This window comes from Lissotriton helveticus, chromosome 5_1 (genome assembly GCF_964261635.1).
Source record: "Lissotriton helveticus chromosome 5_1, aLisHel1.1, whole genome shotgun sequence".
In the NCBI taxonomy this organism is placed as follows: Eukaryota; Metazoa; Chordata; class Amphibia; order Caudata; family Salamandridae; genus Lissotriton; species Lissotriton helveticus.
This window is the reverse complement of record NC_136065.1, coordinates 657,376,697-657,520,875: the sequence shown is the minus strand read 5'-3', so window position 1 is coordinate 657,520,875 and position 144,179 is coordinate 657,376,697.

The window sequence follows — 144,179 nt, the reverse complement described above, 5'->3', positions numbered from 1 at the left end:
TACCAGGAGCTAAGGGAACCCCCAAATTAGTGGTGAGTTCCTCAAATTTCTGCAATGCCTCGCTGCACTCCCTAGACCCGTGAGTCCCTACAAAAAGGAAGTCATCCAGGTAGTGTGACACCCCTTTTATTCCGTATCGAGATTGTAACGCCCACTGCAGGAAGCTGCTGAATGCTTCGAAGTATGCGCACGACACTGAGCACCCCATCGGCATGCATCGATCATAGTAGTACATTCCATCCAACTTGAAACCTAGCAGGTGTTGACTGCTGGGGTGCACCGGCAACAACCTAAAGGCTGACTCTATGTCTGCTTTCGCCAACCACGCCCCCACACCTGCTCTCCTGACTACATCCAAGGCCACATCCAGTGAGCAGTAAGAGACGGAGCAAGACCCTTCCTCCAACCCATGGTTAACTGATGCTCCTTCAGGATGAGAAAGATTGTGAATCAACCTGAACGCCCCTGGCTCCTTCTTAGGGACCACCCCGAGTGGCGACACCACAAAGTCTTTTAACGGTGGACTTGCAAAAGGCCCCGCTACTCTCCCCAGCAATCTCTCCTTCTCCACTTTGGATCTCACCACTAGAGGCAAATCCCTAGCGGATCTCAAATTCTCAGCCTCTCTGGGGGCCTCACAACCCACATATGGTATCCTGAAACCCTCGCTAAATCCCGCCAGCAACAGGAGCCTGTCACGCGCGAGCGGATATTCCTGCAAGAGGGGCAACAATTTGTTCAACATCACAGGCGAGGGTCCCTTGCACGCCCCTGCTGAACTGCGTGCACATTCATCCAGAATTAAATCGGGGGAGGGGTTGGAGTGAAGAGGCGGCGCGCTGGCGTTATTGCTTGCTACTTGCCTCCTTTGTAGGCTTGGGCGCGCCCCCTTGCTGAGCGGTGCACGATCCTGCTGCATGAGAGCCTCCACACTTGTTGCATGAATGTTCAAACTTACAAGACTTCCCCCAGGCGCAATAACCGGCGTTGAAGGATCGACAAATACCCGGGGATGATCTCTTAAAGAAGCCTTTGTTACCCCCTCTATTCCTGTAACCACCCCGAAAGGACTGTCTGTCCTGCTGCTGCTCGCTCCGCTGCGAGGCGTTGTTCGAGTACCTGCCTCCCTGCTTCTTGTCTACGGCCCCCCCATTACGAAGCAGGTTGGAGCCCATATGGTCTAGCCACAATTGAACCTCTTTCTGGTCCCATCTCATCTCTGCACACAAGGACATCCTTCGCCTAAATTCCAAGTCATAAGACACCCAACCTTGACCACCCCAACGCGCCGCCTCCTTTCGTATCAAGGTACTGTACTGGACTAGCGCCTGCGCCTGTTCAGGATATTTCTCCAATATCACCGCCTGGAAAATTGCAAATGCATCTAGCCAATTTTCTATGGTTTTTTCGGGCCACTGTTGGTATTTGGTCTTTTTATCCTCCTCCTTAACTCCAGCCTTCCTAACATCAGTTCCTTCCTGACCTAACAGCAGTAGCGAGAAGATATCTATCAACTCCCGCTTCCATATCAACTCCTTGGCCGCTAACGGGACTTGCCATGCCAGGTGACAATGACCCGACAACAGGGGTGCGGCCGCCACTCGAGGCTCAGTGTTAGGGGTAGAAGGAGATGCTGCCAAGGTAACCATGCCAACTGCGCTTCCTGTAGAAGAAATGGTATTAGATGACACAGCTGATACCCCAGCAACACTGCCCAATGTAGGGGCCACAGACGTACCAGTGTTTTGAGCGGGAGTGACCACCAATGCCGCCACAGGGACTGCCGTGTCGCTGACGATGGCTGGCGCAGGCAAAGCAGGCAGGGCGGGCTGCAATGGCGTGGGAGGCGCCACAATGCTACCGCTCGCCAACGACGTCGAAGAGCTCGCCACCACAGCAGGGGTGTTAGTCACTTGTACGAGCGACGTCGCAGAAGGCAATGCCGCCGCCGGCTGAGTGCCCCACACAGAGGCCGCCGCCTTTGCCCCCCCACTGTTGTCCTCCGGTGTACCTGCAGTCTTGTCAGTCTGTGCTGGTGGTACCATGGTTCCAATGAGCTCCCTCATAAATTCTTTAAGGGAATCAGACTGCCTTGCAAGATCCTCCCGAGTGGCATACACGGGCTGAACTGGGACAAGTTCTTTAGAAGCGGCCTGTGCCACACCCGGCAAAGAGTTTCTTGGCGGGGGCTCAATTTGTGCGGACACCGCCCTGCTTTTCCCTGATGAGACGCCCGGTAACGCACCAGGCAACGCGTGTTTGGGCGGAGGCTCTGTTTGTGCGATCACAGCTCTGCTCTTGGCTGCTGGAGGGTCAGGCGGGAACTCTTTGGATGTTTGTTTCTTAGCCCGTTTGGAAAATCTAGTCGGGCCCGCCTCTTGCGATTCAACCTCGGACAATGGAGCCTCGCAGATGACCCCAGAATCATCCTCCTCCGCCTCCTTCAAGAGCCCCTCGACCCAGGCTAAACCCTTCCTCTTGGCCATCCGCATGAAGGCCGCCCATTGCGGTGCTTGGCTCGCATCAGGCAGCGAGTCTTCCACCTGCGACATCTGAGTGAATAGCGCTGGGGATCCCTGGCTTTCCATGCTCGACAATCCGTTCAAAATCTGAGGATAGGAGGATAAGAGACAATGAGCAACGTCCTCTGCGCTGGGGTGATATGGGCTCCCCTACACGGGTCCAGCCCGATCCCGACCCAGCCCTTCTTACTTACTTTGAGTGCGGCGACTGCGGCAACTACGCGCGTGCGAGCGAACTCCAGACCAGACAACTCAACTCTTGCACAGCTGCTCCCAATCCGGTCCACAAGTCCACCCGAGCTTATATTGCTCCACCACTCCTTTCTGCAAGAGAAAACCCAAATTAGGAACGTGCCTCCAAAATTCTTTTTATTGTCTTTTACATGTGACTTCCTGACCACAGTAAGCCACCTTTTACCTATGCCGTCCCTGTTGACAGTCCCGAGACCCTTTGCCTTTAATTTGTCTGAAAAATTAAACACATGATGAGATGCCCCCTGCCCCCCCGCCCCTTAGCCCAGCTGACCCCCGACATCAATCCTAAACCTTGCCTAAACCTTTTGCAGTCCCTACCCCGAAGGTGCATACCAAACCTGCCCCTTTAATAACGCCCCACCACCTGCGCAACTCCCTGCGTGAGCTGTGACTCCTCCATCCGTGAAGCAATCCTGCATAAAGGCAAAACAACATGTGAGTGCCCCCCCCCACCCCCTGCGCAACCCCCTGCGTGAGCTGTGACTCCTCCATCCGAGAAGCAACCCTGCATAAAGACAAAACAACATGTGAGTGGCTCCCCCAACCCCAATACACGTTGCGCCTACTCTTGCCTGCCCCAACTAATCCCATCCCTGAATGAATGGCAGACCGAGGTGATTGCGGCAATCATTAATATCTAAGAATGTCAAACGTGCATCACAGATCATATGCAAATATAATACATACATACTAATGTTTGAATGTGCGTTTAATTTGGTACAGTAGAGCATTATTTCATTATGTAACATTTCTCAGAGCTTCTTGTCTCTAAACATAAATCGAAAACATTTATTATAATGTCTTGCAATTTCATTTATCTAGCGCTTACTTCTTGTGACGCGGAGTGAAAGCGCCTTCTCAGCTAGTCGCACTCTCGCCCACCACAAGCCCGCCCCGCAGGCCGCATTCCAAAATTCCGCCCCCCCCCCGCCCGGCCCGAAGGTGCAGGCGCGAGCGGCCACTCCACGTGCCCCCTGGCAGGCCCATACCTGACCCGACTCCCCCCCTTCCCTGAGGGCCCGAAACCACATTCCCGCCAGCCCTCCTGCCGCCCCCCCATCCCCCCTCCCCCCGCAGCAGGCTGCATTCCAGCCCGCCGCATTCCGAGACCCGCCCGCCCCGTCTCCGTCCCAAGGTGAGAGGAGCGGGCGAAGCGCTACACCCCAGGACAACCAACAACTTGGGAAAGAACAAAAAACAGCCCCCCACTGCCTAGCCTAAGCTGGGAAATCGCTGCCCGAGGCGCCGTCCAGTCCGCTCCCCAGGGATGGCCCGCCACTCACTGGCGCAGCGAAGGAGCCCCCCCCCTGACGTGCGCCCCCCCAAGCACAACTCCAATCTAGGCGGCCCCCCCCCTGCAGAGCGGGCCGAAAGCCAGGACCACTACCCGAGAGCGCGAGGCCCCCCGCGGGGGCACCTACCGACCCCCCTCGAAGCGCTCACCCCTCTTACCCCGGGACCAAACATAGCGCCCAAACACGCAATCTTGGAAGTGATGTTGGTACAAGTGCTAGCATCGATTTCATTGAAACGCTGAAATCAAAGATCACTAGTTCTTTTCTTTCACGCGATGTCCTACCGTGAACAGCTCGTTTATCACTTTTGTCAGACATTTAAGAAGAGTGCTAGAAATGAACACGCGCAAAACTTTCCTCCGCAAAGCGAGATGCTGTACGCCCAGCTCTCACCGCCCCGCGCCCCCCCCTGAGCCCTCCCCTTCTCATCCCACGAGCATCGCCCCAAGGACTCACCTTAACAAAAGAACGCCGGGCAGTCCGGGTCCGCGCTGCGGGATTCTCCAGGTGGGGGGCGAGGGTCTACACGCCGCTGCACAGGAACAAAAGAGGACGCCAGACCCTCGCCCCCGGGCTATATAGCCCTCCCCCCCTCTCCCCCAGGACAGGAAATTACCTCACGCGTGGGGGGAATCCTAGATCAACCACTGGCTGACCACCTAGTCAGCCAACAACTAGACCGCTTAGGGTCCGTGCCATCCTATGGCACTAAGGATGGCCGCCCTCGCAGGTAGCCACCTTTGGTGTCCCGGGGCAGCCTGTCATTCACAGCACTCAGAACTCTTAAACTATCCCGGTGACTGCCTAACAAAACAAACATGGACAAAGCCAATAGGTCTGGAATTATTGTGAAAAGGCAGAGCACATTATAGTAGGATACATTGAAGGGAGCCAGCCGGAGCTAACAAAGAGCCATAGTTGTAATGCCATCCCTCATGCAGTTCAATGAAAGCACTTGAGTGGAGGAAAAGGGATGCACCCAAACAGTTCATAGCATTAGGTAAGGGAAGCCACTGGGCTGAGCCAACACATGATTGACAGTTTCTCCAGCCCGTGGCTGAAAATGGCTGTTAGAAAAAAGCAAATGGTTGAAGGGCAGACCTACAGCCCACTGTTCGTAGTTGTTAGCAGTAGGTCTGTTTGACAGCTTAAAATCAAAACCCAGACTTACTAAAAAAGAAAACATAAAACACCTGGGTCTGGTTCTTTGGTCAACTGTTTAAAGTCATAAAGTTCTCGGGCTGTCCAGTCCATTTGTGACATCAAGATCAAAATAGTGACTTGACTTTATGAAGGATATTTAAAACCCGGGGATGATACAATACCATGTTATCACAACACTGCCTGACTCTCAAGGGGCAGCAAAGGTCAGAAAAGGGTAAATCAAACTTACTAAGCATTCTGGCACAGTCTTTAGACAACCTTGTCATGAGATCTAAAATATGGAAAGATTTTCAGATTGTGGGGCCAATATCTCTAAATTGATCCCTTTTTCACTCAATAGTGTATCCTCGGGAAGCATACACAACTCTTCCGGTATAATTCCCCATAATCCTCTGCCCTCTAGGACCGAAGCGTGACGTTGCAATCGGTTGAAAAAGACAGGGCAGTTTTCTCAATATAAAGAGCAGGCAGAGGGGCCCCTGGCAGCACGGGCCTCCCCTGACTAGGGGTGCCTCCCACACGTTCAAGAATGAATCCTCTCCCTCTAATGACAGCCTGTGGGCAATATAGGGAGCGCCTATGCTGAGGAGGAGGAAGGAGGTGGGCGCTCTCCCTGGAGTTAATATTCTGGGGTCTCCAGCAATCTCTCATCATTTTCTGCATGTCGATGGCTGCTTTCCCTGCTCAGATATTAAGTATTCAAACCTCATTTACATCCTTATTTTTCAATTTGCTGCCACAGTAGTTTAATTTATTCGATATAATTTCTTTTTCTGAGGGGACATTAATCATTGCCCTGTGCTTTTTGGCGCCTCTGGGATGCGTGAGTGTGTGTGTGTTTTTTTAAATCAATAAAATAAAGCACACCCACGTTCACTCTTCCGCCCCCCTCCCACCATCTCCATGCCAGAGGAGAGAAATATAATTTCTCTCTCACTTTTTCAGTGTTTCTTTTGTTTGTAGCCCAGACAGATTAACTTGTCTCTTTATTTCTGATGAAAGATGTGAACCAGGGCAAGGATAACACTGACTATATCACATTGCCCGCCTCAGAGACCTGTTTCAACCGATGTTTATATGGACAGAAAACTTCTAACTCACAACAAGAAACACATTAGAACAAAGAAAAGTGTACATGCACATTTTTATTAGTGAATGACCTGAGTAAGGACTAATGGGGTCTTGCCCTGACATTTGGAAAAAGCAACCTGTGCATATTGTCATTTTTGTACTATTCGGTCTGGGTAAATAATTATTTTAGTTATGGAGGTAGCACAAGTGTGGCCAAAATTGCACCAGCAGTCTAGCTAGTTCGTCTCTGGTCTAATATTTTCTAACCAGAAAGGCAAGGATGATGCTACAAAGTAAATGAGAGCTGGGAAACAAAATAAATTCGAGAAGTACAAAAGAAGAAATTCTCGGGTAAGTAAGGAGGGAAGTGGCGAGGTGATGAATAATGGAAAAAGGAGGACCTAAGGGAAGGAAGGTAGAAAGAAGGGGCACAGTAAGGCAGAAAAGGAAAAAAGGGAAAATAAAATAAACTAAGAGGCAAAGGAATGTAAAAGGGAGGATTGTATTGGAAATGTTATTCAGGCCGTTGGTTAAAAAACATTAGTCAGTGCAAATATGGGGGTTACCCTGACTCTAAATAGAACGGTAGAACCACAAGTTTGACAGACCAGGGACTCTGTCACATTTGTAGTAGAATACCCTATCCGCCAATCTCTGAATATACGTCTTTGTTTTTAATCTCAGAGCTTTGCACACAAACGTGTACCAAATTATTAATCTACAGTGTGCAAGCTTGCCCTACTCAGAAGCAGAAGATCAAGTCAGGCACAGTAGCGGCTGATACTAGACGGGAGTGGTAGGGAGGGGGTGGGGGGGGGAAATGGAGAAAAAAAAACATACCTGGGACGGCGTCGCTCCTCAGTCCTCTTCCTTCTTCCAGTCTCCAATGGCAACAGGAAGCACCCGGGCTCCAATTGCAGCATTGTGATTGATCTGAGCGCCGTAGTTCGGCGCTCAGACAGGGACCGGGAGGCTTTGCATGTCCCTTACCAGGCTGTGCAATGCAGCCTGGTGAGGAACATGCACAGTGCGCATGACTGTTTGGCTGGCCCAAGAGGGCCGGCCAAGCAGTAATACGCATTTAAGGAGTGCACACCACTCCTGCACCCTGCTCTGGCAATGCCCATCTCTAGAGCCACTGATTTCAATAGGAAAAAAAAATGATAATAATGATGCGCTATTATTATTTTGTTTTTTCTTTTGAGCAGCGGAGAATCTGCCTCTGGTCAGGCATCAAATACACATACAGGTTTTAAAAGCAGAAAAATGGCTGAACTGCAGGAAAACTTCTATTGCCTTAACTGCCAAGAGCAGATGTCAGAGGCATAATAAGACCTAACATGTAAGCTGTTCAGAGAGAAAGCATTATCAGTTCCATAAACCAAACGATGAAATGTTTAACATCTATCAAGAATTTGCCAAACCAAATATCATACGTACAATCTTTGCAGTGACGTCCTTTGGACTTGAGTTGGTTTTCCAATTTTTGCTTAATTTTAAATGTTCTAGCTGAACCACTTTTTGCAGTGACAGTTTATACACTTTGCTTGCATTATATTATTCTAGGAATTTATTGTACAAGTTGCTTGCTCTTGACTAGCCTTTTCTCACTATATAATCAGTGCATTTTGTCCAACGCTAGGAACGCAGTAAATGATGTCATAGTGCTTACGTTGCCCATTTGGACAGAGCTTCCAACATATTGTGATATCATTGCATCAGAGATGTGTTTCTAACACAGTGTGACTTATTGTATAAGGAATGCACTGACCCAGGGGGCAGAGGGGCACTCCTGCTATCACCGCCTTTGGACGAATGCTGTGTTTAATATGTGGCTTTGCTGATGCTTGCCTACCAGCTCCCTAAAAGATTGCCATTCATACTACAGGCTTACTCCAGATGCTGTTCCACAGGTATGGGGCTATGGCAAACATTCAGATTGGACAAAGGCAGAAGGGTACACCCACTCTGCTCTCAGTATAGGCTCTGGGTTTTGTAGGAAAGTCTAGAACTAATAAATCATGGTTGGATTGTTTATTTTCTTTACCATATTTGTAATGCTGATAACATTGCTTTGTTTTATCTGTCTAATTAATGCATTTCATTCTCTTTATGCCAGACTGTGATTGTTTCAATAAATGTATTGAAAACTTATTTTGTACATCTTTTGTATTTTGCCTGGGCATGCATTAATAATAAAACAAAAGGGTAAGATCTGTTTCCATTACTTCTTTGGGAGTCAGAGTGTCATGTTCAGGTTGCCATAATCCCCTCCTACCTCAGCAAGATTAGGGGTTCTGCTGAGGCACTGTGACAGTAGGGAAAGTGTTGGATTGTGTAGGGGTAAAAATTACTATTCCCACTCCAATGAGTGCAACAGTAGGGAACGTACTGGATAGTGGAGGGGTAAAACTTACTATTCACACTCCAGTGAGTGCAACAGTAGTCAAAGTGTTGGATTGCATAGGGTAAAAACGTACTATTTCCATTGCAGTGAGTGCAACAGTGTGGAAAATGTTGAATAGTGGCAGGATAAAATGTACTATTCCCACTCCAATCAGTGCAACAGTAGGGAAAATGTTGGATTGCAAAGGGGTAACAATTAATATTCTCACTCCAGTCAGTTCAAAAGTAAAAACAAACAAAATATTAACAAGAAAAATATTTTAAAAGCAAAATAAATAAATAAAATATAAATATATTAAAAATTAAAATAAAAATATATGTAATATTACAAACTATTTAAAATCTTTAAACTTAAATTTACCATGCCAGTCAGTGCAACAGCAGGGAACGTGTTGAATAGCGGAGGAGTCAAAATTACTATTCCCACTCCAGTGAGTGCAACAGTAGGGAAAGTGTTGGATAGCGGAGAGATAAAAATTATAATACCCCCTCCAGTGAGTGCAACAGTAGAGAAAGTGTTGGATAGTGGAGGAGTAAAACGTACTATTCCCACTCCAGTGAGTGTAACAGTAGGGAAAGTGTTGGATAGCAGAGGGGTAAAAACTACTATTCCGACTCCAATGAGTGCAACAGTAGGGAAAGCGTTGGATAACGGAGAGGTAAAACTTATAATTCTCACTCCATTCGGTGAAACAGTAGGGAAATTGTTGGATTGCGTAGGGGTAAAAATTACTATTCCCACTCCAATGAGTGCACCAGTAGGGAAAGTGCTGGATAGTGGAGGGGTAAAACATACTATTCACACTCCAGTGAGTGCAACAGTAGGGAAAGTGTTGGATTGCATAGTGTTAAAACTTACTATTCCTACTGCAGTGAGTGCAACAGTCTGGAAAATGATGAATAGTGGCAGGATAAAATTTACTATTCCCACTCCTATCAGTGCAACAGTAGGAACAATGTTGGATTGCAAAGGGGTTACTATTAATATTCTCACTCCAGTCAGTTTGAAAGTAAAAACAACAAAATATTAACAAAACAATATTTAAAAAACAAAATAAATAAAAAATTTATAATTTAAAGAAATTAAAATAAAAACATACTTAATATCACAAATAAAAAAATAGTATAATGTGAAATGCATATGACAATTACCTACATATATCATATTAAATAAAATAAAAAATTGTTTTCAACAAAATAAATATTTTTAATTAGAAATTATTTAGAATCAAAAACATTCATTATTACAAACATGTACTGTTTTATTTCCTACCCTATAACACCACACAATTCACAACCCACATATACAATTTATTTAAAAAGTTTACTTACATAATTAACATAATTAATTACCAATTAAAGAAATATTATTAATTAAAAAACTAATTAAAGGTTTAAACTCATAAGAATTAATAAACTTACCACACGTTACCTCTATAATCCCCAGAAGCCACTGGTAAAATTAAACTGTAAAACAATTATTTACACAATTAAAACTCATTTTCAATTCAAAAACTAATTGCATAGAAAAATGAATTATAAAGTAAGTAAAATGTATTTACTTCCAACCCTTTACCCGTAAAAAAGTAAAACCCACAAGCAAAAAAATATAAACTACCCTAATTAAATATCAATTAATTGATTAACATTAATGATCAACCAATTATTAATAATTGAACATAAACTACTTCCCACACTTTACCCCTATAAAACCAATAGCCCACACCTAAAATTAATTACACAGATTCCATATTTAGTTTTCAATTAATTAATCAATATAATTAAGAACTCATTATAATTAATTAAAAATAAATTACTTCCCATAAACCCCATAAACCCCCAACCCACACCTAAAACAAATCATACAATTACCATAATTATCAATTAAATAGTTACTATAAATGAACAACTAATTATTAATTAATTAAACATAAATTGCCTCCCACCCTTTACCCCTGTAAACCCCACAACCTGCACCTAACATTAATTACACAATTTACATAATTAATTTTCACTCAAATAATTAATATAAATTAACAACTAATTATTAATTAATCCAAAATAAATTACTTCCCACCCTTTACCCCTATAAACCCCACAACTCGCACCTGAAATTATTTACACAATTTCCATAATTAATTAGCAATTAAATAATTAATATTAATTAACAACCAATTAATAATTAATTACAAATGAGTCATTTCCCACGAATAACACTATAAAATCTAAATATAATACATTTTAAAAAATCATTAATTTATTGTAAATAAATTACTTCCCACCCTATTCCCCTATAAACCCACGCCCGCTACGGTACTATAATATGCAAAATGTCATTCAAATAAAATTGATAACTACTAAAAATGTAACACATATATTAAAAAACCTAAACAATACTTATACAAACATCAATACATCACATACATTTAAAATATATGCTAAAATACATAACCCTAATTAAATAATTGATATTTAAAAAAAATATGTTTTTGCTAACAATATTAATGACTTCTTTATTTTTTTAAACAATACTTCGTACCTTAAATTCGATATTCTTGACCACTATATTCTTTTTGTCGCTATTTCTGAATCACAATATTTCCATCTCAATATTTGTGTAAGTTGACATTTCCTACTTGATATTCTGTCTCAGCATCTTCCAGTGAGAGAGATTCTCTCACAACTCAAGTACCAGGGAGTAATTAAACCATGTGTATCTCCAATGAATTACCCCTTGTTTCCAGTCGCTTAACCGTATCACTCCTATAGAATAGTCTTAAATTACAGACATTTAAACAGTCACACATGTACATTTGCAATACAAAATTCACAAAGTAAGGCTTTAATGAACAATATTGTCCATAAAAAATACAAAACAACCTTGGATATCTCAAACGTTTTTTTCTGCCAAAACATAGCACCTGAAAGCAGGACCTAGCTGCATTTTACATGCTCTGCTCTCAGCGTCACTTTTGGGGACTCCCTCACGAATACAAGAACAGTCCTGGATTGTTCGTGGTCCGAGTAACATCAATACTGAATGACATTGATCCAAAAACATTGTGCTATGTTGATGATTTGTATCTCACAGATGATGACTTAAACACACACCTAGCCAGGGTAGATTGTATCATCTTGAGGTTTGCTGGGCATGGCTACTAATTCAATGAAAAGAAATGGTTTTCTCAGTGTCCTATGTTGAGGGAAAAAGTTGTCAAATGAGGGGAAGAGCCTGGCACTACACTTCCTAGAGAAGTGTGCCCTACTACAACTACCAAACTCTATAAAAAAATGTGCAATCCTTGTTAGAATTCTTTAATTTTAGCAGAACATACATACCTGATTGTAAACAATGCATCGAACATCTACATGATTTAATTTGTCCAGACTTTTTAAGTACACATTGGACACCAGAACATACACAAATTCTCAGATCACTACAGACTTGCAGCACGACACTTGCATACACATGTCAGCAATACAAATTTGGTCATCCATATAATACAGGGTGCCATAGGTTTCACCTATGTCGCATTCAATGAGGGTGATATTTTGCCGGTTGCATATAAATCACATTTATATTCCAATGCAGAAATGCGTTCTGCATCAACAGAAAAAATACTGATTGCCGCTCAGATGGCTGACATAAAGGAAAGACCATTGCCTCAGGGGAAACGCATAATTGTTGTTACTCCCATGCCAGCCTTAGTGGCTGTCATGAAGGCTAGCATCCTGAACATGAAAGCCGTACACCCTAGATGGATAAAATGGGCCACTTCCCTGTTAGTCAGTAATTTAGAATATGTCTTTGACACTTCATTGCAAGCTCAAGAATTTCTCCAATATGAACAAGAATACCCCATCTCCACTAACATATTGCCTGTTGAACAGTATAAATATATTATATATATATATATATATATATATATATATATATATATATATATATATATATATATATATATATATATATATATATATATACCTACTGGCGGTCGCCAGTAGGTATATATAGTTAGGATTTTTTCTCTATGGGTTTTTTGAAAATTCTATGTCTAATAACTTTGGCGTTTGTGGACGGAATTGGCTGAAATTTTCAGGAAAATGGCACATTTTGTTTCTGAGCAGCCCTTGAAAATTTGGGGGGGGTTCGTCCAGTGGGGGCCGAGAAAAAAGGGGGGTCCCAAAACGTGTTTTTAACATTGAGTTTTCCATAGGGCGGTTGGCCTCACTTTTAGCCCGAACGGCTGAATGGATTTGCACGAAACTTGGCAAAATTGTAGGGACTGGTAGCCCGATGTGCCTTTTGTAGGTCTCAATATATGTGCTCCAGTGGATTTTGAGAAATTAACGTTTAAAAAAAGATATATATCTGTAACAGCGGACCGGGCAGCGCACTGGTTCGCGGACTTTTCGCGCAACGGAGCTTTGTGAAGCGAAGCTGATTGGTTCTCCGGCGTCTGTCAACATTCCAAACAGTCCGTAGCGGCCGCCATCTTGTCTCTCGGTAGGATCGAGAGACAAGAGGAGGTCAAAACAAAGGGGGAAATAACTATAAGGGGGCATAGTAGATCCTCGCTGACCCCCTAGGTTTGATGTGGAGGTTTTAAAAGGGCCCCGCGGGGCAAAAAAAAAAATAATAATAATAATTGAACGGCTGAATGGATTTGCACGAAACTTGGCAAAATATTAGGGACTGGTAGCCCGATGTGCCTTTGCTAGGTCTCAATATATGTGCTCCAGTGGATTTTGAGAAATTAACGTTCAAAAAAAGATATATATCTGTAACAGCGCTCCGCTTCGCGTAACGGAGGTTTGCGAAGCTGATTGGTCATTCTGTCACTGGGCTATAGTTGGGCTACATCTGGCTGATATTTGGGCTACATTTGTTTTTTTGTGTGTCTGGCGGCCATCTTTGGGCTACATTGGGCTACATTGGGCTTCATTGGGCTACATTCGGCTAATTAGCAAATAGCTCATCGCAAACTAGGAATGGTAAAGAATCGCTATTTATTCCTTAAAGTTCGCTATTTAGGAAATGCAAATAACTTTGATGATACATATGGCGGTTCATCTCTAACAAGATAAGAAGCATAGGGATACATTTATGATGACTGGCGCATCACCAGGGATGTGTTAGTCATTCTGTGCCGCTGTTCCGTCACCTATGGTGTGCTGCATTTACAATGCGGCGCATCATGGGGCAAAAACAGCACAGATGCGTGATGTATCTGTGCCGTAAAGGTGGCGCATTGCTGGAGTTGTATCACAAGTGTGATGAAGCTCCAGCAAGGGTCGGGGGTGCCCCTGTCGCAGGGTTTCTGTTCTCACACAGAACTGTGGACAGAGGATTGGAACCTCGGCGAATGCATTGCTGGAGTTGTATCGCAAGTGTGATGAAGCTCCAGCAAGGGTCGGGGGTGCCCCTGTCGCAGGGTTTCTGTTCTCACACAGAACTGTGGACAGAGGATTGGAACCTCGGCGAATTAGGGTGTCCCAAAACTCACGTTAGTAATCAAAAACTCCTTAGCAAGCTAGGTACAGTGTCACATTGGATATAACAAACTCTCAATGTTTAGACAATCCAGAATATGAACTTATAGTACCTCAGGATACGTGGAACTCATGAACAGTCGGTCGTTATAGATTTCTTAGAAACCAGAACATGGAGTTAAGAAGAACAGATGTGTATTTGAAATGTTTATTTACTAATGCCGTCTTCTCAGGCGTAGTACCTTAGATAATAAAAGTACACATATTATCAGTAGCAAAATTACCAGCATAGTTACTAGTACATAAAAAGTGAATGGTGATAGTATGTTAACATGCTGTAAATGAATAAGAGTTAGCAACACTTATAAGCAGCCGCGGGCCGTGGAGGGAGTTACGGTGAGGCAGGGAGGCGGGGAGGGGGAGAAGCAGGGTGGAGAATACAAGTACACATATTATCAGTAGCAAAATTACCAGCATAGTTACTAGTACATAAAAAGCGAATGGTGACAGTATGTTAACATGCTGTAAATGAATAAGAGTTAGCAACACTTATAAGCAGCCGCGGGCCGTGGAGGGAGTTACGGTGGGGCAGGGAGGCGGGGAGGGGGAGGGGCAAGGTAGAGAGGGCTCCACCCTGCTTCTCCCCCTCCCCGCCTCCCTGCCCCATCGTAACTCCCTCCACGGCCCGCGGCTGCTTATATCTCACCCTCCCTAATACACATATTATATTATTTGCTAAGAAGGTCTCTTTGTGTTGGTTTAGGGCGTGCCCATACTTTAGTGTCTTAGATTTGAAGGAATCACATCAGCATACACCAGCTCTCTCTTCATGTGAACCGCATCAACTGTTGTGTATGTGTGTTCGGCAAAGCAATATAAAACCCGCCTCATGCCCAGAATTGGCAGAAGTTGCACTTATGTTATGAGTATGAAGTCGTGGAGATCAGACCTCATAACAATTCTGTATCGTGTTGTTCTTGAAACTTTAGCACTCGCTGTACAGATATAGTTTAACAAGTAAAGCAGATAGTAGACCAATAACATATTATTCTCATGTAAACCACGATGAACTACTAGGTGGAAAGCTAAAGCAACAACTAAGTGTCGTGTGCAGAAGTTGCAAAAAAGGAAAAATGGCGTTTAAACCGGTAATGAGCCCATGCTAACTTAACACGGTGTAAAGATATCCAGGACCTAGATGACACCTCCTCATGATCCGGAAACGAACTGAATAAGATAATAGAAGTGCCATCTCATGAGAGCAGATTGCAAGTTTATATGTGGACGGTCCGCAAGGTAAAGCATTAAAAACTAGGAAAATTTAATGCTAAAGAAAAATAAAACAGCCAAGTACTTTATCGAGTCTTAAGCCAATAGGCAAGGTAAATAATAAAAACTTGACAAATAAGTCAATGAATTGTCAATGAAATGCTAGTACTCAGCATATCAAACATGAAAAAGGTCTATGACATAACTGTGTATGCAAAATAAGCTGCAACAGCCTCCAATAGGAAGTCACCGTCTTCATCCGAAAACAGTTCAGCCATCCAATTTAAAAGCGGAAAAGAACATACGTGCTCTCCCAGCACCGGATCCTCTATCACCATCAGAGGACAGCTCGGTGGGTTTTCAAGAAAGCTCTGTTCCAAGAAAGACTGTGCTGCCGCCAGTAAATTCCAGGGACCAAGTAGTCCATGCATCAATGCCACAGCCATAATCCTTTCGCCAGGACAAACCAACTCGTGAGTAATGATAGGAGTCATCAGCTGATTAAAGTCGACGTCAGGAGAAACCGGTCCGCAGAGACACAAATCAATGGCCCAATCGAAATCACAGGTCAGGCAGTGAAATACAGGCTGGACACAGGTGAAGTAGGAGAACCGAAAAGATAATCCATATGCCGTGCTTAATATCGCCAACGGCATTGTGCCATAATATTCTAGCATGCGATTGCGGAACAGTGTCAGCAGCTGCAGGGTCGGAGGTTGCATAGAAGGGACATCCATATTTAAAAATGTAAAAAAGCACAAGAGCGTCCGCTGGTAATGCAAGTAAAAATGCCAATCTACGAACCAGAGTGCAGAAAATACAATGAAAGGAAGCAGGGATGACTCCAAAGATTTTCTCAAATGAAGTCACGAGACCACTGGTAACAACTTTAAAAAAGTGTGCCAGGGACTTTGTGGAGGATGCGTTAAAGATAGTCGGAAACATGTTGCTGAAATTGAAAGGCAAATCTTAATTGAAAAGGGTGTGCACCTCTGTATGGGTGTTCGCTATGTGAAGTACGAAAGTTTCACGGGCCGAACTCAAGGCCACCTCTCTCTGAGACAAAAGAGCTCTTATTCTTGCCATGCCGTTGAAACGTGTCCCAAGGTTGGTATTTGTGGCCAGATTGAAAACTCCCTATGTTCATGTGTGGGAGGAAATAGAACATTTCTGCAGCAAATAACCCGTTCACTTACTGTTACGATAAAAGGAATACTTTTAATTAACTCAGAACAATCTTCATTATTGAGCATCAAATAACTACCATTTTCCAACAACTTGAACGTGGGGATGATAGCAGGAACTGGCGTGCCTTGCAACACGCAAGCCATATTTGGTCGGTGTTTGTTGCATGAACCGTGTAACTGTATGTGCCTACACATTAGTGAATGATCTGGCGTCTCAGTGCATTCCTCTCCATTCAGATAAACTTCTTGATCATCTTTGAAACATCTGTATGTGTATGGAAGCGACCAGACCTCATGAAGAAAAGCACTACCTAAAGGTTCATAACGACCTATTGGTATATATTTCATACAATTTGAAAACTTATATAAAGCAAAAGGCAGCGTTATTAAACCGTGGATAAGGCATGTTGCCAAAAAACCCGCAATCCTCTGCTGATGATGTCACTCAGCATGTCATGAATGATGTAATATGTGACATCATCAGCAGTGGATTACGGGTAATGGTATCTCTAGTTTACTCCCTTATAGCTGTGTTTCTTTTAACATAAGTGTCTGTTTCCTTCCCTTATACTTACTGTTTTTGGTTCGCTTCCGGTTCGCGTACCGGCGAGCGAACTAGGAAGCGAACTAAGAGAAATAGAGGTTGGCACAGTTCCAAATATTGTACCAATTTTTTAATAACGGGGAGGTAGTTCTGAAAAGAACTTTTTTTTTTATTTTTCTGAACATTTTTTTACTGTTTTTGAATTTTTCGGAACAGTTTTATATTTTTTTGGGTTTTTCTTGGAGGGGGCAATGAAAACGATTCATTGTAAAGGGCTCAACAGGAGCAACAAAACAAAAAAAAGAAGTATTTATTATTTTGGGCGTTTCGGACAAACTTGCATATGATAGTCAATAGCTCTGTTGATCAGAGTGATGCTTTTTTCTCCGTAGGAAATGAATCCATCGCAAAATGCGCAGATGTGTTTTACATCACCAAATCTCATTTGTATATTTGGCACCATCTCCCTGCCCTCTGGTCCCGTTACTTCCGGTACAACAGATCTTCTGGCCATAATAGGGAGATTATCTAGGTCGTTCCGAAACTGTGCAGCACTGTAGTTGTTAGGATGCCACCTAGTCATATGGCGATGCATTGTGTAGTTTCCGAAACTGTATTTTTTGTCGGTCCCTCTGGACAGTCTATCTTGACATATAAGGCAAGTTACGTATCTTGCATTTACTTTTTTCTGACCTTTGGGAATTTTAAAAAATTGCCAAATGAAGTTTTCTTTCCGGTGAGACGTCTTGGGCTGCTCAGGCAAAAACTGCCTCTCTTCGTGCTCGTCCTCCTGTTCCTCTTCTTCTTCTTCTTGTTGAATTACAACTTGAGCAGGTGGTCCACTCTTCCTTGGATGTTGTGGAGGTGGTGGGGAAGCACCAGCTGAAGCTACTAAAGAAGCCATTGCTCAGTGATCACAAAGGGTCTTTCTCTCACAATGATGAAAGTCAGAGTGAGGAAAGAAGGAGGGATTTTCATCATTTGGGAAAAACAAGAGTTCTCAACCAATCAAAAGTGTTCATTTTAGATTATATGACCTAGTCTTACATCATTAGGAAACCAAAAGTGAAATGAACCAATGAAAAGTGTTATTACCAAGTCACATGACTTGCTGTGTTTACGTTAAGCGCTTTGCAGGGCCTCCCGGTTTGCTTCCAGAAACCTGCGCTTTGCGACTCGCTTCGCATACCAGTTCGCTAACGTAGCACGTCATATGACGTATCACGCGACAACGTGAAACGTCATGCGGACGGGAGGCGTCACGATGTTGTTTTCTAACGCGGCACTTGCGGTAAAGAAACGTTTACCGGCTCGCGGTCTATTTCGCGGCATCAAGGTCAGCTAACGGGAAGCTTCCCGATTCGCGAAGCGGGAACGAAGAAAAAAAAATATTTAAAAAAAAAATTATTCATAAACATATAAAATATATTTTTGGATTTAAAGAAGAATACATTTTACAGCTACAGATATTAGCTGTTAAAAAACCAATGAAATTCACAGAAAAAACCATAGGTTATAGACCATATATAGTTAGGAATTAGCATTTACAAAACCTTGAAAATTCACTGAAAAAACCATAGGTTATAGACCATATATAGTTAGGAATTAGCATTTAGAAAACCTTATTTTACTCACACAAAACCATTGAAATTCCATATATAGTTAGTTGCACTAACTATATATCGCGCACCCGCAATCCACTGCTGATGATGTCACATATTACATCATTCATGACATGGTCAGTGACATCACTGATGACATCACTGATGACATCTCAAATTACATCACGGATGACATCACTGATGACAACATCCAGTGACTGTGTGTTTCTGTAAAGTTAAAATATGTCTTACATATTGAAGAATGAGTGGAAGTATAAGTGTCTGGATGAAGGATTTAGTAGGTGCATGACTGAATGTATGAGTGAGTGATTAAATGTGTCTCACTGAGTGCATGGGTTAGTGACTAAACTGTCTTAATTTGTGCATCATTATGTCTGTTGTTCTGTAAACTGCAGCATGTGTTGATCAGTAGCTATATGAGTAACTATATGGGTTATTGATTGATTGCCCAAGTATTTGCATGGGAGACTGAGTGTGTGTGTGGCTGGCTGGGAGGTGTGTGACTCTGTGCAGATCAATGTGTACTTGTATCAATGATTGTATAAGAGACTAAGTATGTGTTAGTATATGGTTGAAAACGTAAGGTGCTCTATGTTTAACTGTATAGATTAGAAAATGGAAGTGTGATTGATTCTTTACAGGACTGACTAGGTGTGTGAGTAACTCCATGGATGAGTGGCAGAGTGTGAGTGTCTGTATAGGTGTATGAGTGCATATGATAGTGTTGTAAAGATGATTGATTGTATGTATGAATGATTGTATGGGTGAATGAGTGAATGTGTGTGTAGACGTAGGAATCAGTGAGTGCGTATGTAGTAACTAGTATTGGTGTGTCAATGGTTTCAAAAATTATACTCTGTATTTAACACTGAGTGTAACAGAGGTTATATTAAAATGTGAGGAGATGCATTGTATTGTCACATGAATGATATCATCAGTGATGTGGTCATTGATGTCAAATGAGATATCATCAGTGATGTCATCCGTGATGTCATTTGAGATGTCATCAGTGATGTCATCAGTGATGTCACTGACCATGTCATGAATGATGTAATATGTGACATCATCAGCAGTGGATTGCGGGTGCGCGATATATAGTTAGTGCAACTAACTATATATGGAATTTCAATGGTTTTGTGTGAGTAAAATAAGGTTTTCTAAATGCTAATTCCTAACTATATATGGTCTATAACCTATGGTTTTTTCAGTGAATTTTCAAGGTTTTGTAAATGCTAATTCCTAACTATATATGGTCTATAACCTATGGTTTTTTCTGTGAATATATATATATATATATATATATACTGATGGGTCAGCTCAACCTGCAGTAGGCACCAAGCACCTTTACTCCGCAGCTTGTACAGCTGTATATGGAGTAATTAGGGACGGAGAATTCCACCCTCAACAGACCTTCATGTAGTCACTAGAGGAAGGCACTGCACAACTGACTGAACTAAAAGCTTTGATTCTGGCACAAGAATATACAAATCCTAAATTCCCCACACTAATAGTGTATGATTCATATTACTGTGTCCAGTCTTTCAATGAAAGTTTGCATAATTGGCACCTAAATGGATTCAGAGACTCAAAAGAGAATTCTATAAAGCATAAAGTGCTTTGGGGAAAGGTGGCAGAACTCAAAGACAGTCTGCCATAGGCTCATGTAATCCATACACTGAGTCATCAACGTGTTGGAATGCATGTTGCAGGGAATTCATTGGCTGATGAAGCAACCAGATCTGTTCTTAAGACTGCAACAGTAGCAGCGATTACTTGTTCTCATTCGAAGGTAGATAACGGACTAATGCCTGCTGTTAACACTTCAGGCAATGGCATCCCTTTACCAAAGGCTTAACCAGCTAAATATTCCTACCACATTAGTGCCCAAAACAACATTCTGGGGAGTGGGAGTGGTTGAGTGATTCCCGACCAGGACTGCAGGATAGAGTTAATTAAGGCAGCACATGAGGTTGTAGCATCTGCCCATGCTGGTGTGGCGGTCACAGTCTCCTTATTACAAGAATGCTATTGGTGGCATGGTCTGTACAAACAGACAAAGCAGTATGTTCTTAGTTATGACATTCACCAACAAATTAAAAGCGCCAACATTAGATGCCCCACAGACGTCCTCTTAGTCTTAAACAAACCACCCCAATGCGTTTATCTAGACCATTCTGACCAAGTAAATTTGGATGGGGCATTGAAATACAATCTACTTGCTGGATATTCTTGCTCTAGATTCCTCTGGGTGTGGCCACGGCGATTGGCTGACACTCCCATCTGGCCATATTCAGTAGCTGCATTCCACTCGGACCTGGGCTTCGGTTTTGCCTCTTAGGCTTACATGGGTACTATGGGAACCCAGGGTGTAGCTGTGGATTACTCTTCACTGTACCATCCTGAAAGAAATTTGATAACGGAGAGACAAAAACAAGACTTAAAGCAATCCTTAACTGCTAGATTATTAGGTACATGCATCACTTGTATGGAGTCCAGAGAGCATTAAAAAAACTGCCTAGACAATCTTTGAGGGACTGGACCCTATATGATGTACTGTTTGGCATCTAGATGTATGTCGAAAATCTTGATGGTCCCTGCGCAGTGGTGGAAGATACACCTTTTGACATAAATGGTCATTTGCTGTCTTACAGTAACTCCAAGACTTCCGGGATGAGCATTAAAATGCACATTCTGCCACTAAAGGGGTGAAGGATCAACCAGCACCGTACGGCTGGATTCCAAAGCTTGGGAACCTAGTTCAAGAGAAGATTTTGATAAAGAAAGAATTTAGCTCATCATACCATGCACAGGTGCCAGTTCTTGGTATTTAAGGTACTAGAACTATGATTTTTCCACTGCTTGCTGGTTGCAAAGACAAACACTTTGGCCCAGATGCATGAAAGGAAAATCTGGTCGCAAAGGGGCAGATTCTCAGAATCTGCCCCTTTGCGACCTGCATTTTTGCATTTGGGATGCATCATCCCAAATGCAAAAATCGCAATTGAAGGAATCTCTAAATTGAGATTCCTTAAATTGCGATTGCATTTAAGGAATCCCAAATTGAGATTCCTTAAATGCAATGCAACAAAGTAAAAAAATTAGCAATTTCGCTATTAGGGGGAACAAATTACCATGAAGTTGAACTTCATGGTAATTTGCAAAAACTTTGAAAAATGCACTTTTGTGCATTTTTCAAAGTGTCATATTGCGCACACACATGCCCTTAGGGCATGTGTGTGCGCAACATATGTGCACAGATTAATTTCAGGGGTGCAACAGGGTGCCCTTTGGACACCCCTGCACCCTTGAAATAGCATTCTCAATTTGCGATTCGCTAATTGCGAATCGCAAATTGAGAATGTCTTCCCATTCATTCCTATGGGCCTCTAGGCCCATAGGAATGAATGGGGAGGTATTCCTTAATTGCGACTCGCAATTTACGAGTCGCAATTAAGGAATATTAAGAAATCAAAATTTTTTACGCGATTTCTTCATGCATAGCATTTTGCTATTCCTTATTAGCGAATCCTTATTTTTCGCTAATAAGGAATCACAAAATGGATGCTTGATGCATCTGGGGGTTAGTCTCTATTTATCAAGTGAAATTGCATCATGTGGCCAATCCTTCACAGCGGGGCACAAGGACACATGAGTAGTTTCCAAACTCCTCTCATTACTATACAGAAAATTCCTCTCCAAGCATCAAGCAACACCGATAGTGTCTCCCCCAGGTTGAGGGGTGTAAAGAATTAACTTTTGCTGATTCCTGCTACTGCTGCACCTGCAAGAAATACATCAGACGATAATCTTCAGTTTTCTAAAACTACTCAAAGCAACAAACTTGTTGATGAATCACCTTTTGGTGTTTCTACCAGTTCTCTTTTACCTGTTGAGGCTCTGGTTTTCACACAGCCTGCTTCTGGTTATCTTGTCGACATTGATGACTTCTCTTGGATACTTCTCACATTTCATTTCACAGTGCACGTGATTTTCTTCATTGTTGAAACAAACTTATCTGATCCATCCTCGGTACAACTTGTGGATTACACTTACATTCCTTTCTTTACTCTTGTGGATTGGAGTTGTGACTGTTTCCTTCTTGCTTATCAATGTGCATTATCTACAGAACGATCTACTGTAGAACTGGTAGATGAGGTGTTGAAACCTCATTCATCTTCTCAAAAAGTGCACAGAGGCCTATCCCTAGTGAACATTTCTACCATTCCAGTTCCTGATGGAATTGTTTGGGATAAGGTCCCGATGATATTTTATGTCCTACAGAGGGTACACAAATACCTTATGTTTTTAATGTTGCTATGGATGGTGTAATAACCCCAGTTGTAATGTCTGATGAATGGGACGTGAAGACAGTTTCTTTAGTGCTAACCGAGCTTGAATATTATACTATATTTGAAAGTTAGGATATGTACAGGAATTGAGCAAATGATGGTGAAATGTATTGTTATCATCACCTTGCACACTATTATCTACATACATCTGGTGGACCTCATAGTTCACATACTTTTCTGGACATGATACTTTGGATTTTGTCTCCTATTATTTTAAATTAACACCATCAAAAGGGAAGAAAAATATGCTGACCAATACAAAATTAATTTATTCAGATTTTTTTGTTTTCCAATCAGCAATTAAAGGCTATGACTATTGGAAAGAAACAATAGATTTAAAGTATGTTTTAGGAACAACACATTGGCAAGTGCAGGGCATCTATGACTGGTTTAAAGTGTGTTTAATTCCAATACAGATGATTTTTCTGAATGGCACAGTGTAGCAGATCACTTGCTTGAGTCTAGCCAAACTTAAGGATGTTAATATCCCTAGTATCCCTCTATTGCATGTTTATCAAATTGACAATATTTAGTGAACTACACTGAAAAACATCTCAATTGTATGGCACAAAATGGTACATTCAATTCTACACTTTCAGGTCCTAATGGGTGGTTATTGTAGCCAGTGGACACAAATGGTTGTCATGCACATTTTCGAAACTCCTTGCAGAGTTTTAAGATAAGCAGACTGGACCCTCATTATATTCAGTCACAGCAACCAGGTGTAGTCATAACATTTGGGGGTCGATTCTGATCCGGTAAAAAGCGCTCCGAATTGCCGTTCGGAGCGTTTTTCCCATACGAATCGTACCCTGCAACGTCCCCCGTACGAACCACGAAGTACGATCCGTACCAGGAGCCGAACTCCGTACGAATCGTACAAGGACCGTACGAATGAAATCCCCATACGACTCTCCCTCGGAACCCGCTGTACGCGACATCTGTACGGTTCGCGGCCGATTTTTCCAAACTGGCAAGTACGATTCGTGTTGGGTACGCACCTTACAAACCTTTTCCTACTGGAGCTGAAAACAGCCGTAAAAGCAGAGTTCGCCCCGAAACAGGTACCGAACATTCCCCCCGGGTACGGTGCATACACCCCATGATCGCAGGGGTACGCGCTGTACCCCTGCAATCATGGGGGGTACGTGCCGTACACCCAGCGTACATGGGGTACGCACCATACGCCATGTACGCTGGGTGTACAGTGCGTACCCCATGTACGCTGGGTGTACGGCACGTACCCCCCATGATCGCAGGGGTACGGCGCGTACCCCTGCGATCATGGGGTGTACGCACCGTACGGTGTGTATGTGATTGTGCGCTTTTCCGTACGAATCGCCCTTATCTGACGTGGACCGTACGACTCGCGTCCTGGTACCCCGGTCGGGATCGAACTCGTCGGGTCGTACGGCGTCTGTACGAGTCGTATGGAAACGGCTCCGGATGCGAGTCGTACGGACGGTGATTTTAGCGGATCGGAATCGGCCCCTTAGAGTGGGAAAGTTATGTCAGCAATGATTGCAACATTCCACTCTATTGGCTGTAAAATAACACCTACCACTCTCTCTCCTCTTTGATGACGTGGATTTGTAGGATTTCTTGTTATGTCTTAGGTCACCACACTTTAAGATAGCCCTTTATGCCATCTACAATGAGATTTGGAAAAATGTATGATACAGTACTTTGTTTTGGCATACTTTTACTGGATAAACTAAATGAAAACTGGCCCATGTCCGGTCAGCCAGTCTGGTTCTTCTGTGTGCGTGTTCCACTGTCTTTGGTGCTCTCTGGAATGTTCACTGGATGTCTGTCTTGTGACTCAATTGGTACAACCTGTGGACTTGGATCTGCTGATGTCCCCATTGAAGGTTAATTTATTATGTTGACTTATGAGACTGCCATTGCTTGAGGATGACATCTATGAGTCATTTTACTTTATAAATATGGATGCTCTGGCTTCAGGATCCCTTAATTCTGGTTCTGCTAATGAAGCCGCAGTACAGGGTGCACCTACCTCGGCGGTAGCTGAGGGTACTGACCATGTTTGTTCCTGTGACTGGCTCACCTAGGCCATTGTGGTTATGTCTCTTCTAGATTCCATTGACACTGAAAATATGGATGACATCTAGGAAACCTCCACTAACTTTTAGATTTAGCCCTTTACAGAAATTGTTTTGAATGATTTTAAGATTTTAATTAACTAATGTTTAATACAGCTTGTTTGCTTTGTTTGTTCGAGTGACCATTCTATTCCCTTTATTGCGTTGATAGTATGGGTTTTTAGAATATCTCTGTTCATGGCCAAGGGGAGGGTGTAGTGAGACCCCTTTGGACTTAAGTTGGTTTCCCATTTTAAATTTCAAATTTGTTTTATTGTTTTCATAAGCATGAGCAGGCAGAACCATGCAATAAGTAGGCGACATATATAGACAGCAGTTGAGACAGACATACACGTCTTCTCCATAAAGCAAACCATGGGCAAGATACATGTGCCAGACTTTCAGCGTGATGCCGGTATCGTAGGTGTGTAGCCTGAGTAAGAAGCAAAATATCAAAAACTTTAACCAAAACCCCCCCCCCCCCAACCTCCCTCCACCCCAACCAGTGTGCCATACCATTAAAGCAATCTCCAGTGAGCCCATAGCGCAGGCGTTGCAGTCCTTCAGGAGGTCATGGAAGATCGTGTGGGGCCTCTGTAAGGTGAAACAAACAAAGGGATCTACGACATGTGATTGCCTGGAATTCAGCTCATGGAGGATCGTGTGGGGCCTCTGTGAGCCGTAACAAACGAAGGAATCTCGGACAGGTGATTTCATTGAATTCAGTTGAAAGGAGGGAAAGTAGTAGTAGCCAGACCTTTCGGAACGTAGCCACGGACTGTGTGAGTGTAGCTTGAATACGTTCCATGCCCAGAGTAAACCAGATTTTGTGCAGCCAACCTGTATGGGTGGGTCTGGTGGATGATCCCTTTAGTGACAAAATGTGTTGTGATGCAGCTTGCATGGCAATCCCCATTTGACGACCTCGGACAGACTTCAGGGGGAAGGTAATTGCATTGGGAAGGCCTAGGATAGTATAAGCTGGAAATCTCTGGATCTCAGTGTCGAAGGTACTGTCTATGTCATCTAAGACCGCTTTCCAGTAGTCCCTGACTTCACGACATTCCCAGAGGAGATGAGTCATGGTGCCCCGCTCCCCGCAACCCCTCCAGCAAAGTGCGCAGCGAGTGGGATTCCCTTTGTTAAGCCGAACGGGGGTGAGGTGCCAATAAAAGGGCCAGTTTTATCGCTGCCTCCCTGCCTGCGGTATTGCGTGTGGTATGGGAAGCCCTATAATATATGTAGCTCCATTCCCGGTTTGTCAGGGTCCTCTCTAACTCTGTTTCCCAACGCCTCTGCCCTGCCGCTCTACCTGGCGCAACCGGGGGTGTGAGCATCTTGTAAAGTTCCGAGATGAGCCGCTTGTCCGATTCCTTCGTTGCCAGCCAGTTTTCAAAATCTGTCATGCGCCTGCTGGCTAGGGGAGCGTAGTCCGGGTCTGTGAGCTAGTATCCAAGTTGAAAGTTTTGGAAAAGGTGGGGGAGACAACATCATATCCCTGAGACAGGTCAGAAAAGGAGAGAAAGCCCTGCAGATCGAAAAGGTGCCCTGCCGACCTGCAACTCGTACCGCGCCACTGTGAAAAGGCGTGGGGGTCAGTGCCTGGAGGGAACTCCGGGTTATCTAGAAGGGGAGTGAGCAGGGATGGAAAGGTCGTCAGGACTCATTTAACCGCGACTGTGTCCCAGACCCGCAGGATGGTACGGGTGATGGGCGACCTCTGGAGGTACCGCGGTCTATTGTGCCGGAGAAGGAACGCAATCTTCCAAAGAGATGTCTGGGCCATTGCTCTATCCTGGAACAGCCACCCTTTTTCAGATTCTGTCCTGTACCATTCCACAAAATAGCGGAGTTGGGAGGCCTGGAAATATTGCTGGAGGTTGAGGATTCCAAGTCCTCCCTCGTCCACACCCTGGTATGTCAGTTGTTTATGCAAGCGCGGACGCTTCCCCCCCAGATGAAGTGGTGAAAGGCAGCCTGTAGAGTTGCGATAGCGCCAGCTGGGGGTGTCACCGGAATAGTTTGGAAGATATACAAGATCTTGGGCAGGGCCAAAATCTTCACTGCCGCAACGCGCCCTAACAGAGAAAATGGTTGTTTGGACCATCTTGCAAGATCGGCCCGAATCTGGGATGTTAAAGTCGCGTAGTTGAGGGTGACCGTCGTGTCCGTGGAGGAAGCGAGGGTGATGCCCAAGTATGGGAGTTGCGTTGTCGTCTGCAGGCCCCCCTATATGTCGGCACTCCCACGAGAGAGCGGGCATTTCTGCCTAGAGGTAGTATTAGCAATTTTCCCTTATTTATTTTAAAGCCGGATATGGCACCGAAGGCCTCTAGTTCCCCCATGAACGCATGGATTGAGTGTTCCAGGCGGTCGAGAGCAGCTATGATGTCGTCGGCATAAAGGCCGATTATATGGGGCTCCCAGCCAAAGGTGATACCATGAATATTGGGGTTATCGCGGACTTTTTGCGTGAGCGGCTCAACATACAGAGCGAATAAAAGAGGCGAGAGTGGGCACCCTTGCCTCGTGCCTCGTTGGATCTCGAAGGGGCTCGAGCCCAAACTGCCCAGACGGACCCGCGCTAGGGGATGGTGATAACAGCTCGAGATCCAGGACTGAAAGCGGTCCCCCAATCGGAAGCGAGCCAAGACCCGCTGTAAGAAGTGCCAGTCCACGCGGTCAAGTGCTTTTTCAGCGTCAATGGCCAACAGAGTTGAGTCTGATTGCTGGAAATGGGCCTTGTCGACCAGGTGGAGGAGCTGTTTGGTGTTATCACTACACTGGCGGCCCGGGACAAAGCCTGATTGGTCGGGTTCCAGAATCCCGGGCAGACAAGGCCCAAGGCGTGCTGCCAGCACTCCCGTAAAAAACTTCAGGTCCAGATTGAGAAGGGAGATAGGGCGAAACGACGAGCAATGTGTAAGATCCTTGCCAGGTTTTGGCAACACCACTATTTCAGCCTCCAACATATCCAGAGGGATAGAACCCGGGCCGCCAAAGGAGTTGAAAAGACGAGTGAGGATAGGAGCAAGTAGCAGGCTGAAGGTTTTGTAGAAACCGGCCGAGAAGCCGGCCGGACTCGGGGACTTGAGGGGGCGCAGGCAAGATATAGCCGCTACTACCTCATCCAAACGGATGGGTGCCTCCAAGGCCTCTGCGCTCAACGGGTAGAGCGCGGTAATCTCCGCAGTCTCCAAGTATGAATCAATGTCTGTGCCCGATACAGTGTCGGCTCGGTATAACGAGGCATAGAAGTCCCGGAACGCCTCCGCCACCTGTGCCTCCCCCTCGATTTCAATGCCGTGCTCATCTTTGAGGCTTAAGATCCGCGAGCGCTGGGATTTGGCTTTCAGAGCGCTGGCAAGTAGGCGACCAGTCTTGTTCCCCCCAACATAGTACATGTGGCGGAGGCGGAGAGCAGCGAACTCAGCCCTGTCCGTATCTCGGCTGGCCAATTGGGCTCTAGATGCTTTCAATTGTTTCCACACCCGTGGAGCCCCGGTGCGACTGTGAACCCTCTCAAGCTCAGAGACCTGGGTAGTGAGGTCTTCTCTTTTTAGTTTACGGTCCTTAGCCTCTGCCGCCGCTATTGCGATGAGTTCGCCGCGGGCTACCGATTTTAAGGCTCCCCACAGGGCCGAGGCTGACGTCACGGCCGTGTCATTAACGGCTAAGTAATCAGTGATGCATTTATGAAGCTACTTAGTGACCTCCGGGCGCTGCAGGAGAGTTTCACGGAGCCTCCATCTCCCGGGAGGACGGCTAGGTTTGGGAATCATGAGTAGCAGTTCAACGGCATCATGGTCAGAGATAGCTGCTGGAACAATGCAAATGTCGGTGAGGCTAGTGCTTAAGTCAAAGGATCCGAGGAAGTGATCGAGCCTGGCATAGGTGCGGTGCACGTGTGAGTAAAAAGTGTATTGGGACGCCCCGGGGTGTTTGGCTCTCCAGAAGTCCACCAGACCTCGTTTGTTTAGCCAAGCCTTGCCTGCGTTAGAAAGGGTGCCCGTATCCCCGTACCTGTGCGCGGATCTATCCATGTTAGTATCCATCACCAGATTGAGATCTCCCCCTAGAAGCAGGAGAGAGTTAGGGGATTGAAGCGTTTCGGAGATGGCGCCCTTCACAAAGGATTCCTGTCCTGAATTCGGGGCATACAGGGAACCAATTGTCAGCTGTTGGCCGTCTATTACAAAGCTATAGGCGAGGAGCCTACCTTTGATCTCACCTAGTTTATCACCCACCCGCCCCTGGAACCGCCTAGACGCTAGAATAGCTACCCCTGCTCTTTTCACTGGGAGTGAGGAGAAAAACTGCTGGGGGAAGGCGCGGGAACGCATCCTATGCCAATCCTTCGCAAGTAGATGGGTCTCTTGGAGTAAGCAGATCTCGGCCCCTGAGTTTTCCAGGTATGAGATCACTGCCCGCCTTTTAATGGGGTTGTTTAAGCCTTTCACGTTAAGGGTCAATACGTTCAAAACTGAGTTAGTCACCACGGGTCAAGTGGGTAGAGGATGCTGCATGAGGACAATACAGCATAGTGCGAGATGGAAGTGGAAGGCAATTGATCCATTTCATTAAACCCCCCTGGCACACTGGTTCCCTCCCGCAAACCCTCCCACTATCCCCAACCCCCCCAACTAAGAACCCCCCCGCCCCCTCTTCCAAACACCATCTCCCTCCACCCGCCATCCCCCCTGTCGAATTCCAACCAACCACCACCTGCCCTCCTCCCCCCTCCCCTAACCCCAACTAGAAATCCCCAAGAACAAACCATAGTCCCAGACCTATCAGAATGCAGTTCAGGCCTGTGGAGTCTCAACGTAGAGGAGTTTGTGGTAGTGGCGACCCCGATGGCCCCCCGCGCCTCCCCCGCCCTCGTGGGTACAAAGCCATGCAGGCAGATCCCCAAGCTGGAGTGTCTCAAGATGGGGCCGTCGTGTCTTTGGCCACCTCCTGTATGGCCGCAGCTTGTTCCTGGGCCATGGTCGTCGGGTCAGGTTTAAGGTCTGCCTTGGGGGGACGACGCCTCTGCACTTTCTGCCAGCCTACGAGGGAGCGCTGCGAGGACCCTTCTTGCGATTGTAGTGGTGAACTCTCCCCCGATCGTTCATCTTCCGCGAGGTCTAGTCCCAGCAGGGTACACGTGTTTCGGAGGGAGCGGAGCTGATGCAGCAACCCTTTCCATTTGAAAATTAGTCGAAAAGGGTGACCCCAGGAGTAGGGCACCCCATTGTCCCGCAGAAATGTTGTGGCTACCCGGAAGGATTTCCTCTTCTGGAGTGTGATGGCCGAAAGGTCCTGGAATAAGGCTACGGGGCGCCCTGGAAGTGGAGAGGCTGCTTCCGACGGGCCTCCTGCAAGATCCGTTCCTTCAAGGGGAAGTCAGGGAGATAGGCAAGGATATCCGGCGAGGGGGCAGGTGCACGTCGCCGCAAGCCGACTCTGTGAGCAAGGTCAATGCGAATAACAAAGTCTGTGGGCTCACCAAGAATCTCCCGAAAGAGCTCCTGCAAAAAACAGGTGACGCTGTTTCCCTCTGCTTTTAATGGCACCCCCCGGATCCGTATATTATTCCTCCGGGAGCGATTTTCGAGGTCTTCTGTGTGCGCCTGGAGGTCCACCTGTTGCTCCTGGAGGCGGAGGACCTCCTGCTGTAGTAGTTCCACTTAGTCGCTGCGGGCCTGGTACGCTTCTTCTATCGAGGCCACCCGCTCTCCTAGGCCATCAACATCCCGGTGGAGCTCTCGTTGTTCCCCTGCCAGGTCCTGCTTCAGAGTTTGGAAGTCGTCCCTCAGTGTGTTGAAGAGGGACTCCAGGAAAGCTTTTCTAATGGGGGCCCCCATCATCCTGGCCCGAGGTGTTGGCCGCGGCCATTGGCGAGGGAGGATTCTGGGTCTTATCCCCTTTTGGGGTGCTTTTAACCAACATGCCCGTGACGGTGCGGCCTCCCCCACTGCCCATGTTGGCCATGTCACCACCAGTTTACAGACACCGAGGGACAGGACAAGGCGGCGTCTGCAATGTAGCGCAGCTTGTCGGGTGGGTGCTCCCAGGGCGGCTAGGTAGCGCAGCAGGGACTAGAGAAGACCCTCAGTAGGTGCACCCCCAACAGGGGCGTTATGCGTCGGGGCAGCCACCCCACCTCGCCCAGAACTCCTCCGGCTCCGGCCTGTCGGTGTTGCGGGCGGCCTGCAGCTGGGCACCTTCACCTCCTCTGTGCCCCTCCTCACCTGTCGGCGCAGTACCCCGCTGTCAGATAGGGCGGGCTATCAGGCAACCAGTACCACCCCACGCCAGGTATAAGCCCCCAATGCACACGTGGGGCGCCACCCTCACACCAGCAGCGCAATCGATGTAGGCCCAGAAGCCGGGGTCTCAATTTTGCAGCTGTGCGCGTTGCGTGCGCCGGTCCCAGGTGACTTGCTAGTGGTCCCCCTTAGAAGCAGCAGGGGGGGCAAAGTGTTTAGTGGCTGCTGGCCAGAAGCATACAGTACAGCAGGGTGGCTACAGCCCAGGGGGGCCGCTTGTGTCCTGTACTGGGGCCAGCCGAGCAACGTCAGTCATGGGGCCTCCCAGGCAGTGTACGCTTCTCCTCACCTCTTCCACGTCGGGGGAACATGGGGCATAGAGCAGGCACAGGCCCCCAAGGCTCCCAGGATAACCGCTCTAGTCGCGGCGCCCCGGCTGGCAGTTCCGTGAAGTAGTCCCCTAAGCCTGGGCCTCAATTTTTGCGGCATCCCTGCGCCAGGCGGACAGTCCTTGGTGTGCGCTCCCTCAGTGCAACTCACAACCAGGAACAGTGGTGCCCCGCCAGGGCCAGCGCGTGGTGGAAGCTCTTCTGGGCAGGGCTCATCAGGGCCTCAGGGCGCTCACGGGGCACTGCCCACATCTCCGTGGAGGCCCGAGACCGGGGCCTCAATTTTCGCGGTACGTCGCGCTTCAGTGGCCGGCCCACACCTCCTCCGCTGCATGCATTCGCGGCTGTCGGCTTCGGGACCCACCGGCGCCGACCGGTTCTCAGCTTCGTCCTCCGGCCACCTCGCAGTCTGTGATGAGTCTACTATGGAGCCCCACCGCCGGAGTTCCGCACCAGCTCCCCCGTCTCCCGGCAACGTGGCTCTCGGGCGGATCTCGGGCCCGGTGGGTGGCGGCTTCGGATGGTGCCGGTGGCGCAAGTCGGACAGAGAGCAGGTCACTCAAGGCTCTCGGTCAGCAGCAAGAGTTGCCAGGATTGCCGGGGATCTGCAAGCTAGATAAAGGGGGCTTAAAGGGGTTCAGGGCCGGGGAGCCTCGTAGTCCAACGTCCGATCAGGTCGCCATCTTGGCCATGCCCCCGGTTTCCCATTTTTAGCTTTGTTTTAGGTTTTATATTTTATATGTTTTAGCTGTCCCACTTATAGTAGTGACATGTTTTACACTTTGCTTGCATAATATTATTCTAGGAATATATTCTATGAATTCCTTGTTCTTGTTAGCCTTTTCTCGATACACAGACAATACGTTCTGTCCAAGGCTAGGATCACAATGCATGATATCCTAGTGCTTACGTTGCTCGTTCGTAGATAGCTTCCAATGACTAGACACATCATTGTATCAGAACTGTGATTCTACCACCGAGTGACTTTCATTATATAATGGATGCATTGAACCGTGGTGGGCAGAGGGGCACTCCAGTTGCAACTGTCCTGGAATAAATGCTGGTACTAGACTACCAGCTCCCAAAGGGATTGCCATTCATACTACAGGCTGACTCCAAACCCTGTTCCACAGGTATGGGGATAGGGTCAACCCTTTAGAATGAGCAAAGGCAGAATGGTACACCCACTATGCTCTGAGTATAGGCTCAAGGTTTTGTAGGAAAGTCTGGAACTAAAATATCATGGTTGGCTTGTTTATTTTCTTTGCCATGTTTGTAATGCTGACAACACTGTTTTGTTTTATCTGCCTAATTATCGCAGCTCATCCCTTTATCCAAGACTATGATTGTTTCAATAAATGTACTTAAATTGTATTTCATACCCCGCTTGTATTTTCCTGGGCATGTATGAATAATGTAACAAAAAAGTAATATCTGTTTCCACAACTTCCTTGGGAGTCAGATTGTCATGTTCAAGTTTCCATAATAACCTCCTATCTCAGCAAGGTTATGGGTTTGGGTGAGGTACCGTGAGCTAACCAGGAATTGGGCCAACAGATCCTAATGTTGTGAATGGACTTACAGGTAGATTCATCAAAGACCCGTTTTGCGAGTCTTTAATAACGATTCATAAGGAATTGCTATTAAGGACTTGCAAAACAGGATTCATGTAGGAATCGCTAAATAAATTGTGATTCCTACACATTCCTTATTTGTGATTAGCAAATTGCTAATCGCAAATAAGGAATAACTCCCCATTCATTCCTATGCGCAAATAAGGATGCGATTTCAAGGGTGCCAGGGGTGTCCAAAGGACACCCTGTAGCACCCCTGAAATGCAAATTTACACAGGTGTTGTAATAAGGATGCGATTTCAAGGGTGCCAGGGGTGTCCAAAGGACACCCTGTAGCACCCCTGAAATGCAAATTTACACAGGTGTTGCGCACACACATGTCCAAAGGACATGTGTGTGTGTAACATGCAACTGAAAAAAGTGCACTAAAGCGCTTTTTTCTGACTTCGTGGTAAAGAGCGACCAAATATTGCGAATTCACAATTTAAAATTGGTTAATGAATTGCATTTAAGGAATCTCAAATAGAGATTCCTTAAATGCAATTCCTCGCAAATATGCGATTTCGCTATTACCGATTTTTGCATTTGGGATGATGAATCCCAAATGCAAAAATTGCGCTCGCAAAGGGCCAGATTCTGAGAATCTGGCCCTTTGCGAGCGCAATTTCCTTTCATGAATCTACCTGTTAATCCCTCCTGTTCTCAAATTCAGCCATCCTAATACACAGTCCAATTATCTTAGTTGGAACCGTGCAACACCTTTCCTTTTAATTCACAATTTTAGAAGGACTACTTCTGACACCGCTCCATGTCTGGATTCCTTTCGGTGATAATGCACCTGCAGAGACATTCCCTTCCTTTGACATTTCTTGTATCTTCATAATTCTACTGGCCTGCATTGTCTATAGTCAAGAGATGATTAGAAGCGCTCCCATCCTGTGCCCCTACTCCGTCTTGATCACAAAGCCAAGTGAGCTACTGATCACAAAACTTGTGTTAGTTTCTTTAATTGATTCTTGACTTCCACCCAGTCGTTTTAATGCTCTATTCCTCTCAACAACTCCAAAAAGAGGGAAAGACCACAAATCTAGACGTAAGCCCTCAACAGCCACATGCAGCTACATAAATTCCTTACCTTCTGATATCATGCTAGTACAACAATTGGCACTGATTGCCCATGCTGCCAAGCTAGCACAGACTATTAACATGGCAGCAAAAAAGTGACTGACTGGTAGCAGATAGCACATCCCTTTTGATTATACTCGAAGGTTAAGGCATCCACAAGGCCCCGCATGAATAGTTGAATCAAATAGCCACCGACTGCTGTGATTATTTTAAAATGCTCTTGAAAAGTGTATTTCTTTGCCAGCAATGTGTTACATTGAACAGAAAAAATTGTATCACTTCACATCTCAAATTAGCAAAGAGGGGGACCACATTTTCTATGATGCTACAGTATCATAACCACTTTACTGCCCACTTAATCAAAGTTCTAAAGAGTGAAATCCTTTGAATTGCACAACAATAGACTAAGCGGTACCAAGGGCTGAGCAGTTATATCACTTTCATGTGTCACTTGTTAATAAATAGTTGGTGTTAAGTTCCTTACGACTACCCTTAGCTTGTAATGAGGCATTGTAGAAGGCTCCTTGCCAATTAAAACTTAAGAGCCAACTACAGTGATAGACGTTGAGGGTTAGCATGGTCAATGAATAAAGTTTCCCAGTGATCATCAATTTACCCATGTGACTCAGGATAATAGCTTAAGAAAACTATGGTCTCTGTTTGACCAGAAAACATTGGCCTGGGTTATGAGACCATTTTCACCATCATTGTCTGAAACTGAAGATGTTCCAGAGCTCGCTTTGTGACTGAACTGTTCCTGGCTGGAGGGGAAGATATGCAGTTTGTTACAAAGACTTAAGATCTCCCTCCCACAGTGCCATGCCATGTACAGCATCTTGTAGCAGTCCTGCTTTTTACCTAACAGCGATTAGCTTTCTGGAATGATTTCACCTATACATATAATCTTAAATACCTAAGTACCTAAAGATCCTATGTACCAAATTATTATGAACTTGAGTAAAGACACAGGCAACCCTTCAGCCATGAAAATGGCTATCTTCAAATTATCTTTAAAGCAACCAACAATAAGAACATAATGATAAGAAAGGGCAATAATTACAGCTAGAACAGCAGTTCGCAAAAGAAAACAATTAAAGGCTATTGGAAAATTGTACATCCTCGAAAATTTTAAAAAGAAAAAAATACTATGCCCAAATTACAATGCTCGTGACCAAAATGTAAAAATAGGCTAAAACCCACATCAAACTTGAGGCCACCTGGAAACCAGGAGTATGGCCGGCATACTCTTTCACATACAAGCCTAAAAATACATGCAGAATATAAAATGACCAGTTGTGTGCATTCAGGTGTAATTTCTACAGTAAAAACGTAACATAAAATCAGTGGAGCTCTGTACATGGTCAAAGACAAACATGGTCCAAGACAGGGCAAAATGTAGTCTACTTAGTACTCGCAATTTCCTTAAAATTACACGTATTATGCACAGCACACGTTGAAACTTCGCACATTTCTCAGTATATGGCAAACATTGTGAACGCCATGTTATGCAGCGCATTGGTAGGCTATGTAACTATATTGTGTGGTTGCTACAAAGGGCGCGAGTCCGTGTTCTCGTCCCATTTAATCAGTAACAACACGTGCGCGTGATAGGTGGTTGCGTCACCCGTGCTGGGACAGACAAAGACACATCTTTGTCCGTGTACCGAGGGTGGGAGTAATTATACGGTAGCGCCGGGCGGCTCAGCTGTTATTAAGCGCTACCACGGCTGTTGTCATTGCAGCGGGACTGCATGAAATGTGGCGGAGATTTGCTGGCGGTGTGGCTGTATTGATCATCACGGAGATTTGTTGCCAGTGCTCGGCATAATGTTGCAGGAGTGCGGCTCAGATTTGCTGCCAGTGCTGGGTGGGATGTCAGCTGAATGTGGCAGAGATTTGTTGCCAAGGTTGGTTATTATGTCTATTGAACATGAGACAGATTTATGGCAGTGCCTCGACATTTAATGCGGTGGATGTTCTCTTTCCAGTGGTGTGCCTGACTACATGTCTGTGGATTATTTAGAGGTCATGAGCAGTGTGTCGGTATTGTTAGCAGCAATGCTTTTCAGGAACATTTTCACATTGAGTCGCTATAGCTCGGTGTCCCCATAATGTCTTGTTTACACGGGTACGGCCTGCATGCATACGATTTTATGTCCTTCTAGTTTGCGATGTTTTCCCGCTTGCAAGAAAGCAATGTGGCAATGGCAGCCCCCTCGCTTTATGTGTTTGTGTAAATGTGTTTGTATTTATATAGCGCACTTCTACCCAGAGGTCTCGTAGCGCTGTATTCATACCGCTGTGGAAGCCATTCTGGCTTTCCTGTGAAATGTCCACTCCTGGGCAACCCCAAGGTGAAGCCAGGCATCCAAGCGCTGCTGGGGCCGTTGTGGAGATTAAGCAAGCTATTGCCCAGAGTCACAGAGTGGGACCCATGATTAGACTAGGCACCGAGGTGAGCATTATCAGGTCCGAGGAAATTGAGTCCAAGAACCGCCGAGGCGGGAATTGAACCCTGGTCCCGGGCCAGACCTCTGCATCAGGGTCTGCCACTCTAAGCATTGAGCCATGCTTCTCCACGCTTTAGTTAATCTGAAAGCTAACAATTCATATGTGAGTCCATTTAGCCACTACAGCACAAACGTCCGAACGACATGTGGCTCATGGACACCCAATGTAAAACAACGAGATCACACTAGGCTTTTCATCTGGAATTCTGGAAAGGAATATCCCGGGATAGCCTTCTAAGCCTGCAGTGATGAGTTCGCCTTTCTGGCCAGTGCATGGCCTTAGTTTGGCAAGGATTCTATAGTACTTCTGTTTCACAAATGAAGTGCAATTCTGTGGTGCTTTCCTGTAGCTGTATTGTGTGCGGAATGCTGTAGTGAGCCACCCGGCCACTATGGTATGCCTGCGATCCGCATGTTATGCACCTCAGTCCTTAAGGCCGGGTGTGACCGAGGGTATAAATAAAAGAGCGTTAGACCGCTCGAGGTCTTCCGCATGCACTCAGTATACTCTTTTTTTTTTTTCAGTTTAATAAAAAATGTTATTGAGTATTTTAAAGACAATACCAGTACACATGTTATGAATTTACGTAAAACAGGCAAATAATACGTATAAATAAGAAATACATAACATATGCACTAAAAACTAATTAGATTGATAAGAAGGATATAAAGGAAAGAGAAAGAAGGAGATAGGTAAAGAAGCAGAAAGAGAACAAGAAAGAAAGAAGATATAGAAGAAAAGGAAAAGAAAGGGAAGGGGAAGAATAATAAAAGAAAAGCAAAGGAGAAATATATGTGGGAAAAGATAGAAAGCATTCAAGAAGGAGAAGTAGAAGAAAGATAGGATGTGAAAGGGAGCCAAAGAAGATCAGATTTAATTTTTAAGGGAGTAGAAGAAGAGGCAGCAATAGAAAGCCTATGTTCATCGCATACAAAATTCCACCAAGTATGAACAGAAATCTTAGAATTATCTTTCCAACACAATAGAATGACTTTGAATGCAATAGAGATGAACAGGTCTAACAATCTGGCAGAAGAAGATAAAATATCAACATCATCGGATAACGAGCCTAGAAAAACATTCTGGAATGATAACGGAGCGGAACAAGAGAATATACGCATACAAGTTTTCCAAACCTCCTTCCAAAATGAAAGAACAAGAGGACAAGCATATAATAAGTGTTTAAGTGTTCCAGGCTCTTTAGAACATGACCAACACAATGTAGAGGAAGTTGGGGAAAACTTATGAACAGTAACAGGTGTAATTATGACTCTATGATAAATAAAAAACAAAGATTGAGTAATTCGAGCAGAAATAGATGTCTTAAACAGTTTACACCAGATACGATCACACAACAAAACAGGGAAAGAAGTATCAAATTCACATTCCCATGCAATCTCAACAGAAGATTTGGGACGATCACCAACAATTGAAGTCAAAATTGAATAAACATGAGCAGCTTTGGGTTGATGGCTGGAGAATAAAGGATATAAAGGGGAGGAAGGGCTAAAAGAAGGAAATGTAGCTGGAGGAGAAAGGGAGGATAAATGAGATAGAATAGCAGATGTTATAATATTGTATTCATTAATAGAGGAAGAGGGCAAGTCAAATACGGTTTGCAATTGCACAAAGGGAATGAGAGAGCCATCAACAAAAAACTGATGAACAAATACAACATTCTTCTCCTTCCAGTGTTTGAAATAAAATGTTTTACCTTTGTAACGAAGGAATTTGTTATACCATACAACCGATGCTAAAAAACATTGCAATGGGGAAAGGTGAGAGGAAAATACATTGGATAATATAGTTTGGGAATATTTAAGAATCGGAAATTTAGTCAAAAAAGAACAATTTGACATAAAAACAGTATGCTGAAAGGAAAAATCCTTCAAAAGAGAGCGTTCAAGGAGAACCCAGGCAGGTATGGGAGTATCCTGAAAGTCATATGCCAAAGAAAAAGCTTGTCTAATCAGGAAGGCCAAATGATATGACTTAAAGTTAGGGAAACGAATGCCACCTTCGGATTTGGGGCGCATCAGTTTATGCATGGCTATACGAGGATGTTTATTATTCCGTAGGAATTTGGAACAAAGAGAATTTACACGGGAGAAATGGAAAAGGGGAATTTTAAAGGGGAGCATAGAGACAGTATATAAAACATGTCGAGCAATCATCATTTTAATCGTATCTAAACGACCCCACCATGAGAGAAATAAGGGTGACCAACTTTGAAGAAGGGATTGGACTTTCTGTATAAGGGAAGCAAAGGTAAGCTTGAGGGTTTCTTTCAGGGAGGGTGCGAACCAGATACCCAGATATTTAATTTTGGTGGGACACCACGCAAAGTCGGTATTATTAAACATGAATTGATAACATAACACATTAAGTGGTAACACTTCAGTTTTGGATAGGTTCAGTTTATAACCCGAGATAGAGGAATATAAACGGACCTCCTCCAAAAAAGGGGGCAGAGAGGATTCAGGGTTAGACATATAAACCAGGACATCATCTGCATAAGCTGACAATTTAATTTCATTAGAGGATAACTTAAAACCAGATATCATGGGATTAGATCTAATTCTTTGTAGGAAAGGTTCAAGACATAAAATAAATAATAAGGGGGATAAGGGACATCCTTGTCTAGTACCTCTAGACAAGGAATTTTTTTTTGAAAATTGGTTGTTACCAAAAATACTAGCCCGTGGTGAGGAATAAAGGAGTTTGACCATTGAGATAAAAGAAGGACCAAAACCAAACCATTGTAAGGTATGGAACAAAAATTGCCAATTGATGCGGTCAAACGCCTTTTCAGCGTCTAAGGAAAGAGCTGCCATGGGGATTTTAAGTTTTTTACTGTGAGAGATGACATTGGCGAACATGCAGGCGTTATCAGCAGCAAGCCTACCTTTTACAAATCCTACCTGATCAGTTTTGATTAAGCAAGGGATAAGGGAATCAAGACGTAAAGCCAATATTTTCGCAAAAATTTTACAATCATAATTGATTAAAGATATGGGGCGATAATTTTTACATTGGGAGTGATCCTTGTCAGGTTTGGGAATGATAATGATTAACGCATCCAAAAAGGAACCAGAGGCCTTCGCATCCAAAATAAAAGAGTTAAAAAGTTGCAATAGTTTTGGAGCAAAAACGGTATGAAAAGAGGAATAAAATTCTACGGGAAGGCCATCAGGACCAGGTGCCTTGGATTTTTTAAGTGAATTAATGGCCCGGGTTACTTCTTGGATAGTAATTTCTTTTTCCAAGAGAGCAAACTCTTCTGGAATGGCTGGGGGGGAAGGAAGACCTTCAAAAAAGGATGTTAAATTAACATCAGACGGATGCGTATCATCAGTATATAAGGATTGGTAATAATTATGAAAAACATCAGCGATATCCTCATCCGCTGAAACTAGTTTGTGCAGAGAATCATTAAAAATTGTACCTACATTTTTACGTTCCGACTTTACTTTCAAATAGTTTGCTAGCATTTTCCCCGCTTTATTTTGGCCACCATGAAATTTGGACTTAATTTTGAGAAGAGTGTTACAAGCTTCATTAGTAATAATCTTATTCAGTTCCGTGTTGGCAGAAATTAAATCTTGAAGGGAGGAGGGGGATTTAGAAGAAAAATACATATGTTCTAGGGTTTTAATTTTCTGAAGTTGATCCTCATATTTTTTCCTATTAAGTTTCTTTTTGTTAGCCACATATGAGATAGTAAACGCCCTGAGAGCAGCCTTAAAGGCATCCCAGTTGTTAGGAATGGAAGTGTCAGAGGGATTGTTAAAGGAGAAAAATTCTTCAAAAAACTCCACACTTTTCTTCATAAAAACAGGGTCAGATAGTAAACAGGAGTTACATTTCCAACGACTGAATTTGGAAGAGATAAGGGAGAGGTCAAGTGAGGTGAAAACAGGGGCGTGGTCAGAAATAAATATGGAGCCAATTACAGAATTTTGGATTGCGGGGAGTAACGATTTACTAACCATAATATAATCAATCCTAGAGCGGGTGTGATGAACATTAGAAAAAAAGGTATATTCCAACACATCAGGATTACATAATTTCCATGAATCAAATAAAGGACGCGAGGCAATGGCTGATGTAAAACACTTATGAGTCTTATCAGGTTGAAATTTACTGGAGGATAATCTATCTGAGAAAGGGTCTAACCATTGGTTAAAATCACCGGCAATAATGAAGTCATGGGAATCAATGGAGGAAATCAAAGTTTTAATATTTTTCCAAAACTCAGGGTCAGGACGGGCCGGACCGTATATATTGAACAATACCAGTGTCTTGTTGTGGATAATCACCTTAGCCATTGCCCAGCGTCCCTCATCATCATTTTGGGTAGAGATAATCTGTACATTTAAAGCTTTATGAAATAGGATAGCGACCCCCCCTTTTTTATGAACAGCAGGAGAAAACACAATTTGGCCCACCCACTGTCTCCTCAACTTTAGAGATTCTACATCAGAACAATGCGTTTCTTGAAGGAACGCAACCTGTGAATTAAGTTTAGATAAATGAGACAATACCTTTTGACGCTTGACAGGATGACCAAGACCTCGCACGTTCCAGGAGACAAAGTTACACACCATGTAGGGAGGAGGAGATGGGCGACACATGAATGTAACAGATGGTAAAGGAACAACTATGAAAAGGGGAATAACAGAGACAAAAAACACATGAGGTGGAAAATCCCAGAAAACTCTCAGCACAAAAACATAACTGACTACGATTCAAAAAGGACACCATGAAAGAAAACAATCGAAGAAAAGATCGCATTGGAACAAAAAAACAAAGAACAAATAAAAAGAAGAGAAGGCAAACTAAAAAAGAAGAAAAAGGGAGAGAAAGAGAAAAAAGGGGAGAGTAAAAGTGCAGAGGAGATAGAAGCGAGAGAAGAATAAACAGATCAAGGCACAAGAGCCTGATCGGTGAAAGATAGAACAACCGAAACGAATGAGGCATGGATACACCAGACAGGGGACATGACCCCACGAGCAACCAACAAAGGACAAGAAAAATAAGAAAGATAGCAAAATGTAAGAGCGAAACCTCAAGAATGAGAACAAAGATCATCATAAGAAAGAAGTAAAGGAGGATAAAAAGAAAAAGAGAATAGCTGCAGTATAGGGTAAAGAGCATCAACTGAGAAATTCAGCAAGAGGAGCATTAGATGGCACTGTCCATATTCGAGGGTGCAATACTCTGAAGGTAAGTATGGAGCTATTGAGGATCATCATATGAGGAGGTACGACCATTATGCGTGATCTTGCAGAAGCATGGGTGAAGGATGCCGTATTGAATGTTGAGTTGTCTCATGAGAGGACGAAGATTCAGAAATTCCTTGCGTCGGGCATTCGTCACTGATGAAAGGTCTTGTGAGATAAAAATGTTATGGCCGGACCATTGAAGGCGTCTCTTAAGTCTGGCAGCTTTTAAGACAGACATTAACTCCGTGAATTCTAGGAAAAGCATAATAATGCCACGAGGTTTATTAGAGTTCGAGTTAATGCGACCCAGACGGTGAGCCCTCTGGATGTTAAGAGGGTGTGACGCAGGTTGGAGGTTCAAAAGATCCTGTAGAAATTTACGTAAGAAAGCCACCATGTCAGGCCCTTCCAAATTTTCCGGAATACCATAAACGCGTAGGTTATTTCTACGATTACGATTTTCCAAATCCTCCGTGTGTAGCTTTAGTTTATGAATTTCTTGCTCTAGTAGTGGAATTTTGACTGAAGCATCCTGGATATCGCTTACTCTTTGCTCCAAGTTTAAGACCTTGCCTTCCATAAGTACCCAGCGATCCTCAATCTGTTTGAGGCGTTCATTAGTAGCAGACATAAACGGTTGGAGACCTCGAACTTCCTCAAGGATGGAGTGTAACACCGGGTTTGGTGAAGATTTTATGGGAGAGGGCGGGTCATTCTTAAGTCTTTTAGGTTTGGTGCCTGTTTGAGACAGCTTTGAAGTATGCGACTCAGCAGCCATGTTTGCAAAGAGAACTGAATAGGCTGGATAAGCAACGTTAAACAACGCAGGTTAGTACTTGATAAGCTGAGTAGCAAAACACCACGTGAAAACGATGAAAAATGGCACTGAGGTCAAGCAACAAAGACCACATATGGTAAAGCAAAGCAAAGCCCAAGCGTAGATAGGAAGTAGAGGAGATATCTCAAAAAGTATTCAGAACATGGCAGTAAAGAAACAAGTTTGCCTACATAAGGTGTATCGTAGGTGCTAGGTTATTGAAGTAACATCTCAGGAAGCACAACACCATTAGCAGAAAAACGGATGTAAATAGGAGCATTCATGAGAGTATTGCAAAACCAGGAGAGGAAACTTTTTTTTAAAATGGCGGCAAGCATTCCCTTGAGGCACACATCGTATGTGGAGAAAAACGGGAAAGAACATGCAGCGCCGTTCAAATAATGAAATTATAGCCAGGAATCATTGTGGAGCAGCGCAGTGGTGAAGAGTTATAAGCAGGAATCCCTCATAACGCAGAAGTTGAAGAGAAAGTCCGACGCGAGCTCAGCGGCCAAAATGGCGGCCGCCCGCGTCACACAAATGGGAGGAATTACCTTCGGAAATTAAATACACCACTGTTGCACGAAAGCGGCCGGGATGTCACCCTCGCATTCTCTGGGTGTTCCGCCGTAACAGCAGCTGACTCCGATGGAAGAAGGTCCGGAAAAACAGCTCTCACGGCATCCGCAAAGTATGTCCGTAGCGGAGCTCACGGAGAAGCCGTCCTGACCAGCCGGCGCGCAAGCCACGCCCCACTCAGTATACTCTTGTCCCGACTCTTTTGGTGTTCCCACCGGTGGCTGCTCTGTCACCACGAGCGCCACACCACATTGGTGACGAGGAGGTTGCTCGCATTCGCCGCCACCTCTGTCCGGGTCGTGGCGTTGCTGGCTGTCATTGGCAAAAAGAACAAATGATGGCCAGAATGCTGCACAATGTCAAACATTCACCCAGTACAGAGATCTAGGTCTAAACCAATCGTTCTTTTACTCAAAATGCCATTCCAGTTCAGACGCAGCCATATGCAAATCAGTCTCGACCCTGTTCCCCATAGGAACAGTCTAGCCCGAACTGTTAGACCATGTCCTTCCTGGACTGGAAACAAGCATCCTGGGACAGGTTTCGGGGTATCACCCCTCATCAGCCAGGCTAGCTTGACTCCAGTGGCATGGAGAGCATGGGACTGCCCTCATAGTCCTACCTACGCACTGGCTCCAGTCCACACGCCTGTGACAGTGCTTTGCCTCTAGGCCACCGTCTTCATGGTCTCGCCGCACACCAGTTCTTGACCATGCACCTGTGTCACCACTTTGCGCCAGTCACTCCAGCCCAGTGAGTGCCAGGCCTATGCAGCAGACCTCACCACATTTTCTCCTAGGCCTGTCACCCCGCTGGAAGCATCTACTCTGGTGCTAAAGTACACAAGTTCCTGCAGTACATCTGGACTCAACACAGGCCCTACATCTGACTTCTCAAGGCCCAACGTCCCTGCTAGCAGCTGCTGTCTCAATGCCCCCAGGTGCTGCAACAGAGCTCATTCTCCTGCTGCCTGGATCAAAAGGGAGGGGACTGGGCCCACTGAGTTCGCCTGATGGGAGGCCTTCACAAACTGCAACACCACCCCACAGCCCCCAAAAGCCGCAGGTGAGGACTATGTGCATCACTCCAAAACCCTGAGGTACTAAGACCACACCTGCCTTGCATAGACTGTGCCAAGGACCTGTATGACATGGTGAATGATGGCAATGCCGCGTGTGCCCCCGCACCACGCACCCCCGCAACACAACCCTTTTGTGGTTCTCCAGCACTTAGGCAAGCTAGCCGACCCTGCCACCGCAGCACCCAGATGGAAGACGTGGGTCAGTTACCTGAACAATTGTTTCCATGTGACCAGTGAACAATTATTTTAGAGTGACCCACAAAGTTGATGTTAAATGTTTCCTCCTACTTCACTAAGTGGGAGTGGAGATCTACAAATTGTTTGAACACCTCCCTGGCACGGGCACAGATGATGACTATGATGCTACAGTGAGGGCATTGAACACCCACTTCGACCCCCAGTAGAACCCAGACTTTTAATGCTTCAAACTGCGCTAAGCTCACCAACAACAAGGGGAGTCAATAGCTAACTTCTATGCCCGCCTCCATGCACTGTCCCGTTCCTGCATGGCCCACGACCAGCCAACAGAAATCCGGGCACAGATTATCCAGGGATGCCAGTCTAGGTCTCGATGATATCCTCGTGATGGAATGATCACATGACCTGTTGGCAGCACAAGCTGCCGAAATTAACATGGCACTGACTCATAAGCCCAACGGCAGCATGCCACCCTCTATCAAAGAATGAAGAAGCACCAGCCTTAAAAAGACAGCACCTGCTCCTAATACCCAGTGCCAGAACTGCAGGAGATGCGAACATCCCCGGAAACATTGCCTGGCCCAAGGTAAAACATGCTCCAACTATGGCACACTAAACCAATTTGCAAAGTTTTGCCATGGAGGCCTGAAGAGCTAAAGTAACAGAGGCCGGATGCCTGTGACAAAAGCTGTTCAACAACTCTCACTGACTTACCCGGAAGTCCAAATGTGACCCCACAGCACACATGTTAGAGCAACCCCCAAGACGAGTCGCCCTCAGAAGAAGAAGATGTTTTCCTCATCTACTTTACTGAGCACTTCAAGAAACACAGATGGCCCCAACTCACGTGTGAAGACGATATAGCAGGCACAACTATGAGGGCCCTCAGTGACACTGAGGCGTCCGTCAACATAATGTGTTACCACCAATACTGACACTTTTGTCCAGGGCCAACAATCTCGCCATCTATAACCATGATCTACACATATGGGGGGGACACACCCCTGCCACTAAAAGGGTCAATGACCATGCCAGTATGGTCCCATGGCAAGGAAACCCTGGCGAAGTTTCAGTCATTGAGGGAGAGGCTGAAATCCTATCCTGGTGCCACACAGCGGAAGACCTAGGGTTCGAGTCCTTTGACCGGGATGTGTAGGCGCTTCAGGTAGATGAACTCACCAACCAGTTCCCCAGAATGTTCGAGGGGCTTGGGTGCCTCCGAGCTCCTCCGATAAAACTACATATCAACACAACAGTCAAGCCAGTGGCATTAAGACATCAGAAAGTCCCGTTCCACCTACGGCCGCTGGTTGAGCAGGAGTTGGGCAAGTTGGAGAAGCTGGGTGTCATTGAGAAAGTGTCCAGGCCCTCGTGCATAGATATGAGACACCCCAAGAAAGCCATTAGAGGGGAGAGACACACCACATCCAAGATGGGTGATATAATCACAACCTCAGTGGAGCAAGGTGGTTCTTATTGCTTTAATGCTGGATGCCACCAACCACAGCTCAATGAAAGCAGCAAGTACATTACGACCTTTTCCACACACCTGGGCCTTCTGAGGCACAGACGCCCAAGCTTTTGGATCTCGTCCGCAGCCTAGGAGTTCCAAAACGCCATTCAGGAGGTTCTCCTTGTCTCACAGTGATAGGTGAATGTCTGTGATGACATCCTGATATATTTCACAAAAGCAGAAGAACACCACCGCCGCCTCAGAGCCATCCTATAGTGGCCGTGAGGTCACGCATCACCCTACATCACAAAAAAGTGCTCTATTTTGAGACGAGCATCAAATTCTTTGGCTATATCTTCACCAAGGACAGCACTGAGGTTAACTCCTGGAAGTCACAGGCGATCCAGTAAGCACCCGCATCCCGAGCTTCAACAGAAGTTCATAGCTTCCTGGAGATGGCATTTGATTCTTGACCTCGTGACTATCACAGAACCTCTTAGAGTCCTAATGAAAGCAGATGACTGGTGGGCCTGGGACCCTGATGAAGATGATTTGTTCCAACATACCACTTGATAAATTGTGCTTACTATTGCCTACAACTCTCTCCACGGCACTCACCAAATTGAGTAGGTTGAATCTCCGATGGTCCTCCTTTCTGGCTAAATCATAGAGGCATTCAATTCAGCTCTTCTATCTCATTGATTCCCAACCATTCCTGGATTCCCTCTGGGCAAGATTAGTGTACGCCTCACCCAGACCCACCCCAACTTTACCTCTTTTCCTTCCTGGACGCTTTTGGGATACGTCACCAGCAATCTCAAGGGATGTGTGTAATCACATCCTGATGATGACCTGAAATTGGTCAGGTCAAAACGCCGTAGACTGAACGTAGCATATTCACGGCTTTCTTGGTCCATAACATGTTCCAAAATGAATTGAAGTATCATTGTTCATGTTATGTACCAATTTTAATTACGCCTTTTTTCGCTGTCACTTTACCACATGCCTCACTTGCGCCGTTCACTTCTTCACAAGTACTATGTGTGCACTTTTTTTTTATTACACTTGAATTTAGGATACATTGCTGTCTGAAAATGATTGTTTTTCCTGCTATATGAGCAATACAGACTGAAATAATCATTCGTAGCATTGTTTCCCTTCCTTTGTTCCTTTTTCGTAATTCTTTCTGGTTGATCAATTGTCTTCTAAGTATTACCTGTTGAGACACTGTTTCTTGGTACCATGATCACCTGAGTCTCAACTGGATTTATGGGATGTCTCTTGTTGTCTTTTCTGCCACTTTCTTTGAGATGGGCAACAAACTCTTTGGCTATGTCTTCACCAAGGACGGCATACAGTTTAACCCCTTTAAGTCACAGGCGATCCAGCAGGTATCCATGGCCTGAAAAGAAACATAAGTTTGCAGCTTCCTGGAGATAGCCACATATTGCAATTGTTTGACCCCTAACGTGGTGACTATCACAGAACCTCTCAAACCTATTGAAAGCAGATACCCAGTGGGCTTGGGGCCCTAATGATGAAGATTCATTCCAACATATCTAGGCTGCATTCCTAAGTAAGTCAATGATGGCCTACTTTGCCCCCAAACAGAGAACAGAGCTTCTTGTTGATGATATCGGTGAGACTGGGAGTCGTGTTGACGCATGAGGTAGAACCAGGGCGGTGGGCACCGCTCACCTTCGCAAACAGAGCCCTCACTCCAACGGAAGCGGGATACAGCCAAATGAAAAGAGAAGCCCTTGCCATCAAGTGGGCTTGTTACCATTTCCACCTGTATCCTTGTGGTTAACCTTTCTGAGTAGTCACCGACCATCAGCCACTGGCCCCACTCTTCCAGGGCACTGCACTTCATCCTCCACCCAGGACAGAATGGTGGGCTACACAATTCCAGCAGTAACCATTTGAGGCTGTGTACCGAAAAGCTCCTGGAACCCAGCTGAACCCCTTCCGCGCTCATCACCCATCTCCACGAAACAGCAGGGTGGAACCAGATGCGGGATGAACTGAGGAGTACTTAAGGATCCTGAGCAGAGGAGCATGCACAAGCGCGCTGAGCCTTCATTAAATCAACCAAGCCACCACAGTAGATGAGGTACTTCGGAGAGTCAAAGAGCTGCTATAAATGGGGGGCCGGAGCATGTTCCTGCAGGATGCTAACCTATGCTCCAGACAAGGAGCAGCTTATGCAACCCTGGAGGGTCAGACATGAACTGAGTTCCACCCCAGATGTCCTCATACTACGAGGGCACCGCTTAGTTATACCGGCAGAGGTAACACGCTGAGTAGTGGATCTAGCTCACGGAGGACATTAAGGGGCTGCCAAGCCTAAGAGTTGCCTGAAACAAAAGGTGTGGGTCCCTGGGTTAGAAGCAGGTGTGGATGACCTCGTCAAACCGAGTGAGGCCTGCCCCAGCACCCTCTAGTCACAGAGGAATGAAGTGAGGCCCCATGGAAAAAAGTCAGCCTCGATTTTGGCAGCTTCCCAGATGGAGGATACAAATGTGGGATCACACTGCTTCACCTCCCAGCGGGTTCACCCCTAAGCATTACAGTGGATGCAGTTCATCAAGCGTGTGTACTTGCACAAAAGTTCTTTCGAGTGTTACACCAGGTTGGTGCAGATCAATGCTGGCCATCTCTAAACATGTGTTCCTGGATTATTATCCGTCATCAGTAGAGATTAGGCATACAAATATTTGGGGTTACTGAGCAGGCTGCCAAAGTCTTCTCGGGTCACAGTACATCTCCAGGCACGCAGGTGCCTTTCCACGAGCTCATCAGCTCAAAGCGGCTCGAGGGAACCTTTTTAACAAGAAACAAATGTGGGATCACACTGCTTCACCTCCCAGCGGGTTTGCCCCTAAGCATTATGGTGGATGCAGTTCATCAAGCGTGTGTACTTGCACAAAAGTTGTTTCGAGAGTTTCACCAGGTTGGTTCATATCAATGCTGGCCATCTCTAAACACGTGTTTCTGGATTATTATCCATCATCAGTAGAGATTAGGCATACAAATATTTGGGGTTGCTGAGCAGGCTGCCAAAGTCTTCTCGGGTCACAGTACCTCTCTAGGCGCGTAGGTGCCTCTCCACGAGCTAGTCAGCTCAAAGCAGCTCGAGGGAGCCTTTTAAACAGGAAACAAATGTGGGATCACACTGCTTCACCTCCCAGCGGGTTCGCCCCTAAGCATTATGGTGGATACAGTTCATCAAGGGTGTGTACTTGCACAAACGTTCTTTCGAGTGTTTCACCAGGTTGGTGCAGATCAATGCTGGTCATTTCTAAACATGTGTTTCTGGATGGTTGCACAACTCTGGTGCTAGTATACAGCCACTCTAAATACCCCATAGTGAAGCTAGTCGAGTCAACAGCATTCCCTAACATCGGGCCTGCACTACAGAAGGTCCTGGCCCTGTCCGGTCTCAAAGAGGAGATTAGGACAGACATGGCCTGCTGTTTCAAGGCCTTGGATTCCAAAACTTCCTATAACGTCTCGGCATACAACACCGATGAATCACCTCTCAGTGGCCACAAGCTAATGGCGATGTTAAGCGTTTCATGCGTACTTTGACCAAGGTGTTAAGGAACACTGTCCATGAAGGATCCAAACCCAAGAACAACCTACACCGATTCCTATGGGAGTTCTGGGGAACCCCACACTGCACACAACTGCACTCCATGGACCCTCATGATAAAAAGGACCTCAACGGAACACCATCCTGGTCCGCACTGAGTGGTCCCCTCATGAGCACAACAAGGAGGGCACACAAGCATGGAGGGAACAGAACACAAAGGCACGCTGGCAGCGGGGAGCCAACCACCGTTTTTTGGAACATGGGGACTATGCAATCCCAGGAGACTGCCTCCCAGGGTGGAAGTTCCACATATCCTATGAACCGGGAGCATAGCAAGTTATAAATATAGCAGGCACAATGGTGACCGCTCACAAAGGTGAAGATACGGTGACCAGAAATATATCATGGTTCAAGAAAGTGAATGCCCCACAGGGAGTGAAAAAATGGTGAAGGGAGCCTCGAAGACCTGGACACAACAGTAGGAGAGGAGTCCTAAACCAGCGACCAGAAGACGGGTGGTCACCAGATCACATCCGCTATTAAAGCCCGACCACAAGGCCCCAAGGAAACATGAATCAAGAGGCACCTATAAGTGTCCCCAGGAGCCGGCACTTTAACCTGTGCCCAATTCCCCAACCTAATCAAAGACTGAAAGGCTTTGTATGCAGGACACAGTCATGGAAAGCAGAGGAAAGTGGGGAAGGGATGTAGTGAGTCGCCTAGCCACAATGACCAACCCCGTGACCCGGACGTGTTGCACCTCAACCCTCAAGGCTGGTAAGGGCTGAGGGATTCAATAAGAGTATAAGAGCACTCAAGGTCTTACGCATGCATTCAATATGCTGGTGTCCCGACTCTTGTAGTGTTCCTGCTGGTGGCCACGCTGTCACCACGAGCGCCTCACCACAAAGCTGCAGGAAGCCTTTGGCTGTTACGTTGTGAGTTCCCAAGACTTTTCCTTCGTCTCAACCTCCCAAGTCACCTCTGATGATAGAGCAAGGACTGGTTCTAGATGGAGTATATACCACAGCGTCACCCCCTTACCATGGTGGTGACCTGTGCATTAAAGTGTGCAGTGCAGAAATAAGTGATGGGGAATGCCGAGCATCGGCAAACACCGGCACAAATTAAGCACTGGCTTGGAAACTGCCGGACAGAGTACGCCTTAACCATTGATAAAGTACTTGTTACTTATAGTAGATATGAATGTTGTACCTCTTTACTGTTGTGGAGTAAAAGTCACTGAGATTTGAATTACTGGAAAGTTAGAAAAGCTAATTCATGGTCCCTACGAATCCTGCAATTATTTTCTCTCACCATTGTCAATGTTGTCAGACAGAAATGTTCTGAATGCTGCTTGGCTAGCATCTAAAACTGAACTCTTATGTTATACATTGTATTGCACCTGTGCTCCAACCTACTGAGATAATTTCCTTACATGTAATTCCTCAGTTTTGTGGCTTCATAAATGCTGTGTTGTCATTAGTGGATGGAAAGCTGAATCTCTTATGATCTGTAACTTTTTTTGTGTTTAGCATGAACACCCCCATGAAACAGTATGTGGGCTGTGTGTCCCTCTTGTGAAAGGCATGGCCTTCACAAATCATAAAAAGATGATTGTTATTTCTAAGCACCAAAGTGTATTCGACATGAAAGTGACCGCCTGTTGACATAAAGCCTATGCAGGCCCCCATTCTAGGCAAGAGTAAGCACTGAAAAAACATATATTTGATTAATTGAAATTCTGAATTAACCATGAGCTTATAGAGTGCACACACATTTTTGGGGATCTACTGCAAAGAGGTCAGCAAAAGGTGTCTTGTTGAAGTTTGTGGGACAAAACAAATGCAAAAAGAACAATTGATGGACAGAATGTTGAACAGTGTCAAACATTCACCCGAGTACAGAGCTCTGGGGCCAAATCCATAGTTTGCTTGCCATGCCATTCCAGTTTGAACCCAGCCATATGCAAATCAGTCTTGAACCTGCTCCCCATGAGAACAGTCCAGCCCGAACTGCCAAGCCATGTCCTCCCTGGACCGGAAACAAGCATCCTGTGATGGGTTTCGGGGTTTCTCCCCTCATCAGCCAGGATAGCTTGAATCCAGTGGCACAGTGAGCAAGGGACCCATGTCTAGGCATACCTGTCCCACTTGGGGTGACAAATGCAAAAAGAACAATTGAGTAGTTTGTACCCAGCATTGGCAAAGCCCAATACATCTTTTTGACCTATTGACTTTGCCATGGCCTAGCTGCGCAGGATCCACAATGCTATTTATTGTGGCTAGAGTTAAAAAGAAATATTCAGTGTGGCTAAAGTAAAAATAAAAAAAACTTTATCACATCCACCCGTATCATTTTGAAAGGCTCCCACACTATGTGTGCACATGCTTACAAAAAGGTGCAGGTGTTTTTTAACATTTTTGTTAAGATCCGAGTAGCATAGGTAACTAAAACAAGCATTGGTTAACGCATTCATTTTCGCCTAGGTGATTAATAATACGCTGTTTTTGTTGTAAGTTGTAGCTAGCTGAGTAGTTGTACAATAAAAGAGACAGAAAGTCTGTTAAAGTGTTATGACTTGTTTATGTACAAAAGGGTAATATATTGTGCTTTTACTAGGGGTATTGTGTGGGTACGTAATAGCACCATTTAAAAAAATGAAACGAAAGAAGGAAATGTAGGAAGGTGGATATCTGACTATATGGTTACCCCCACTTTTTGCCTGGTGTTTTGCTGGTTTTCGACTTAGTTGGCCTGGGACCCTGCTATTCAGGGCCCCAGTCTAACTGCTTTCTCTATAAAATGGACTCCATGTACTTTAGGTACATACCAGATTGGTTACTGGGTCACCCTTGTGAGCCCCTTTATAGTGAACCCTAGGTATCCAGGGCATAGGTGCACCCTAGGCCTACCAGGGGCTGCAGCATGTATATATGTGCCACCCCTGGTTTGCCTTCCAAAACTGACACCACAGGTCTGTTCACACAGCCTGGGTAAGGTGGTGTAATCACCCCTTACTTAGATATAGTATACCTATAGCTATATATACATATAGACACATATACACCTATTAGTCATTCCTATGGCAGGCCTTGACACTCCTGGAGGCAGAGTGCTTGGTTTTATGTGAGAGGGTGCCCTAGCATGAGCTGAGCCCCTCTACAGCTTTCGGAACCATCTCCTTATAGCTGTTCTATGATATAGCCATACCATATACTCTTAAATGCATTATAATCCTTGCGGTTAATGCTAACTTTGGTTTGGGTTTATCAAATCATGTCATGTAAGGTGTCAAACACTTTGGAATACTGCCCCACCCCCACCAGTTCTGGTGCTGGGGGTAGCATTCCACCCCTCTAGAGGGAGAAGACATGTAGTTACTGGTAAACCCGGTTAAAGTTAAACAGAGCCTCAGCATCACAAAATGGATGCTGCTGCCACAGACACGAGTCTGCCCTCCTGCTGCTGGACGAAACTCCGGCAGGGGAGGCCTGGACAATAGGTTTCCTGCCCAGGGAGGTGCAGGCACCTCCCCAGAAAGGCTCTTTGTATATTTGGGGCAGGGAGGGCTGCATTCAGGGAATGCTTTCCAGACACTTTATGAAAAAACAAACCCAGGCAATTCAAAGAATACTGGCAAAGTTCAAGTAACAAGATAATAATGCGACACTGTTTTAGTACAGAAAAGTCAATTTAATAAATTTGATAAAAGTGTCATGAAAATATTCATTGACATAATGGCTAGTTAAAAACAATAAAGAGGATTTCTTTCAATCAATGTACAAAATATATAAATGCTTTTATATGGGTGGTATTCCCAATGGTACAGGGAGGAGATGGCTTCCGTCTACGCGTTTCAACACGTTGAATGTGTCTTAATCAGGACAATACCATCTTGTTACTTAAAATAGATAAACAATGTTTTAAAATATTGCCTATATGCTAAACAGTGCACAGGAATCAGTGTATTTTTCTTGAACATATGAGCCAGAAAATTGATGACATAACATGATATACCGCATTACATTAGTTTACAGTCTGTTTATGTCTCACATAACACTCTAGCAAAAAACACAGTTGATGGACAGAATGTAGAACAATGTCATACATTCACCCCAGTACAAGGATCTGGGCCTAAATCCATCGTTTTTTTGCACTCCACACCACCCTGGGTTAGACACTGGCTATATGCAAATCAGCTCTGACCCTGTGCCTCATGGGAACAGTCCAGTCCGAACTACCAAGCCATGTCTTTCCCAGAACGGAATCAAGCATCCAAGGACCGGAGTCAAGCTATCCAGGCTGATGAAGGCTGATAGCCAGAAACCGGTCCTTGGATGCTTGATTCCGGTCTGGGAAAGACATGGCTTGGTAGTTCGGACTGGACTGTTCCCATGAGGCACAGGGTCAGAGCTGATTTGCATATAGCCAGTGTCTAACCCAGGGTGGTGTGGAGTGCAAAAAAACGATGGATTTAGGCCCAGATCCTTGTACTGGGGTGAATGTATGACATTGTTCTACATTCTGTCCATCAACTGTGTTTTTTGCAATTTTCACCCAGAGTGGGCTGGGGATGCTCAGACGTGAGTCCCAGGCTCTCCACACCACTGGAGTCAAGCTATCCAGGCTGATGAAGGCTGATAGCCAGAAACCGGTCCTTGGATGCTTGATTCCGGTCTGGGAAAGACATGGCTTGGTAGTTCGGACTGGACTGTTCCCATGAGGCACAGGGTCAGAGCTGATTTGCATATAGCCAGTGTCTAACCCAGGGTGGTGTGGAGTGCAAAAAAACGATGGATTTAGGCCCAGATCCTTGTACTGGGGTGAATGTATGACATTGTTCTACATTCTGTCCATCAACTGTGTTTTTTGCAATTTTCACCCCGAGTGGGCTGGGGATGCTCAGACGTGAGTCCCAGGCTCTCCACACCACTGGAGTCAAGCTATCCAGGCTGATGAAGGCTGATAGCCAGAAACCGGTCCTTGGATGCTTGATTCCGGTCTGGGAAAGACATGGCTTGGTAGTTCGGACTGGACTGTTCCCATGAGGCACAGGGTCAGAGCTGATTTGCATATAGCCAGTGTCTAACCCAGGGTGGTGTGGAGTGCAAAAAAACGATGGATTTAGGCCCAGATCCTTGTACTGGGGTGAATGTATGACATTGTTCTACATTCTGTCCATCAACTGTGTTTTTTGCAATTTTCACCCCGAGTGGGCTGGGGATGCTCAGACGTGAGTCCCAGGCTCTCCACACCACTGGAGTCAAGCTATCCAGGCTGATGAAGGCTGATAGCCAGAAACCGGTCCTTGGATGCTTGATTCCGGTCTGGGAAAGACATGGCTTGGTAGTTCGGACTGGACTGTTCCCATGAGGCACAGGGTCAGAGCTGATTTCATATAGCCAGTGTCTAACCCAGGGTGGTGTGGAGTGCAAAAAAAACGATGGATTTAGGCCCAGATCCTTGTACTGGGGTGAATGTATGACAATGTTCTACATTCTGTCCATCAACTGTGTTTTTTGCAAATAACACTCTAGACATAGTGTGGTACAGTTAGATCATACATTTGTCATTCCCTTGTCTGAGAACATGATAAGGAAACGAAAAGTATAGGAAGCACAAGAAAGGGTTAGACTAGTACCTGATGTGTTAAACAGTAGGGACTGGTGTTGCTCCAATCGATTCTATTCTATTCAATTTCTAATGGTTTGGGTTTCATATCTTGCCTATTTAAATATACTTAATTTAACTCATGGGGATAACGTTATTAACTAACTATATATGTCAACTTATTACTTCGAAGTTTCTAGATTTGCCTTTTGATCCTACCTTTATTAATGAAGAAAGAAACTTGATGACGGGTCCAAACAGGATCTCTGAGTACGGCTTTGATCTATAAATACGGCCTCTCTATTTGTATACGGCCTTTGGAGAGAAAACAGTAAGACCAGGAGTAAGATTATTTAATTTAAACAAGGCTGCTAATGACAGGTGGAAATGTACATAAGATGCATCTAAAGATTCATTATTATATACTACTCAGGGCACTATTGGTAAGTGCGGCTATGAGAGAGAAATTTAACCTTGCATTGATGTACGAAAAATTATCGAAGGGTTTGTGTCAGATAAGAACAATTTTTTTAAAGCATATTTAACCTGGATTCAGCGTGTGAATGCACTTTAAGAGATTTCACGGTGTCTGCATTGCCACATACGTCATTATATGTGGGCCGTTATTTGATTTAAAGTACCTGCGATATGGCTTCTTAAATGATAATTCCACTCCGTGTTTCAAAATGTGGTATCTGGGTTTACCATAGTGTGCTGAAAACGGTGATGAAGAAGTTGTCGATAACTGAAAGGACAAAGGTATGGGTCATATAGGTGATTAATATCCTAATCTTATATAGCGTAATAAGGAATGGCTAATATGGAGGCTATCTAATGGTGTACCTGGGTTTCAATTGGTTTCCGATTCCCAAGTAGAACACGTTGCACAATCCGGTGTGCAAAGGGAAAGTTGGGTGTTCTTTGTCGGAATATAGGCTCTGTTTGTATCAGAATACTACAAATAAAAAAGGATAGCGTATAGATGTTTGCACTCTTATAGAGAAAAATGTGTACGTCTTTGCGGGTTAAAGACGTAAGAAAAGAGATTATCCCATTTACCTGAAAGTACGTGTGGTTAAAGCCGACTGCTATAGGTGCGTTAGATGTAACAGAGCCTGTGGCTTTTCAATCGAAGCACAAGAGGACTGGAAGTCCAACTGTCTAGAGGTAGATAACAAAGAAAAATTATTGGTAAATGCAGCAAAGAAATGCCTCTAGTACCTGCGGGTTCATAGAGCAAGGATATAGATACGCGGCCGTTACCTGCATTCGGAGGCGCGTAGGTTGTAACAGAATCCGTAGCTTTCAAGTCGAAACCTAGGAGGATTATATTTTTCACTATCTGGAGATAGAATACAGGGAAAGTAAGGGTAAATTCCGCAAAATTGCATCTCCAATTTCAGGGGACTTATCAAATAGGATGGCAGTTACGCAGCCGTTACCTGTATTCGAGACCACGTTGCTAACCGGAGTGGCGTCTCGATACCTCGTCAGGCAGAATGAATTCGAAGTAATGGTGGTGATTTGCTTAAATACCCTATCGTGTCACAGGTTGCAGAGTAGATAAACTCTGCCTCTTAAAGTGGTACATAACGATTGCTTTAAGCTAAAGGGTTTCGGTGCGATGTTATGTATGAAATTGCATACACCACCAGAAAATGCATAGTAAGCGGATATCCTAATCGTAGTATTTTACATTACATTAGTGCGGGTTACCGTTTTGAAATTAGCCTTAATTGCCTGTGTTCCTGCATGGAATGTGTTGCCCGAACGTACGAGACATGTGTCCCAGAAAAATGTATAATAAACGGAAATCCCAATCGTCGTATCTTTCATTGTATTCATAAAGATTATCGCTTTTAGATCTTGCCCCATGTTACTACATAGTATGTGTTAACAGGACTGGGGAATGAATGGCGGGCCATAGTGCAGTTAAAACAGATCCACATTAAATGTGTCTGTTTTATATGATGGCGTTTTCCCAAGGCAATTCGTTATTCAACCCATGGGTAAATGTGCCCAGGGAGAATATCCAGAATACTTCCTTTTTCCTCCGTATTTTGTCTCCTCCGTTATTGTTTGGGGTGTAATTTTTTTCCAGGATCCGCCATTTAATGTCTGAGGGAGAGTGTTTAAACTTTTGAAATGAAGGAGGGTATTCCTTGCCGTCGGTTTGGTGTATAGGTCCACTTCAAGTCTGTTGGAGTTGTGCCTAATGTATATGTCCAAAAATTCTACTTGCGATGAATCAATGTGGGCAGTGAAGCGGGGATTGGTATCTGCTAGATTGAGCCAGATAAGGAAGCTTTCCAGACACTGCCTGGGGTACACTAGGTGCTCCATGCATTTCCCAGTTCAAAACGGTTGCTGGGGCACTCTGCCCCAGCTCTGGCACGAAACTGGAAAAGGGAAAGGGGTGTAACCACCCTCTTCCCAGGTTCACCCATAGGAGGGACCTTTAAGGAAGTCCAGCCCCTAAACTTAGTATAAGTTTAGGATCCCAGTCCCTAGGACTTTAGATTACCCTTTACGAAACTCTGAAACATAAATCCTGGACCTTCGACATTCCATTTCGATTGGAAGATAGACGATATCTCCTTTGTGGTCAAGGAGTGACCACCCTGTTCAAACAGGCATCAACAGCAACTTTGCCGGTCTGCATTTTTGAGGCTCCCACCGGATCCCAAAGAATCTGCAACACAGGACATGGACTTCCAAAAATTTCTGACCCTGAACTTTGCTCAGAGCAAAGCTGAGACCCGTGGCGGACACAAGAGATGGGGGACCGGAACTCTTGGACAGCCTGCATTTTACAAGCTGCACCTACTTCACAAGGTATCATAAAGTTGTGCTTTGGGGTGCTTAAAGCCCCAGACCCGAGCACCATTTGCACTGAAGCTCAGAGGCCCCCACTCCACAAGTGTCCCATGGGCCCCGCTTTTGCATTTCAGCTTGACGCGTCTTTGCAGTTCCTAGTCCGTTGGCTAGTGAGCCCCCGAAGACTTTCTTTTAAATCTAACTCGGGGGGGGCGCTAGAGGGCGCACTGCGGGATGGCTGGCTGAGAAGACAGCTCCGCCAGACGGACGTTAAACAGCGCGAATTACGTTTTTTACTTCAGCGACCTGGTGCACCATCAAAAGACATGTGGTGCAATTGAAACATGCCGTGCAGCCGATGGTTACTTCTAAAGTACAGAATTGCAGGGTTTTGTCCTGTAATCCCCCTCGGAAGAGCTGCGGTTGAGCCTACGCTGGTTGGGTAAGATGGCGCCCGCCACTGAGCTGTCGCTGCAATTTCAATAATTATATATAAACACCTCGAACTACTGCCGCATAATAACACAACTGTACGCCTAGTACGGCAGTGGCGCATATATGGCTGGATAATGACGACAAGAGGAGAATAATGGCTAAACACACAGACATTTGCTGCGCCGAGTGAGACAAGATGGCGGCCCCCAGGGTGATCAGATAGTGCGACTAACTGACTACCGCACACTCTCCTATGATGCAGATGGCCAAATACACGGAAACAATGTATGGATGGCGCCACACGCGGCGTTCCGATTGACGGATAATGTTGCCCGGTGCCATATGGAACACCCTGCCAAATCTGTAGTGAGAGCTGTACCGGCATCGATACGCGCCACATGTGAGACGGCATAGAGACGGGCGCTGCCTCATGTATAGCCTTGATTCACGTTGTGCGCTGGAGATCATCGAACCCCTCTAACGTCGTCTGATACCGGGGATTGTGATATTCATTGCCTGGTGTAATTGTGACGCGCATGAGCCGACTGCACTGCACACGTTGGGCTGCCTTGAGTAGATCCTGTCATGGTAATCAGGTGCACCTGTTTATTAGCGTACCGACTGCGCACCACATAAACGTATTGTGTAAGGCACTCTCCATGCGGAAACAGTATTACTTGGCTGCCGCCCTTGACAAATCTGCACATGCAATATCTACCCTGATCGGCTTATAACGACTCTTCGCGCCCAGCGGCCACTTTGGTGTGGACGTCGGATGTAATGTAATGCGGGGCATATGTACGGATCACTTCCCTGCTGAGGCGTAATATCGGAAAACAGCGCACACGTGGCCTCCTGTGCTCACTTTCTGGACACTGAGACATAGCACAGTGTAGTGGACCCACCTACCCGCATGATACTGTGCTTGGAGGCTGGTATGTACACGCATGAGTAGTAACTCCTTCACCGTTGACAACACCCCATTGCCGCCCTGCCGCCAGTGGGTGCATTTGCGAGGCAGGGCTTTGCGTCCTTCGTAGTGCTGTGTCGTATTGCGCCTCACTGCAGATCTGCAGCACAGATTGCTGCTCCGAGATGGGGAAACCGGACAGGCAGCAACCAAAACTCAACTTTGAGCAACGCAGGACGACACGGACGCCTGCATCCCTTTCGGACACGGAGACGGACACAGAACATGGCGCAACGCAGGGGATGGAGTCCATTCTGAAAAAATACTGGAAGTCATCAGATCCAAGGTGGAGGATTTGGAAGCCAGGTCGCGTCGCAACAATGTCCGCATCGCAGGCGTGCCAGAATCCACAAATACGGGCAAGATGGAGACGTATGTAGAGTAACTCTGCCTGGCACTTTTTGGCAAAGACGCACTATCGCCGATATTTATTGTGGAGAGGGCCCATCGTACCCTGGCACCGCGTCCCCCACCAGGCACACCACCCAGGCCAATAGTGGCACGCATCTTGAATTATCGGGACCGGGATGCTATATTGCGGATGGCACGCAAGCAAAAAGACCTCACCTTCCAAAATAACCGACTGGAATTCTACCCTGATTACACGATGGCTGTGCAGCAGGCCCGCAAAGAATTTGCCGTAGCTAAAGCCAAATTACGTGACTTGAAAATAGAATACGCCATGCTGTACCCAGCGCGTCTGAAGGTAACTTGGAATGGCAAACCGACGATGTTCTCCACTCCCAAGGCCGCAAACGACTTCATCAAAACCATTGTCGCCACTCGGAAGAACAGAGGAAGTCAAGATCCTGAACAAGACGAAAAATGATGGTTTGCTGGGAAATGGATACTGTCGGCGTCGCTGGTTCTCACGGATAACCCCAGACAACCTGGTATGGACTACACTGGCTGATATGGCTGCTGAATTGACTGGCGTTGTGCGCCCCACCAGCGGTAAGTCCACATTCTACACTATTGCCCGCCACTAGTAAGCACGACTTTTCAGGCGTGGACATGCATAAACTGTCTCGATATACTATAGATGATGCATCGCCTGGAGGGTATGGGGTCTCAGCCCACCAATATATCGTACTCTGAGTGGGTGCGTCCGCATCCTCGCAGAGGTGGCGGAGGTATGGACCTGGGAACAGAGCGGTCACTGCGTGGACTGGGAAGATATGGATGTAAATAAGGACATAGCGCTTGTTGATCTAAGAGACAGGCTGCAGAGTCATTGCGCTATATGCACCTTCACGAACGTTTCCGATCGATCCAGTCCCAAGCTTTCAGCACACCATAGGCAAAGTGTGTGTGCGTTACAGCATTCTAGTACTGTGTGATTTCTGTTAAATTTCTATACAGGTGGCTGAACGGTAACTCATGTCCATGCACTTCTATTAGGTTGAGGAGACCTGGGTAGACACAGTGATGCCACTTGGTTGTAATGCAATTATATCTGTACTCTGTGGAGAACTATGTATGCGATTTGGACACGCTCATACAATAGCTCACGTATCCATACCACTGGATGGAGTGGGAGGATAATATGCTGCATGGTGGGAAAGTGAACTTTGAAGCATATGCAGGATGAGCTTGGATCACTCTGCGCATTTGTATGATAGTCTCTGCAAGGGACGACCTATAATGTTTGCTCTGTTATTTAATTGTCTTTGGTATACTATGGCTCCTTCTGCCACTGTGGTTCCTGGCACTGCATGTACCCCCTCTCAGGTTAACGTTGCTGGTACAATGCCACAAGTGTCGTGCCATGCGAGGTGGAGTGAGCTGCGTTCCTTGCCGACTGCTGTGCTATCTGCGGACTCTACGCATTGCACTGATAGTTACCAGTATTGAATGTTGTGATGCGGCACTTAGGTCGCTAATCGATAGCTTAGTCCGTCCCCATCCGTTAGATCGGATGGAGATGTGCAGTCCAGGCGGACCCCCCAATGGGTGATACCCACGAAAGTCCAATGCAATTGGGATGTTTAATTGGGGTATGGCATCAGCAGGTTTGGGCTGCTGTTGTGGGTGGGAGGTGGGACTCGAGGATCACTATTTTAGTTAATGGATCAGACTACTTAAGATGCACTGCCTACATCCAACCGGAGTATGACTACTGTATTATATATAGTGCCTACAGGCATTATCTGTTCTCTTACATAAGGAGGTCTTGTTTAGATCAGACAGAGAAAATCCACAGATCACACTGGCAGCTCCCATGGCTACGACTACATTAACTGCACAAACGATAAACGTACTCACTTGGAATATAAGAGGATACACCAACCCCAAAAAGATACGACAGATATTCACATGCTTGGATAGATGGCACATTGATATTGTTATGTTCCAGGAAACACACAACGCTCCACACTCGCATACACAGGTGGGAAGGAGGTGGGCGGAATCTATTCACTGCTCAAAATACTCATCATACTCCAGAGGAGTTTCCATTCTAGTGAAGAAAGGTACAAATTTCAAAATTGACACAACGACACTAGACACGAATGGCCACTACATTATACTCAAGGGTAGACTATGGGGTCGGCAACTGACACTGGTTAACACGTACTGCCCAAGCACGGATGCACCTGACTTTCATAACGAGGTTTGGCAGCAACTAAATACTGAGACTGATCAGACTTTGCTTTGGGGTGGTGACCTAAATATTGCTCTAGATGATAGCGTGGACAGGTCGGGCAATACGATGGAACAACACACACAGGCCCGTGCCAAACTACATGATATTATGTTGGATCTCAATATCAAAGACATCTGGAGGGCACGTAACCCAGGAGTTAGAGAAGCGACGAATGCGTCGGCGGCGCATGGCAGCTGGTCGCGCATTGATTACTGGCTGGGTTCGGATGACCTACTATTGTGGACCCGGACAATCACACACATGCCCAAAACTCTTTTGGACCACAATCCCATCAAGCTGTCCCTACAAAGACCCAATTATACACCACCACCTTACAGCTGGAGGTTCAATGCTGCAGCGCTTACTGACTCACTCTATGCAGATACCATAGAAAAGGCAATTAGTGAATACTTTCAAATGAATGAACACTCTACTGACGACGCTGGCCTCTTATGGGAGGCGTTTAAAGCCACAATACGTGGTGTCTGTATCAGCACGATGGCGGGGATATTGCGTGACATCAGAGCGCAGCTGACCCGTTGCGAATCCAAACTCAGTAAATTAGAACATCAATATGAAAGTGCGCCACATCCTTCTATAATTAGTGAAATTCGAAGCACACTAACTGAACATCAAGCATTCGCAGCGGACGAGATTAAGTATCTGAGTAAAAGACACATAGCCAAAGCTTACGGAGAGGGTGGCCGTCCTGGGCGGATACTGGCGTCTAAAATCTGTGCTGGCCGCAAATCCAGCATTATAACGCAGATTAAAGGGGATGATAATATTACACATACGGATCAAACGGGTATACTGCAGAGCATTGTTTCAAATTATAGTGAATTATATAAATCACGACCGGTCGCTACACAGCATGAAACGCTCTGCTATCTGGAGGACATTGCCATCGCATGGCTCTCCGATGCACAACGTGAATATTTATCTCTGCCAATCACTGTAGAGGAAGTGACGGAAGTGATCCAATCATTGCCAAATGGTAAGGCTCCGGGCCCTGACGGATTCACGTGTGAATTCTACAAAACGTATAAAGATATCCTGGCGCCTCGTCTCGTTGCAATGTTTGGTGCGGCACATGACGCCCAAATACTCCCATCCACACTGCGTGAAGTGCTGATCATAGCACTTTTTAATCCAGACAAGGATCCTGACAGATGTAATTCATATCGCCCGCTGTCTTTGCTGAATGTGGACCCGAAAATTCTCGCAAAACGCTCGCCACACGATTACCACCCCTCATGACGAATTTGGTCCTCCCGGACCAATCGGGGTTTATACCCTCTAGAAACACCGCACACAACACCAGGACACTCTTTGCGGTATCTCATTACCTTATCCTGACCACGAAAGCTGTAGCGGTTATGCTGGATGCCGCAAAGGCATTTGATTCCATAGAGTGGTCCTATCTAATCACAATACTTCACAGGATGGGCTTCCCCCTAATATTTATTCAATGGATCCAACTGTTATACTCAAACCCCACGGCCAGAGTTAAAATCAATGGCTACGTTTCGGAGGCCTTTAGTATAGAAAGGGGGACCAGACAAGGCTGCCCACTGTCCCCTCTTCTATTTGCCCTAGCCCTGGAGCCCCTGGCCTGCATAGTTCGACAGAAGCATCATCACCTGGCGCTCCAATTTCCGAGTAGACCCCTGCATATATCCCTCTATGCAGACGACATGCTACTACATGTCCGCGACTCCGCACCTAATCTGGACCCTCTCTTATGTACATATATTAAAGTTGGGGGGTTTTCGGGGCTACAGATAAATTTGGAAAAATCCTCCATATTCCCACTGACGGACACTACCCTGCCACACACGATGGAATTCCCATTGGAGTGGCAAACAGATCCCATACGTTACCTGGGAATATGGTTCCATAGAGACCCAGAATTAGTCATACGGATGAATTACGGCAGAGCCATAGACTCACTAGAGGACAAAATCAAGAGGTGGATTCAGCTCCCTTTATCACTAGCTGACCGCATAGCAATAGTAAAGATGGTTGTGCTTCCCAAACTCCTCTACCTCTTCAATAATATCCCCATTCAACCGCCAAGGGAAGTCTTCAAACGTATAACCACGATGGTTTTGAAACTGATTTGGGCTGGTAAGCAAGCATGCATCACCCTAGCTATATTGACATTACCATACTCCAAAGGTGGATGGGGAGTGCCAGACTTCTTGCTATACTACTTATGTGCCCGGGCCCAATATGCCACCTTTTGGTACCATAAAACCCCGTACTTGACCCACGTAGCTATCGAGGAGGGAGACGCTGAGCCTGTCCCACTGGACGCCATCATCACACATGACAGACCCCCACTCCACAACAAAGATATCAATACAATTGACACTACAAATGCAGCCTGGAGACAATTAGGTCAACTAGCACACAAACTGCCGCTATACGCTCCTGCTTTGCCACTACACCATCATCCCAACTTGTCGGTAACCACTGAAGCTGTGGGTATGGGTCTCCTAAATCAGGTGGGGATAGTCTCAATGGGAGACTTATGTAAGGATGGAGTATTCCTCACGGAACATGATTTGGCCTATATACAAAACCCAACACTATTATTTCACTTTACATTTCACAGGCTAAAAGGAGTGGTCAAACAACTTTACCCTACCTTTCCTGATGAACCGTCAACATTGGACACATTACAATTCGTTCTGACGTCCCACAATACCACACACTTGGTCTCCCGACTCTACACAATGGCGCAGGCTGAAATAGGATGTAGGGCAACAAGAGCTCAGGACAGATGGAACTTAGTGCTGGAGACCCCCCTAACCGACAAGGATTGGGAGACTGCTTGCACATTGACTAAAATGCTTACACCTAACGGCAATTTGCGAATCATACATTTTAAGTACCTACACCCCGCATATTACACCCCGGTTCAATTACATAGATATGGTCTACGTGACGAGGCACGATGCAAAAGATGCGGCTACAGCCAAGCTGACTTTATTCATTTAGCATGGCAATGTGCGAGGATACAGAATTACTGGGTGGAAGTTGTGACTATATTGTCTGAAATGGTAGGAGTTGCTATTGAATGTACTATTCGCTGCTGTCTCCTGGGGCTACTGAATAATGTGAAAGCCACAAAACGTAGGTTCTGTGCGGTGGCCTTGCTTTTGGCTAAACGAAGAATCTCAATGTGTTGGAAAAGTCATAATGTACCATCGGTCAAACAGTGGCTAAGAGATATGTCCTATTGCCAGGACACGCTACGAACATATGACGAAATGTTGCCACCTAGGTCCAGGCCTAAGGACTATTGGGTACATCTTACGACCTACCTGAATGCACATGTCGGTGATTGAGTGTCTTTGATGTCTGTTACATAACATACCTCCTACAAGCACTGCTGTGACACCTGTGCAAAGGCACCACATGTCTATTTACGATATAATGTCGACTGGGTGGGGAGTGCGGTAGTGGAATGATTCATTTTGGTTTATGTTTGTTCTACATTAGAAAGAGTAAAATCCAAGACCAAATCTTACAATTGACGCGGCCGGCACGAAGTGGTTGTAGGCGACTTGCTGTGTCTTTATACACTGTCTTTGAAGTTTCCTTCTGTGCTACTTATTTAACAGACCAATACGCTGCCGGCCTAATCAAGGTTGTAGGCACCAAGCCGTGTTTCATTAACATACATTGTCAATAAAGGTCTTGGAAACAAAACAAAAAAAAATAAAAAATAAAATCTAACTTGCTTTCCTGGTTGCTCCAGGCTTGTTCCAGCTTTCCTACAAAAGAAAAGTGCCACAGATCTTGCTGGTCTACACCAAAGCCAATCTTGACATCCTACATGGGTTGCGTTTGCCAAGGCTTGTTGGGTCCAATCCGAATACCGACACCGCATTCAACTAGATCCTTTGTGGGACAGCAGGAATCCAGCTCCTGGTTGTCGTCGACATCTCCTGGTCCTCGTGGCTGAAGACGCAAACTTCTCCTTTTCACCTGAAATCACCCGACATTGGCTGGCAGCTTTCCATCGCCATCCTGGTCACTGGCAAGTGACCCAGACTCTGTCCCTTCTGCTTTCACGTTCTTCAGATCTTCGATTCACCCTTGGATCCACCAGGACACTTTTCCTCTGGACGCATCCAGCACTTCTTTGCAGCTCTCCATTGAAATCGATGATGAAACCCGACATCAAAAGACACCTATGCACCCGGCTTCCGTGGGTGAGGTAACATGAGTACTCTGGTAGTCTCGAGGGTACTGGCCCTCCAAGTGTCTAAGTCTAAAAGGGTTCCATCGTAGTACATTTAGAAGTGTCCTTAAACTGTAAATTTGTAACTTATTCGTTTCCAATAGAAAGTCAATGGTAACCCGCGGCTGTGTTTAGACTCTGCACGCGTCTCCCGTGGGCTTCCTACTTCCTAACCTTTGGTTGTTTAGAGTAGCCCCAGCGATTCCACAGGCCCCAGGCCTGCTTTCTAATTCTCACGTTGTTCTTATACCACTATTTTAGGTTATGGTTTGTGAGGCCCCAGGGCATAACGTATACTGTGCAACTCATCATATGCTAATTGAGTAACTTGTATTGTACTTTTACCTCTGACCTCATAAAGAGTGCAGAGGGGTTGTGTTTAGAATAAATACATATATATTTGATATATACCTTGTGTGGTGTGCTTTCATTTGGTACTCAAGGGATTATAATTGGTAAAACAACTAGCTTAATTCGCTCTCTGAAGTCTTAGCCTGAAGACTGCATGTCACTGATACCCCTAGGATAGCTTTCTATAAGGTTGACTTTACAACCACCATCAATAAGGGTTGATTAGATTGGTGCAAGGTGCCCACTAGAACTAGTGGACATCATATGCCAGGCTAATTTCTCACAGGAAATAATAGAATTAATTGATGTAATAGCAAAATTATGTGTTTAGAGGAGTTCGGACAACGTTGTGGCCCTGTGCAACTGCACCTGCTGCACCATTCAGATAATGACCCTGGTGCCTGAAAGGTAACTGCGCTTGCGACTGCCTGTTTAGTTTTTCATTTTAGCAATAATCTGGGTTTATTGGAGTCCCCCGAGCATTTGGCCCCAGTGCCACTGCACCTGTTGCACCATTCAGATCAATTCCCTTTCAACTGAAAGGTAACTGCAATTGTGACTATCTGTTTACTAGTCAAATATAGCAATATTATATGTTTAGAGGAATTCTGACAACTTTAGGACCCAGTGGTACTGCACGTGCTGCACCATTCAAATCATGACCCTGTTGTCTGCAAGGTAACTTCACCTGTGGTGGCCTGTTTAGTAGTAAAAATATAACATAGATCTTGTGCATTACCTTTATTTTTAACGTGCAATGTTTATTACGACATTTAGAATTTGATCACAATGACTAAATAGATTAAATTGAAAAAATTGACCCGATAATGCCTACAAAGTGCAAAGAAAGGTACTGAGGCATGAATAGGAAATACCACAAATGTTCTAAGGCTAAAGCTTCTGCTTTACACAACCGAGTAATAAAAAGCAACCATTCCAGCATACTGTTAGAAGCTGTCTGCCCTGACAAGAGGTCTTATCTTGACAGTGAATGGGGCTTAAACAGTGTATCATAAATGCGTGCAGCTGGGGGAAATTAGCAAAATAAAAATGTTTCACACAAAAACAAATAAATACAGTAATTCGACATTGGGAACTGATCAGAACCCCCTTTTAATATATATTAAATGCAAGAGATTTTGCAACGTTGGCGGGGACAGAATAGCAAAAGGAAGGAGGACTAAAGGGATCTCGTAAGTAACACAATGAAGGTAGGAGTGAAAGCGACACAGTCTGTGGGAAAGCAACTTAGAAGGCGTGGTTGGAGAACCAATGTGGAGAAGCACTTGGGCGAACGCAAGAGCGAGGAGCACTGAAAGAAACAGTAGAGCAACAGAGAGCAACACGCAGTGCAGGGAGACCAGGGAGACGGCTTCAAAAACATAAGCACTCTAATGGAGTGTTTCACACAAAAGAAAAACTTAATGCATGAAAAGCAAGCAGTGATGCTGTGGGTTGAACACAAGATTAGCATGCGGGACACAAATAAGAAGTAGGGCAATGAGAGTGACAAGTAAAGCCAGCCAATGGTAAGGTGTTTGATCTCAAATGATGGATTACAATAGACTAAAAGTGTAATAATTTGAGGTCAGTAGCACCTCACTACTAATGCAAAATTCACTTTTATGGTGCCGTCGATCCCCAATTAAATAAAGTACAAGGAAGCGTAGTTACTTGCCCAAAGTCAACTGTCAAACTGGAAATGCGGGGCTTGAGCAGGTAACACTGACCCTAAGGGTTTCCACCACGGGAAACATCCTTTACATCGCGGTGATTACACCGCGATGCAGTTGCAATGCAGCCATTACAACGCTAGCGTTACATCGACTTGCGCTGGATGGTGCTATAGCCTAAGGAATAGTAAGATTTACTATTCCAACACCTTCCCTACTGGACGTAGACTGGTGTTGGAATAGTAAATCTTACTATTCCTAAGTCCAGCGCCCTCCAGCGCAAGTCGTTGTAACAACTTGCGTTGTAAAGACTGTGATGTAACATACCGCGATCATTTTAATCGCATTGTTACATCACATATTCTTCCATCACTGGAGCACACCTCTCCTATGAATGAGAAGCAGGTACCGCAGACAAATCAAGCATTCAGCGCACTAACATGGCAGCTAGTCCGCCTGCACACCGCTCTTTCATAAACATTATTCTAAGGTCCTCCTTCAAGGTGTTAAATATGCTTGATAGCCTGTAAAACCGAAGGCCTCTGTCCAATTTGGCTGATTTGACAGAATGAAGTCCTTTCCAGTTGGAATCCGCTGTGAAAGGGTGAAGCCTTCTTTTTTTTAAACTGTAGCCAGTAGCCAAATCGGATTGCTGCTTGTTTACAATAGATTTTGTATCTCTCGCGCCCACTTTCTCTCATCCAAGTATTTTATGGAGCAAGGCGCCATTTTCTCTACATAATCCTGAACGCGATTGCTATGGAAACTCCTCTTTTCGCACGGATTTAATATCCTCCGTATTATTGCCAGAATATCAAACACAGAGAGGAAATGTTTTAAATAACCACACACATACAAAACAAAATATAACTATGCAGAGTTTGCATTTATTAAAAACTTGCAGAATGGAACATTTATCACCTCGTTGAGGCTTCCTCTTAAGGCAGGGCCAGGGCGTTATTTTAGGGCGCTTTGATGCAACCGAGACAGCTTCATGATGCTGTTATTCATTGTTGACACAGGACAAAACAATGAATTGGGACTAAGATGCACTAAGAAAAAGTGGCATGGAAGACTAACAGGTCGAAGTGGACATACGAGACACTACTTCCTATTCCGAGGAAGAGAAAGGCAAAGGGATTTATTTAGGGTTTAACAGGGCAGCATGTCAGAGAGGGGCTTACTAATGAAGAATTAAATAGCACAGCACTTGCCTTCATTTAATCTATTTCAACCATCAAAAAACGTATCACCATGAGATTATCTGAGACCACCCTCATGCATGCTGTGGAGCTACAGTGTTGTAGTAAGTAAGCCCGATGTGCCAACCCTAGGATGCCACATCTCTGAGGGTAACAGTATAATTTTAAATGTATTAGTTATTTTTTTTGCTGTCCATCATTTTGCGAGTTTTATTGGATATTCTTTTAAAGTTAAAGATTTAAAGATTTAGAATTTAATTTATTTTTGTTTCATTAATGTACATTTTAGATATAGTTTTAAATAGGGTTAACCATACTTACTTACTTGTTAATATGATACATTTCCTTTAAACATATATAGAGATGTTTTAGCATTCATTTTTAAGTTTTAATTGACGGGTTATGGGATTTATAGGGGTATTTAGTAGATAGTGTTTTATTTTTTAATTAATATACAATTATTAGCTAGAAAAACGTACATTTACTAATTATATTTGAATAGCTATAAAATATAAACATACATTGCTTTCTTTTTTATTTACATGAATGTTTGGGGTTGATATAATTTTTAATTAAAAAAAGATATCTTTTAAAATGAGTTGTGGGGTGTATTGGAGGATTGGATGAGTCGTATAATGATCTTTAAAAATATTATTACACATTAAACCTTAAATGGTGTTCAATATTTATTTTAATATTACAGTTATTATAAAGAATTGTTGGCATGGAGTTAGAATAGTATATTAGAACACTATAATATATGAACTTTTTTCAAAGGGCGCAGGATTGGAGTTAGAATAGTAAATATGACCCCTACATATGTACTCTCCCTGATGTGTGTGGGACTGGATTTAAAATAGTATATAATACATTCACATTCACTAAGGTTTGTGAGATTGGATTTTGAACAGTGTTTCTTAGAACAAAATTCATCCTCATGTCCATTTTAAAGGGAGACTTTTTGCGTGATAAAATAGCGCTAAGCGCAGAATTACTCTTCTCACAAAATTCAAGAGAAATATTTTTGAATTCTTAAGTAATTCCACATGATTACATTGCACTAAATTACACGAGTTATGCCCACCCCTACAATATATGCACTTTCCCCAATGTTAGTGGCATCAGAGTTAGAATTATAAATCAGTCTCCCCTACATGTGCACTTCCTTTATGCTTGTGGATTGTCATTTAAATTGAAAACCAGACCCCACTCCCCCCCCCCCCCGACCATATGTGGAATTTCCCCAATGGGGTGCAACTGGTAGTATCGTTTTAAAGTATGCTTCTCAATATATGGGGCTTACCAAATGGTTCTGGGATTGGGGATAAAATAGAAAATCAGAATTGTCTAATTTATACATCTTTTGAATGATTGTAGAATTGAAGTTAAAAGAACATGTGCACACCCACCTTCCCACACTCCAAAAACATGCTTTTTCCACAGTGGTTCCTGAGCCTTGCTGGTCTCTGCTGGAGTGAGTTTCTGGTCCACAAAAGGTGTCCCCACAGGTACGGAGACTCTTGGCTGTCATCTTGTTGAGCTCCTCCTGATACAAAGGGTGAAATCATGAAGTTTTAGGTTTTTCACTACTGTGAATGGACCCATTTGCCTCAAGACTCTGCCGCCCTAAATGACCGCCAGCACAAAGCTCTGGTGAACCCGATTCTTCATGCTATAACGACCGCCTTTGATGATCAGCAATGCAAGATCAGCACTTCGCGCTACAGCAATGACAGCCATGGTCACTGCCAATGCTATGCTTCAGGAATGTCAATCTCTTCAGGCTACAGCGACAACCACGCACACCGTCTGGAACCCAGGAGACCACCATGGAGGCCGGGACCAGCTTGTAATGAGGGCAGATGAGAAGAGGGTTGCGCACTCAAATGGGATCCCAGCAGGAAGTGATTCTGCCCCGGCGCTGAGGACCGTGCCCGACACTTTGGCCCAATGATCCGCAGTAAGAAGGGAGGCGGACGTTGATGCTGGAGACCCCAATGAGAACCGGGGGTCTCGGACGACAGACCCCACAAGCATTAGGGCAATTTTGCAGGCGATTCAGACAGACTCTGGGTGCCAGCCACGACCTGCCGGACTTTAAGATGGCAGCCCTCTCGACTCGCGCCAGGACCCTCGGGCAGCTCTGAACGGAGGCCCTCCATAGAGCAAGCATACACCAGGGAATATTGGGCGCTGCCAAGGAATGAGTACTAGTCCAGAGAAGCACCACCCCAAATGTTAACTGTGACGAGGCGCTGGACTTAACAGTGGTTCATTAGAGACCAAGGAAATATCCCAATACCCCTCTGGGCGGGCAGACTCAGCTTTTGCCTGCAGGAGGGGGTACAACCCCGAATTGCCACAAGCTGTTGGAGGAGGAGGGAGACTGGCTGTGGGGTTCGACGTTACCTTGTGAAGGATGCTCACTCACGGAGAGGGGGATGGCTGGGCTGCATTTATACCACTGAAGAAAGTGACAGCCAAGGTTTCCAGCTTCTTCACCCCTATTGAGAAGAGACAGGCACTAGAACAAGGGGGAGATACCGCCACCATGTATCTCACCAACGACGATCTAATGACCTCTCTTAGGGAATTCAAAGTTAATTAATGACATTTCGTCTTCAATGGACCAAGTTAAAGCAGATCTCTCTGAGCACATGTCCGCTTTCCAAAAGGATGTATACTCCATAGGCACTAGAGTGTTGGCGGTGGAGTCTCACGCACAGGAACTGGACAAACGAGCAACAGCCACACGGGACAAAGTACAAGACCTTCACACGCAATTACAGTTGGCCCTGCTGAAGACAAAGGATTTGGAAAATAGATCAAGAAGAGATAATACAAGAGTCAAAGATCTAGAGGAGAGAGTGGAGGGACCAGACTTGGAGGTGTTTATTTAAGGTCTCTTTGCAGGAATATTGGGGCCGTGCCAGTTGACAATCAAGATTGAAAGGGCACACCGCATAGGAAATCAACCAGTGGGGGACTGTCATCACACTCGCGACATTCTTGTCAAGCTTCACTCCTTTAATGTAAAGGATGCAATCTTGCAAGCAGCCAGGAAAAAGGACAAGATCTCCTTACAAGGTTTCCGGTGTGGACTGTATCAAGATCTGGCGCCTTCTATGCTACTGCGGAGACAGCAGTTTAGACCCATCACTACAAAGCTGAGAACAGAAAATGTTAAATACAGATGGACATATCCCTTTGGTCTGGTCTTTTAGCTCAACAACAAAGTGCTTCACATCACAGAACTAGAGGAGGGCCTGAGAGTTTTGGGACTTCCCCCCATTGCAGAGAAGTGCATCCATGGATCTTTGAGGGGGAAAGAAAGTAGTAAGCCCTCACAATGGAACACGAGCTCCAGGAGTAGACACTCCAAATACTAGCATGTCGACTGTAGCGGGAAAGGGAGCTATGGGGGCCCAGCGGACGGGGCTTACCCCAGACAAGAGACGAGGCAGGGGAGAGAGAATCAACTAGGAAAGACAGGATGAGCTACGGTACCAGTAAGCAACCGCTCGCACTTACTCTCGGCCCCTGGTGGCATATGACAAATTTTGGCTATCTACATTCTTTACGAGAGACAGCCGAGGCTGCAGACTTTGGCCTAGGTGCCTTCCAACACGAACCCTACCTTTAAGGACATTCAGACTGGGGGCCCACGGGCTGCCCAGCACAGGTTACGTTTGAACAGTTGTTTTCAATGTTTGGGGAGGGGTTTAAGAGGGCTGGGGTTGGTCAAATAGAGGTAAGAGTCTTGCAACGTCACTGGTCCATACAGGACATCTGGGAATCAGGGGGCCAATTGAGATCTCCATGACAGGAGCGATGGATGGGAGGGAGAGGGGAGATAATGCTAGGAAGTCCATTAGTGGGGGAAGTCGAGGCTAGAGCCATGGAAATTGAAAGGGTTGAGCTCACCTCTCAAGGGGCATAAAATCTGGAAGTATCTGACAGATTACCACTTCAACGCGGTGGTGCTTCAAGAAACGCTCCTAAAGCGCTTGGAGGAGCTCCGATTGCGCCATAAAAGCTACTCACTGATCTATAGGTCATCTGCTGGCACATTACAGAGGGGAGTGGCCTTATTATTTCACAACTCTACAAAATTCCAACCAGAAGCCATAAAATCAGATAGGGAGGGCAGGATCATTGAAGGGGTAACTGAGGGGTCAATTATGCCCATTCATTTTGGAGTATGACCCCAACACAGGGCAACTAGAATGCTTGTCCTCCCTGCTCAATATGATAGGCGGATTTGCAGACGGCCCAACAGTCTTAATGGGGGACTTCAATCTCACATGGCACTTTGAAATAGATAGCACCCACCCCCACAGGCAGCTTCCCCCAAGGGATTAAGCAATCTCTAAACACTCTTGGGTTTATAGACGCATGGTGACTTCTCTACCTTAATACCAAAGATTATACATTATTTTTTCACGTACACCAAAGATATTCACGGTCTGCTGGGGTCCCTTCAAGCTGCGAAAATCCTTCTGATGACTATATCTGACCACAGCCTCGTCACCACCAGTTGAGCCTGGGTTAGCGCTGCACCCAAGACGCCAAGATGGTATTTCCCTGACTCCCTGACGAGAGGTAAAGTGTTAAGAGACAAATTATGGGGGGCCATCAAAGAATTCTTTCAACTAAATCAGCCTCGGGATACCTCTCCCCTGAATAAAAGGGATGCATTTAAAGTGGTTATGCGGGGTAAATGCTTGGAGCTTAATGCTCAGAAGAGAGCTGAAGAGAGGGAGGCCCTGGAGGCGGAACTGGAAATAATTGAAAAGAACATAAAAGACCCCCTCACTGGCATAGCAGCGTAAACTGAGCGCCCTAAAACGGAAAATCACAGCAATCTATTCCAACATGGCAGAATACACTCTCTTGCGGCTCCGACAAATCTCAAATGCACGGGGGAACAAGGTGTGAACTCACCTAGCCAGACAGTTGCGGGGGAAAAAAGGGAGAAAGAACATAACGGAGGCCATTGCGATAGAGAGGGAAATATAACGCATTCAGATACTGACAAGGCTAACTTAGTTGGGGCGTTTTACAAGGAGCTTTATACCAGTGTGAACCCACTGACACAGCAGCACAATGCTAATATCTAAAATCACTGGAGCTGCTGCAGGTCTCCCAGACCTAGAATGATACACTTAACACTCCCTTCACTGATGAGAAGGTAGGAAAAGAGATTGCAACATTTAAACCCAACAAGTCTCCTGGGCCCAATGACCTGACGGGCCACTTTCATAAAATATATGCACCAGACATCATTCCACACCTCACCCATCTCTTTAACGCTATGGCAGAGGGGCCCATGATATCACGGTCAATGGCAGAAGCTGTGATAATTGTCATCCACAAGCCCGGGAAAAACCTGCAGAACTGCACCACCTAAAGGACAATAGAAATCCTAAACCTGGATGCCAAACTATATTCCGCCATATTAGCAGTGAGACTGGATGACTTGATGCCTACTCTAACCCACCCTGATCAATCAGGCTTCATAAAGGGGAGGCATACCCACGACAATATCCGCAGGACTTTACATCTGATAGAAAAAGTACCCAAACACAAGATCCCGGCAATCCTTGTGAGTCTGGATGCCGAGAAAGCCTTCAACAGGGTGGATTGGTCATTTCTTTTCCTCATGCTCGAACACTTTGGCTTCACGAAGCCGCATTCATTGACATGGTCAAGGCTAATTTCGCGCAACCGCGCTCTAGAGTCCAGGTCAACGGGACCAGCTCAGCCCCGTTCCCATTGGAAAGAGGGACGAGACAGGGTTGCCCGCTCTCGCCTCTGCTTTTGCCTTAAGCACAGAACCGCTGGCGATATGGTTCGGGCGACCCCAGAGATTCGGGGTATTCACTTCTGGGGTGCATACACGAAATAAGAATGACCCTGCCACCCAAATTTCTATATTTGTTTCAGGGCCTGTCGATTGAGCTAGATAGGGACTTCCTACCCAGGCTGTGCTCCCTTATTACCCGATACATCTGGCAGAACGGCAGGGTCCATTTTCCCTTCCACACCTTAAGACGCATGAAGAATGAGGAGGATGGCTCTACTTGATTTTAATCTATATTATAAAGCCACCAAACTGAGGATTCTGGCAGAATGGTCCAAGAGGGAATCAGATAAGCACAGGTTGCACATGGACAGGGCAATTGATGGGAAAACAATTTGGGACATGGTTTGGAAGCCTAAGAAAGACAGACCCGCTAACGTCTACATTAGCACACATACACGGACCAACCTTAGGTTATGGGATGAGGTGTCCAGGGGGTTGGGGTGGACTAAATTCCTGTCATCCTACTCTCCGATTCATTACAATCCAGACTTTCCCAAGCACTACGCGATGGCCTGTTTGACGCTTGGAAGAAGGGAGGCTTACTGATGCTATCAGACCAATTTCATAACCACGATATACTCACCTTTGAAAGTTGCCAAAGGGACTTTCATATATCCCCTAGCGAGCTCTTCCACTACATTCAACTTAAACACTCAGCCCTACGGCCACACATTTGAGAGGCATTAAGACAGGAAGGGACACCAGTAGAAAACTTTGTGAGACTGGTAGGCTCAATGAGGGGAGGGTTCTCCTATCTATACAGCTTATTGCTTTCCACTTCACACTAACCAAGGCCCCAATATATGAACATCATATCTCAAAACACCAAGACCTGGTTCCTAAGGCTTTTTTTTGTTCAAAATCAAAACTTTTATTAAACGTGTGTGAAGTACTATCATTTATTGAGTTCTGTACCCTCCTCTTTTTTAATAATTTTTGTTTGCAAGATAGTCAAAACACGTTTTAGCCGCCTTTCTTTTTTTTAAAAAGATATCATTTTTTAAACAGACAGTCCTCCAAAACAGGGGGGGGGGGCGATGTTTTACTTAACCTAGTGAAACCCCCCAAAAATACAAAATGTGCACAACAGTACCCTCCATCCACATGGGTACACAGTTCTGCTTTCGCTGCAGAGACACTGTGGGACTTCTGGGCCACGCATTCACAAAGTAATGCTTGTCAATCCCTGGTGCTGCAATGGTCTTCAGCTCATCCTTCCTCAGATCCTATATGGCCTCTCTCCTCCTGAACAGCTTATCCTCTCTTCATAGGTATCTCCACTGCACCCGTTGAGCAGTTACTTAGTTCTCTCTCTCTGAACGTGAGGTCCAGGTAACCCGTCTTGGCCTAAGTTCCCAGGTTTCTGATATCGATCTTGACAAGAGGAGTTGGTGGTGAATACCCCATCCCTGAAGTTTAAAGAATTTCTTGATTGACATTGGTGTGGAGACCTCGGTATCAGATAGATAAATCTTAGTACACTTGGTGGAATTTTCTGTTTCAATTGTATACTAAAGTTGCAGACAGTAGTTGTGTATTCCACATGTCCTTTTTAAGACCGGAATTGGGCAGTCCTGCCCCTTTGCTTTATCCAGTCAGCCTGGTCCAGTAGAGGTCTTTGTTATAAGGTGCTAGTAGGAAGGTAGTGTAGAGCTGGCAGTTTTCCCAAAACAAAGAGGCAAGGGGAATGAAGGTTGTCCCACTTAACTACCTGTTAATCTGTGGGTGGTAGACCTTACAGTGAACAATGGAAAAAGTTGGGAAAACACCTTAAGCTTGGAAGGGGTCTACAGTCTTCTCACTTCCAGAACAAAAAAAGTCTGAGCCACTACAAAAATTCCATTGAATGTCCAGGATGAGTCGTGCAATTCCTGGGACGAATTATGAACTTTGAAGTTGGTGGTGCAAAAGTACCTGCCTTGGTTGTGAGCAAAATGAACAAAACCCACATCCTTTAGGGGGATTTGGGGGTCCGCCTTCTGAGATATTTAGTTTAGAAACTCAGGCTTAATCTATTGAGGGTAGCCTGAAGTTTACAGCGATCACCCACCTGCTAGAAAACAACCCTGAATTGTCACAGTAACATCTGCTGAAGGAGCCCTTCGTCGAGCGTCTAGGGTATGAGGTGATGTACAAAACGTTACACTACAATTAGCTTTTTTTGTAGAAAGGTGAAGAAGTCATTTTCACAGGATGGCTGGTAAAACACTAGTGCAGCTTTTCTTCCCCTCTGCTCTAAATGTTCTGGTCGCTGAGCTCCAGCCTGTAACACTTCATAACATTTTTATGGTAATGAAGATAGAGAAAAAACAAGCTCAGTTGAAAAGAAAGATTCGCTAGCAGGAAATTATATCACCCAAAACACAAATAGCGTTTGTCTGCTACTGTGTTTCAAATTCCTTCCCAGCTTTTCTTATGCTTTTCACAGCACCGTCAACAGGTGATTCATTCTATTTTCTTGTACTGTTGAAGGACACAGATAATCTGTCTGGGCATCCTTTGGGCATCGCGCACCTATTCCACTCAAAGCAGGCCCTTTGAAAGCACTATCATTTGGGCATCGCGCATTCCACTCAAAGCAGGCCCTTTGAAAGCACTATCAGAAGTCAGAACAGGGCTCGGGCTGATTTTAAAAGCGCCCCCCCCCTCCAAGTAGGTTCGTATTTTCAGACATGCTGCCGTAATTTGATCATGTGCAGCATGTATATGGCTTGTGAATGTGTGAAAGGAGCTTAAATGTAAAGTACCCCTCAGACATGTCCTCCTCTTTTTCCTGCTGACATGCGCACTTTGCGCTGTCAGCACCGACAACGGAAATGAAACTACTTGAAGTGACAGATCTATCAGTACGTTTGTTTTCCTTTCTGCTGTTGCAGCTGCAAAAGCAAATTGTCCATCAGTGCGTGTTTGGGAGGGGTGGGGGGGGGAGGCTTCAGCGCCCCTATGAACCAGCTGTCACTGTGTATTTCACTTCTGCTTTCTGGGCTCTCTAACCCTCCATCTTAGGCACCACTTGGATGTAAAACCCAACAAAATGGATTCCAGTATGGAAATGGCCACATGATGCACACACCTTCCACACACAGATAACTGTATGCAGAGGATATATGTATCCCACATAGATGGGCAAAGGCATATGAGGCTGGCAGGGACATTTTAAGGATTTTTGGGCCCTGGGCCAAATGCATTTTGGTGACCCTTGTTCAGACCAGATTTGAGTTTATAATCCAATTTGAGCTCTTTCATGCCCTCCTTGGCCAGGTCACTGATAGTGCACAGGAGCACTGATCCAAATTTTAAATGTGTTTACAACTAATATTCAAGGATAGTGGCGAGTGATTTCAATATTGAAATAAGACAGCAGTTCACTAACATTACTGCATATAATCTCTGTCACACACTAATTTCTCGTATGTAAGGTCCTGTTTTGCTCTAAAAGAAACTTTTTTATGGATGTAACTTAAAACATAAACCACTCATGTATATTCCATGCTCCATGTAAATATATATTTTTTTTATACAATAAAAAATTACAGAAAAAAAAACATAAACACAACATTTCTCTGCAAAATGTCTGTAATAGACTCTCACAAATCACCCACATTAAAAATAAATTAAAGGAAAGAGTATTTAAATAAATCTGTTTAAGAGTTATTCAAGGTGATAAAGACAAGACTCTGCAGAACAAAGCTGAGTCTATCAGGGGGCCCCCTGAAAGGCTGAGGCCCTGGGCCAGAGCCCACTTTGCCCATGCCGTAAAACGTCCCTGGATGCTGGGGACTGATAGACCAATTTAAAAACAGAAGGGAGTATTTAGTATCTGACTCACCCTGGCATGGACAGGTAGAAAGGCCTGTCTTGCTACCATAAAGCCTATGATTGCCACCATCATTAGTCCTCTACAGACCATAGAGAGAGCCTTGCTCTGGGTCTCAATCAGTGTCACAAAAATACCTTCTGTATGCGTGTGCTGAGACTGGGGTGAAAAATCTACAGCTTATTATGATGAACTCTAGGTTGGGCATGCATGCTTTCCGAAACCAACCAGAGGACTTTTCTCTTGCACAGCATTATGTATCTGTATTGGTGAGATGTGCAATATTCTGCCCTTCTGTTTGTCCCAAGCATGCTCAGATTTTTCTTTATGATATAATTTAGCCTTATAGCCCACCGTAGCAGCTATAAGGCCCGCTCCAGCAATAAAGGCCCGAGCTGTAGGCGAGGCCTTTAACAAGGGAGCGGGACTTCAATACCTGGTATAGCTCAGCTACGAAGGGCTATTACGCTATTCGAACATTCTGCCACTAGAGGGCAGAATGTTCTAAAAAATAAAACAAAGCCGAGGGGTAAAAATTAGCATTGGAATGTTGCTTTGCGGGCCTTTACTGGCCCGTAGAAGCAAGGAGCACTTCACTGTCTTCAATTGAGTGCTCCACATTCCAATGTTCTAATATGTAATATGTTGGTGGCAACTGTAGATAATTTACTACAGTTGTCAGGCTAACTTTCCCTAGGTGACCTGTAGCCCTGTCACACACTACATTACATGCAAAGGAAAACATGTTTTAATTATTCTGTGATATAAGCGTTTGATTCTGAGTTTACCTTTATATATTAATCTAAATCCAATCTAAACCCACAATATGCTACTTTTGAGTAGATAGAGTAAATGTTGTGTGATGATACCAGGACTCTGCTGGCTTCCTATACGCAAGGCTGTGGGATAACACCCAGTGTAAGGCCAGCTGTACAGACCTCTGGTGCATGAAGAGTAGCTCAGTTGGTATGAAACAGATTCTTCATTATCAATCAATCAATCAATCAGGTCATTTGTAGAGCGCACTACTCACCCGTAGGGTCTCAAGGCGCTGGGAGGGGGGGGGGTGCCGCTACTGCTCGAACAGCCAGGTCTTGAGCTTCTTCCTGAAGGAGAGGTGGTCTTGGGTCAGGCGCAGATTGGTGGGAAGTGAGTTCCAGGTCTTGGCGGCCAGGTAGGAAAAGGACCTTCCTCCTGTTGTCGCTCTTCGGATGCGGGGGACGGCGGCGAGGGCGTGGTTGGTTGATCTGAGGAGGCGCTTGGGAGTGTAGAAGTTGATCCGGTTGTTGAGGTAGCTCGGGCCTTGGTCGTGTAGGGCTTTGTGTGCGTGGGTGAGGAGACGGAAGGTGATTCTCTTGTTGACCGGGAGCCAGTGCAGATCTCTCAGGTGTCCGGAGATGTGGCTGCGTCGGGGGATGTCGAGGATGAGTCTCGCCGAGGCGTTCTGGATCCGCTGGAGTCTCTTCTGGAGTTTGGCAGTGGTTCCGGCGTAGAGGGCGTTGCCGTAGTCCAGTCGGCTGGTGACGAGGGCTTGGGTGACCGTCTTCCTCGTCTCGGTGGGGATCCACCGGAAGATCTTACGTAGCATGCGCAGGATGTTGAAGCATGACGAGGAGACGGCGTTGACTTGTCTGGTCATGGAGAGGGAGGAGTCCAGGATGAAGCCCAGGTTGCGTGCGTGGTCCGTCGGTTTGGGCGCGGTGCCCAGGGCGGGGGGCCACCAGGAGTCGTCCCAGGCGGAGGGCGTGGTGCCCAGGATGAGGACCTCCGTCTTGTCTGAGTTCAGTTTCAGGCGGCTGGTCGTCATCCATTCGGCTACGTCTCTCATCCCTTCGTGCAGGTTGGCTCTGGCGGTGGCGGGGTCGTTGGTCAGGGAGAGGATCAGCTGGGTGTCGTCAGCGTAGGAGATTATGTTGAGGTTGTGTTGGCGTGCGATGGCCGCGAGGGGGCTCATGTAGACGTTGAAGAGGGTGGGGCTCAGTGAGGATCCTTGAGGGACGCCGCAGATGACTTTGGTGGCCTCTGATTTGTACGGTGGTAGGCGGACTCTTTGTGTTCTTCCGTCGAGGAAGGAGGTGATCCATTCCAGTGCCTTCTCCTGGATTCCGATGTTGCTGAGGCGCTGTACTAGGGTGCGGTGGCAGACAGTGTCGAAAGCCGCGGAGAGGTCCAGGAGGATGAGGGCCGCTGTTTCTCCGTTGTCCATCAGAGTTCGAAGGTCGTCGGTGGCGGCGATGAGGGCGGTCTCGGTGCTGTGGTTCGCTCGGAAGCCGGACTGTGAGGGGTCGAGGGATCCATTCGTCTCGAGGAAGGCGGCCAGCTGTTTGTTGACGGTCTTCTCGATGACTTTGGCCGGGAACGGGAGGAGCGAGATGGGACGGTAGTTCTTGAGGTCGGTGGGGTCTGCTGTGGGTTTCTTGAGGAGAGCGCTGAGTTCGGCGTGCTTCCAGCTCTCAGGGAAGGTGGCGGAGTCGAAGGAGGTGTTGATGATGTCCCGTAGGTGGGGTGCGAGGACAGCGTCGGCTTTGTTGAAGACGTGGTGAGGGCAGGGGTCAGTCGGAGATCCGGAATGGATGGAGTTCATGGTGCGGATGGTGTCTTCGGTGCTGATCGGGGTCCAGGTGCGGAGGGTGGTGGTGGGTGGCGTCGTTGCGGTTGTGGCTTGCGTTGGTTGGTTGTTGAAGCTGTTGTGTATGTCCGTGATCTTGTTGTGGAAGTAGGACGCGAGGGAGTTGCAGAGTTCTTGCGACGGGGTGATGTCATTGTTTCCGGCGTTGGGGTTGGATAGCTCTTTCACGATGTTGAAGAGTTCCTTGCAGTTGTGTGCGTTGTTGTCCAGCCGGTCCTTGTATGCATTTTTCTTGGTGGCGCGGATCAGTTGGTGGTGCTTCCGGGTGGCGAGCTTGAGGGTGGTCATGTTGTCCGTCGTTGGTTCCCTTCTCCAGGCTTTCTCGAGGGCTCGACAGTTCTTCTTGGAGCTCTTGAGTTCGTCGGTGAACCATGGTGTTTTTCTGCTGCAGGATCTGCTGGGTGGGGTTCTCAGAGGGGCGAGTTCGTCCGCGCAGTCGTTGATCCATTTCGTGAGGTTGTCGGCGGCCTGGCTGGGGTTCGCTGAGTTGGCGGGAGGGTGCTGGCTCAGGGAAGCGGTGAGCTGGTCGGCTGTGATCTTGTTCCAGCTTCTTCGAGCAACCTGTTGCTGGTGGTGGTGGATCGTCGTTCTTCTGAAGGTGAAGTGGACGCAGCTGTGGTCCGTCCAGTGGAGTTCTGTGGCGTGGCTGAAGGTGACGTCTTTGCTGGATGAGAAGACGGCGTCGAGTGTGTGTCCGGCGAGGTGGGTGGGGGTGGTCACCAGTTGCTTGAGTCCGAGGTTGTCGAGGTTGTCGAGCAGGCTGATGGTGTTGCGGTCGTTGTTGTTCTCCAGGTGGAAGTTGAGGTCCCCCAGGAGGATGTAGTCGGCGGAGGGGAGAGCGTGCGGGCTGACGAAGTCGGCGATGTCCTCGCTGAATCGTGTGCGTGGTCCCGGGGGTCGGTAGATCAGGGTGCCTCTGAGGGTGGTGGTCGGGTTGGTGTGGATCTGGAAGTGCAGGTGTTCAGCGGTGGTGAGGGTGTCATCGGTGTTGGTAGTGATGCGGATGGTGTCTCTGTGGATGATGGCGATGCCTCCTCCGGTCTGGTTGTCGCGGTCCCTCCGGGTGATCTTGTAGCCCTCTGGGATGGCGATGGCGATGTCTGGGGCTGAGGAGGCGTTCATCCAGGTCTCGGTGATGAAGGCAACGTCGGGGACGGTGGTGTCGAGCAGGTTCCAGAGTTCTACGGCGTGTCTGTGGACGGAGCGGGTGTTGAGCAGGATACACTTGAGGTGGGTGCTGCTGGAGTTCGGCTTGGCGGGTGCAGGGAAGGTCCGGATGCAGGCGAACTTGCAGGCGTGGCAGCTGAAGGGTCCGTGGGTGTGCTTCGGGGCGGCTCGGTGACATCCTGGGATGCGGCCGGTGTTGAGTGCGTTGAGGTCGGCGGCGCTGTAGGTTCGTCGGGTCGGCTTCCGTCGGTGGGGGCCAGGGGTCCTGGCCCTGGGCGCGGTCCAGGCGCGGATGGGCGCAGACGGGCTTACCTTTGGCGCGCCTTCGGCGCACAATCGGCGCGCCCGCTGCGCGTGACCGCTGCGCGTTCGCACGGTCGCCATTTAAGGCCAAGTGCGCGGGTGGGCGGGGCAGCTGGGAGGCGGGAGCGGGGAGGGATACAGAAGAGAAGAAAGGGGCGGGGCCAAGCGGCGGTGGCGGGAAGGGAGGGTGGAGGGCGGCGGACAACACGAAGGAAGAACAAAACAGGCAAAAATCTGCAACAAAACAAGGGGTATGAGGGGGAAAGATACCAGGAACACGGAGAAAACTACACAAGCACAACTGTTGGACAAAACAGGCAAAATAAGGAAAGAAAAAAAAGGAGATGCACGGAGTTTAAGGAGAGAAAACAGGCACAAATGATTGTCAAAACAACCCTACTGCGGGGGCAGCCGGCAGCCGGCAAAACGAGGCAGTAGCGAGGCAGAGGGCGGGCAGGGGCACACACAGCAGCTGGTGGCCGTGCGGCGCGGGGGTGTTTGGAATCTCTTCGTCATCCTAAGTGGCAATGAGGTAAAGCGAGAAGCAACCAAGATGACGAAGTGCAGATACGTTTGGAAAGAGACCAAGCGGTCATGGTGATGAGATGCCAACAATGGATTGCGCTCTTGCACAGTTTGACTACAATTTAGGGGTGGCCGGAATTGCATATTTTTCATGACATTTCACCGAAATTACAGCCTGTGGTGCTTTTCCAGTGTCTGTGTGACTACTGCACTGGAGGGCAAACCTTGACCTACCAAAGTCCTGCGAGATTCTGATAGGAGACAGGTAAGATCAGAAAATGTCTCTCATCTATTGTTTATTCTTTGTGTGAGACCTGTCCTACTCGAAACCATCTCCCTCTAGCTAAAATGAGACAAAATTGCTTAATGTGAAATTCCGAAGAAGTGTAGTGAAATTCCCTTAATATTCAAATTACATCATTTTACGAGCATATGTTACCTAGGCCCACTATAGTTGCACTTTGCTTTAAGGAAGGTCCAGTTGCCAGTCACTGACACTGAACAGAAGCCTCCTCTAGATTTGGCCTGGTTATTTGGGATGTCCTCATTATTCTAAATGCATTTCCTCCATCTCGGCAGGCATCATGACAACCAAAAGACATAAAGCCAAGCCCTTGGCAGCCACGCCTTACTTGGCTCTTAGAGAGCCACAAGGAGGTGAGCTGAGCTGAGGAAATCACATTCCGTCTGCAAACTTACCTGATTTCATGATTTTCAGTTCTCGAGAGGTGAATACAGTTGACTCCAGCAGCGCATTTTAGGATCAGACAAACTCCCGAAAGGCAGAAACAGATAAAACAAGTATGGACTTTGCAAAGGCAGCACGTGCACTCAGGCAAATAGATACCAATAAGCATGTGTTTACTTATAAACATTGTGCACTTTAACCCCTTGCATGCGTTGCGAATTTTCACGCTGTGCGGGTATTTTAATTAGTGGGTGGGATTCGGACGGCCGGGGGCCTTCCTCCGCACACGCCCACCGTGACGCATGATGGCACCCGGCCGTCACGAGCATGCAAGGGGTTAAAATCGCGCACTTCAAATTTTAACTATATTCAAAGATATCATTAATCCGCAAATGGATATCTTCTTTGTGTAGTAACAAGGTTTTGAAAGAAATACAAGACATTGCAAGAAAGCAACAACAGACTGAAAAGAGATGCGCATCTTGATAAAGTAAAGGCATTCGAGTATTTGGACAACTAATGCTTATTGTTAAACGCTCAACTAAAATGCATGCTCAACAGTCTTTTACTTTTGCAGTAACCCAAGCTGAGTAAGTCAGAAGAGCAGAATTGTCTAGTGTGTTCATATGCGAGTGAAGGCTCATCCAAGATGGACGGAGCTGAGGCACTGTTTCATAGCACAAGAGGTGATTGACATATCTCTATCTTACCCCTCTTCCCCTCAGGACTCTTTTGGGACAGGGTGCTCCATGAACATGCTTCCCTGAGAACGCAGTTGGGCATTGGTGGCATATCTTCAGTACACCGCTCCTCCTGGGCTAGTGGACAACAGGTTAGTGCTTCAGTACTTGGAATAACGTTTGCCCAATCACTAGCCTGATATTGATTAATCCACTAATGGATGAAACCCCCTGACCAAAAAAACTCTCAATATATGTATATTTTGTATTACTGTTTTGGAAATACAATATTCTGGTGAGACCCAAACTAAAACGTTCTGAGTCTAAATATGCAAATAATAAAGTTATAGCTACTGTGTTATCCCAACAAGATGATCACAAGGAGAATGTAATAGACAATATATCAACACCCCTCATATAGCAGAAGAAATGTATTCTGTTGTTGAAAAAAATCTGGTAGGGTTTGGAGCGTCTGCTATTTCAGGCATTTCTTCAGAGATCTTAATTTCTTGTACCTAGTAGTAATAAACTATTAATCCAGTTATGTATAGGATGAAAGTTGAGAGAATAGGAACTTTGCTGCAAAGTGGAGTATCACAGCAGCAAGTAATATTGCAGTAGGTTTCCTACCGAGAATACAAGCAAAGAATAGTGAGAACATTGAATGGGAGAAATAAATGGAAAAAAATGCAAAGTAGCGATTATAGAGAAACGTGCTACGTGTATTAAAAGGACAGCATAGCTAATTTTGGATGTAGAAAATGAAAAACAAAATTCAGAACCAGTGACTCTGGAAATATGACCTAATGAGAAATTGCTGAAGAAGTCCTTGAAATCACTCTAGAAAGTGCACTATGAATTGTGATAGAAGAATGATTTTGTGTGATGAGGGAGAAAGGGTTGTTTCCCCTTATTTGAGAACCATGACAAGACAGCAAGGTCATGAGGAACATTTGGGGATTAATTTGGCCAACATGGGAGCAAAGGTTGATTTCTGATGGCCCTGTATGGAAAATTATGTTGAGAACGCTGTGAGGGAATGTGTGTTATATGAGGAGTTGGAGAGGTCTTAGCAGGCACTTAAATCAGGTTCCTTTGGGATGCCCCACATATGGGAAAAGGGTAGCTTTGGGTGAAATTGCCCTTTATAGTGTGCTAAAGAGAGGGTAAGTGGTGATGAGTATATTAGAGCAGATGACTATTTTAGGAAATATCCAGAGGTCAAATTGGCAGGTCAAATTCAGGGCCTGATTTAGATCTCGTGGAGGGGTCACTCCAGCACACTGGTGACGGAAATCCCGTCCGCTGAAATATAAATCTCATTGTATCCTATGGGATATATATTCTGGGGGACGGGATATCCGTCACCATTGTGACGGAGTAACCCTTCCACCGAGATCTATTCTAAATCAGGCCTTAGTCTGTTTGTGCTGATATTTTTAACCATGTTTGTAAGAGAGAGGGGCAACATTCCTATTTTTTTAGGATGACAATCCATGCTCATTATATATAATCAAAGTAGTTATGTTGAGTTTTTGAGTTGAACATAAATTCCTATCATTATACCACTCCGGGGATTATAGCTTAATCATGAGGGGAATAATTCAATGCAATGATTCATTTGCCCTGGAGAGAGAGCAATGCTTGGAAGGATGAAATCGAGGAGATTGTGTGGACATTTTGCAGGGGGTATGCAAAGATTTGTTAAAATATCTTGCACCAAAGTGTGCAGGAAATCAAGTGTTTATTAGGGTACCTCCTTGTGCACAGGTTGTGAATACCGAATATGAAACTATAGCAGCCGCGGTCGGTAGGGGAGTACCTGCCAGGGCGGTGACGTGGGGAGGGGGAGGGGCAGGGTGTGGGTTAGTAATGTATGGATAATGGAGGTTTGCAGGTAAGTAAACATTTAAATAAATCAAATGAATTTCGTTGCGCGCACTGCATTGCATTTGGGGATGCAGTGCGCACAACGAAATTCGTTTGATTTATTTAAATGTTTACTTACCTACCAACCTCCATTATCCATACATTACTAACCCCCACCCTGCCCCTCCCCGCGTCACCGCCCCGGCAGGTACTCCCCTACCAACCGCGGCTGAACTATAGGTGAGCTGCATGAGGATGAGGTTGTTATCCAATTGGTGATCTGGGTATGGTGGATAGTTAGATGGTTAGTGAAGGTTAGTGAGGCGGAAGCCGGGAGCTGTTGGTCTCGTGAATTGCACACTGTACTTTTTAAATTGTATTTTCTTTTAGCAATTTTGCTCACCTTTTGAAAATCTTCGCCGCAATCACCCCTCAGCCAATTAGGCGCTGAGTTTGACCCTCGCACCCGGAGGCTGTCGAACAAATACAGCGGCCATCTTGGGGCAGGTAAGCTGGGTGGCGGTATAGTTGTTATGACGCGCTCTGCGACAGGTTAAAAGCAGACGGGCATGCCTCCACGCAGCGGACGCGAGCAGCGGATACTCCTAAGACGCGCCGAAGGAGCGCCTAAGGAAAGCCCGTCTGCGCCCGTCCGCGCCCGCACGAGTCCAGAGGCCATGACCCTTTCCCAAGAACAGGTAACTTCCTTCCCTCCCCCTCGGATTACTTATTCTTCTGAGCTTTTAAATACTATCAGAGTCTCACATAATCTCACTGAATGTCCTATAGCTAGCTGTACAAACATCTTCCCAGATGCACCGGAAGGCCCAGCAGCCTGCAGACACTGCCTCTTCCAGAGAAATCTGTATCTATCTTCCGTTCCATTAGCCAGACTCCAAAGGTATTTTCCATTTGAAGGCACCTCCTTTATTTTATGTAACGTGCGTTCTCTGGCTAAACACTCTTACGAAATCTGGGACTTGATTACTTCGCACTCACCAGAGGTTTGCTTTTTTACAGAAACCTGACTGAATCCCTCAAACTATCCTACCATAAACATTGCCATTCCAGAGAATTACAAATTTATTCATCTGGATCGCATAGGGAAAGTAGGTGGTAGAATCGCCATTGCTTTTAAAAACCATCTTAACATATCATGGGTCTCCACTATGACAGATGAGAACCTAGAAATAGGCATTTTTAAGGTCTCCAAATCCCCCACGGAATGTTGGGTGGGAGTGTTAGTCTACCGCCCGCCTGGCCAAAATACAGACTTCGTAGACACCTTAATAGATTACATAGCCATCCATGTCCTTGCATCAAATAAATTCCTAATGTTGGGCGATTTTAATCTCCCCGGCGAGGCCAACTCAACTTGAGAGATTAGTAATTTTCTCGGTGACCTAGAACAATTAGGACTCATACAAAGAGTAGTAGGCCCCACCCATCAGGCAGGCCATACCCTAGACCTAATCTTCTCAAATATTGATTTACTTAAATGCGATCCACCGTGGCCTCTCACGAGGACTGACCACTGCATGATCAAGTTTGAAATGACTAACACCAACCTGAAACCTTCAACACAGTTGGTGGTCAAAAAACCTGCACTCCGTAGACCCTGGCATAAACTTACGATCTCAGCCTTCAACACCACTTTTCAGACCGGACAACAAACTCAATCTCATGACCTAGAGGTATCCGATATGCTGTCAAATTTTAGCAAAGCCCTTGAAAAGTCTTTTGATGATACCATTCCGATAAGTAAAAACACCAGACCTACCCCTAGTCGAAGCCCTGCTCCTTGTTACTCCCATTTGCGACAGCAAAAATCCTCCTGTAAGCAATTAGAGAGACGCTGGCGAGCTTCCAAGTGTTCCCTAAGCAGACTTAACTTTAAACAAGCTTTAACTTGCTATCATCGAAATTTAAAGACGGCCAGACACCTTTACATTCTTAACCAAATAGAGAACGCCAGTAATTCTTCCAAAACCCTTTTTGGCATTGTTAGAGAATTTATATTGCCTGAAGTCTGCAAACAATCCCCTGTGGAATCCCAGGAACTCTGTGACTCCCTATCCACCTTTTTCCAGGAGAAAATTTCAACAATCTACTCCAATTTTCCTCCTCTGAACAATACTACCTTTCCAACCCTGACCAGCATAAAATGTCCTACTAGCAGGTTAACCTGTTCATTGGACACTTTCTCTCCGATCACACTTGATGAAGTGATTAAAGCATTAAATGTAGCCAAATCTGGTTACCCCGCTGATCCATGCCCTCCAAAAATTATGTCTCTCCTAGCTCAGAGCTGTGCTCCTACCATTCATAAGATTTTCAATCGTTCTATCCAATTCGGCTCAATCCCCACCTCCTGGAAGGAAGCGTTTGTCAGACCCATCCTAAAAAACCTCTGGCAAACCCCCAGGAGCTCAGCAATTATCGCCCCATTTCACTGCTCCCCCTGCTGGCAAAAACACTTGAAAGCATTGTAAATAGACAACTAAGAAGTTATTTGGAAACAAATAACATTTTGGATCCCTCGCAATCAGGCTTCCGCCCAGGTTTCAGTACTGAAACCGCCCTGTTAGCCGTTACTGATTCATTGAGGCTGACTGTGGATGCCGGAGGATCTGCCATTCTGATCCTCCTTGACCTCTCCGTGGCGTTCGATACTGTTTCACATTTTCGGCTCGCGGAGAGGTTAACATCTTACGGCATACAGGGCCTAGCCCTTAAATGGCTAAAAAACTTCTTAACGGACAGAGCCCAGACAGTTATCCTGGGCCCTTTCCACTCAGTTAAAACAACATTGGACAAGGGTGTCCCACAGGGCTCCTGCCTCAGCCCTACCCTCTTTAACATTTATTTGGCTCCTTTGGCTGAGGCAGTAGAAGCATTAGGCTTTGAAACCATCTCCTACACTGATGACACCCAGCTACTGTTCACCATCGGCCCGAACCCAGAGGCAAACAGGCTCCGTTTTATTAAAGGCATACTTACAATATCCAACTGGATGACTGACAACTTTCTCCAGTTGAACCTGGGAAAGACGGAAGTAATGCTGCTGGGCAAAGCCGTAAACATCTGGAATAATGAATGGTGGCCTCCACAAATGGGTACCCCTCAGGTCCCAAAACTGAATGTAAAGAATCTGGGGGTGAAATTAGACCGCTCATTGTCCATGAGGGATCATGAAGCAGCCATCATTGGCTCTTGCTATCACAGCCTCCGTTTACTTCGGAAAATCTTCCCATATATCCCAACTGACCACCGTAGAACGCTGATCCAAGCAATGGTGATCAGCCGTCTGGATTATGGAAATGCCCTCCTTGCCGAGGTTGGGTCCACACTCCTAAATAAACTTCAAGTCATCCAAAACTCCTCGGCAAGAATGATCCTAAATATGCCTGCTGGCTCACCATCGCTGCCTCTGCTAAAATCTCTGCACTGGTTGCCGGTAAAAAAAATGCTCCATCTTCAAAATCTGTTGCTTGTCCTTTAATGCTCTAAACGGCCAAGGCTCAAAATATCTACAAAAGAAATTAAAAAGATATGCCCCCGGTCGCCTGCTGAGATCGGCATAGCTAGATTGCTACACGTTCCCCGCATCCGTCTCAAACGAACGGGCGGTATGGCCTTCTCCTACCTGGCACCTAAGTATTGGAACAGTCTCCCCAAATTCCTTAGGGAAATCCCACTGTATACTTCATTTAGGAAACACCTAAAAGCTTTCTTGTATTAAATTCCAACCCAGCTCTGCTACCGTGTCAGTGATGTGCCACTCTAGGCAGCGCCGAGATGCCCCAGGGTGATTTAAACGCAATATAAGAGTGAATAACATAACATAACATAACATAACAATGAACATGGATATGGGAGCAGAAATGTCAAAACAGAAGAAGTGAAATGATGGATGAAGCACCTCAGGACAATGAGGTAGGGCGCTGTATGACTGGAGTGGCACCAGGAATACACACCAGATGAAGAAAAGGAGGTACAAACCCACGTGTGGAAAGTGTGAAAGGGTAGAGAAATAGAAACAAGGCAATTTTGTGCAGAGCAGAAGAGGATAGGTCTATGGTAATGGAAGAGCAGGTGCCATAGAGGAGAAGCAGAGGGACTTTCAGGGTTCATGAAAAATGTAAACAGCTTGTGTTATATTAATTTTCAGTAAACAACTGAGTTTTTTTTTATGTTAATCTTTTCAACTACAATGCTGGAGATGTTACTGAAGTAGTCCAGGTGTTGTGGAAGGAACCTGAAAATTACGGTAAAAATCATTACCTTATAAGACATGTTTGGGGACAGGAGGAGCTCAACTAGTTGTTCTCCTAATGATGCTTTGCGTTATTTCGGATGCTTCATCATTCCTATTTACTATAGGGTTATAGGGGCTGCTGAAATTTAGGTCAGATCAGAAAGAATGTGTCCATACGTCTAAGTAAGATGAGACAATATAATCTGCTACTAAATTGTCTACACCCAATTTCAAAAGTCTAATATTTTTATTCAGTGTCGTTGTTACACTTTTGGATTATTTTCAAAACCAGTTCCGTAGACGATAGGAACTTCGTAATTGGTCTTATTTTTTGATAATTCCCACAAGGTAGCCATTTCAGGCCATTTTTAGATATCTACTTTCCACCATGTACCAGTGCAAATGTGTTGTCTCTGATTTTAGGGACCTAATCACAAAAACGTATGCCTGTAATACTTTCTGTACTGTTACACGCCTACTTTAATAACCCCCAACACATCTAAAATTGGAATATTCATATTATTAATAAGAAGTTGAAGAATTCTGGGCTCATTTACAAGAGGGTGCAAGAGTATGTAAAAGAGGACATCAGGGGGTACATTTTATAGACCACAGAATGGCTTTGTGAATAGGCTCCCATAATTTGATAAAAACGAAACAATCTTTTTTCAAACTTGACAAGAAAAAAATTCAGCAGTACAGAGAAGAGGCTACCTCTAAGTCCTGTGAATAATGGTGAGAGGGCATTTACACTGCCGAATTTGAGCCAGTGGCTGCAGGTGGGGCCCACATCACTCATTTTTGTAAACCAGCACTTATTTTTCCTCATCAGACTTTTACACAGAACAAGAGAGGGGAAAAACACAAAGGGGAAAGAAGGAGAAAGAAAAAGGAGGAAAAAGTGTGACAAAGGAAAGACAAGCATTTGCAATGCAATAGGTCTCGCATTTGTGAGACTTTAAGCTATTAGCATTGTAAATGACATTGCTTTTTATTTGTGTTTTAAAAACCTAAGCATAAAAGGCATTGTCATTTACAATGCCAATTGCTCAAACTCGCATTAATGCGAGACCTGTTGCACTGCAAATGCTTGTTTCTCTTGATTGCAGGTTTGCGAGGCAACTAGATTGCCCTGACTCTAGGTGATAGAGATGGGCTATTTATCGCACAGAGTAATCTTTCATAATTTTTAACACAATTTACTGATGGCCTATCACAAACAGCAGCCATATCTAGTCAGGTGTTGAATGTCGGCTAGAGCGTCATCTGCTAGAAATCCCCATGTTTCTTAGGTGCAAGGATGGGAAAGGGACAAGGAACGCTGATAGGGATGGCAATCAAACTCACAGAAGCAACACACGGGCTAGTGAGATTATGTCACACAGGACTTTTGGGAAAGCAAGATAAATATGCACTGGGTGTTTGTTCCGGTTCAAGTAGCCCGAGGTGTTAATCCTCCTACCTGCTGCCGCTCCGGACGGAGGCTGCTAAGGAGAGAGGTCCACTGGGCTCAGCTACAACTAACAGCCCCTAAGTCGAATAACACTTACATTCATCTGTCTGTAACATACCATAAGGGCTACTTTCTTTTGGGGACATGGAAGGAGGGATAAAGGCGAATTGAGATTGCAAGATTGGGCAACGAAATCCATGTGAAACAATCAATTGCAACGTCAATATACACATAGTAAGGTTTTGAGTGCTTTCGAGAGATCTGTTTTGGAGAGAACTGTGCAGTTAACCGTCATGCACCTAGGGTTCTTGAGTGAATGTGAACTTTTTGTAGCTGCATTAAAAACAAGAAACAATAAAGTGGACATAGCGTCGGTAAAAAACGCCACAGGGAATAGATGGGAGAGGGAGGGAGAACAATGGCGCATAGAGGAAGAGTCTGCACGGGGGAAGGGGGAACAAACTCGGACATATTTAAAAGTTATAGCGCGACCCCTCATAAAGCGGGCGCCGTGCTGAATTAGAAAACCAAGCCAGAAGGGAGCAGGAAAGTGTTTGCTATACTAGTGCCGCCTAAATGAAAGTAAACAAATAAAAAAATGTTTTATTGCACAACATTGATAAAGCAGGTGTCGCGCTGAAGACAGGAGTGAGTGGCAAAGAGTTTACAATACCCGAGCGCCCAAAGGAAAGTAAACTAACTAAAAAAAAAAACATTATAGTGCGAATAGTGCTGTGCCATAAAGGAAAGTAAACAAACCTACACAAAAAGCATTGGCCGTGCGACATCGCGGAAGTCAGGCAGCCTTCGTTGGGACGTGGGCGGGGCCTGCAAAAGAAACAGGAAGGAACCACCGCAAGAACGTCAGGAACCCTGCAGCCTGAATGCTGAAGTCCCTGGCCCCATCAGAGGGACCTGGCGAAGACTGCATGGCACCAGAGGCAACACGGGGCTCACGAGTGCTGAGGAGAGCCCCGCGGCGTTCCAGGAGACAGGCAAGGACCGAGCCGGTAAGTGAGAGCTTGCAGGCTGTGTGAACACAAGTTGCGTGCACTTGCTGGGGGGGGAGGGGGTGCGCGCGCGCGTGTGTATGTGTGTTCACCTGTGTGTGCGTGTGTGTGTGCGCGCGTGTGTGTGTGTGTTATCCGCTTCCTGGCAATGTGGGACAGGAGATGTGCACAGCGTGTGGGTGAACGTGCACGCTCACATGGGGGAATAGCCTGCGCGTGCACATCCCCTGTCTCACATTCCCAGGAAGTGGATGACAAAAGATGCTTCGCTGGATGCAGTGCTTCGCACTGCTTACACCAGCTCGACTTAAAAAAGGGAACATGCAAGATATAGGAGCAGGGAGTATATGGTGATGGATTAAAGAGGCATGAGGTTGAGTGAAGTCTATGCCACCGTGGTATTTGGCAGGTCGACATAAGGGCTTCTGAGCAAAACCTTTGTCCCGACACTTATTCTTTTATAAATGAAACGCTGGCCATCCGTTTGTGGCTAGCAGGATCCGGAGAGGGTGGACACTTAAGCCTGATTCATGTACGGGCCGTTTTGCGTGGCCCTAATAGTGAATCATAGCGACTCGCTATTGAGGACACGCAAAACGGCATTCATGTAGGAATTGCTAAATCAATAGCGATTCCTACATGTTCTCTATTTGCGAGTAGCAATTTGCTACTCGCAAAAAAAGGAATAACTCCCCATTCATTCCTATGGGCCAAAAGGCCCATAGGAATGAATGGGGAGTATCCCTTATTTGCGAGTAGCAATTTGCTACTCGCAAATCAGATAGCGATTTTAAGGGTGCCAGGGGTGTCCAAAGGACACCCTGTAGCACCCCTAAAATGCACATTTGAACAGGTGTTGCGCACACACATGTCCAAAGGACATGTGTGTGTGCAACATGCAACTTAGAAAAATGCTTTTAAAAGCATTTTTCTAAGTTTTTGCTATTTACCGAGAGGTCTGACCTCTCGGTAAATAGCGGCCCAAAATTGCTAATTCGCAATTTTTAAATGTGTCATGAATAGCATTTAAGGAATCTCTAATAGAGATTCCTTAAATGCTAATCCTCGCATGTTTGCTAATTCTTAATTAGCGATTTTTGCATTTGGGATTGTGAATACCAAATGCAAAAATCGCACTCGCAAAGGGCCAGATTCTCAGAATCTGGCCCTTTTGCGAGCGCTTTTAGCTACATGAATCAGGCTGATAGTCATAGTGTATTGAGTCTTTCCAATTTCCAACCTCTGCAAGACAAGTAATTCATTTACTATAGCTCCTACACACCTGGTCCAGGCTGGTAGTAATAACCAAAAAAGCTGGTAATTTCTTGCGGTAACTTGGCACTGAAGGTGAAACAGCACTTTTATTCACTACTAGATGGGTACAGGCTACCATTCTCTCACTATCAAGAGATTACTGTGGTACAAATTGGCACTCACACGAGCTGTTTCAGCTGCGAGGCCAATTAAACATTTGTGTTTACGAAATCTTACTACAGAGTTGTAAGAAGAAGGCCTTAAGGGGACGAGGCTTGCAGAACTTGCCCTTGCTCTATTGGACTCCGCTTGCATTCACAGTTGCACAAACAGCCATGAAATAATCTAATTTCAATGTTCTAAGTAGCAGCTGCACAAACAAACAAACAAAATAAAATACAATAAATAGGAAACACGTGGCTCGATGATTTGTATATGGAACGTTTTAATGAGATCAAGTGGTAAATTCGAAGATGAGCTAATCTGCAAATGCGAACAGCTTCATTATAAATTTGATTTTATGTCCTTCCCAAAGAGGGGCGAGCCTGGAGGCTCAGGTACTACACAAATAACGGCCAAAGATAATGGCGACTTCTCTTAGCATGGTGTCCTTTCAGCAGCGCGCGCAGATCTTGGGGAGCCAATAAGAAATCGTTTTAATTTACCCCGCGCACTAAACAGGCTTTATGGGGGTCATTTGATGACATCACGGGCAGACTATATATTTAATAACAAGAAAGAAAATGTCCGCCCGCATGCAAAGGTACTGCGTTCATTTGAATAATGGCCACAATCGGAGTAATTCTACATTAAATAGTTCTGAATAAAGGGTTTAAGTCAGCAGTTTCCAACTTGTTTTCCTTAATTACTTTCCGTGTTTAATGTCATTAAGAAGATTAAAAATTCATTAACAAGAGTAGTAAAGTGGGAAATCAGTAAAAGCCATCACTCCAGGTTAAAAACTACGCTGAGGTTGACACTTTGTGCACTAAGATGCGGGCGTGATGGGGAGGGCTCCTGGAGAGGGGAAACTGGCGCCAGAGGAAGTGTGCTCCAACCATGAACACTGACACAGGAAGGAAAAGTCTTCGGAAATGCGTAGCTAGACTGAGAACTTCCCTTACGTCTTCGATTATGCAAAATCGAGATTTCTATTTTAACTTTGGGGTTGGAAGCTTCAGAGAAGTTGTATGCATTGTGTGGTGTGTGCCAAGTAGAGGAATTTGCTTATGCTAGCATCTTGCTCCTGATCCTATAGCAACCTATGTGTTATCTTTAGGGAATGTACTCATGATCACAGAGTTAACTACTGATAACTCAGCAGGGTAATCCGTCTACGAACAGGGGATTGTGTATAATCTCAAAGTCGAGTCCCATGGTCTGTGTTTGACCACAAGTTAGAATTCTGATCGGTCAGCTCTTATTTCTGACTTTCTTCCTCCTGTGGTCGAGTTGGGTAACTATAAACTGTTATGAAAAGCCAAGAAACCCAAGTGTGAACAACTACATCATGTGATAATACAAAAGCTATTTTATGATAATTTAGAAGCTATCTTTTGGAAACCTACTGTTTATCTTAGGGGTACCTATTAGACCTGGGTAGAATTTCAATTACACCGCACTAATCTAGTAATTTAAGTAATTCTGCGTTACTCTTTGAAGCGTAATTATCAATAATAACTTGAATGCACCTGCTCCCATAATTAAAGTAACTTGGGGGGCAAAATTCTAAAGTAAAAGCACTTTCAGTAAGTAAGAAGAAGGAGCGGCTGCTTGCTCTGCTGTTTATTTTCAGCTGCATGAGCGGCTGCTCGCTCTGCTGTTTATTTTCAGCTGCATGAGCCGCTGCTCGCATTGTTGTTCATTTTCAGCTGCATGAGCGGCTGCTCACATTGTTTATTTTCAGCTGCATGAGTGGCTGCTCGCACTGCTGGGGGCAAAATTCTAAAGTAAAACCACTTTCAGTGAGAATGAGTGGCTGCTTGCTTTGCTGTTTATTTTCAGCTGCATGAGCGGCTGCCCGCTCTGCTGTTCATTTTCAGCTGCATGAGCGGCTGCACGCATTGTTGTTTATTTTCAGCTGCATGAGCGGCTGCTCGCACTGCAGTTTATTTTCAGCTGCATGAGCAGCTGCTCGCACTGCTGTTTATTTTCAGCTGCATGAGTGGCTACTCGCATTGTTGTTTATTTTCAGCTGCATGAGCGGCTGCTCACAATGCTGTTTATTTTCAGCTGCCTGAGCCGCTGCTCATATTGTTGTTTATTTTCTGCTGCATGAGCGGCTGCTCGCACTGCTGTTTATTTTCAACTGCATGAGCGGCTGCTCACATTGTTGTTTATTTTCTGCTGCATTTAGCGCTATTTCCTTAGCTCAAACTGCATCCTTGCGTCCATTTTGCACGCAAGGCTGGTATTACTCTAAGAAACTAGCACTAAATTCTGGAAGTTAAATGGGGGAAAATCACACCCCAAGTGCCCATTTAGTGAGCACGAGCTTGTGCTCGCAATTCATGTTCTATTGAATTAAGTGCTATTTCTTATTGAAAAATGCATCCTTGCATCCATATTGGGAGGGAAGAGGATTTTTTCACACTAAGAAAAGAGCGCTAAATGAAGAATTACTCATGTCACATTATTCCACGCAATCAAGTATTTGGGTAATTCGGTCTGATTATGCTAGATGGACTTACATAAGTTACGTCCACCCTTAGTACCTACCTGTGATCATGAGAAGGTATGTGTGATCTTAGAACACTCTCTTGGCATTAAGTAGCCTACTCGCTCAATCCTCTTGCTTGTCCCTCAACTCAGGACTAATCTTCCTTTGCTCATTAAGACTGTTCGCTCTCATCTTTTCTTAAGAAGAGCCTTGAAAACTCATCTTTACTGCTAGTCTCTCCCAATCTCTTGATTTCAGTTTTCTCACGTTTTTGATCCCTGTTCCATAACACCAAGATGTCTACTTTGGTGAAAAAGTACTTAAAAAAACTAAATCGATCAAACAAATCAAATAGGAACTAACTTGAAATCTTAAAGGAATCTATTTACAGTTATAGATGAACACACTTGTGTTGATGATATAATGTATGTCTAACAATCTACAATTTATCTTTTGAGGATAAGGGTAAACGTATAGAAATAGAGAGTAATCGTGCTGTGTACACCTTCAGGAATTTTGTGTGCCAAAGATGTATCATGGAAGGAACCTGCAACATGAAAAATCAAACTTGTCAAAGAAAGCATGTAACAAGTGTCACACAATCCTTAAGAGGAACGTATAAGTGCATGTGGGCAGGCCCTGTTACCCCAACCCTGTATATACCCCATCAGATTTCTGCCCTGCAACAGTTAATGCTGCGATGGGTTGAAACATTGTTAAATACAGGTCAGGCCATAGGGAAATGAGAGAGTCTGTGACAGCTAAATTCTGCTTTGCTGGAGAACATAATCAGCTTGCTCCTGGCTCCATGGCCTCTATGCAGGCTCTGCCTTCAGAGAAACCTTTGCGGGTCGAAAGCTAGTATTCACCCATTGCGGTACTGCTGCTTCCCGACGGGTTCTGCTATAGCACCCTGGGACATGTTAGTCCAAGCGTGCAGTGAGTGAGAAAGGCTCGCTCAGCATAACATCCAGTGCACGCAGAAGAGCACAAAGTAGTTGTACATCCTGCTCATGTGCAGATAGGGAAGGAAGGGGGGCCCATTCCTCAACACATGTTGATAGTTTCACCTGTTGCTGTGCAGCTTCACAACTGGGTACGCGATCGGGAATGCGGGTCCTGGTCCAATATCAATCCCGGCTTAGGTAGGTCTTATCCTTTGCATGTGGAATGAGTATGGGGTCACCCTCATATATTTTTGAGAGCGGAGGAGGATTGAGACAGATGACGGCAACCTTAGTCCACTGTTTGCAATTGCAGCCCAATCCTGGTTAACCTGAAGCATTTTGTGATCCAAGGAGGGCAATTGTGGAAACAGCACTGAGGAAATGGCACTCCTTGTCCCTCAAAAATGAGGATGACGGGGTCTGGGTTAGCTGGTAGCTGCACAGTATATAGTTGCCTTCACTCTCATTCCTTAGGGAGTAAAGGAGGACGGGGCAAGTGACTGAAGAGGTCACGGGGAGCTGTGAGTGGCACCACAACCTACTTTTTTCACAAGAGTTAAATTCCCCATCTCCCTTCTAACCTTGGTCATGGCTGGATAAGAAGGGCACAATCAGTCCTTGGGAAGGGAATGGATCAGCCTTTAATTTGTAAAAGAATAAGTGCCAGAGCCCAAAGATTTGCCCTGATGCCTGTGGCCGGTGCTATCAATGGTAAGGGTGCCGAGCACAAGGGATGCATACTCTTGATTCCACCTCATGCTTCTTTTATCTACCACCAGACACTCCCTGCTCCTTTAACTCACTCTTGCATGTTCTTTATCATCCCTTATTTCTCCATTTGTCACTGTTTTCCCATCTTTCTCTTCCTTCTCCTTTCCTCTGAGTTATTCTCTCTCTTACTCAGGACCAAAGCCGGTAGCAAAAATGAGTGCCGGTCCCCAAAAATGAGTGCCGGTCCCCAAAAATGAGTGCTGGTGGCCCCTCCTGCTATCACCGGCTCCAATTAAAACCTTTAGGGAAATTCCTCCGAACTGGGGGAAGTGAAGAAGTGTTCACAAATAGTCCACCAGACCCTTTGATAGAACCAAGACAAAGTATGCACTTTTGGGAAGCTATGTGCTGCCCAGGGAAAAAAACCTAGAATATATTGTTTTCCCACCCCCCAGGCTTTGGACAAGACAAGATGGTGGTGATAGCGATCAAAATCCCCCTCCCGACCCTTAAAGTCAGGAGGGTGTACCGACACTGCATCAATTCGTAGCAACCGTGACAAAAGGGAGCAGAAGGCCAAACAGACAAAATCAAGACAGCAGCTGAGGAGACTGCAGTGTCACAGATCAGCATCAAAAGATAATTCTTGTTTGAAATTTTCAACGAGTACATACAAAGTTGAAACATGTATAATCCGGCTCTATTTCCACATATATCTATATAACAGCAGAAGGAAAATACATGAAAACAATGACAAGCACCAATGGGAGGCAAGCACTACATGCTTGTATATTTCGAATCAACTTTGTTTTTTGTTGTTGTTTTTTTTCCTATAGCTAAGATTGCCCATGGGAGTTTCCATTTAAATTAAAAAACATTTGTTGTAGGACCGTCTTCCTTGACCCGTGTGGGTTTGCCAATGCGCGTTCTATTTGATGTCGCTTGGCATCACTGAATCTCTCTTGATAGAGTATGACCAGCACAGTATTCCCTTTCTTTCCCCATTACCTGTATTGTGCCAATCTTTTTGAACAATTGCCCTATTTTTTACTTTTCAATACAAATTTGACAAGCAGAAACCTGTGATTTTAAGTAGAACGTTGCTCTGTTGGTAAACTTTTACATTTGAGCATACCAAATCACACCTGTAAAACTAGAATATGCATTTTATAAATGCATATATTTTCTTGTTGTTCATCTAAATTCAACCCTAGTGTAACTTTTCTGTATTGTTGATGGGCGTGCTAGAAGATTATTCTATCACCACATTGTAGCAAATGCTCCTGAGTATTATAAAAATATTTATATTTAGAGTGTATTCAATGTTTGCAAATGCCAATTCTTGGCACCTTTGCCCTATTAGGGTCTCACTGTACATTGTGAGGGTCTCACTGTAAATTGCCCGATAATCCGCAAGCTCACTCGCTCCCCTCAATTTGTTACAGATACTGGGGTAAAGGGAAACTGGAGGGCAGGGCTGCCATGAGAATACAAGGCACAACCTAATGGTTCCCTTAGAAATAAGGAAGTGCCAGAATTCAGTAACTGTGGTCCAAATTCAGTTGTCAGTTACTCATTACTCAGAGGAATTTCGCCGGGAGATTTTAACTGCACTTAGAGGCTGAAGTCTCTGGGTGAAAGTCGTTGGGTTCTTGGATTTATTGCAGACCTTGTGATTCTGACGGGGCCTGTAATGGGAGGTACTGGCTTCATCAGAATTAAAGGGAACTCAGAATGAGGCCATAAATCCCTAACAGGTACTTCTCAAGTAACTGATCTCTGTAGAAAGCGGGCTAAATATTTATAGAAGCGGAAGTCAATGTACCACAATGGTGCAGCACGTGCCGTGTCACCAGGGTGCAAATGCCTAAGGGGCCCACTGAATCCTTCACAATGCTGCATTTTATTACCCAGGCAACAGTGAGGGGAGTCCGTTTTCATTGCTTGAAACAGGTCCCAGGATGCTTGTTTCTGGTCCAGGGAGGACCTGGCTTGGCAGTTCGGGCTGGACTGTTCCCATGAGGAGCAGGGTCAAGACTGATTTGCATATGGCTGGGTCTAAACTTATGTGGCATGGTGAGCAAAGGAATGAGGGATTTCACCCAGATCTCTTGAATGGCGGTGAATGTTTGATTTGATCTGCATTCCAGTCCATCATCCGTGTGTCTTTTGTGCACTAGCGCCCACAGCATACTTGGCACGCCACTACGCAAGATAGTGCTTCGCACCCGAGCCAGTCCATAATAACATCTCATGCTTTTGAATACTTGAATTTTTCATGTCTCCCAAGTTATCATATAACTGGACTCTGGGGTGAAATATCCTATGGCCTCAAAGGTGCTTGGACCATGACTACCAGTGATCTGGAAGTGGTTGAGGTATTCAACAACTCACCAAGTGAATACCCACACTGCGAGTGAGGCCCTAAATACCTCCAGTTCTGATTTTTTCCACGGAAAATTGATACTTTGGTGTGGTGTGGAATTGTTGTATTTGACACCAACTCCACATGCATTGGAACTTTCTTAGTATTTTTTTTTCAGTAAATTTCGGAAGGTTTGGCATGCTGATATTGATCTGGGGAAGAGTGTGAGGGAGGAGTTGCATTTTTTGAACAACCTTTCCTGAGCTAACAGGGCCTTGTGGAGGGATCAGAATTCACACCCCATTCACAATCAGGGTCTACAAAGTTGACTTATTTAGCACTGACAGTGTAAGTAAACTGCATCCCTCATAAAAATCATGTTTTTATCACTTATCTTCAGTTCCTTCGAATCTTTTGTCTTGTAAAAACCACGGAGCAATTTAAATATATCACAATGTGAATGTATATGTTATGATCACAGGGAAGCCCCTGTGGAAACCCACTATGGCTTATCTGTCCTTTTGATGTGCTTCTAGGAGCTGAATTAATAGAATTTGTGATTATGTGTACTGCTGAAGATAGTTCAAAGACATCAGAGCACCTGTACAACCCTAGAGCATTTTGCATTTGAATGTCACTCTATGACGTGTTAAATAAATCGTTTAGTGTTGTAAACGTCTTCAATAAATCAATCCATGTTTTATCTATAAATACAGTAAAATAAATGTAACTTGCAGACCCCAATATTGATTCTTTAGCTTATACACCGATGCACCTGGTGTGCAGTTAAAAACAATAATTTGCTATTGTTAGCTTTTCCAAACCTTGAATACCGTTTTTAGATATTTCAATTTAAATCATTTCCCTTGTACAGCCCTAGGTGAATTCTGGAGTTAATGGAACTATCGCAGATCTGTGCAGACACAGAACAAATAAACCCAAAGAACTGTGTGCCATAATATCAAAACTGTAATTCCTAAAACAATTATATTGAAAACAAAATACAAAATTGAAATACTTAAATCACAGTTACAATAGTTATGACTATAATCCTGCAAACATAATCCTGACATGCATACAAAACAGGGATTTAGCTATCAGGGGTCCAGAAGTGGGGAGGCACTGGGGCCTATGGTTCTGAGGGACGCGCTGCACCCTGATTGTGGTTGTCGTTTACTACCCAACCTAGGATGGGTTAGGGAATTTTCCTTGCTTGCAAGATGCCTCCTGCATCCTTGCTACACCATTGTTGCTAAAAGGAAAAACAATTTAATGAGCTAAAATTAAAAGTCTAAAACTTAATCTACTTTTTAACAACAAGGGACCCCAATTCAGTCAGGCAGGCACCTCGGGGAACAATTTTATGGAAACAACAGTGGTCCCATGCATATATAATAAAACACAACAAATAAATATAGACGAAATCGCTTCTATATTTTCAGAAGGACATGTCCAGCCGGACAGAGGTCATTCAGGTTTACTTAATAAACAAAATTCGTCAGAAAATAGAAGTTAGGAATACCTTCCACAGTGCCCCTATGTGGTACACAAGCCTGTGCCCAACACTTACGGGGTGATTACAGTTTGAGAAAACAGGAAAGGTTCAAGGCAAAACAAACGTTTTTCTGTTTACATACAAATAACACAGAAAATATCAAGCTGCACCATTACATAAAATCAATCAATCAGATTTGTATCGGGTGCATGAGCAAGTCGACGGCATTTCGGTTCCATTAAGGAATCATAGGAACCATCATCAGGACAATTAAATACTTTGCCTTTACACTAAACCTCAATTTTGCCTATAAGAAGAGATAAAAAGTGTACTTTAGGTACAGAATACATAAAAGAATACGTAAAGTGACTCTTTGTGCACCGTGCACATGCTCATTCGTCAGGAAGTGAGGTACTACTCATAACAAGATTGTTGCGGCAGTGACCTTAATCTCAACTATAAAGCATGCGTCCAGAGTTGCTATATTGTGTCTAAGGGGCCTTAGTGGTTGGGCAAGAATTTTGAGCGGAGTGTACGTGAACTAAAAACGTGGTAATTGTGCACTTAGCACTCGCCGATAAGTGGGACTATTTCGGAATTAGTGAGAGGACCGCCCTGCTTACCGAGGCAGTGCGCGTTAGGGCACAGATAGAACAATACTTCGTGTTGCCCGGACCAGCCGCCCTGTAAACGGATAGCGCATGTTAAAACAAAGAAGGGGCTTGAAACATACCGGTGGTCGGTAGGGGAATTCATGCAAGCAATCTTACCACAATGTGGCGTCAGGATAACCAGTTTACGCGATCGTAACCGGACGACGCCAGGGCAAGCCTAAGTGAAATAAGGTCCATTTTAGAAACGGAACAAAGGGCTAAAATCCTGAATTACTCCTCAGTCAAGTTGATAAACTTACCGATTGCTTCGGTCATGGAGTGTTTCCCTGGCGTGCTCGTGTGCTGAGAGCAGGAAGTGAAAAGGGGGTTGGTGCGCTGTGATTGGGCAGTGCACGGGAAACGGGGGCATAAGAATAAAGGAAGGACTAAGCTCCAGGGGCCATCTTAAAGTGATACCTTACGTGAGTAACATGCAGAGTGACTTAAAATTCAGATTCATTTCACAGAAACATTGTTGGTGAATCGCTCGTTTCTGAACAAAGTCAGGAAAATATTAGGTTAATTCAGATTAGTGATGTCCACTCCTCTTGCAGGTTCAAGCCGGAATTCAAGCTATCCGTCTTCAATATCCACTTTAGCTCCTCTTTGTTGAGCATCCGACTCAGGTCACCACCTCTAGGTGGTATAATGATCTGTGTGATGACAGTCCAACGGATCTCATTTTCATTATGTCCCTTCTCCAAAAAATGTTCAACCAAGGGAGCGTTGGGGGTTTTGCACCTAATGCGACTGCGGTGCTGGGATATCCGTAATTTAATTTTCTGTTTTGTCTGTCCAACATAAATGCAATTGCAAGGGCATAAGATCGCATAAACAAGATTACAACTGTTACAGTTAGTAACGGTGCATAAATCATTTCTTACATTCCTGTACAAAAATTCTTTTCCCTCTATTGTGAAATCACAAACTACACATGAGCCACATTTAAAATGACCCCGTACGGGTGGTAACGACCAATGGTCATGCAGTGTAACATTCTTCCCCGGTGTAGCTGGTAATGCTGCCTTCACTAATTGATCTTTCAAACTTTTGTTTTTCTTGAAAGCAAAGAGAGGAACTTCCCAGTTAAGGGGGCCTGAATTCAGAATATGCCAGTTTTTCCTTATGCATTGCGTTACCCGATGAGAAATGGCAGAGAAAGTGGTCACACATACTGTTTTTACATCAGTAACCTTTGGTTTAGGCTCTAGCAAAGTGTCACGAGGACAGTACCAGGCTCTTTTCATAGAGTTCTTGACCAGGCGTTTGGGGTAACCTCTGAACCTGAGTTTCTCTGACAGGGTATTCGCCTCTAGGAAATAGTCCTCTTTCTTATAGCAATTCCTTCTAAGCCTTAGGAACTGTGAGTAGGGAAGGCTATCCCTTAGAGCTCTTGGGTGACAGCTCCTATAGCTAAGCAGGGTATTCCTCTCTGTGGGCTTACGAAATAGGGATGTGTATAAAGTCCCCTCCTGATGTTGAATGTTCAAATCCAGGAAAGGGATACAATTTTTATCATAGGTCAAGGTAAATGTCAGCCCATTGCAATTGTTATTCAGCCAGTGCGTCAGTCCTGAAAGATCTTCAGTTGAGCCACCCCAAATTAAAAAGATGTCGTCTATATAACGTTTCCAGAGTAGTAACCCTTGATGGAATGGGTTACTGCTTGAAAGAATAATGTGAGTTTCCAACCAATCCATATAAAGAATTGCCAGAGTCGGTGCAAAAATGGCTCCCATGGAGCAGCCCCGTACCTGCTGGTAAAATTCTGAATCATAGAGAAAGAAATTTTGAGTCAAACAAATTTCCAGAAGCTGTATAATGAATAGGGTGGGAACCCTATGAGGACGTACCCTGGTATCTAGAATACTCTTCATTACAAATAATGAGTCTTTTTGGGGGATATTCGTATACAGAGACTCTACGTCTAATGTACATAGAGTCTCATGTATAGGATCAAAGGGATAGTTCTCAATCAAGCTGATCATATGCATGCTGTCCCTAATATAGCAAGCAGTAATCGGCACAAAATCCCTCAAGAAGTAGTTTACATAGTGGCCCAATGGTTCCAGAACCGAACCACATCCAGAAAGTATTGGCCTCCCTGGAGGGTTATCAACCCTTTTGTGGATTTTGGGTAGTGTGTACAGGACAGGGGTTCTGGGATTAGAGATGTTGAGAAAACTATACTCATGCTTGCTTATAATACCATTTTCCAACCCCTCCATGGTAATGGTTTTGATAAGCTTTTGGATATCCTTAGTGGGGTTGCAAGGCAGTCTAGTGTAATGATCAGTGTTAGATATCTGCCTGTGAAGTTCATTCCTATAGTTACCAATGTCCTGGAGGACTATTCCACCCCCTTTATCTGCCGATTTAATAATCAGGTTGTCATTATTCCTGAGGGAATTGATCGCACATTTCTCCTCAAGCGAAATATTGTATGGTATAAAGACATGGGACTTCTCTATATTAGATATTTCCTTCAAAATGACCTTTTCAAAAGTTACAATCTCTTTCGGGATCATGTTTGAAGTAGGGGAGAAAGTAGAAGGAGGTCGAAATGGTGTTGTGACACTCTTGGTTTCAGATGGGTTAAGCTCAAAGTATGAGCGTAGTCTCAACTTCCTGAAAAAACCAAATAATTCAGACTGAAGGTTCAAGAAGTTTGGGTAGGTAGTTGGAACAAAGGAAAGCCCCTTACTAAGAATGGATAGTTCAGGGGTGGTTAGAGTATGGTTAGAAATGTTGAAGATAGGAACAGTATTAAAATTGGCACTGTCTGTTACCACTGGTAAAACTTTTGTCTGGTCTGGCGTTCTCCTGGTGGATTGTGCCATCATTTCTGTTGTTTGACTCTCCCTCTCTTCTGGGGTTCTGGGTTGCCCCGGGATAAAAAAGGAATCTGATTGCGTGTTGGTCCACTGCCCCCCTCACCTGGATCCGAACTATCGGATGAGTCAGCTGAGGAGTCAGTAAAGCCAACTACAGTGTTTCTATTATTGAAACGTCCCCAGGGTCTGGGTGTTGGTTGATGGTGCTGAAAATTGCGGTTTGTATAAAAATCTTTATTCAAATACGGATATGCTCGTTCAGGGGTAAAGAGTTTGATGTCTTTTTTAACTTTATTAGTTTTTTTATTTTGCTCTATACGATGGAATTCAGAGACTGTCTTCTCAATTTTCTCTAACAAGGCCTTAGTATCCTTGATTTCTTTATCATCAACTATTTTTTTCTCCAAGTGTTTGATGATAACATCAAGCTTCTTGAGTTCTTCACCTGCAGTTTCTATACCCAAGACCAACCAATGCTTAGAGCAGGTGGTTCCTATACTGCTAAAGCCTAATATATACTTAGGGTTGTCAGTGAAAACTCCTGGGATATTTCTGACTTGGAGGCCGAGCGGGATAGTATTAGATTTGAGATATTGAGTTAACATCAAAGTCATCAACTCTAGCCTGACATATTTCTTCCTTTGCTTCTCTAGTTCAGCAGAAACGTTAGTACTATTTGTAGTGGTGTTTTCTTCCTGATCGGAAAACAAAGAGGGACCTGCACAGATTTTGTTAATGTATTCCAGTGAATATAGAGGAGCTGTGTCAGACATCACAACGAAAAACTGGGAGGAAAGTGTAGAACAGTCTAGTCCGTTCATGCACAGGTAGGGAAGCTAATGACCACCTAGGAGAAGTGGGAGGAAGGGAGAAAAACCCTTGCAATCAGTCGATTGCGCACGATTCACTTTTTAACAACAAGGGACCCCAATTCAGTCAGGCAGGGACCTCGGGGAACAATTTTATGGAAACAACAGTGGTCCCATGCATATATAATAAAACACAACAAATAAATATAGACGAAATCGCTTCTATATTTTCAGAAGGACATGTCCAGCCGGGCAGAGGTCATTCAGGTTTACTTAATAAACAAAATTCGTCAGAAAATAGAAGTTAGGAATACCTTCCACAGTGCCCCTATGTGGTACACAAGCCTGTGCCCAACACTTACGGGGTGATTACAGTTTGAGAAAACAGGAAAGGTTCAAGGCAAAACAAACGTTTTTCTGTTTACATACAAATAACACAGAAAATATCAAGCTGCACCATTACATAAAATCAATCAATCAGATTTGTATCGGGTGCATGAGCAAGTCGACGGCGTTTCGGTTCCATTAAGGAATCATAGGAACCATCATCAGGACAATTAAATACTTTGCCTTTACACTAAACCTCAATTTTGCCTATAAGAAGAGATAAAAAGTGTACTTTAGGTACAGAATACATAAAAGAATACGTAAAGTGACTCTTTGTGCACCGTGCACATGCTCATTCGTCAGGAAGTGAGGTACTACTCATAACAAGATTGTTGCGGCAGTGACCTTAATCTAAACTATAAAGCATGCGTCCAGAGTTGCTATATTGTGTCTAAGGGGCCTTAGTGGTTGGGCAAGAATTTTGAGCGGAGTGTACGTGAACTAAAAACGTGGTAATTGTGCACTTAGCACTCGCCGATAAGTGGGACTATTTCGGAATTAGTGAGAGGACCGCCCTGCTTACCGAGGCAGTGCGCGTTAGGGCACAGATAGAACAATACTTCGTGTTGCCCGGACCAGCCGCCCTGTAAACGGATAGCGCATGTTAAAACAAAGAAGGGGCTTGAAACATACCGGTGGTCGGTAGGGGAATTCATGCAAGCAATCTTACCACAATGTGGCGTCAGGATAACCAGTTTACGCGATCGTAACCGGACGACGCCAGGGCAAGCCTAAGTGAAATAAGGTCCATTTTAGAAACGGAACAAAGGGCTAAAATCCTGAATTACTCCTCAGTCAAGTTGATAAACTTACCGATTGCTTCGGTCATGGAGTGTTTCCCTGGCGTGCTCGTGTGCTGAGAGCAGGAAGTGAAAAGGGGGTTGGTGCGCTGTGATTGGGCAGTGCACGGGAAACGGGGGCATAAGAATAAAGGAAGGACTAAGCTCCAGGGGCCATCTTAAAGTGATACCTTACGTGAGTAACATGCAGAGTGACTTAAAATTCAGATTCATTTCACAGAAACATTGTTGGTGAATCGCTCGTTTCTGAACAAAGTCAGGAAAATATTAGGTTAATTCAGATTAGTGATGTCCACTCCTCTTGCAGGTTCAAGCCGGAATTCAAGCTATCCGTCTTCAATATCCACTTTAGCTCCTCTTTGTTGAGCATCCGACTCAGGTCACCACCTCTAGGTGGTATAATGATCTGTGTGATGACAGTCCAACGGATCTCATTTTCATTATGTCCCTTCTCCAAAAAATGTTCAACCAAGGGAGCGTTGGGGGTTTTGCACCTAATGCGACTGCGGTGCTGGGATATCCGTAATTTAATTTTCTGTTTTGTCTGTCCAACATAAATGCAATTGCAAGGGCATAAGATCGCATAAACAAGATTACAACTGTTACAGTTAGTAACGGTGCATAAATCATTTCTTACATTCCTGTACAAAAATTCTTTTCCCTCTATTGTGAAATCACAAACTACACATGAGCCACATTTAAAATGACCCCGTACGGGTGGTAACGACCAATGGTCATGCAGTGTAACATTCTTCCCCGGTGTAGCTGGTAATGCTGCCTTCACTAATTGATCTTTCAAACTTTTGTTTTTCTTGAAAGCAAAGAGAGGAACTTCCCAGTTAAGGGGGCCTGAATTCAGAATATGCCAGTTTTTCCTTATGCATTGCGTTACCCGATGAGAAATGGCAGAGAAAGTGGTCACACATACTGTTTTTACATCAGAAACCTTTGGTTTAGGCTCTAGCAAAGTGTCACGAGGACAGTACCAGGCTCTTTTCATAGAGTTCTTGACCAGGCGTTTGGGGTAACCTCTGAACCTGAGTTTCTCTGACAGGGTATTCGCCTCTAGGAAATAGTCCTCTTTCTTATAGCAGTTCCTTCTAAGCCTTAGGAACTGTGAGTAGGGAAGGCTATCCCTTAGAGCTCTTGGGTGACAGATCCTATAGCTAAGCAGGGTATTCCTCTCTGTGGGCTTACGAAATAGGGATGTGTATAAAGTCCCCTCCTGATGTTGAATGTTCAAATCCAGGAAAGGGATACAATTTTTATCATGGGTCAAGGTAAATGTCAGCCCATTGCAATTGTTATTCAGCCAGTGCGTCAGTCCTGAAAGATCTTCAGTTGAGCCACCCCAAATTAAAAAGATGTCGTCTATATAACGTTTCCAGAGTAGTAACCCTTGATGGAATGGGTTACTGCTTGAAAGAATAATGTGAGTTTCCAACCAATCCATATAAAGAATTGCCAGAGTCGGTGCAAAAATGGCTCCCATGGAGCAGCCCCGTACCTGCTGGTAAAATTCTGAATCATAGAGAAAGAAATTTTGAGTCAAACAAATTTCCAGAAGCTGTATAATGAATAGGGTGGGAACCCTATGAGGACGTACCCTGGTATCTAGAATACTCTTCATTACAAATAATGAGTCTTTTTGGGGGATATTCGTATACAGAGACTCTACGTCTAATGTACATAGAGTCTCATGTATAGGATCAAAGGGATAGTTCTCAATCAAGCTGATCATATGCATGCTGTCCCTAATATAGCAAGCAGTAATCGGCACAAAATCCCTCAAGAAGTAGTTTACATAGTGGCCCAATGGTTCCAGAACCGAACCGCATCCAGAAAGTATTGGCCTCCCTGGAGGGTTATCAACCCTTTTGTGGATTTTGGGTAGTGTGTACAGGACAGGGGTTCTGGGATTAGAGATGTTGAGAAAACTATACTCATGCTTGCTTATAATACCATTTTCCAACCCCTCCATGGTAATGGTTTTGATAAGCTTTTGGATATCCTTAGTGGGGTTGCAAGGCAGTCTAGTGTAATGATCAGTGTTAGATATCTGCCTGTGAAGTTCATTCCTATAGTTACCAATGTCCTGGAGGACTATTCCACCCCCTTTATCTGCCGATTTAATAATCAGGTTGTCATTATTCCTGAGGGAATTGATCGCACATTTCTCCTCAAGCGAAATATTGTATGGTATAAAGACATGGGACTTCTCTATATTAGATATTTCTTTCAAAATGACCTTTTCAAAAGTTACAATCTCTTTCGGGATCATGTTTGAAGTAGGGGAGAAAGTAGAAGGAGGTCGAAATGGTGTTGTGACACTCTTGGTTTCAGATGGGTTAAGCTCAAAGTATGAGCGTAGTCTCAACTTCCTGAAAAAAACAAATAATTCAGACTGAAGGTTCAAGAAGTTTGGGTAGGTAGTTGGAACAAAGGAAAGCCCCTTACTAAGAATGGATAGTTCAGGGGTGGTTAGAGTATGGTTAGAAATGTTGAAGATAGGAACAGTATTAAAATTGGCACTGTCTGTTACCACTGGTAAAACTTTTGTCTGGTCTGGCGTTCTCCTGGTGGATTGTTCCATCGTTTCTGTTGTTTGACTCTCCCTCTCTTCTGGGGTTCTGGGTTGCCCCGGGATAAAAAAGGAATCTGATTGCGTGTTGGTCCACTGCCCCCCTCACCTGGATCCGAACTATCGGATGAGTCAGCTGAGGAGTCAGTAAAGCCAACTACAGTGTTTCTATTATTGAAACGTCCCCAGGGTCTGGGTGTTGGTTGATGGTGCTGAAAATTGCGGTTTGTATAAAAATCTTTATTCAAATACGGATATGCTCGTATTGCACTGACTATGAATTTATATCTAACTCGTAGCTTAGCCTAATGGTAACCCGGGTCTAACACTGGACCTCACCTAAACTACACATGGGTGGTGGGTGAATAGGTTAATGCATGGGTGTGGGTGGCCTTGAATGAATGATGAAGGCTTAGATGGTTTTGGGTGTGTGAATGAATGCACAGGTGTTGGTATATGGATTTGTCATTTCACGGTTGTAGATGGGATGAATGAAGACTGTGGGCTGGTGTATACACAGATGGATGTGTAGTGTGGCAGGGTAAATGTATTTGGTAGATGTGAAAATGGGCGTTGGTAGATTAGCCTATTTGTCGAATAGGTGGGTGGATAAGTGGAGAGCTGCATTTAATGACGCATATAGTGGAGAATTGTGGCTCACTGGTTAGAGGAGGCAGTCCCTGATGCAGAGGTCAGACCCGGGACCAGGGTTCAATCCCCGACGTGGCAGGGTCTTGAGCTCAAAATGTCCACGGACTCGATAATTCTCGCCTCGGTGCCTACTCGAATTGTGGGTTCACACTCTGCAACTCTGGGCAATAGCTTGCTTAATCTCCACTACGGCCCCACCGCGATGGGATGCCTGGTCTTCACCTTGGGGATGCCCAGTATGGGTAATCTCGCAGGGAAAGGCCAGGACGGGTTCCCAAAGCAAGCGCCTTGAGACCTTACGGTTAAAAGGCGCTATATAAGAACGTATGATTTACGATTTATATAGATGAATGGATTTTTCAGTGCATGAATCTAGGTAGGTAGTTAGATAAGTGGATGCACAAAGGATGGGTGGGTGGATGATGGACGTCTAAGTGAATGTGTGAATGGCTAATGGTTTAATGAATTCATGGGAAGATGAATGGATGAATCTGTGCATGGATGGATTTATTTATTTATGTAATTTTACATAGTATATGTGAGATAACAATCCCAGGCATACAATATCAAGAAGTGGCACAATAGACAATGGCAAACACACGACCAATTCAATATGAAAAAATATACATGTTTAATATGATAAAGACATATAATAAAATTCAATACATTGATCCTAATTGATAAAATAACATTGTACTAATACATATGTTGTCACAGTAAAAATTATTATTTAAGGAATTGATGGTATCCTGTCCTGTAATTTTACATAGCACATACATTACCCAAATGTGTTAGAGCGCTTTACATAAGGAGTGTCAAGCTACATACGGTTAAGAAGTTACACAAGTGTAACCCTTGAAGTTACATTTACAAAAAAATCTACATAAGCATTACCCATAGAATACCAGGCTACATACGAGAACAAAGGTACACAACCTTTATATAATACAAAAAAGGTGAAGAATAAGCAATAAAGACATGGCACAGTGAATTCCATTAGTCAACAATAATTCCCTGGCCGCGTTGTTCAGGTTGAAAAGTGTTTACCCCCAGAATAAGAGAGAGTGGCGAGTAGAAACTGTGGGATGTTAAAGTAATCTGGTAACGAAGATCTGACAGTTTGGAGAGTTGAGTAGTATGTTACGCAGCAGAGAGGACGAAGAGGACAGGCAAAAAAGGAGGGGATAAAATCTAGAGCAAGTCCTAACAAGATGAGCAAAGTTCCTAGCAGAAGCACTCCAGAAAGACTCGAGGAAGAATCAGGAGAAGAGGCTCTAAGTACAAATTTCTTTGGAAGAGAGCAGATTTCAGTTTGACCTTGAATATAGGGAATGAAATAGTGGGTCATAGTACTGGAGGCAAAGAGTTCCAGACTCTCCTAGCACCTACAGGAAAAGGATTGTGCCATTGTAAGTTTTTATTCTTAAAAGTCTGGGGTTCAAAAGGCAGTGGTTGCACTCACTCAGAATCTGAGTCTACCAGGTATCTTAAGCTTTGATGCACACAAAATTAGGAGCTTAGAGGGAAAAATAGGTCTAGGTCGCCCTCCACTCAATACGTTACCAATACAAAAATGACCTAAACCAGGGGCATTCAATTTATTTCGTACGACTTGGGTATCTCATGTCATATTCTTTTAACAATAGCCACCCATTTCATACTGTATAGGGTTGGGGATACACCAGTCAATAGCCCATCTTAAAAATGCCTATCTCCTTCAATACAACAGTACTACCACCCACACCACGAATGTGTAGAAAAAATGTGGTGAGACTTGATAACACCTCACGGGCGCACCACCAATGGGACCCCTGGCTGGTACTCACCAGGATGACCCTGTTATCATCATCGGTGTTATCACGCTAAACGGAAACGTGTCCAACCCAAAAAGTGTTAATAGTGATGAGTGCAGTGGAACAAACAGACAACACAAACATATAGTGAAACAATACCACATATATAAAACCCGCAAAAAGCATGAACAGACAACTTTATTCTTGTTCTAGTATGCTTAATGCTCTCAAGTTAAAAAAGGGAAAATGGCTACTAATTATAGAGCCACTATCTACTTGCCGACATGTTTCATTGCCTTAATAGCTTTCAGGCAATTTCTTCAGGGCATATCTTTAGTCGCCACTGCTTAGGACACCAAGGTTGTAGATACTGTTGTAGAGATAAACCACAGAACAGTGTATCACTCATCTACCCTTAACATGTGCAATTATATTGCCAAATCGCACCACAAGCACAATCACTCATCATATTTACCCTCAATCAGCTAACGTGTCTCCTACCAGCCGAGAGGTCTTTAAAAACAAAGTCCACGGAACTCCAATCGAGAGTTCACGAGGTTTCTCCTTGCGCGATGAATCACTGTAAAGACATCGCAGTCATGTTCAAATATGTCTTAAACAAATATTGTTACAGACCTGTATTTCTCAAGCTCTTCCCTACGCATGTTTCGAAGAAACATTACCGCTACATAGAGAGTCGCCGGCTTTCTCTCATCCCTCGAGAAACTAGCCGGTTGCTCCTTCCCTGTTTACATACTACGCTGCATGATTGGTTCTCATGGTCTCGCGATAGCATGCGGCCATATTGGATTGGGAATGTTCCCATTGTTTGTTATTACAAGATATGTAACTCTCGGCAACTCTCGCGGGGTGGCGGAGTCCGTTTCCTTGGTTTCGAAAATACTACTCTCGCCCTGTTTACAAGTTGAGCTAGCCGACATTCATAGCCCTGGTGCACTAATGCAATCGGAGCCCCGATTGCTGGCTACCAAATTCATAACTGAATCCTGTACTGCCATATGTCGGGTTTCTTAGTGTTGCGGTGTACATCCCTTGCCCCTTAGTTTATCAAGCAATCAGATGGGGTTTGTATAGTCGAATATTAACATCCCAGAGTTCTATTATGTATAGGTGTTAGTGATATTAATATGTTGGTTTCTATTTATCCCTCACTAAATGTTGTTTTTATTTTTATAAAGGGTCATATAGTCCTATCCATGTATAGTTATGTCTAGTATATCCAGATCTAACTCTTATGCTTGGTACACTATTATGTTATCATTATAATCAACTAACGCACCATCAGATACACATGTGCACAAGAGCATGCTGCTTGATATGGTGCGCGCAACACCCTCACAGACGCAGAGCATCACAATGGAGATTAACGTAATTTGTTTCATTCAAGGAGTTCATTCAGCCCTTAAGCTTTGATGCCAGGTATTGTGGAATTGAAGTGTGTAGGGCCTTATGAGTGACGGTGGCAGCTTTACATAAAGCTCTCACTTCAATTGTAAGCCCTTGCATAATTAGAAGTACCAGTAAGATGTAGTCATGCCTCAAGGTGCCTGAAACAAAGTGTGGTACAGCACAGGGCACTGATTTCAAGGGAACGAATTGCACTTTGGGAGGTTTGGTCAGGCGAGAGATGCAATAGCCTGTGACAGCACTAGTGATTGGACAAGAGACATGAGATATTGTTCTAGGATGAAACAGCAAATTCCGACAGCAGTAAAAAAAAAAAAATGCATTTCTGGCCACAGTGTTGATTGGCGTCTGAAGATTGAGTCTTTTTTTTTCTGGAATGACGACAAGGGATTTGGCACAGTCAGTGATAGTAGGTTTACCATCAAGGAAGCTAATTGAGTCAATCCATGATTGAACTGGCGGAGGTGACTGAGAAGAGATAAGAGAAATTCCGATTTAGGTGGACTACGTTTTAAATGATGAGTGGTCATCCACTCTTGGAGATTTTAAGGTACAAGCTAGGTGAGAAACGTTTTGGGGGAGGAGATCTTAAAGTATATCTGCATATCATCTGCATAGTAACGATGAAGGATCCCAGATTTCTTTAGTGTAACTCAAGGTTGTTCAATCTACAGGTTAAACAGTAGGGTTCAGAATAGAGACCGGTCACACCCCTAAGTTAAGGCAACCAACTTTGAGAACAGGAGTCTATTTAGAGGTAAGGTGTGAACCGCTTGGGGGCTGCTCCATCAATGCCCATACCTTCTTTACTGCGTTCATGGAGGAAACAGTGAATCACTCGTTCAACTGAAGCAGATAGGTCATGAAAGATAAGGTGATAAGGCTTGTCGAAATCGATGATGCAGAGCCTGTCATCACAAACTGGGGCAGCTCAGTTTCTGTGCTGCAAACTTGAGTAAATCAATATAAAGCAATGGGGTAGCCCAGTTATGTGCAGAACCTGGGGATTCGTACATTAAGTGAACAGTGGTTATGCCACCAAGTAGCTTTAGAAAGCGTCAACAATTATTTTTACAATTAGTCCCTCTACTCAGATGAAACTATCATTTAATGACGAAAGTCCAAACCAAGTCCCAAACAAAAGAAACTCATGTACTTCTGAATAAGTGTATGATGTTATAGCAATTTCGTGAAACTTGTGAACTCAAAGATGAGAACAACACATATATATGCACACACAGATAAACACTAAGGGCCCGATGTAGGTAGGACTTATTTACCGATTTTTAATTACCGAATTTTACCGATTCGGTAATTAAAAATCGGTAAATAAGAAGGGGGGTATGTAGGAACATCCATATGTTCCATTTACCGAATCGGTAAATATCTGTATTTACCGATTCGGTAAATACCGACCGGTAATGCTCCATTCATTCCTATGGGCTTTGAAGCCCATAGGAATGGATGGGGCATTACCGGTCGGTATTTACCGAATCGGTAAATACCGATTTTGACAAGGGTGCAGGGGGTGTCACTTTGACACCCTCTAGCACCCCCAAAAAAGGTTCGGGGGCCATGTGGCAGGCATACCTGCCCTAAGGGCAGGTCTGCCTGTCATATGGCTTAGGTGTGCATGCACACATGTGCATGCACACCTGAATCGGTATTTTAACATCAAATTGAATTTGATGCTAAAATACCGAATCGGTAAGGCTTGTGGGACTCAGAAGAGTCCCACCTACATACCAAATTTACCTAATCGGTAGAAATACCGATTCGGTATTTTACAGAATCGGTAAATTTACCGATCGGTAAATTTACCGATTCTGTAAAATATGTGTCCCTACATACCAAAACTCAAATACCGGTCGGTAACGGCCGAAAATACAGATTTTCGGCCGTTGCCGACCGACCTACATCGGGCCCTAAATAACTACAATTGTTATCAAATGAAGACGTGTAGTGAAACCAAAGAAATATATTTACATGTCACAACACATTTTATACATTATATACATAACAAATGAACATATATTCAAGGCATACATTTAGACACAGTGTGAGGTATAATAAAATATGACTTAACCCAGCTGGCAATTAGTCTAGTTATTCTTGATTGTTCTGGGTGAACACTAATACATGACATGTAAATATATTTCTTTGTTTTCACTGCACGTCATTAATTTGATAACTGTTGCAGTTATATAGTGTATATCTGTGTGTGCATATATATATATGTGTTTTTTTCATCTTTGAGTACACAACTTTCATGAAATTGCTATAAAATCATACACTTATTCAGAAGTACACGAGTTTCTTTTGTTTTGGACTTGGTTTGGACTTTCGTCCTTAAATGATGGTCTCATCTGCGTAGAGGGACCAATTGTACAAATAATTGTTGACGCTTTCTAAAGCAAACTTGAGTAAAGCCTGACTGGTATTCATCTAGGAGATCAATCTCATGAAGGTGTTGAGTAAGATGTATCTCAACACAGCTGTAAGTAACTTTAACAAGAAAAGGAAAGCCAGATACAGTGCAAAAATTATTTAGATCACCTGTATCAGTGGTATTTTTTTGAGAAGTGAGATAACTTAGCCAAACTTAAAGCATCCAGAGAGCTTTCCATGGCTTCAAAATACGTTCAATAGATTAGCCCAAGCAGGCAGCAGTTTTATGTGCCAAGTTTTTAGTGATATTCCTAGGAATGGGATCTATAAAAAATGGTTAGAGGGTTTGGTCTTCATGATAATTTTAGATAAACTATCATCTGAGACTAAGGGCCTTATTATGACTTTGGTGGTGTGGCAGCGGGCTGTCACATCAGCACCCCTATGCCACGCCACCAAAGCCATAATGAGACTGCCGAAGTCCAACTGGAATCCAGGGCGGGCGGTCCTGCGGCGGCTGACCCATGGAGGCACAGTGCTATGACTCATATGTGATCCTTAGCAAGGCACCACAATGGGAACGCCATTGTGAATTCCGGATGGGCATGGGCCCATCCCCTGCAGGAACTGGGGATGCATGAGTACAGGAGGGCACACTACGTGCCCACCCTGCATGCATCCCCTGGCACAGAGACAACAGGGGGCCCTGTAGGGCCCCCTTTTGTTTCCGCACTATCACACTTTTCATGGAGGAAACTCCTACTATGCTGGTGGTGCCGCAGCGGCACCATTAGCATATTAGGAGCCTTAGACTGCTGCAAGACTGCCAAGGATCATGGATCCCTGGCGGCAGCAGCGGTCCCATGGTGGTCAAACCACCGAACTTGTAATAAGGCGGTCAGACCACCGTGGGTTTGGTGGTTCATAGGACAGTGAAACTAAAAAAAAGGCCCTAAAACAGTATTTTACGATGTAACCGTGGATTTTTAGGTAGAGTTCATATTCAGCTTTGCGTCTGCAAGACAGGCAATAATTGCACAATGGATTTCACTTTAATATTGAAACACTGATCAAAATCTTCTCATTCAGTGGTGGTGATGGCCTTCAGATATGATGGACAGGTGTGATTGTTTGCCCCTCTGACTAATTGAATAGTGTTTGGGTGTTTCTTACAAGTGTTCATTAGAGATTTGAAATGGATAGACTTAGCATTGAAGAGGGTTATTTTTAAGAATGATCTGTCTGCCCTTAGACAGTCAACGTTAGGAGAGGAACGCAACTGTCTCCATTTCTTCTCCAACAGTCTTAAAGATTTTAATTGTTTGTATAAATCTTTAGAGAATCAAGGGGAATAAGCTGTAGGGCTATTATTTTGTTCTTGTATATGATTAGGCATCAAGCAGTTCTGACAAATACCCATAAAAGTTGTAGTTTGAATCATTGATATCAGCATCAGAGCTGGGTGGGAATATATTCAGTGGTCATGCAGTAGAGTTGTTGGGGGTAAGATTTTTGGTGTTGTGAGACCATGTTAGCTCCCTTTTGGGTTGGGCACAAAATACAGAATGTGAGAAGGGCATATAAAATGGGACAATATGATGATAACCAGTCTATTTGCATTGCAGTGAATTGAGCCCTTAGATATGATCAGTCCCAGTGTGGATTCTTCCATGTGAGTAGGTCTAGGGTAGTGTTGAACCTGATCATTTCCAGAATGAAATGATGAAAAAAAGATTGGGAGCAGCATGATCAGAGTTGCCCCGGGGAAGACAGAAACCTCTGTCTTACCACTGCAGCGAGTTAATTGATAAGTCATGAGCTCCATGCAGTCCTCTATGACAGTTGCTGTCGCCAGGAGGATGATAACTTTCATCCAGTTGGAATGTAGTGGTCGTTTCAGTCAGAAGGTTGCTGAATCCTGAATCTCTTGACATCTCTATCCGCCATATTTCCTCCTTTATTTGACTTTCTTTTAGAATTTTAGAAACACTTCATGCCCAAGCTCAGGCAGGAGAGCGACAGTGAAAACTATTTTCGAAAGCATCATTTCTTACCTTGAAGTCAATGCCCGATACACATTTACGAAGGTGAGATCAGCCAAATTAAAACAAAACTTTTTCCTAGGAGACAGTCAGGAGGAGATGTGTGGTGAAGATGCTGGTGCCCAATTGTACAGAAGAGTAGTTGTAGTTAGTGAGGGATTGTTTTGATGAACTTGGAAGCCTAGACAGGTTAGAAAAGCCTCTTTACATTGATTGCCGTTGCCTTGTAGATTATGCCATTATTTGCTTCTGCTTTAAAAAGTCACGGACAAACGATTAAGATTGTGATGAGAAGTCAGTGTCCGCCTTCCAGTAGCAATGGACTTGGTATGTTATGTGTATTTGCATAGTGCACAACATACATGGGAGGGTAACATGGCACTCTGGCTACTGGAGGATTTTGAGTCCAGACCGGCATATACCAACTAGCTACATACTATGGGGTTTTTGTAATGGCTCACAATGATAATCATATACAGGATGATAGCACAAAAGTCCATCCCAGCAATCTTCCAACCATATTTTCCTCCAACCTGTGCTTCTTCAGCACTGTATACATTAATCTAAAAATCTCTGAATGGACAAACCATGTACTAACCAGCTAGTGGACAATGAACATAAAAAATACTATAAAGTGACCTGTTCAATGCTATCAACTAACTGAAAACCATAATCTCCCTCCTATCTCTCACACTTGTTCAACCTTACACTACTAAGCACTCAGGACCTCATTTATGAGGTTTTACCGTAGGGCAGTGCCGCAGGCCTTTCTGCTGCGCGGCCCTACGGAAAAACAAAATGGCAGGTATGCGCAGTATCTATCGGATATGGCGCATTCCTGTACTTTTATCCTGCACCGGCGCACACTGGGCTGCTGTGCACCAACGCAGGCACCTTTGCACCATGGTGCAATTGTGCCTGCGTTGCAGGGATGATTATTTTTGTGCAGGAAGGGAAACATTTCAACACAAAAACAATCACAAGAGGCTTTTTCCTCTTTCTAGTGTGCTACAGAATGCAGCACACATAGAAAAAGGAAAAACGAGGAGAAATAAAGATATTCCTCCTAGTTGTGCCTCCCTTACGGATCCCCTGGGGAGGCGGAAGTTTTTGGCACTGCCTCCGAGATACGATTTCTCGTAAATCTGGGGCAGTGCCAAAAAGCCATGGATGTTGCTGGGAATGCCCCCAACAACACCCATTGCACGCACTTTTAACGCAGAAAACTGTGTTAAAGAGAACAATATTTACGAGGCAGCATTAAGCCAAAAAAAGTGGCTTAGTGCTGCCTCATAAATATGGAGTAGGCTCCTGCGCCACGGATCGTCGCAAAAAGTGACGTTACGGGGGCGCAAGGGGCCTCATAAATGAGGCCCCCAGTTCTGAATTTGAGGCGGTGGTTTCCGGTACTCAGCACCAGCACTTAATCATCAACACTAGCGCTTATAGTGTGAACTTGACCCATTCATTTTTGTTAGGCAAGGGTAGATGAAGTGATTTGCCCAGAATCACAGGATGCTGAACCGACGCTGAGACTCAAACCTTGTTCTCCATCTCTGAGGTTGGCAGATCTGGCCATTATGCCACATCCTTTCCCCAGTTGTAGGGTTTCATGGTTAGTATTTGGTACTGTTTTAGGCAGTGCTTACAGGAGAAATGAGCTGGTTCAAGCTGGCTCCTGACGAGATCCCCAACACTTATTTTTCTACTTAACTGACCACTGTAAGCGCTGCTTCCCATAACTCAATAACCGCACCTCAGTAACATGCACAACATGGAAACACTCCCCATATAAGATCAAAACATGTGAGACGGTGTAGCGTTCTAGCCATGTAGGCAAGTGCTTCAGCGCTCCACATAGGGGTAGTAAGCGCTATATGAACTGCAATATCATACACGGGCTGTGGAGGGCGAGGTAACTTCAGCCTTTTAATTATTGACTTAAAGCGTGACGTCACCATTACAATGTTTCCTTGCCTTTCCCTGAGTTTCCGGGAACATAGATTCATTGTTTCAGGGGGATTTTGCTGGGTTCTGAACAATATTAGACAGAAAGAGACAGGTAAGGCTGATGAACTGTAATCGTATCCCGCACTCTAGGGCCACTCGCCGACTCCAGCCACCCCATAGCACACCTCTCCAGCCCAGGGGAGCTGTCGAGCTGCCATTGGCTGCCTAATGTCCTTTAGAATGAGATCCACGGAGACCTGGCAGCATAATTAATACTCTCCCTCCACCTCCCCAGCCCACTGTAATTAAATGCATCCGACATCAATGGCCAGGACTGAAGCACCGGTATTAAAGGCCCGTCTCAGGGGTAAACACGATAGAGTTACAAGGGAGAGCAGCTTGCAAACTGTCCGCGCCTTTGATGAAGTAACATTTAATTATCCCCCTAGTGAAAAAGATCTTGCATTGTCTCAGCTAATTTGTCCCTTTCTGTGCATTCTGTAGCTTGCAAAGGCTGAACCCCTGCTCGAGTTACTGAAACCCCCAGCGTTCCTGACATCCCTGTTTTGATCTACGTCTGCTTGAGACAGCCTGGGTAGGGGCTTTCTCACTCCTGTTGCCGTCGAGACAGCGCAGTCGGTTGAGCACCTGCTGCTACAATCTGTGTATTATCGGATGTTAGGCTGGCTGGTCTTCATGTCACAAGGGAAGGATGCCCTGGAGTTTTGCAAACCATTGCAGTCTACTAATTGGGAGCAGTGGCTCCAAACGAACACTACAGCACCCAGAATGCATTTCATTCTTTAATGGAGGGCTGTGCTCCGTGGATGTAGATCAACTGAAAAATCTTGGTCTAACACACAATCATAGCAGGTTAAATGGGGTAGCACTGTTTGTTTGGGAAGAAAAACCGCTATAGCATTTTCAACAATGGGCAATTCAGTTTCTGGTGTCAGCAAATGGTGACTTTTTGTTCAATCAATGAAGTAATCACTCAGTAGATTAGTAGAGTGCAGCTTGTCACCGTTGGGGGTATCCAGGCGCTGACAGGGTCCAGTTGATTAGCCGAATTAACCATGTCAAACTATTGCTTTTTAAAGTATACAAACACAACGCTCTCAATAGATACACACATTACATATTTACTACAGTTGTTTCAACTTTAGAACCAGGGAGAAAACGTTGCGGATTTTAGCATGAATCTTGGTGCAGCCTGCAGTTGCAACTCCACTAGGACTGCACAGCGATTTCATTTATGCTGTAGAAGCCTCGCAGTGTTCTGGATGAATAGGCATACCTGGTAAGGTTACCATACCTGCTGCAGAGAAATGTGTGTAAACTGCAGAGCACGTGTTCTGGTTCCACAACAATAACTCGTTGGTTTGTTCACTTTCTGCAGAGAAGTCTGCTTCAGCTGTAGGTTGCAGATACAAGTTTCAGAAAGACAGTGCAGTGGGTTAATGACCTTCTTGCGATGATCATAACCTAAATAATATTAAGCTCAAGGAAAGGTAGGGTAAAATCTACTTTTCCTTCTTGGAGTCCGATGAAATTAGTAGACTGAGTTTAGTAGAAGTAAGAAGTCAGTGTACAGTGCTCCAAAACCATCTGTATTTGTCGTCAAGCTCTATAGAAGGAAGTTATCGTTATTAATAGGACTATTGATAATACATTGCTAACCTACATATCTTCTCTGTGCACATCACATTTCAAAGCTCATACTGAATATGAGCTTTTCTGTTAATATAGGTTCCTTCGTTCTCTCATCCTGTCCACAAACTTTGCCAATAGTTGTACATGCTTGTGTACCACCAGAAAGACACGTGTAATCTAAAAGTCAAAAGTTTCAATATTGGTCAGTTGCATCCGTCTGTTATCCTTCTGCGGGTGATAAAATGAGTACCGTTGAGTTTGGGTCCTAACAACGAGCTGTCGTGTTACATGAAATCCTTTTGGTCGAAGCCATACATGAAAACGAGTAATGAGAATTATGCTCTTATGACGAATGGCAACAAGGTTCACTTCAAGTGGGTCGAACCAGAGTCAAGAGTATGTCTGGCGGTACTGCCTTTCATGGTGGCACCAGCCCATTTTGTTTTGAGGGCGGCCCACTAAGGTTTTTCTGCCTTCTGGTAGAGGGCGTGGGTGGTGGAGCCTCGTCTGAGGGAGGGGCGGCACAGCGGGACTGGTGAGTATAAATCCAACCCGCGCGGCTCCCAGTCCAACGGCTCCTCCATGTTACCAAAAAATCTGAAAAAAGGTCTCCATCCTGGAGACTGTCCTATCCCTCTGCTTGCTGTGGAGCGGTGATGCGAAAGGCTGATCCGCTGCAGCACAGCCCCCTTTAAAACCCATTACGGCTGAGAAGCTGGTTAAAACTGGCTTCCCTGCCGATTTGCCCAAAATGACCCAGAAGCTTCCGGGTCACCACCCTTTGGACCAATCCCAAGCTAGGCGAGGGCAGGCTGTACGCATCACTTCCTGTGCAGCCCGCCCCTCGTCTACACACAGGGGAAGTGTTGCCAGATTGGGATAGATCACGCACAATTGTAGTGCGGTAACATTTTAGTTTGTGCTAGTTGCCAGATTATAAATATATGTACAGCGCTCCAGCAAAGTAGTATGTTAAAGCGCTTTACTAGATAAAGACCCTTTCCCTTGATGGGGTGCCATTGGAACGTGTACATGAATTCGACTACTTGGGAATTAGAATACCAGATCAAATGAAATGGAAGCCACACATAGACAAAATGGCACTAAGCCACAAAAGGGTAGTTGGATTGCTAGGGAGGGAACACCGCGCATCCACCTCCAAGCCCATTGCTCCTGCTCTTGATATCTAGGCAGCGAAAGCTGTAGGCTGCGCCCTATATGGCGCAGAGCTTTGGGGCTTTGATTGTGTTGATGCCCTAGTCACCTCGTGGAACAAGTTTTTTTAAGGAACTTGTATCGCTCCCGAGGGGTACTCCCACTAAACCACTTTTGAGTGATCTGGGTCGCCGCTCTATTAAGGATTTAGCCACTTTACGCCCTCTCTTGTATTGGGCCCGGCTATGGAGGACCCCTGAGCTCTCGAGGTATGTAGATGGCTTAAGAGAAGTTATGAATCTCTTTGGTGCCCTTAAAATTAGTTGGATTAGAAACATAAAAAAGCTCTTACTTGTAACGGGCCTGCCAACTGAGTGGGAGCCTGGGGTATCATTATCCAAGGCAGAAATTAAGCAAGCCTATTGGTCATGGGTTGATGACCAAGAACAGAGGGACCCAAATCTAGGTAGGTTGACTGAGGCGTTTCGACAGCATAAATTAAAGCCTCGTCTGGAGCCCTACCTAGATTTTATCAAGAAACCAAGAGATAGATCGCTTTTTATCCAGTTTAGGCTGGGAACACTCCCCCTTCGTGACTATACCAGTAAGTGGAAGCCCCGCACCAAACCTCTCCTGATTGCCCCTTTTGTGACGGTACAATTGAAAATATCTCCCATGTCTTTTTTGTATGCCCAGCCTATGTTAAACCTAGACAAAAGTGGCTTAAACCTGTGTGCCTATCGCTTGGAACCAAGGACCACTCCACTGCACTTAGAATTCTTAAGGCTGATGTTAGCACAACCTTAGTGTGTGGGGTGGCCACATTTCTTAGTTGGGCCTGGTTGATTAGGCAGAAGGCTACTAGATGATTCAATTTTTAACTGACCTTTTACATCTATAAATTCTCACAAAGCTGCTATAGTTTAATGCATTTTTAAATTATTTATTGTACTATAAATGATTTTTATTGTAACCTTTTTAAAAATATATTGTCAATGAACTGTGATTTTATATTTGTATGTAAATGTAAATGTAAATGTAGTATACTTGTAAAGCGCACAGCTGCCCCAGCAACGGGGCGTCCCGGCGCTGTATAACTCTGGGGAACCCGTCCTGGCTTTCCCTGTGGGATGGTCCCTTGCTGGGAGTCCCCAAGGTGGAGCCAGGCATCCCCGGAATTGGTGGGCCGTTGTGGAGATTAGGCAAGCTAATGCCCAGAGTTGCCGAGTGGAACCCCTGATTAGAGTAAGCACCGAAGCGAGAATTATCGAGTCTGCTGACCAAGGTCCACGACCCTGCCGCGTCGGGAATTGAACACTGGTCCCAGGCTGACTTCTGCTCTCAGGCCTGCCGCCTCTAACCAGTGAGCCACACTACTCCACTATGTGCTTTTATGATATTTTGTATATCGAATAAAGCTTTGATGATGATGATAAAGATTTACTTGGCAGCCTGCTTCAACATCAATTCCAATGCATTCACCGCCTGCTTGACGCTATCCCTGCCCCTTCTACCTTAAAGTAGCAATTTTGGGCTACTTTGGGCTACTTTTTGGTTGGCTTTGGGCTAGAGAATGCTAAAAAAATCTGGCAACACTGCACAGGGGACCGGCACGACCGCCATACTCTGCAGCATGCCCGAGTCTGTGTCCTGCCTTCGTAAGGGTGTGGGTGGTGGAGCCTCGTCTGAGGGAGGGACGGCTTTGGATACACCCAAAGGTGCAAAGGGAGACTTGGGGAATTGATACTGCTGCATCTCATTCTGCCCTCTGCTTACCTTGGTGCTACATTCATTTTTAGACCTTTTGGTGTGGTGTCTAATACCGTCTGCACCAGGGGGGCCAAGTGTTGGCCCGGTCGCCCAGCCTATCTCCTTATCAGGTGACAGGTGGTCCTACAGGGAGTGCCCCATGGCAGGATTTTAGATTTGCATCTGAATAGATCTGTCTAATTTGTAACATCCCGAATGTACTGGACCAATTATGCTTTGCTCACTGTCACTTATTAGATGTTATGTTAAGATAACGTATAAAGCGCGTGTATACCCGAGGGTGTTGTGACATCCTCAACGATGTGCACTTCCTTAACCTGCACAATGAACGTTTTTTCCTCTCCGAGCACACTCTGAGTGACGATTTCTCACTGTGGATACCATCCAGAGCAGTCTATACACAGCGCCATCTGATGTTCGGAGTCATTTGAGCACATTAACAACTCTATGCGAAGTGCCCTACTCACACTCAGCACTCGCACCCTGTGCAACCATCACTAACTGTGGCCTAAATCTTAATGTCCCAGCTGATCCAAGCCCATCACCAGAAACCACCTCTATCGTTGTTGCCCTGTCCATCCCACTTCACTTAATCATATGCCTACAAGTTCCTTCCACCAATCCTACTTCCACATCTTGGTGACACATATAACTATTCCAAAACACTCTTGCAACCATAAATTCTTTTTGACGACCCAAAAACAATTCAGGCAACCCCAAAGGATTAACACGTGGCAGGCACTAAACTACTAAAATGGATAAAAAGGAACTTGATTATTGATCCTTTTCATTTCCCTGCTCCCTAACCCTATTGGGTGCTTAATTTGTAATAAGAAAAAATGAAGAATAAAAAAAAATGGGTCGAGCGGCCAGTTGTTTTTAGAAGCCCCCAAGCGTCGCCGCTGATTATCAGGGTTCCGGAATACCAAAGGTGCCTAGTCTTGACTCCACCTCGTGTCTCTTTTGTCCCCTCTCTCTGAAACCAAGCATAACTCGGGCCACTGGCAGATTCTTCTCAGAGGATTCTTTTCTTGTACTTCTTGATTTAATTTATATTTTTTCACCTCCGCTGCTTACAAAGACATTTTTAGTGCATGACGCCCACCAGCCTACTATGCGCATTCCTTCCTCTAGACCTGCTGTGCTCATCCATGGATGTCCTCAGCCATTGAAGACTTTAAAACTTATCTGGGCTCTGTTCTTTGTCAATGGAGGTACCCCTGTGCACCTAAAGACCTCAATAATTATAGCCCAACCTCAACAAACTCAAACAATGCATGAGAGCTCCAAAGTAAGATATTCACCTTATCACATATCACCCTTAAACACGTTAAATGGTACCAGCCATTCTTATATGTATTTATTTATTTATTACATTTGCACAGCGCACAGCGCACAGCTACCCAAAGGTTTTCCGGCGCTAAAGAACGCAGAAAGATGGAAAGGAAAGGCTAGGTAATAAACAGAAAGGGGTTATTTATTAAAGAGACATGTTTTTACATCTTTACGGAATTTGAGGTAATGTTGTTCGGTGCGTAGCCGTAGATGGTAAGGGAGAGAGTTCCAGAGTGAGGGAGCCAGATGGGAGAAGGAGCGTCCACCCATTCTGACTCGTCTGATCCTGGGGATTTGGAATTTGTGTTGGTTGGAGGATCGAAGAAGACGGGGGGGGGGCGATATTGGTGTACTAAGGCTTTAAGATACTGAGGTGCTTCGCCCGAATTGATCTTATGCATGTAGCATAGTGCCTTAAATTTGGCACGATTGTCAATCCGGAGCCAGTGGAGAACACGTAGTGAGGCTGAGGTAGCTGTTCTGTTGGGGAGTTTGCAGAGTAATGTAGCAGGGGAGTTCTATACAACCTGTAGCCTATGTAGCACTTCCTTACTTGCACCCAAATACAGAACACTTCCATAATTCAGTTGTGATGTTATGAGGGCATGGATTACAGTTTTTTGGGTGGGCAGCGGAAGCATCCACAGGATTTTTCTTAGCCATTTTAAGATGACAAAGCAAGTGGAGGCTACTTTGACCACTTGTTGCCTCATAGTCAATTGGTCATCCAAAATGACGCCGAGGTTTCGGGCGGATTGCACAGGAAGGGGGGGAGAGCCCATCTGTGACGGCCAGTGTTGGGGGCCCCAGAGAGTTTTGTTGTTGCCGAAGAGGAGGAGTTCCGTTTTTCCACCATTAAGTTTTAATTTATTGGCGTGCATCCAATCAGCAATGTTTGTTAGCCCAGATCGGAGCATTGAGGTATTGTGATTTGTTTTGGAAGAGAGTGAGAAAATGATCTGGGTGTCATCGGCATAAGAATGTACCGTGAGCCCAGCTTGCTCAGCTATTCTGGCCAACGGCTGACATATGTGTTGAAGAGCAAGGGACTCAGTATGGAGCCCTGAGGGACTCCATACTGAGAAGCATGGACTTCGGAGTTGGAAGTGAGGGAGAAGACTTGAAAAGTCCTGTTTGATAGGAAGCTGGATAGCCATTTGAGTGCAAGGCCGGTGATACCACAGGAATGGAGGGTGTTAAGGAGGATGGTGTGAGAGACAGTGTCAAACGCGGCACTTAAATTCCCTCGCCTTCACAATCTACTAACCCCCTACTCTTTCCCTGTTGTGACCTGTTATGCCCTTGAATACTTGATCCTCCTTAATAGTCTGATAACAAATCTGCCTCATTCCTCTACCTTATTCCACCCACTCCATCCTACTAACAAAACAAATCACCTATTTTAGTGACCCCTACGCTTAAATCAGCCTCCATAGTGCCCATTCTGACGAAGCCTGGCGCTGACCCATCCATCTCAGCCAACTACCGCCCCATTTCCCTATTGCCCTACTTGGGCAAGGTGCTGGAGCGCCATGTCACCGCAGTTCTCAGCACCCACGTTGAGGCTAATGGGGCACTGGCTTCCCGCCAGGCTGGCTTTCGACCGAGGCACTCGACAGAATCAGTCGTGGTATCAGTCCTGGACAACCTCAGGAAGGGTATGGATTACAACAAACACCAGGCGCTGGTTCTCCTCGACCTCTCCGCCGCATTTGACACGGTTGACCATACCATCCTATTGTCCCGTGTCAAGGCGGCTGGAATCGAGGGATCCGCCCTGGTGTGGCTTTCCTCCTTCCTGAGGGACCGCACCCAGGCGGTCCGGCTAGGAGACTTCACAACCACCCCACTCCCCGTCACGTGCGGTGTCCCCCAGGGTTCCTCCTTGTCTCCCCTACTATTTAATCTTTACATCTTTCCCCTCATCTTCGCTCTTCAGCAGCTGGAGGTCACCGTGTATAACTACGCGGATGACCTCCAGCTCATCTTTGATCTATCCTCTTCCCCCCTCTCTGTCTCCAGCTTTCAGCACACTATGACATTCATCAGGGACTGGATGAACCACAACCATCTCAAGCTGAACCCGGACAAAACCGAGTTGGTTCTCACCGGTGGTTCTTCCAGTCCCTGGAACTCCCTCTTCTGGCCCCAAACCCTCGGTCCCGCCCCCACCCCTTCAACCACGGTGAAAACACTGGGGGTTAAAATGAATAATCAGCTCACCCTTCACTCTCAAATCAGTTCTGTAGTTTCCTCCTGTTTCCTTACCCTCCGAACTATTCGCACTGTCTCCCGTTTCTTCACCCCCCAGGCACTCAAAATGATCATGGCCGCGCTCGTGATATCACGGCTGGATTATGCCAACGCCGTCTATAATGGCATACCAGCATACAGCCTAAGGAGGCTACAGTTGGTTCAAAACCAAGCTGCCCGGCTGGTTTTTGGTCTCCCACGCTTCCACCACTCTACACCCCTCCTCAGGGAGCTTCATTGGCTACCTGTTAAGGAACGCTCTCTGTTCAAAACTGCCTGTATGGTCTTCCAGGCCCGTCAAGGCACCGCCCCTGCCTTCATTTCCTCACTTATAAAAGATTACGTCCCCCCAAGAGAACTTCGATCCTCCACCAAGTCCCTTCTTCAAATCCCACGCTTCAGGCGCAAAAAGTGGGGTGGGTCCAATTTTTCCACCTTGGCCCCCACTTTCTGGAACTCCCTCCCTGACCACCTTCGTGCTTCCACCCATTATGTATCCTTCCGCAAGGAATTGAAAACGTTTCTTTTTAAACAGGCTTTCCCTGCGTAACCCTCTCTCTTCCCGGCTCTATTACCGGTTCTCCCTTTTTGTCTCTGTAGTTAATACCCTCAACCAGCGCCAAGGAACCGACAGGTGTACGCCGCGCTCTACAAATGTTTTAAATTAGAAATTAGAAATTATTTTACTGTATATGTATAAACTACCGTGTTAAACTGTTCCAGCACTCTTCTTTTGTCATATAATACACTTTTTGTGTTACTTTACCCGGCCTCTCCTCCGTCACAAAAATGTCTGAGATGTAGCTGACCAGAAAGGCTCTGTCAATATGCCTCAGTTATGTTTCGACCGCTAAAGCAATGAGTGTTCAGTTCCAAGATGCGCATCCTTTTGGTCCTTTAAGTCAAATCTGTTGTTTTACTAATGGGACAAACATTAAAAAAACATGAAACCGAGAAGTCAAGAGCAGAAGTATCGCTGAAAGTAAACCATTCCTAGTATCCGAGGAGGAGCTTGAGCATTGCCCTACCCTTTCTAGTCATATGTAGAAGGAATGGGGCCCGGACCCCCCAGGTTGTTCCTGGCCCACCCCCATCAACCCCATGGATCAATGAATTAGTAGCAAGCATTGTGGGTGAAAGAGGCCATGTTTTTAAAACCATCACAATTAAACATGACAATACGTTTTCAAGCATGATCTAAAATTTAACCTGAATTGACATTAAAATGCAAGTTCCTCAAATCATATTTACATGTATGTTCATCTCAGCATCATAATAATCATATCAGCAAAATGGCAGAGTCATTTTTATATACAAAAGACAAGTCAATGAGCTTCTCGCATGATATCTATCCATCCAGCACTAAGGGGCCTTCTGGCTCGCGACCCCAAAGGAGAACCAGGCAGGTGCAGCCCACCTGCGTCCTTGAGAGTTGAGACCCTGCCATCTGCTCCTTGTCCGCAACCCTAGGGGCCCACCCCTCCACCACCAGGCTGCCCCAAGGGGGCTCGTAGGGTATAACCAGAAGCAGCAGCCCCATGCCCTAGCTTGTATAACCTAGCGCCCTTGCCCCATCCGGTGTACCCATTCTCTCCAGAGTGAGCTTACTGTCTCTCCCCCTCAGTGCTGGGCTAGGGAGTGTGCAGGAGGACTCCCCTTGATGATGTAAGGCAATCTATGTGGTCTCCTTACTGCCACAAGGGTGACCAGGGCCAACCGAACCTTCGCCCTCCCCACCATAAAACAAATTCTGAACAAAGGACCAAATTCCATAAATCCACAAGTCCATACCAATGTCTGACAAGTGAATGCCATTGCGGTGAAACATGTGATCTCCCCTGAGTAACCTGTGAGGTATGTGACAAAGGTGCCCTGCCCAGAACACAACAGCCATCTTCGCATTCAGACGCCTTACGGAAACATTCAAGGCCCTTGACCTCACCCCGGGCCCCCATTTGTGCCGCAGGGTCATGTTGGACCATGCGATCCGAGACCAGGGAAAGATCCTTCCCAACCACGCAATCTCTGTCCGCAAAGCCGCTCTGACAGCCCTGCGACCCATCTTCACCATGTCGTTCCTGACCAAATGCAAGTTAATCAAGTCCGGGGACTGAAGTCCCCCGTGCACTTTTGTCTCCTCCACAAATTGGTAGCTGTCCAATTCAGAGGCCTCCAACGGCCCGCCAATGGAATGACATCTTGTCCATACACACCGGTTTAAGCTTACGCTGCTGCTGCAAATGGTAAGCGGCCCGCCGTACGAAAGAGTGTCCCAACACCGACATCAACTTAAAGGCCATGCTACTGTAGGAAAGAAGAGACACATTTAAGAATGGCACTGCACGGACACATTTGAGCAGAACTTACAACAACTTAGGACCCACATAGCGCTCGAAACAAGAGGAAGACCACTTACCCATGCGCTTAACCTCTTCAACCAATAGACCCGCTCCCGCTGGTAAGGTCGTTACCCCAATCCTAAATGAGTGGGAAGAATAGCCAGCAGGGTCCACACAAAGACTTCTCAGGGCGCTTGTTAAAACAGCTGTGAACCTATACTTTAATAGGCACTCCCCATTCGCATGAATAAAAAGGGAGTGGGCATGCCCTCGTGGGCATACTGCCAAATATGCCCACATCCAGGCCACTGGGCACACTGCAGCTCCTGTGGCAGGCTTAAGCCAGATTGTTGTCGCCCTACCCATGGTGTCTGTTTTAGATCTACGCAATCTGATGGAAAGGCATTCCTGCTGCAATTTTACATCCTGGAACTACAATCCACCGGCAGTATCCAATTTCAATGACCCCACCAATTTGCCCACCCTGAAAGCACCATAAAATGCAAGTGAGAAAGTGGCCACAAACAAGGTCAACTCTTAAGCGGATGTGCACACTTTCTGTAGGCAAGATAATATATCACTGAGAGTCTGCAAATCGAGCAGCCTTCTACTGTCCTTCTTTACTCCCTCCAATAAGGCCCACCCCGCCAAGGCCTTCCTGACCTGGAATGAATTTCCAGCATCCACAACCCCTTTTACTTTGAGATAAAAGCTGATTGCAGCCAAGTGAGCCTTCGCATATGACACCGGCCTGCCCTGCACCCTCAGTGCCTGCAGAAAACCACAAATAGCTTCAGACAAGAAAAGGCCCAAAATCTCCTGCTGCTGCACATATACCCTGTAAGCTTTAAAGTGACGCTGGTATGCCCTCTGGGTGTGCTCACTCAGCGAGGCTCTCACGGGACCCATTAGGGTGGGACTCCAATCTTCCAAAGAGATATTGGGAACATTGTCATCTGGCCTGCTACTTGTGGATGGATCTTCTGGAAATCCTGCAACTTGGAGCGAGACAAAGCGCCAGCTGCCTGGTTAGAAACACCTGGAATATGTGCAGTTCTAAATACTATATTCAACTTTAGGCACAACAAAACCAGACGTTTCAGAAGTATTAGAACCTGGCTACAGGAAGCTCCCTGCCAATTATTGCCTTACACTACAGACATGTTATCTGACCAAAACTCTACTGACTTGCCACAAAAGAAATCAGACCATACTGTGACTGCAACAACAAGAGGGAACAGTTCCAAAAAGGCAATATTTCTTGTCAGACCATTTGCGTGCCATGTTTCAAGCAGATCGCCCTGGCACCAGTGTGGTCCCAAATTTGCCCCAAAGCCAATGCTACCAGCAGCATCTGTCAACAAGCCCAAGGACTCAATGGTAACTGGCAGAGTTGGCCAAACTACTGTCCCATTAAGGTCCTGCAGAAAGTCTTGCCATATCTTCAAATCATCCCTCACCTTGGCTCGAAGCCTAGTATGGTGATGTTTATTCGTCAGACCGGTCATTGCTTTCGCAATAGATCTTTAAAAGGGGCGACCAATGGAAATTATGCTCAATGCAAAATTCAACTGGCCTACGAGCACTTGCAGCTGGTGCAGAGTCACCTTAGGCCTTCCCAGAGCAGACTCAATCGCCTGAGAGAATGCCTGCACCTTGCCGTGTGGCAACCTACACTCACCAGCCACTGTGTCAATCTCAATACCTAAGAATGCAATGCAGGTAGCCGGGCCTACCATCTTACCTGGTGCCAATGGTACCCCAAACTCCACAAACATTGATACTAGATTTTCCAAGGCCTGCCCACAGACTCCTGAAGACGAAGGACCTATTACCATGAAGTCATCCAAATAATGCACAATATCGGTGTGACCTGTTCTGAAGGTGAACAACCAATAGAGCATAGAATTAAAATGCTCAAAATAACTGCAAGACACCACACAGCCCATTGGCATACACCTGTCAAAGAATTATTGACCCCTGAATTGAAAACCGAGCAAATGAAAATCATCAGGGTGTACAGGAAGGATCTGGAAAGTCATGCCATGGAGGTGTCATGAAAGGGCCCACTATCCTGTCTAGCGCGCCTTCTTTTTCTAATTTTTGAGCTACAACAATTGAGTGAGTGCGTGATGACAGCAGGTTTTCACAATGTAAGACTGGGGGTACTCCTTGAGCAGGTATGCAAAAGCCTATGGAAAAACTCTGATAAAACAATTGAGCTGCATTCTTATTGGGGTGGGCAATTGCTATCGGGGTGGTTAAAGTCCTATTAAGAAGAAGGCTTGGGTTCCCTTCCTTTATCCTTGGATTTCATAATACATTTGAATTCGGGATGGGATGGGTGGCCGCGGAGGAACAGGCGTGTTTAAATTACATGATCCCACAGGCCATGTACAGATTTTCCTATTGAATGCCCATCAGGACCCTTTTTTCTCACCCGATCCCCATTGTGTGCGAAAGGACTGCTTCATTGGCGTTTTGTTGTTCACACTTTCCAACCATACATTCACTCTACTCTACTCTATGCCACTCCATGTCACTGTACACAATGCCACTCCACTCTACTGCACTCCACGCCACTCAACTCTATGCCACATTAGTCGACTATTCTCTATGCCAGTCCACTCTACGTCACTGCACTCTACACCACTCCATTCTATGCCACTCCACTATTCACCACTCCACTCTACCCAATGGCACTCCAAGCCACTCTATCTCACTCCAAGCCACCCTACACCACTCTACGCTGCTGTACAACATAGCTAACAGACATTGGCAAATCAAATAGCTCTCACGTAGGAAAAAACCTATTGCCTTTACTAATGTCTGTTTTTATTTGGGGTATAGATCATATTTGATTATATCCTTCTCTCTTATTATGTCTAAAAAAACATGTTTGGCTCTATCTTACCCTTGTCAAGTCACTGCATTTGAATATGCTATAATTGTAGAAGTACATGGTTATGTCTTTATGATTAACATTTGTGTGTGCTCTGAAGATTTGAAGGTACATTCTGTTTTTTCATTTCTCTTGTCTCCTATGAGCAAAGATGGATTTCATGAAGACAGAATGTCAGCCATTGCTTATGAGGTATCGCCAGTTTTTGCCAGTTTTTGAGGAAGTAGAATGGTTTTACATTAAATGTTAACATTTTCGTTATGAACTTTGGTACATCAAAGAAGTCAGATTGGTACTTGGCAATCACTGTTCTGGACAGACCCCCTAGATTTTCTTCTTATGTATATTGCCTACATCTTTCTTAACACAGCACACCATTCTAATACCTATGACCTAATTCCAATCTTGGATCCCCAGTAAACTCTCGTTGAATTCCCTTCCATTAGTGCAAGCATATTGGGCCTCTTTCCCTCTCCAGGCCCAGCTTTGATCAGTAACAAAAAAATATATCATCGAATTTGAGAAAATGGTCTCTGACTGTAGAAGTTAGGTTTCTGGGCCCCAACTTCCACACTGTACATTTTTTTCATTTCAAACCAGTTGCATTTTTAGTTGTTTTCCTTGCAATTTAGAGCATTGATTGTGCCTCCATTGTCTGAATTTTCTGAAGATTCCTTACACTGCTCTCTCAAGGTTTGCACTGTAGAGGGATTACTTCAAGCTTTTTCCTTTCCCGTTATAGTCATTGCTGGCTCATTTGCTGTAGCTTGTTAATGTATGTGAAGGTATTTCCGAAAGGTTCCTTCCAGCCCAGGGATGGGATTCTCCCAGTGATGGGTAGGTTGTCCAACTTGATGGCCTTAGCCATGATGATAAATAGATCCCTGATATCTAAAAGCTCCCTGCATGCCTGTTCGTGGACTTGAAGGCTGCCTTTAACTATGTTGATAGGACTGAAATTTGGTCCAAACTTACAGCCTGGGTGATCTTGGGGAAACTAATTAAAGCAGTCCAACCACTCCACCCGGCAACCTGGATTTGGATATAAATAGACGATGGAACAAGGGTCTCACTCGAGAGTCACACCACAATTGGCCTCAGTCAAGGCTGTGCACTTCCACTACTGTTATTCAACATCTTTTTTTGGCAGATTGCATGTTAAACCTGGACCCAACCAACCCTCACATTCTCAAATTAGGGGGAACATGGTTAACAAGCATGCTACATGCTGATGACATCGTCCTCCTTAGTAGAACTATGGTGGCCCTTCATAGACTGCTGCATAAACTAAGCAACTACACTTCAATAAACAAACTTAAAATCAACCTTAACAAAACAAAAGTGCTAACGTTCAGTAAAAGACCTAAGAGTGCTGGGCCCTGGTTTATAAACAATAATTAATTCATTCAGGACCAAGACAATACGTATCGCGGAGCCATAATCAACACTAAAAGGTATCAGAGGTGCAACTAGAGCCAAATTTCGGACGGGGCTAAGAAAAAATGTTGGGGTGGCTAATTCTTCTAGCAATAGGCCGGGTGGAGATGCAGGCACTCTAAGAAGGGGTGAAAAAACAACCAAGCCTCGTTAACAAGTAAATGATCTTTTAAAGACCTGTGAAGAACTCGGGTGCGGCAGTGTGTGTGCCCGGAAAGCTGTCTTAGCCCAGGCTGACACACACAACAGGGAGGGGTGGGGGGCTGGGGGGGGGGCTGAAGCCCTTTAAGCCCAATGGGCGTTGCGCATCTGAAAGGCATCTATGTTCGACACAAGGCTGAATTTTTTATTAAAAAAAGCAGGGGCCCTTCACGCAGCCTTTGTTTCACTCCAGAAAAGGCTGAGAGGTTATTGTCTTCTTTCCATATTGAAGGTTATTAATACGAAGCATCTCCCCTCTAGAGCATATGGTTGCGAAACGCCTTGTGGCCTGGATTCTGAGTGGTTGGAAGTGCTCAACCGCAGATACACAACAGCTTCAGCATCCAACCGACGCACGCCACAACCGCAGCAATGCCACCCACCACCACCCTCCACGCCTGGACTCCGGTCAGCACCGAAGACACCGTCCGCACAATGAACTCCGTCCACTCCGGATCTCCGATCGACCCCTGCCCTCACCACGTCTTCAACAAGGCCGACGTTGTCATCGCACCCCACCTGCGGGACATTATCAACACCTCCTTCGACACCGCCACCTTCCCGGAGAGCTGGAAGCACGCAGAACTCAGCGCTCTACTCAAGAAACCTACAGCGGACCCCACCGAACTCAAGAATTACCGTCCCATCTCGCTCCTCCCGTTCCCGGCCAAAGTCATCGAAAAGACCGTCAACAAACAGCTGGCCGCCTTCCTCGAGACGAATGGATCCCTCGACCCCTCACAGTCTGGCTTCCGAGCCAACCACAGCACCGAGACCGCCCTCATCGCTGCCACCGATGACATCCGAGCCATGATGGACAACGGAGAAACAGCGGCCCTTATCCTCCTGGACCTCTCCGCCGCATTCGACACTGTCTGCCACCGCACCCTAGTGCAGCGCCTCGGCAACATCGGAATCCAGGAGAAGGCACTGGAATGGATCACCTCCTTCCTCGACGGAAGAACACAGAGAGTCCGCCTACCACCGTACAAGTCAGAGGCCACCGAAGTCATCTGCGGCGTCCCTCAAGGATCCTCGTTGAGTCCCACCCTCTTCAACGTCTACATGAGCCCCCTCGCGGCCATCGCACGCCAACACAACCTCAACATAATCTCCTACGCCGACGACACCCAGCTAATCCTCTCCCTGACCAACGACCCCGCCGCCGCCAGAGCCAACCTACACAAAGGGATGAGAGATGTAGCCGAGTGGATGACGACCAGCCGCCTGAAACTGAACTCAGACAAGACGGAGGTCCTCATCCAGAGGAACCCGGCCACAGGGCATGACCAACCAAAGGCCAACCCCCGCAGAGCAGCAGCACCCAAACGGACAACCAACCGGGAGAAAAACCCCGATGCCCCAAAAACGACCAAGACCGGGGCAGAAACGAGGGCGCAGCCAAGAAAGACAACAAAAGGCCCACACGGAACTAGGGAAACCAAAACCCCAGAACCGGACAGGAGGAACCGACCCCCAGGAGGAAAAAAGGGACACACCACGGAACCACCGAAGGCGAAACCCCAAAGGCAGAAGGCCAACAACAAGGCCCACAGCCCAACCCCAAGAAACCCCCGGAGAACAGGCAGGGCAGCCAGCCAGGAGGCACACAACACCGCGCCACCCGGACCCAGAGGGAGAGGCAAAAAGAAACCCCCAACCAGGAAGGGGCACAGGAAAGACACAACAGCCAACCACAGCCAGGCCTCCCAGAGAAAGGAGAACCAGAGGAAGCAAGCCCAGAGCCCCCAAAAGGAACCCAGCGCCACAGCCAACCCAAGGGAGCGGACCCAGAAAGGACCGAAGACCAACCTAGGATCACGAAAAAGCCCAAGAGAAGGAGCAGCCAGGAAAGGAACCCAGCAGGGACCAAAAAACAAGGACCCAAAGCAAAGTAGGGCCCCACAGCACCAAGCCCAACCGAAGCAAGCCAAGAGGCCCACCCGGCACCCAAACGCAAAGCGAAAAGGAGGCCAAAAAAGGGACCAGAAAGGCAAAACCAACAAAGGGAGAGCCACGGCCACCCGAGCACACGGGAAAAAACCCCGGCACCGAAAGTAAAGGATAGGAGCCCAAAGAAGCCCAAGGAGCACCACCCAACAAGGGAGCGGGAAGGGACTCCCAGAACCAACGAGAGAGCAAAGGGCACAGGCCGAAAACAGCCCGCACGGGGGCACAGGGCCAACGCCAGGCCCCCCCCAAAGCCCCAAAACGGAAGCAAAACCAACCGCAACCCAAGGCAGAGCGAGAGAGGCGGGAAGCAAAAACCCCGCCACACATCAGGGGAGGAAGACACCCAAACCCCTCAAGGAGCGAAAAGGCACCGCCAACAGGACAGGGCACAAGAGGGGATACAGGGCAGCAGGCAAGAAGAAACCCTAGCCAACACCACCAAAAAAGGCCAAGACCCACCAGCACAGAGGAAGGGCACAACAAACCCAACCCCCCCCCCCCCGAAAACCAGGGGGAGACACCACCAGAAGGCAGACACCCCGAGCACGGGGCAAGCAAAAGCACCCGAAAGGAGCAAAAAGCGCCCAAAAGCGAAAAAGGCAGGCAGGCAGGCAGGGCCGGCACCCCGACAGGCACACACCCCGCTCAAACCAACAGAAGGGGAGGAACCAAGGGGCGAAAGGAAAGAACAGAGAGGCCACATACCCGGGGAGACTGACACCCAAAACCCACCAGCAGGGAAAGGGCACAGCACAGCCAGGAACGACAGACAGGGAGAGGCCATGGGCCAGGCCCACGAAGAACAAGCGTCCACTGAAGGGAGAGCCAAAGACCCAGCGACCAGGGGCCCCCAGGACAGAGAAAAGGCCCAACAGCCTCCCCCCCCCCTAACAAGGAAACAAGGGGAGGACACAGGAAACCCGCCAAAAGCCAGAAGGCCCGAGCAGGGCCCAAGCAGAGCACCCAGAGAGGAAGCAAGAGGCGACCAGCAGCGGAAACCTCAGGAAACCCATAGGCACAAACCTGGACCAAACCCACAGGAACGCCAGGAACCGAAGGACAGAAGGCCGCAAAAAGCGAGCCACGGCCCAGCAGGAAGACACCCCACCAGGGAAGGCCAGGCAGAAGGAGGACCAGAAGCCACAGCCACAGGGCAACCCAGCCGCAGAGCACAGCACAAGCGGCAAACGACCCAAACCAAGCGGCAAGCACCAGAGGGAGACGCCGGACGGAAACAGAAAGAAAGCCAGCAAGAACCCCGGAACAGAAAGCCCAGGGAACCGCAGCAGCCGGAGAACGAAAGAACAGGAGCCCGGCAAGGCCCAACCGGAACCCCCAAACAGGACACAGGCCAGGGGAACAGGAATAAAAAGCCCTAACCAAGGCCCAAGGGCAAACCAACCAAAGAGGCACCCCCAAGGCACACAGGGCAGAACAGGGAGCAGGCAGGAAGCGAGAGGGAACGCACACCCCTCCCAGGGCACAGGTGTACCCACCAGGGGCGCAACAAGGGCAGAGCAGGGGGGCCCGAGCAACAGGGGACCCCCCGCAGCAAAAAAAAAAGACGGGCAGGAGAACACCCGAGAGAGCCAAAAGGAGGAAGCCAACCCCCACGAAGCAGGAGGATCCCACCACAGGAGAAAGACCCCAGAAGCGAGGAGGCACGGGGAAGGCAAACCAAGGCAGCAACAGAAGAGCCAAGGCAGCCCAGGAGACCAAGCAACATGTGGACACGAGCGGGGGAAACAGTGCAGGAAAACAGCACACACCCCACACAACCGCCAGGGAGACGCCCAGAGGACTACACCCACCAGCAACCGCCACGGACGGTCAGCAGGCAAATACGGAAACATGTCCAGCAAGGCCAACCCGTCCACACATAACCCAACCGCCACACAGCGCACAAGGACAGGGAACAGGAATCGCCGATACACGGCACTTACCATGGAGGCAGGAAGAGGGCCACAGCAGCACCCCCCCCCACCCCCAGTAGACCGGCCAGGCGCCCACCAGAACACCAGCGCCGGGCAGAGAAGTCCGCCCCGCCGAGGCCACAGCAAGAGCCACACAGGCCACAGCAGGGAGCCAAGGACCCGGCCCAGGAGGAACCTGCAAAGGAAAGACAGCAGGAAAGGCGGACATCAAAGAAAGAACAGGGACCGCTACGCGGTACTCACCAGGAGGGCAGGAGGAGCGCCCCAACAGCTCATCGCCCCCAAGAAACCTGCCCAGGCGCCCACCAGGACATCAGCGCCGGGCAGAGAAGGCCACACCATACGCACAGCCGCAGAAGAAATCCACGGAAACAGCACCGGGAGGGTGCAAGCCAGACCAACAGGAGGTGCCCCAGCAAGGGAAAGTGCGAGAAGCCAGCCCAAAGCCATGCCCACGGACCCACTGCAACCAGACGTAAAGGCACGCCAAACACGTCCTGCAGCAGGCCTCAGAGCACAACCAAGCACCCAGAGAGAGCACCACATACGCCCAGAGACATAGTATGCGGAGGCCATGAGATTCGAACCGGGACAGCAGGCAAGGCAACAGCAGCGTCAAGCGCTTAAAAAGGGCCGATGGCAGAGCAGGGCTCAAATGGAGCCGGTGAATAATACATGCACAGCACAGGGACCAAAACATCAACGCCGGACACTATCTATGCGCCGAGTAAGGGAATCGCCCAGCAGCATGGGACGGGTAGCCTACACCCAGACAAGAACCAGGGTCCCCAGCAATGCAGCCTGCAGCACCGGCATCACGCCACACCACCGGGAGCAAACAGGAAAAACTGCAAAGAATCATTTTTAGCACGAAAACACCGCAAAGCGGGACTCACCCGCAGTGGGGGCCGCAGCACCAGGAAACGAGGCCCCCACACACATCGCCGGCCCCAGGATCCCACCAGCGCCACACCAGCAAGGCACAGGAACCGCGCGTCTCCCACCCGGCCAAGCTCGGGGAGATGCGCCCAGGCGACCCGGAAGGACAGCGGGATGACGGCGCACCAGCCGCAAAGGGCCGGCAATCCAGAAGGCAGCCAGGAAGAAGCCCCGCGACCCAGCAAGCCAGGCAGGCCGGGAGGCAGACCACCAGGAAGCAGCACCCCTGCCCGCGAAGCCAGGCAGCCGGGCAGGGGAAGCAGAGAAGGACCAGCACGCCACCGCAGCCCAGCAGAAGCGGGTGCCGTCCGGAAGAAGAATCCAGGTAAGGAAATTACACCACAGCACACACGTTTGAACAACCATTCTGTCGGAGACAGAAAAAAAGAACAGGCTGCATGCTGGGCTGGTACTGCTTATGTACTCCCAGTGGGAGGGAGCAGGTAAGGTATCCCAGCATGCTCCTTTTCTTTTTTTCTGTCTGGGAGATGGTTATCTCCATCTTTTAAGGAATGGGACGAGGTCAGGGGGGACCTGGGGGTAATGCTTCTTCATAGACAACCTACGGAGCAGTATAAGGAACCGGCACATAAATGTGCTGTGGGAGCTGCGAATGTCATTTCAAGTCTTTAAGAAGCTGGTCAACAGAAATACGAAGGAGCTGTTGTCACTGGATGATAAAAACAACTTTGTCATGTGAGCTCATTCATGGATCATCATACGCTCCTGTAAAACCTTAGTGCAACAGGCATACCTTGGCCCTTGGTATTAACTTACATGAAAATGAAATTAATGCGTCAGTGCCAAGGAGACTTCTCGACCCGGGACCTTTGTCCCAAATGGCATTCAAAAGGAATGCATATAGATTGTAGTTGGTGCAAGCAAGCCTCTGACACTATCAGGCAGATTATTTGCACATGTACAGTACCCTTGAACTAGCAACGATGATGTCTGCGTCATCTCTTTAACAAACTGGAAATGCATATATGTTGGCAAGCAGTTATAGCATGCTTTAACGGGGAAATACAAGACTCAGGGCTGGATGTAGGTAAATCTTTTTTACTGATTCTAAAATATCAAATTTTACAGATTCGGTATTTTAGAATCGGTAAATTAGATGTAGGTAATAATTCGGTATTTTTTACCGAATCGGTAAGATTCGGTAATTACCCAATCGGTATTTACCGATTCATTATTTGCCATTGATTCCTATGGGCCTGGAGGCCCATAGGAATGAATGTCAATTACTAAATCTGTAATTACCGATTCGGTAAATACCGAATAATTCAAGGGTGGCAGGGTGTCACTTTGACACCCTGTTGCACCCCTGATTAGTGCTTGTGTGCCACATGGCACAGGTGTACATGCACAGATGTGCATATACACAGGTATTCGGTATTTACCACCAACTAATAGTTGGTGGTAAATAACGAATCCTTAAAGCCCTGTGGCACTGTTTACAGTGTCACCTACATCTCAAAATACAGATTTGGTAATTTTACTGAATCCGTAATTTTACCAAATCGGTAAATTTACCGATTCTGTAAAATTACTGAATCTGTATTTTAAGATGCCCTACATCTCAGTATCCAAATACCAGTCGTTACCGACCGGTATTTGGATACCTACATCTGGCCCTTAACCCTTTAAGTGCTACCGTCGGCCAACGGTCATCACGAGCACTACCTCCCCAGTGCTGCGCACGACCGTTGGCTGATGGGCCAGCATTCGTTATTCGAACGTTCAGCACTGGGCGCTGAACGTTCGACGCTGTGAAGGTGTTAATGTGCAAACTAGTAGGTGTGTGATCTAGGCTGGAAAAAAAGCTGCAACAAAAAGTCTGACAATTGGCATAATGTTGAAATACATGTATTGTGTTTTAAATTGCTTAGCAGGCACAGCTGGTCGATTAGGCCACTGCCTTTATTAAACTCACAATACTTGAGATCAATTTTAAATGTGATACTTATGTAATGGTCCTCGACTTTTTATACAACACTAAGGGGCTTATTACGATGTCGGTCGGAGTTGCCAATGATCTACACCGTCTTGGTCTCGGGACCACCGACCACTCGGTCAGCAGGTCCAAAAGCCTGATTATGATGCAACCGTCAGATACTCATATTTCTCTATGGGAGCTTGTGTTATGGCTGTAAACCGCCCGTAATACAGGCTCCCATCAAGAAATGGGTGTGTGTGTAAAACCCTGCACCCTGTAGCAGGCCCCCCATGGTAACTGCCACACAGTGCATGGAT